The following is a 114,007-nucleotide window of genomic DNA, read 5'->3' as shown; positions in this document are numbered from 1 at the left end:
CGTCCAGAGCCTGTGCTGGGGAAGTTTGCTGTCTGAGGGTAGAGGCATAGCGCCTGCCTTCAGAGAGCCCCAATCTGATTGTGGGAACAGCCCCTGCCCTGGGAGCCCCTAGTTCAAGGGTAAAGAGAATTCTCACAGGCTCAAGAAAGAGAGAGAGGCACCTGTAACGCATACCCATAATAAACACACCCCTCTTGAGGGCCCTCTGTGTAGGTACCAAGCAAGGGAGTGGGTGCTGAGGAGACAAAAGAACGAGCCCTGGCCGGGCCCTCAAAGTGCTGCACCCAAGCAGTTGCGGAGTGATGACTGCCACAGCAGGGGTGGCATGTGTCCAGCAGAGGCGGAGGGTGGGGGACAGGCACAGCACTTTTGGATGTGCTGTCACTGCCTTCAGGCTAAGGGGAGAGCCCCAAAGGAGACCGCCAAATTCCCAAACGCTGCAGTTGCCACCGATTCACAACGAGAGGCTTTTACAGCACCTGGCTTTTTCTGGGGATATATTTCTGTCCACGGTGGTTTGGGCTTGCTCAGCCTTTAAATCAATTTCCCTTCTCGCCTTACAAAGCCCCACGCCAGCCAGGCCCAGGCGGTCAGACCTGGCGAGCAGCCCTGGCTTGGGAGGACGGCAGCTCGTTCCCACAGCCCTTCTCCAGGACCCGCACGGTGCCCGGCAACATCGTGGGTGTCGACGGTCACCTGCCAGTGGCTGGGGAGGCAGGGACGGGCCCTTGCCCACTCCACCTGGCCATCCACATGGGGCCACGTCTGCTGAAACGATCTTATTAATACCTCTATTCACGGAACATCAGCGAAGTTCCCACTGTCAAGTGCTGTGGAAAGATGGTATTAGAAAAGGAGGGAGGGAGGGGGAGTGGAGGGGAGCCGGGGCAGCCAGCTCCCACCGCCCAGGCCCAGCCTCACGGGAGGGGTGGGAAGGGGGGTGTACCCCTAGCTGGGTCTCCAGGGCCCAGAGTGAGGACTTGGGTGTGGAATCTGGGTTCTGCTGCTTGGTCAGCAGGAGCCTTCCCCTGAGCCAGATCTAATAAACGTTCAAGTCCTTTATGGATTATTCAGAAGAATTCGACCATGGGAATTAGACCTCCCGAGTGAGCTTGAATACGCACTTCCTGAGAAGCTAGGGGGCCCTCCAGCCAGCACCGGGCTGCTGGAAGCTGAAAGTTCATCCATCACGTGCACTGATTCTAAGAGGAAAGTGTCCCCAGGCGATGACGTCGTGGAGAGGGAGGTAACGACCTTCAAGGTACGGGGCGTCAGGGTCCGAGAGCTGGGGTCCCTGTGTTCATTCCAGTGACAGACCCGGGCACGGGCCCCTGGGCTGCTGGCCAGTCAGGGTACTCTCTGCCCAAATTCCGGGACCGTAAAACAATTTTTAAAAAATTTTAATGGAATAGACTGGAAAATTTCAGAGTGTAGTAAATGTAAGGGTAGTTTCATGAAATATGTTTCAGTTATGTAAATGCATATGTGTATGAAAAGTACCTCTGTAGAGAGTCACAGGGAAAAATATATTTCCCATGGTCAGAAAAGTTTGAGAGCCACAGACGGGGGCTGCTGACCAAGCTCGGACCACATGCCCCCAGGTGAGACGTGGGTAATCCCAGGTCACTGGCCCCCCACCGCTCCCTCCTCAGGGTCTGGCTGATGGGGACGCCAGGCCTTGAGCAGTGACCCGGGCACGCCACAGATTCATCCACTTGAAGTGGGTTCAGACTGGCTTCAGCCCCCCAGAGCCTCTCTCCTGAAATCAGGAAATGGGCCGCAGTGTAGGTCTCAGAGGGCCTTGCTCGTCAGCCATAGGAGACAGTCCTGGGGTCAGAGCCTGAGGAGCAGAGAGAGGGGGCGCAGGCCCCGAGGGCTGGGGGACGAGGTGGACTCACCGAGGAGGTGTGAGAGAGCCCTGGGGGGAGGAAGGAAGAGGAGCTGGCACACGTGGGCTGCGGATGCCGTCCAGAGAGGACAGCTTCAGGAGGAAGGCCATCGCCACGTCCAGTGCCACTGAGGTACGAGGTGGAGGCAGAATAGAGCATGGGGCCTAAGGACAGCGCGAGGCAGGCTGAGAGGAAAGGCGTCCTTTTGAGGCGTGCGGTGATGGTGTGGTCAAGAGGGCACGAAGTTGAAAAGGCCTTGGGTAGACAAGGGAAGTCCAAGCCATGACTGCAGGCCAGAAGGGGGAAGGAGAAACAGAAGCACTGGAGAAGGAGCGGGTGGCTGGGGGATGGCTCTGACAGCGGCGTGAGGGGTCCCGAGGAGCCCTGGCCAGGGCTCCCGCCGGGAAGAGGAAGGGGTGTCGATTCACAGGACAAGGCGGTGGGGAGGACCCCGGGATCCTGAAGTGGGAGAGGGGATGCTGCAGGGGCACGTGTCATTAGCCCGCTTCACTGAGTGAGACTGAATGAGACACACAATAGGTGTTCAGTAAATCATTACCATTCCACAGTAGAGCTGGCCTCTCTGCTTCTCGGAGGGCCGTTGACACCGGCCCTGTTAACTACTGTTCTTTCTGGGACCGTTTTGAGCCTCTCCATGCTCCTCAAACTCTAAACTCCACCCACCCCATACCATCCTGAGTGACGTGCTGTGGTTCTCAACCCTCGCTGTACATTAGAACCTCTGGGATCTTTAAAAAGCACTGGTGCATGGGCCCCATGCCCACGTGGTCTCCGGGTGGGGTCAGCATCCGTACCTGTTGAAAGCCCCTTGGTGCGTCTCACAGGTGGCCTGGTCTGAGAGCCATGGGTGCATGGCTAAGAGCAGAGACCCCCGAGCCAGGTCCACCTGAGGACATGGCCAGCCTCTACCGCTCCCTCACTGCTGCACTGTGAGTCTCAGTTTCCACATCTCTGAAGTGGAGCTAATACTTCTCAAAGGCTTGTAGGGAAGATTCCATGAACACAGTTCCTTAAAGCACTTACGTACCTAGCACACAACAGGCATGTAATGGGGGCCATTCCTGGCCATGTGGTGAGGGTGCTTCATTGTCACATCTTCTGGGACAAAAGACACCTGAAGATGTGGGGACCAGGCCACCTCCTAGAGCAGGTCAGCAGGGCTTGGAGGCTTGGGCCCGAGGACCTGTCCTCCAGTGTCTCCTTCCCCTGCCAGTGCCCTTGGAGCTCTTCTGGCCTTTAATAAGCCGTTGTCAGAGAAGATGGAGAGTGAGCCACTGCCAAGAAGCAATGACAGCAGGAGGAGCTGCTCCTGGGGGTGAGAGGTGGACATGAGATGGTGGCACACGGTGGAGGACAGGGAGCGGAGGGCAGGACCAAACCACCGGTCCAGCAGAGCCAGCGGGAGTTCATGGATCCACGGTCCATCGCCCCAACTTGTCACCCAAGAAGCTCCTGTCATGTTCAGTTTCTGGCACAGCTCCCTTGTTGACTGCCAGGATCACGGAGTCACCCATCAACGTTAGACTACTGTAACGCACGAGGGAACCGTCCTTCCCACCACCCCTTCCTCCAGCCACCAGCTGTATCTTCACCCTCGCCCTGGCTGATGAGCCCTGAGCAAGGAAGAGCCCCATGAAGGCAGCCCAGGGCAGAAGCAGGAGGCGCGTGGTCACCGCAGGCCTGGAGGCCAAAGAAAAGGAGTGGGGGAAGGAAACAGAGCCAGACTCTGAGCCGTGGCGGCCTCACGACAGCCGCAAGACAGCTATTTTCTTCCTCATCTCTATGAAGTGAGACACCAAGGACTTCAGCAATTAAGGCCCCTTGGTTAGAACCTGGCAGGGCTGCGAGTCACACTCAGGTATCTGAGGCTGACGCAGGGGCTCAGCAGCTCCACGGGAAGAGAATGTGCGTCACTGAGCACAGGCTACAGCTGCTGCTCAGCCTGCCGTTCCCCTCTGCCTGTCCAATCAGGCTTCAGCCTTGAAGGTGGGCCCCAGTGCCACCTCCTCTGGGAAGCCTTTCCTACCTGCATTTCCATGGCTCGTCCCAGGTACGTCCACCTCTAGAGCTACCCTTTTATTCTGATTTCTGTCATACCTCACTTGCCCATCCGAATGTGTCATATTCACCTCAAAACCCCGCGCTGAGCAAATGCTCAGTAATTATTTGAGAAAAGAAGCGAAGGAAGGAAGGAAAAAGGAGAGAATCCCCTCCACCTCACACCGCACCCCTGAGTCACAACATAGCCCAGGGGCCTCCTTCCATCTGAGACCCACTGACTTGGCTTTCTCTCTGTGGGCGTGTGGGAACGAGGAGCCCCCAGGGCAGACCGTGACCTTCTCCTGTCCTTTCTCCCCTTTGTCTTGCTCACTTCAGGCTGGATGTAGCTGTGGTTTGTGTCCCGAGAGGGAACAAGACACGGTACTCCACTCTCCTCAAATACATCATTTCCACATTGTTTCCAGAATGGGCCTCCAGCTGCGTGGGTCTGGAGGCGGGATGGAAAAAGAACTAATGAGAATTAGCTGGCCGGGCGCGGAGGGCTTCTGGAACTGGGAGGAAGAGGGGGCAGGCGGGGGCAGCAGTCAGGGCGCTGTGCTCCGAGGGTCTGACGGGAGGGGGGGAGGCAGGGGTGGGCCTCTGCCTGGAGACGTCACCCAGGGTTTTATAAGAGGGACGTGATGAGGGAGCGAGCGAGAGGGAGCCCAGGAGCCCACCGTCCTCCTGCTCGGGGTCCACCCACCCACACAGCCTCATCCCTGCGCGACCCCGCGAGCTCCCACCCGGTCGGGCCTGAGTCCAGGTAGGTGCCCTGCAGCATCCCCACGTGGAAGGGGCTGCCCTGGCCCAGGGAGGCTCCAGGAAGTTCGTCCCAGGGCTGAGAGATGGGGCCCAGGCAGGCGAAGAAGGAGAGGCAGAATGGAAGGGTCTCCTGAGCCTTCCTGATTGCTGGCCGGATTATTCTGGGATAGCTGGGTGAATAAAATGCCTTGCACTTTAGTAGGGAAACCGGGACCCCAGGCATCCCAAGGTCTCTCTCCTATTGCAAGAGGAATAAATGCCGTGATGTACTCCCCCTGGCTGAGATTAGAGGCCACAGAAACTGTTGTAGGGAGCTGGGGAATCCATCTGAGTAGGCCCCCAAATTAAGGACGGCAGAAACAACCCTTACCAAAGGGTCCCCCCTCCCCTGCAAACTCCCAGTGCTAAGACTGGGGATCACCTCCAGAGGGAAGTCACCCCATTCCTGCCTGGAATTCCTCTCTACTCACTAGGGACAAACCCCCTGCAACCTGGTGTTTCTTTTCTGAACAACTCCATTCCAAGGGCCCCTGCTCTCTGGGAGGCCTCGGTTGGGTCTGGATGTGTGTGTGTGTGTGTGTGTGTGTGTGTGTGTTGGAAAGCAGAGTTCTCACATGATGCCCATGCTGAGTGCTATCCATAGAGGAGAGGGAGGAGCAGGGAAGAAGGAGCACTGCCCTTCTCACCACTCGGCCCACCCCATGGGTGGCACACCCGAGCGCCAGCTGAATGCCAAACTACTCTTTGGCTCAGACTCCTTCCAAGGTGCTGCAAGGGACAGAGCCAGCCCCTTCCCCAGTTTCCACACCCTTCTTCATCAAAAGAGGATGGAGATGGAACTGGTCCACCACGGTTCCCTCCTCGCCCAGCCCTGCCAGGCCCACCCTGGTGCCCCCACAGCCCTGCTCCGTCCCTCCTGCGGCTGCCTCTGCTGGGAACGCCTTTGGTATACCTTTATCCACCCAACGGCTCATGCTCAGCCCCCCTCAGCTTAGGCGTCATGCCCCGCCTGGCGCTGCAGGACGGGTTCCCACTTGTTTTCACACACCTCCAGCGTGTCATTTCCAGTGTCATTTGGGAGCGATCTGTTTATGAGTCCATTTCCCGTGCTAGACAGCGAGCTCCTGGGGGCAGCGGCCCCATGTCTTGGTACACCTGGGCACCTCTCAGTTCCCAGCAGAGCGCCTGCACCTAAGAATGATTTCAGAGCTAACACGCTCTAAAGCCAACAAAGAAAAGGTTTTACCTTGTTCTCTGTAGTGGATTCATTCTGCCTGTACACCACACCCCACCCAGACCTCCAGGCAGGTGCAGACAGCCCTGCTCTGGGATTCAAGGTGTTACAGAATCCATGTCTGCCAAGGTAAGTGGTCACGTAAGGGGGCAGCGTTCCAGCACCCTTATTTTAGAGACAAGCAATGAGACCCAAAGGTGGAGAGAGTGAGGGCAGAGCGGGGCCAGACTTAAGCACTCCTGAGTCCATTTCAAGATTCTCAACCTTCTGGCCCAGGCCAGAGTCCTGGAGGGAGCAGGACAGGGGATGAGGAGTGGGGACAAGAGCAGGGGATGGACGGGGCTGAGCAACCATAGGAACCGGGGCAAAATTCTTCTCTCATCCCCCCCCCCACCCATGTCCTCCTGGCCCATGAGGAGGCTTTCAGTGCAGTGAGGACACCTCTTTAGCTCAGCCTGCAGCGCTCCCTCTCTCCCCATCAGTTTGCCTTTAATCATAAATTTTTTGGACAATCTCCAAGGGCATGATGACTTTTTCAAGAAGAGATCAGAATCAGGAGCTGGAGGCAGAGGGAAGGAGAGGGGAAAGGGAGCGGCGGTGAAGTGAGGGTCAGGGCACAGGGCCCCCATCTCGGCAGCCAAAATGATGAGGCCAATTGACTTCATCTCCTCCCGGAGCCCACGGAGAACAGAAGACGGAGACAATTGACCTGATCAATCAGGGAAAGGTTTTCCTTCTCCCTGCGTTATGGGCAATAACACCATTTAATGTTGATCTTCAAGGCTGTGAAGAGCCATGAGAGAGAGCAAGATGATTGCCTCCTCCTTTTTTTTTTTTGTGGAAAAGGAAAAGAATTAAGTTTCTATTACAGCAGGCAGGAATGGAGTCAGGTTCGGGAAGGCACTAACAGGGAGAGGAGAGCAGAAGCCAGAGAGTGGCAGACTTACAGAGCCCAGCAAGGAGGGAAGAGTGCCTGCCCCAGGCCCTAGAGAGAACGCTGGGACCTCAAACCTTGTCCCCCCTCGCCCCTGCTCACTCCCACACACTGCCGCTTACCCCTCATTTCTCTAACATGCCTCTAAGCAAGCCTCAGATTCAGTACCCTGGCCATTCCCAAGCTGAATCATCCTGTCTCTGCCACCAAACTAGATCCTTCTTTCCCAACCTTGCTGACCTTACCTCCTCCAGGAAGACCTCCCAGATGATCCTCGCCTAGCACACGTTCAGCTTCTATTATACAGCGTATGTGGTCTCAGGCCCATTTCTGTGATGTTTGTTCACACTCATCCCTCCTCTGGGAGCCTCTGAGAGCGGAGGCTGTGTCCTCCCTTTGAAAGTGCTCCCGCCTGACACTGGCTCTGTTCCCAGCTCCGGGCTCAGACCAGTGCCTGACCTGGCCTTCCTCTCTCCCTGGCCCCACCGCAGAGCGCTTCTAGGACCTGCCTCTTCTCACCAGGATGAATTCACTGGTTTCTTGGCAGCTGCTGCTCTTCCTCTGTGCCACCTCCTTTGGGGAGACATTGACAAAGGTGGCCCCTGCAGAGAATCCTAGACCCACAGGTATGTAGCGCCCGGCAAGAGGGTGGGCGGGAGGCAGCGCGTTGTTGCAAAATGAGATCTGCCGGGCTTTCCAGGAGAGCGGGTCAGCGCATGCGCACCTGATGGAAACCTAAGCCTGCAACTCGTTTAGGAGCCCCACGCGCCCTGCAGCCCAAGGATGCTTTGCCACCACTGTGGCATCAGGAGGCTCACGGAGGTGCAGGGGCTCGTTAGCCCTGAGTCCCTCAGGGTGTTCTCACACCGTGTTCTCAGCTCAATGCCGACCACCTCTCTGTGCAGAGACCTGCTGGAAGGGAACTTATTACACCAGCTTCTTTTATCAGTGACCTCGGACCCTGAGTTCGGAGGGAATTTGGGAGAAAAAAGAAGAACCTCAACAAAAAGAAAGATCCTCAATATCTGTCAACCTTATGAGTTCACTGAGGAACTCATGAGCTGGGGAAACTGAGGCCCAAAGAGGGAAAGAATCTTTCCCAAAGTCACTCAGTGCAACACTGCAGAAGCCCAGCCGGAGCCAGAGCGCCCCAAGAACGTGTGTGCTGGGCGGCGCCCGCAAGCGGGCATGGCTTTTAACACTGCCTGGGTGGCAGCTTTCTGGGCAAACCAGAGCGCGTGGCTTAAGCTCGCTGGGCCCACTTCCTCTCTCTATGGAACTGACAGCAGGCTCTTTACACATCTGGTGTTACTGCAGATGTCCCAGAGCAAAGAGAGCACGGCCCCAGGTGTCTTGTGCCAAAAGAGTCTTCCCTCCTGGGATCAGGAATTCCTTCCGGGTGAGGGAGGCTGCCAAGGAAATAACCCACCACTGCCCGGGTACTCTGAGTCGTTGGGTCTGTTGGGCAAAAGGGTTTCAGTGAGGTCACAAGAGTAGTCTGAGCAGTGCCCCAGCTGCTGGGATAGCGGGTGCAGCCAGGAAGGGTGCCCATCTCAGCCAGGCCCTGGGCAGGGGAGGGGCTGGGAGGGGCCTCCAGGCGGATTTTCTGGACCATGCACACACTTCTCTTCTCCAAAGCATGCCAGGGCTTTGAGGAGCAGGACTCAAAGGCACCTCCCCACCCACTCCCACCCCCAGCCTCATTTCCACTAGTCTCATCACAATTGGCCATGATTTTTGTCTATTCAGAGCCAGTCGCATTATTTTACTGCCAAAGAAGTATGGTTAACTTGATGAGGCATGCATGTCAAGTGTCCTCCAAATGAGTCTTGCTAACCCGCAGGATGAGGGGAAGAAATTACACTGGGAGTGGGTGCTGCCGGGCAGTTAGGGTGACCCAGGTAATTTCTGTTCTTTGTTGGGTCCTAATAGAGCTTATTAGGGGTCACGGTTACTGTTATCAGGGACCAAGGTTGTATGCCAGGTGGGCGAAACAGCGGACACCTCCGCTTTCTTGATTTGTTACTGCAAGCTTTTGGTTGATTTCCACATCTTTAACAAGCGTTTACTGTGGCCCTACTACCCTGGTTCAAGCACTGTGGGGGATACAGAGGTGAATGAACACGATCCCCACAACAGCCCCAAGTCCAGCCGTCACTAAAATGCAACAGCTGTGCCAGGCAGCCAAAAAGAGGGGCAAAGCCAGGTGTCCAGCAAACATTTTAGTCTTAGTTATTTCCAAGCCATACCTTGTTTGCTTCCTAGAAGGAAGTCATTTAATTTTTTTTAAGTTTCTCCCCTCCCCCTCGTTGTTTTGCACTTTCTGTGTCTGTCCAACTTCCTTGTGGTTGCTTGAGCCACATCTGCTCCCCCCAACATGGTTTTGATTTTTTGTGTTTTTGTTTTAGATTTATTTTTTATTCATTTCTCTCCCCTTCTCCCCCACCCAGTCGTCTGTTCTCTGTGTCCATTTGCGGCACATTCTTGTTTTTGTCCACTTCTGTTGTTGTCAGCGGCACGGGAATCTGTGTTTCCCCTTGTTGTGTCATCCTGTTGTATGAGCTCTCTGCGTGTGCAGCGCCACTCCTGGGCAGGCTGAACTTTCTTTCGCACTGGGCAGCTCTCCCCGCGCGTGGGGCTCCCCTATGCGGGGGTGGGGGGTCCCTGCCTGGCAGGGCACTCCCTACATGCATCAGCACAGGACAACCCCACATGGGCCAAGGAGGCCCGGGGTTTGAACTGAGGACCTCCCATGTGGCAGACGGACGCCCCATCCACTGGGCTAAGTCTGCTTCCCAACATGGTTTTGATTTTATTTGTTTATCAGAATTATCATTAAAATATTTTATATTAGGGAAACATATGTGGCTCAAGTGATTGAGCTCCCACCTACCACACGGGAGGTCCCTGGTTCGGTTCCTGGTGCCTCCTAAAGAAAAAAACAGACAAGGAGCAAACATACAAGGGAGTCATGGGAGGGGGGGTTTGGGGACCAGAACTAGACCAGAGAGCAGCAAATGGTCTAACAACCTAAGCCACAGTGGTCACACTGGCTCTACAGAGTATTTATGTATTACTTTTTTTTTTTACTTTAGGAGGTATTGGGGAATTGATCCCAGGACCTCATACATGGGAGGCAGGGGCTCAACCACTGAGCTACATCCACTCCCCCTGGCATTTATTTTGGAGTTCCTTAAAAGTCTGGGAACAAGAACAACAAAAAAGAGTGGGGGATCCGAATAGATGTTCCATAACCTTTCCTGGGCCCTGAACTCGCGTGTGCCCCGGCCTCACCGCAGCCTCTCCCTGTGGCTCTCTGTCCTAGGCCAGCGGCTAGGACCCCTGGCCGTCCTGGACCCGTGGGAACAGAGCCTGCGCTGCGAGGAGAGAAAGCCCTCGGCGGCGGGGCCGAGCCCTCGCGGGCCTTCGCTGTGCGCTCCCCCTGCGAGACCCGTGGCGCCCCAGCGGCCAGGCCTGTGCGTCCCCCGCAGCCGCCTGATCCCGGCACCCCGGGGCGCGGTGCTGGTGCAGAGGGAGAAGGACCCGGCCGCCTACAACTGGAACTCCTTCGGCCTGCGCTACGGCAAGCGGGGGGCGCCGCTGGGGAGCCGCCCCCGAGGCGCCGGGAGGGGCTGAGCCGCGAGCCCTGGGAGGGAGCTGCCAGCGGGGAGGGTGGGACCTCGGCGGGCTTGAGGGGCTGGCGAGCGAGAGGGGCAACTCTGTGCCGAGGCAATAAAGCCAACGCTGCCGACTCCTCGACTCCTCGAGGCGTGATTCGTGGTTAATCTTTGCAAGCAGCGCTGATGAGCTGGTTCCTCTTCTCTCCCTAACTGGATCTCTAGTTGGTTTTAAGGTGACTTCTGTGTCATCGACGTCCGTGCTTCTCAAACTACGCCCGGTGAAAGACCAGTTTTTTGGTTTTTTTCCCCCGCAATCATTGCAAATCAATTCTTATTCAAAATAAATAAAGGTGAATCCCCGAGAAACCAAAAATTAAAAATAATAACTAAATAGAAGCCCAAATTGATGCCACTTTGCATGTTTCGGCAATATCAAATTTCAATAAAAATGTCTGAAGGGGCACTCTTTTTTTTAAATTGTGGTAATATGTATAACATAGCAGTTCCCACTTTAACCACTTTCAAGTGTACAATTCAGTGCTATTTACATTCACAATATTGTACTTCCATCAGTACCATCTATTCCCAAAACTTTCCCATCACCCCAAACAGAAACTCTGCCCCCATGAAGCAATGACTCCCCACTCCCCACCCCTCTCACCCCTGGTACCTTGTAATTGAAGGCTTGCTCTTAATTCCTGCCCTTGTCTCACTGCAGATAGGTATGACAAGCATTTTGCAAACTGGCATGGCCCACGGCCCACCTGTCCAGCTGGGGGGTGGGGGAGAGGAAGGGGAGCGGAGGGAGGAAGCTGCTTGCTTGAGGGCCTCCCCCTTTCCCAGGGAAAGCGCCAGCCAGTTGGACAGCTCACCCGGGAAGAGGTGCCAACCACCCCCAGAAGCAGTTCTGCCCACTCAGGCTTAAACATTGCCGCACAGAGGCAGACCTCAGCAAGGGTGCTCAGCCCCCAGGCCCCGAGGCACGGCTCCCCATGTAAGGGACATCAGCAGGGCACTGGGCCATCCACTCCCCCGGGGAAGCCCAGGATGGGTGCAGTACTTTACATCCATCCCTTCCTGGGTCCCTGTAACTGTTCAGGGAGATAGGCATGCTTCATCCCACTTTCCAGGTAGGAACCCTGAGGTTCAGAAAGATGAATAACTCACTCGAGGCACACAGCTGGTGCCCGGCAAGCCCGATACTCCACCCCAGGTCTCCTGATGCCAGAGCCTGGCTCCCCCACCACACTGGGACATCTCTCTGAGACGGCAGGGGTCTATACCAGTAAGCCGTGGTGGAGATCTAGAAAGGGCACTCTGCCCCCGCGGTGCAGGGAGTGCTGAGGGTTTGTGCCCGGTGGCCCCACTCACGGGAGAGCTAGAATTGTTGCAGACAGGAGTAGAGCTTGTCAGTAGGGAAAACCCAGGAAATCCCCTCCCGACAAAAAAGCCCCTCACTATTTGATAGTCTCAGGGTACCACTATGCTGGATGGATTTGTTCTTTCCCAGAGGTTTGTGGGACCCACTGCCATACCATGGAGCATCAGTGATCACCCACTGCAGAAACCAGGACTCCAAGGATGGAGGCAGAACTGTGTTGCTATGGCAATGAGATAAGCTGCCATGGGAACGCAACAACCTGCCTCCACCCCCATCTCTACCCTTGAAAACACCCTCCAGGATCTCTTGAATCATCAGTATTCCTTTGAGCATGTCAACACTGGGAGATGTTGTGGCTATCTGGAGAAGGTATTTCATCCCCCAAGATCCTGGCTGTGTCTCTATACCTCTGGGTAAGGAATCATAAACTCAACATCTACTCTGTAAAGTGAGCAATTCTCCTACCCCTGGACCACTCCTTTCTCTGTTGATAACTGTGGATAGGAAAAGCCTGATGGGTCTCTGAATTCTGCTCTTAGCCAGCCTAGTTTTACAAAATTTCCTGTGGTCCCTCCACCTCTTCCTCATAGCCTTAAGTTTGGGCAGATAGAAGGTGTATAGTGTGTGTGGGTGTGGGTGTGTGCTGCAGGGATAGGAGAGTGAAATGTGTTTTCTGGAATAAGAAACAGGCCTGTGTGTGAGAAAGGGTATGTGTCCATAAGGGTAAGTCTGAGAAACTGCACGTGCATATACATGTGCCTGCGTGACCCCTCTAACTACATTTCAGGGCCTTGCCAGCTCCCACTGCCTCCCAAAGCCCCCCACGATCCCTACTCTAGCAGTTGCAGGGCCCTGCTTCACAGACAAGGAGGAGAGCTGGCCACCTGTCCCATGCTTCTGCCCACGACTGCTGCCTAGGACACCTGGGCTCTTTTGGCCCCATGTCTTGGGAAGGAAGTCTCCTCTGGTCAAAAGAGGTCCTGTGTGGTTCTAGCGTGACTCCAAACCTGCTCCCAGGTTGGAGGGAGGGTGTGGGGCAGGTTGGAGGTGTGCGGAGCTGTAGGCATCCAGGGGGTCCCACACCCCTCTCCAGAGTCTTTCTGGGTGAGCTCAGAGATCTGGGGCACCAGAGTCCAAAGACTGGGGTGGGGCTGCTCAGGGAAACTCAAGCCCCCTTCTTCCTGGGATCTGGACAGTGCCATGGTCTGAGAAACTCGGAGGACCTGAGCACCCTTGTTGGGGGAAGGGGGGTTGGGAGGGTCTCATCTCAGGCACCGTCCCCTCTGGTAAGTCGGTTACAATAGCAGTGGGCTGGTGACACGCCCCCATGGAAAGGAGTATGAGTAGGGGTGGGGTGGGGGCATATAGGGAGAACCCGAGCCTAGTATCATTCCATATATTTTTTTCTTAGGCCAAAGAAAAAGAGATCACTCTTAATATTTTAACAAGCAGTTTCTGAGTGCCCTCAGTGTGCCAAGCACAGACCACCTTCTCTCTTCCTCACAACAACTACATGAGACGGGCAATATTATCTCCATTGTACAGAAGAGAAAACTAAGGCTCAGAGAGGTTATGTGGTGTGCCCAAGGCCAGATATTGAAACTTACAGAGACAAGAGTCAGACTTTTGCATTCTAATTCCAAATACCATAACCTTGCTACACACGACAGTCACTCCCTTCTTCTCTAACCCCCTTCCTTTTCACACTTTTGGGTGACAGAGCCTACTCTCTTCCTAAATCATTTGCTTCGGGACGCAGGGCTGGCAGCCATGGTGACTCTACCTCTCCAGATGCTTTTAGAGATAATACGGGCCGAGTCACCGATCCCCAGAGCCTGCTCCCCTCAAATCGCATGCAGGGACCAGGCATCCCTCCGCCACCCTCTCCTTCCTCCGCAGGCAGCTTCTCCAGGTCCAGGCTTGGTCAGAGGGAGATGAAGAATGGCAAGTTCAAGGACAGCTGGGGTGACCTTCCTCACTTCAGGGCTTCTTCCATTCTCCATCTTCCATCAGACGTCAGATCCCACCACGTTTCCATGCTTGACTCAGAAAGGGGCACCTAGAGGTAGGACTTGCCTGTGGCTGTTGGGGGAGCCAGGACATAATACACAGCCCCTACTTGCAACATCTTCTCAAGTTTTGTTTTCCTGAGGTTTCTCTACTATTTGTCCAATATGGTCTTAACTGTCCCTTCACTATACGGGCTTCGTAAAATGTTAACAAGTACCACTTTTTTTTTTTTAAGATTTATGTTTATTTATTTCTCTCCCCTTCCCCAAGCTAGTTGTCTGTTCTCTGTGTCCATTCACTGTGTGTTCTTCGGTGTCTGCTTCTATTCTTGTCAGTGGCACCAGGAATCTGTGTCTCCTTTTCTTGTGTCATCTTGCTGCGTCAGCTCTCTGTGTGTGCGGTGCCACTCCTGGGCAAGCTGAACTTCCTTTCATGCTGGGTGGCTCTCCTTATGGGGTGCACTCCTTGTGCATGGGGCACCCCTATGTGGGGGACACCCCTGCGTGGCCCAGCACTCCTTGTGCACATCAGCACTGCACATGGGCCAGCTCCACACGGGTCAAGGAGGCCCTTGGCTTGAACCGTGGACCTCCCACGTGGTAGGCGGACGCCTCATCCGTTGAGCCAAGTCTGCTTCCCTACAAGTACCACTTTTGACATATTTATGTCTGCTTTCTCTCTAGCCCCCTTAAAAGACAGCAAAGAAACTAAAAAGGTATAAACCTTCAAGGACAAAGAGGAGGGAGAGGAAACCAAAGCTGATGAGAAATGCCAAGATTTTGAAGATGGAAATTAGCTGGAGGGCTTGGTAGAGCACAGAAAGCTACAATCTCAAAGCTAGCAGAGCAGTATACAGAGGGAACATGATGGATTCGCCCCCAGACCAGGTCTCAGTACTTGGAGGTGTCTGGTAGATGAAGCCTGGGCTGAGAAAAGGGGACTGGCTGAAAATCTATACATGGAGAAGAAACTTGACCTCCTGCATTAGCTTCCTAGAACTGCTGAGTTGCTTCCTTCTGGAGGCCCTGAGGGAGTATTTATTCCATGCCTGTCTCCTAACTTCTGGTGGGTGCCAGCAATCCTTCATGATCCTTGTCTTGTAGACATATCACTCTCTGCTTCCTTCAGCACATGGCACTATCCCTGTGTGTCCCTGTGTGTTCCTTCCTCATTTTGTAAGGACACCACTCACTGAACTTGGAGCCCACCCAATCCAGTATGACCTCATCTTAACTAATTCCATCTGCAAAGACTCTATCGACAAATAAGGTCACATTTTGAGGTTCTCGGTAGACATGAATTGTGGGGGCGAGGGGACACTATTCAGCTGACTGTCCAATATTTCTTGAGTCCCCACTCCCCCATGAGCACAGCAAGGCAATTGCACTACCCAGCGGAGAACAGGGTAGATGCTTCCTCTCTCGAGGATTGCACTGGAGAGAATCCAGTCATAGGAACACCAAGCATAATGAGGTAGGGATAAAAAGTGTGGCTGAAGGAGAATGTGTGAAGGTCTGTGAATGAACTCGTGAGCCCCCAGCCCCTTGCATCTGTTCCCAGAACACAGGCAACAAGACATATACTCCCTGGGATAGTCTGACTCATGTCACCTGAACAAAAGACACTTTCTTAATCATTATCCATCTCCCTGTGGATATGAGCCCATATATAAGTAGGACCTTTTAAAAATGTTATTGTGACGGCGGACTTGGCCCAGTGGTTAGGGCATCCGTCTACCACATGGGAGGTCCACGGTTCAAACCCCGGGCCTCCTTGACCCGTGTGAAGCTGGCCCATGCTCAGTGCTGATGCGTGCAAGGAGTGCCGTGCCACCCAGGGGTGTCCCCCGCGTAGGGGAGCCCCACGCGCGAGGAGTGCGCCTGTGAGGAGAGCCGCCCAGCGTGAAAGAAAGTGCAGCCTGCCCAGGAATGGCGCCACCCACACTTCCCATGCCGCTGACGACAACAGAAGCGGACAAAGAAACAAGACGCAGCAAAAAGGCACAGAGAACAGACAACCCAGCGGGGGGGGGGGGGGGGGGGATAAATAAATAAATAAATCTTTAAAAAAAATAAAAATGTTATTGTCAGTTAAGGTGTGGCCAAATTGAATTAGGGTGGGTTTTAATCCACATTACTGGAGGCCTTATAAAGAGGAAATTCCAACACAGTCACTCAGTAGAAACCAGAAACCTGAAGAGGCCAAAAAACATAGAAGCCAAAAGTCAGAGAGAGCCACTAGCGGAAAGAATGAAGCAGATTGCCATGTGATGGGGGACTGCCATGTGACAGAGACAGACTACTGACTCTGGGAAAAGGATAGCCTTACCAACATCTTGATTTTGGACTTCTGCCTCTCAAAACCATGAGACAGTAAATTCCTGTTTTTAAGTCAACTCCATTATATGGTATTTGGCATGAGATACTCCCCAACTAGAGATTGTAGGTCCCAAAGATAAGACCTTCAGAGATTGACATTTGGAGGGTACCCCAGGGAAAAAACAGCCAGAGCCCCCTTTACAATGGGCGTACCAATCCACGAGCCTCGTTCACACATGCCGAGTTGCCCTCCTGCCTCCCTCTCAAGCATGAACGGCAAGCCAAGGAATTACATGAATTTGAAGAAAGCCTCCAGTGTGGGAGAGTTTAAAGCAAACACACACAGAGAAAACAGACAATACAGAATACATAAAGTATTTTTAAAATTAGTCTATAATTAGTAACCTTAGGGGGTCCTTTGGAAGTTAAAAATATGAGAGCAAAAACTTTAAGAAGTAATAAAAGCGCTAGAAAATAAAGTTAAGGAAATCTCCTAGAAAGTACAGCAAAAAGAAACCAGGAGATAAAATATGAGAAGCTTAGAAAAACAAACCAGAAGTTGCAGCATCCTACTAACATGAGTTCCAGGAAGAGAGAAGGAAAAATAGAAGGGAAGAAATGAACAAAGAATTAATGGAGGACAAGAACTGAAGGCCATGAATTTGCAGAGTGAAGGGGGCCACTGAGAGCCCGGCTCTTGAGTGAACCAGGGATAAAGGAACAGTGGTGAAGATTCCTAAAGAGAAAACCCATAAAAGATCAGATTGTACCAGACTTGTCCAAATGAGAAGATGCCAGAAAATCAACTTCAAATTTCAAACAGAAAATAAATGTTAACTTAGAATTTTATTCACAACTAAGCTATCATGAGCGAGGGTAGAAGGGAGATGTTTTTAGACATACCAGGACTACAAACATTTACTTCCCATGCCCTTTTTCTCAGGGAGCTTTGGGAGCATACAGGTGTAAATTGAGTAGGAGGAAATCCCAGCAGCCTGGACACAGAGTCACTACAGAGGAGAGTGGCAAAGACAAGTCCCCAGGCGACATGGTGCAGCAGACGGAGGAGAACGGAACTTCCAGAGGCTCTCACTGGTTCATATCTGGGTGTTAGATCAGGCAGAAAGCGAGTTTGGAGAGTGAGCAGAATTCATAACAGGGTTATAGAAAACAAAGAAATGGTGGGCAAAAAGGCCGTGATGAACTTAATGATAAAGTATTACAGAAGAAAAGAAAATGTAATCCTAATACCCAGTGAGCAATAATTTAATTATAGTAACATAACTACTGAGTTTTTATTTTGCCAAAATAAGTACACTGAGACAACGGTTGGGTGTTGGGATGGGGAAGTGTGTGCGTGCGTGCGTGTGCGAGAGGTGGGAGGAAGCCTCACCCACCATAAAAGAAGACCGATAGGGAAATGGACTTGGCCCAGTGGTTAGGGCGTCCGTCTACCACATGGGAGGTCCACGGTTCAAACCCCGGGCCTCCTTGACCTGTGTGCAGCTGGCCCATGCGCAGCACTGATGCGCGCAAGGAGTGCCCTGCCACGCAGGGGTGTCCCCCGCGTAGGGGAGCCCCACGCGCAAGGAGTGTGCCCCATAAGGAGAGCCGCCCAGAGTGAAAGAAAGTGCAACCTGCCCAGGAATGGCGCCGCCCACACTTCCCGTGCCGCTGACGACAACACAAAGAAACAGGACGCAGCAAAAAGACACAGAGAACAGACAAGTGGGGGGGGGGGGGATTTAAATAAATAAATAAATCTTAAAAAAAAAAAAGACCAATAAATAATGTATAAAACTGAAAAATTAAGAAATAGCAGATCAGCATAATCTTTAGGAATATTATCAACCAAAGCTGAATAGGTGAGAGTTGAAATCCATTGTTTCTGTGGAGCTAGACTGGGGCTGAGGTGTGGCAAAGACCTCTAGATTTCTTTACAAACCTTTTAGCTCCAGTGTGTTTATATTTTAATATTTCATTGTAGAATTATAGATATACAACTCAAAATGTCCCAGTTTAATCATTACAACGCAGTTGTTTACTTACATTTGCAATATTGCACTACCATCACTAACATCCATTACCCATTTTTATCCCCTCAAACAAACTCTGTACCCCCTAAGCAATAGCATCCCTCTTCTCCTGACCTGCTGGTCCCTGGTAACCTATAATCTACCTTTTGTCTCTGTGACTTTGCTTATTCTAGGTATTTCAAATAAGAAAGATAATACAATATGTGTTTTTTCTGTCAGGTTTATTTCACTCAGCATGATGTCTTCAAGGTTGATCCATGTTGTAGCAAGAACTTCATTTCTTTTACCAGCTGAATAATATTCTATTGTATATGCCACATTTTGTTTAGCCACTCATCTGCTGAAGGACACTTGGTTTGCTTCCACCTTTTGGATATTGTGAATAATGCTGCTATGAACACTGGTATGCAAATAGCTGTTCAAAGTTCTATCGGTTTTTAAAACTAAGAGAATGTATTAGAAATTCTGATAAAAAAAGACTGGGAGTGAAGCAGGGATAACTCAGTAGCTCAGTGGCTGAGTGTATGCTTCAATGTCAAGGTCCCAGGTTCAATCCCCAGTACCTCCTAAAAAAACAAAACAAAACAAAACAAAAACTAGGAAGAAAGGAAGAAGAGCAGAAGGGAGTGAAGAGGTTCACTTTCCAAGAAAAGTGTTTTGGGGATGCTACCACTTTTCCTAACTGCCCTTCCCCAACCCCCTGTTATACACTCCTGGTGACACTCTTAGCACACAAACCCCTAGCACCCTCCCACCAGAACCAGTGTCTCTCCATCGCCTCCCCCACTCCACTGAGCTGCTCTGCTTCCATAAAACCCCAATTAAAGCTTTTCTGAAAATGAAACAGATTCCAGCTGCCATTCAGGTAAAACTGTCTTCACCTTTCTAGCTTTCATGCTTTAGGACATGGTGTCTGGTCCCACTACACTTGAGTGCAAGTCATCCCAGGAACCCCCACTGGACCAGGCTCTCCCACCCACTTGCCTATCCTCTTCCCCTAGACCCCCGAAGCTCCCGAGGCCTGCGAGACCTCCTTTCAATTTTCTTGGGTCACCACCTGAACAGGCTTTAGTTTGGGATCACCCCAACCCTGTGGCCGAATTCCAAGGTCCCTGGAACAGCTAAGGATGCTTGGTTCTCTCCATTCGCACCACCCCAGCTGCCAGGTTCTCCAGGACCCATCCCCAAGCCCATCACCAGAGCTCTCCAAGCAATTTTTCCTTCTGCAGGTCCACCCCCACCATGCAAGACAGCCCTGGCTGGCTATTAAACTCCATTCTGGGTCTTTCTTTCCGTCTCAAGGTCCCAGCTGCTCATCTCTGGTGAACTCAGGGCCCCATCTGATTGAAAAATCCCTCCGAGGAACAGCTGGGGCCCTCCAAGGACAGGGAGCTAAGCAAGATGCATAAAGAAGGCAGGCGGAGAAAAGACAGATCCATTTTTTATTATCTTTTCTCCTGTTCCCCCATTTGCTTTGTATGAATAGAAGTAGGACCAGGCCATAGATGTTCCTCTCCCAAACTCCCAACCTTCTTGAGTCCAATTCCCACCTCTTTACCACAACTGCACCCCGCCGTACCCAAACCCCCTGCCCAGGACAGCAACCACGGGGAGAGTTTGCCACTAAATCCCTGACGGCCAAGGACAAAGCCATGCCCCTTTCGGAGCAGCACAGCCAGGCTCGAGGCGCTGCCCGGCCTTCCCCCTCCACCCCGCCACCCCGTGCCATGGTCCCAGCTGGAAACCTCCCTGTGGTTGTCATCAAGGAGGCCAGCTTTAGAAGAGCCCTGAGCACCGCTTGCCTCTTGAGAGACCCCCGGGCCCCACTCTCCACACCCAGCGACAGCGTCTGGGAAGAGCAGCGGTCAGCATCTGACTGGATTTATGCTTCCCGGCTGGTTCTCACGCGCCCAATCTCCTGCTCTGCCCGTTGGGAAAGGGCACGTGCGACGCAACCCTTCCCTCCCCACCCCGCCTCTGCCCTCTGAGCTGACGCAGCCTGGGGCCTGGATGTGGAATCCTGGAGACTCCGTGAGAAAAACTGGACCCCTGGACAAAGCGCTTGGGAGATGACCTGATAAGGGCCCCCACGCATTCTCCTTCCCACCCCCCGGGGCACCGCCCGGCCCGGGGAGGCCCACGTCCAGAGACTCATGGTGGCCCCAGCCCCCACTTTGGATTATCCTCATCCTCACAGGGGACGTGGTGGGAGTCCCAGGTCCGGCCACCTGGCAGGGACTCAGGACACCCCAGCTGGAGCGTCCCAGGCTTGGGGAGCTGGCCCCCTCACAGGACATGCACTCTGCTGCCGGACAGCCGCGACAGCGAGAGACGGTGTGTCTCTAGAACAGAAGGGAAACCAGCTCCGCCCTCCTGCTCCTCGGTGGCCTCGGTTTGCCCAGGGGACTGCACAGAATTGGTCTGGGCCTGCTGTCCTTCGAAAATCCTCCAAGGGCTTTGTGATTCTCCTAGCTCAGCCCCTCCAGGGCCCTTGGTTTCTGGATCTTGGCTCCTTCTGGCTCCAGACCACGAACGGTCCTGCTCGACGTGGTGCCAGCCTCTGGCCACGATCCCGGGCCCACAGGGCCGGAGACCTGGCCGGAGAGGAGCCTGTGACAGAGGCAAGGAGCCGCTGAGCTGGAGTGGAGACCAGGCGAAACGCAGGAGGGACCATTATCTCCGCACCCTCGCACCCTCTTAGCCGTCCACCTCCCTGCCCGGCTCAGGTCCCCTGCCACGCTTGACTGCAGCCTAGGAGAGTTAGCAGAGTTGTCGCTGTGCATCCCCTCCCCACGGCCCCACAGGGAGGCTATGCATGTTTTTATTCACACCCGTACCTGCACTCCCAGGGTGGCACGGGGGACGCTGGCGCAGGGATGTGAGAGGAAGGAGGGTTTCTGGTGGGGAGTGCCAGGGTCCATGGGGGGGGGGCTGTTCAGAGGCTTCACCTTGTCTGCGCTGGATCCCCTGGCCCTGCCTTTGTCATACAAGTTCTGAATATTGACACACAATGGCTGTGGGGGCGCTGCTCACTGTGCTATACATCTAAACTGCACCTCCCCCTCCAAAGCTCTGGGGTTGCTATCAGTCCCTCCAGCCCCCCACAGCTCCGCACCCCTCTCTTCTGAATCCTTTGGTTCTGCCAGTTGTCCACGACACCCACAGCCACCAAGAGGGTCCAGGAGTCCCAGCGCAGCGCTCTCAGCTCATCCTCTCCTAAGCGCTCTGGGGCCTCAGCTTCCTCCTCTGAGAATAAACTACATTAATATTCCAGGTATTTCCCAGCACACTGTAGGTGCTCAGCAAACAGTGGCCGAAGTTACATTCCGACCCAGCCCCCAGGCTGACCCCATCTCCCCACAACCTCTCCCCACTTTCTCACTCCCTGCTCCTTGCTCCCTCTGTGTGAGGATTTGGGGAGGGGGCAGCAGGGAGCGGGGAGCGGTCAACCGTCTCCACCCCAGGCTATGACAGGGCTCAGTCATGTCAGGCCTGCGGGTGGGAAAGGAGACAGCATGCCAGTCCTGGGAGTGGGACTGGCTGACCACCAGCAGGGACTCAAGGTGGGGAGAAGGGGCGCAGGGCACCCCACCGCTGTACTGGTGTGTCACGCAGGATACGATGCGAGGAGTCAAGACCCATTCTGCCACAAGCCAGCTGTGACTTGGGACACATTACGGAGCCTCCTGGGCCTCGGGGTCCCCCGTGCTACAGAGGTATTTGGCCCACCCCACTTCCAGGGCTGACGTGGACATTGCGAAAGGCCCCCCCCCTGCAGCCTCCCGCCTCCACTCAGTCACGGCTCGCTACTGGACTCCAGGCCACACCCTGTCATTTATCACAGACTTTGGCTCCCAGGACACAGACTTCCTGTCCACCCCGAGCCCTCTGCCGTCATCCTGGACGACCTCACCACCCACGTGGCCAGCACCCTGACCTCTCGGGTCCTCGGGTGCCCCACCTCCACGGCCTTCACCTCACCCACTTCAGCCATGCAGTCCCATGTCCTTGCTGGACCTTGTCCTCACTTTAGCTGCTCCACCTCTAAAAGGGCTCCCTCCGAGGTGCCACGGCCTGCCTCTAAGCTGTATGGCTCACCTCTTCCCACCACCACTGCCCTTTCCTCTCCTCTTCCAGGATCCTCTCGGCTCCTTCTGGTTTGCCCATCCTGTCCTGCCTTCACTTCTCTCCATGTCCAGCTTACATTCTGCTGTCTAGCATTCAACAACGTGTTTACCAAGACCTTAAGTTCCTTTGTCTCTCATCTTTAACCACCACATCTGGCTAAACTCCTAGATGAACCCAGCCACGCGCTTTCTCTGCATCCATACCCAAGCAGCCAAGCACACGGGGTCAGGGAACAGGACAGGAGCCTTTCCTATAAAGGCATGGTCTCCAGCTGTTAAAAGTGTGCTTAATTCCACTCAGAAATCCTCATTTCCCCTAGTCAGCTCCTTCCCATTTTCCACAATTATTTCAAACATTCTCAGAAGGTCTCAGCTCCCTACTTGTCAGAGAAGGTAAGAACCAGCAGGTCCAAGCAAATGAACTGTTACACCAGCCCATGCCCTGCCTTCCTTTCTCCTGTTACAGTGGTGCAAGGTTACCCCGCCGTCTGTGCTGCTACTTCTCAGGAATCTTACTAGGTAGAGAATCCCTTCTGTTCAACTGAGTCCTCTCTATGCCTTTAAACATATGCAACTCCCTCCAATCTTGGGGGTTGGGGAGGCAGGAAGGAAGGATGAAGAAAGGAGAGAGGGGAAGCGGACTTGGCCCAGCGGTTAGGGCGTCCGCCTACCACATGGGAGGTCTGCAGTTCAAACCCTGGGCCTCCTTGACCCGTGTGGAGCTGGCCCATGCGCAGTGCTGATGCGCGCAAGGAGTGCCCTGCCACACAGGGGTGTCCCCGCATAGGGGAGCCCCACGCTCAAGAAGTGTGCCCCGTAAGGAGAGCCGCCCAGCGCGAAAGAAGTGCAGCCTGCCCAGGAATGGCACCGCACACATGGAGAGCTGACACAGCAAGATGATGCAACAAAAAGAAACACAGACAACAGAAGCGGACAAAGAAGAAGATGCAGCAAATAGACACATAGAACAGACAACTGGGGTGGGTGGTTGGGGTGGGGGATAGGAGAGAAATAAATAAATAAATAAATCTTAAAAAAAAAAAGAAAAAAAGAAAGAAGAGAGTGGGAAAGAGGACGGGGGGACCCCTCCCTTGGTCCTCATCCCCCTCCAGCTGTCGCCCTCTTTCCTCTCCTTTACAGCCCAGCCTTCTGGAGCAGCTGCCTGCACTATGCTGTCTCCATCTCCTCCCCTCCCACCACTCCCCAGCCCACCCGTCTGGGTTCCTGTCCCTCTGCTCCACCAACAGTGCTGATAGCAGCACCCACCATTTCTCACCCCCTCTCCTTGAACCACTTTCCTACTGTGATTTTAGGGACACCTACTGGTTTTCTCTGCCTCTCTGGTCACCACTTTTTGATCTCCTCTGCAGATTCTTCCTCTCCTACTGGTCCATTAAAGCTTAAAGTCCTGGGCCTTCTTGCTCTCTGCTTCTCCTGGGCTAGTTCCAGTCATACCCATGGCATTAATTACCAACTGCAAATGTCACATAGATCTTTCACTCAGATCCGTCTATACACCTGCCATTTGACACCCCCCTGGCATGTCTCAAAGGTGCCCTGTGCCCCACAGGTTCTTCAACTCACCATCTCCCCAACCCCTCTTCCCCTTCTGGCACCCTGGTTCTTTTCTACTGAATGCTATGTGTCACCAGGTATACCAAAACTTCCCTCTCCCTCTCTTCTCTATCCAATCCATCACCAGATCCTACAGATTTTACTTCCTAAATTTATCTCAAATCTATCCAATCTTGTTCATCTCCACCATACCCACCTACCTTAGTCCACGCTTTCATTGTAGTGCTCGAATTCTACTACTATGTCTTCCTAACTGGTATATGCTACATCACTCTGAACCTATTCCAATTCCTTGCTAGTCCATGCTGCAGTCAGAAATCTTTGCTGAAGACATCTAATTCCATCATCTCCTCAATTGATCACTAGCTTCCTATTGCTCTTTTTTCTTTTAAGATTTTTATTTAGTTATTTATTTCTCTCCCACTCCCCCCATTGTTTGTTCTTGCTGTGTCTGTTGTGTGCTCATCTTTTTGGAGGCACTGAAACCAAACCTGGGACCTCCCATGTGGGAAGGAGGTGCCTAATCACTTGAGCCACCTCTGCTCCCTGCTTTGTTGGATCTCTCATTGTGTTTTCCTCCTTGTGTCTCCTTGTTGCATCATCTTGTTGACTCAACTCACTGCACCAGCCTGTTGCATCAGCTTGCTATCTTGCTTGTCTTCTTTAGGAGGCCCTGGAAACCAAACCTGGGACTTCCTGTGTGGTAGGCAGGCGCTCAATCTCTTTAGCCACACCTGTTTCCCCCTGTTGCTCTTAGTTCTTGCCATGGGATTTGTCTTAGTTACCTAGGGCTGCATTAACATAAAGGGGGTGGTTTAAAACAACAGAAATGTATTCCTCACAGTTCTAGAGGCTAGGAGTCTGAGACGAAGATGTCAGCAGGACTAGGCTCCCTCTGAAACATGGTAGAGGACACACTCTCCTTGCCTCGTCCCAGCTTTTGGTGGCTTGCCGGGCATCCTTGGTGTGCTTGGCTTGCTGCTCTAGCCTCTCAGTCTCTGCCTCAGTCTCCCCTTTGACTCTCTCTGTCTACATCCAAATCTCCTCTTCTTCCAAGGATGCCAGTGATATTGGACTAAGGGCCCAGCCTTCCCAGTATAACCTCATTCTAACTTAATTCCATCCGCAAGGACCTTATTTCCAAATAAGGTCATGTCCTGAGGTACAGAGAGTGAGGGCATGTCTTTTGGGGGACGTGATTCAACCCATCCGAGGGTTCAAGAACCGTTATGGTCTGGTCCTCAGATCAGCTAGGTAATGAGTTCTGGGTCATACTGCCTAAATTAACAAGCCTCACTCCATTACTTACTGTCAGTGTGACTCTGGGCAAGTTACCTTCTCAGCCTCCTGTATCTCAATGTCCTCATCTGTAAAATGGGGCCATAATGGTACTTCCTCATATGGTGGTTGTGAGAATTAAATCGTGAAGAACATGGAATGATGCCTGGCACACAGTAGGTACTTCAGTCAGTGTTAGCTCTTGTCATCCCCTGCCTTCCCAGTCCCATCTCTCACCCCACTCCCTCTTGTCTCTCTGGTATAGCCCCACTGGCTTTCTTTCAGGCCCTTGTTCTCACCATGCTCCCTCTCCCCACAGGGCCTTTGCACATGCCATTTCCTTCGGGACTCTATTTCCTTCCCTCTTCAGCTATTCACTGCCTATTCAGTCTTCAGATCGCAACTCAAGTGTAATTTTCTCAGGGAAACACCCCTGGAGTTCCCTGGCTGGCACTGGCCATCACTACCATTTGACACATTGCAATGATAACTATCTATCCCTCCTGAAGGCTCTGGGCTCTGCAAGAGCAGAAACAGCGTTTATTTTTGTCACCTTTGTAACTCCAGTATCTAGAAAAGTGTCCTGCGTATAATAAATATTCAATGAACATTTCTAGGGAATGAAAGCACTCTAGGCCTATTGGGGCCCTTAAAGGTTGGTTCAATCTGACAAGGCAGTACTCTCACTTTGAAGAGTTCTAAAAACTTTCCCCATACCTCCAGATACTTCTCTCACTACCAAACACGGTACCTGAAAATTCACCACGAAGGTCCCTCGTTTGGTGAAGATATTATAATCTCTGAGGTCATAGCACATTAATTAATCCACACATTAGCAACAGAGATCAGCACTTCTGATTAAGTCTTTTTTGCTCACAGTTGGTGCAGAGAGAGTACCCTGAAGGCATGAAATTTAGAATACTAGACTATCTGAGCTGGGAGGTGCCTTAGGAGCCATCCAGCTATCAGCCTCATTGAACAGATTTGGAAACAGGGCCCAGAGAGGGCAAGGGATGGATCCAATGTCACAAAGCAAGTCCACGTAGGACCAGGTCTAGAACCCAGGTCCCTGGTAACTAGTCCAGGGTTCTTTGTACTGCCCATCAAAGTGCAGTAGCTTATTCATTTAACAATTTGAAACAGGTGCATGCATACCGTAGTACTCTGTTGTAAGGAAAATTGAGTCCAGTACTCTCGTAGAAAGGCTCTCCCTGTGATGTGGGAGCCCACAGCAGAATGCAGTCAAGTCCAGGCGGAGCCGCGCTGCGTCCTGGGGGAGGTGGTGATACTTGAAGCAGGCCAGAGTGAGCAGAGAGAAGCAGGGAGGCTTGGAGGGAGGCTGCACTGAGGGTCCAGGGTCCCAGGAGTGAGCTGGGAGGATTCACCCACGGTGAGCCGGGAAAATGGAGGTGTAGCCTGGGAGGTGGCAGTCGGGGCCAGAGCCCAAGCTAATGCAGAGAATGGAGCTTCGAGAACATGTGGGGGGAGACGGGCTGGGGGTGTGGAAACCTAGCTCTATGCCTGTCGCCCTCCTGACCTCGTTCCCGAGCAGTGCCGTTTCTCATCACCCTCTGCCCCTCTGGGGGTCCCAGGGCCAGGGCGAGACAGGGGTCTGCTGGCGTCACTGGGCATAGCATTCCTTTCCCACAGCCTCCTTACTCCGGCCTCCTGCGCCGGGCCGTCACCCTTCACCCACCTAGCTCGGTCCCACGGGTGGGATTTACTACCGGCTCCCCTGCCATCTGCCCTTGGGTCATAAATCAGGGTAGGGGAGAATCGCAGGCATCCCCTGGGCAGGGCGCATAAAAGAAGGGCTCTGGGAGCAAGCAGGCCTCAAAGAATCCCGGAGAGCCTGGACCCAGGTGACGCGGGGACGGACGCGGCAGGATGCCTCGCTGGGGACTCCTGCTGGTGCTCTGCGGCTCCTGCACCTTCGGCCTCCCGGCAGGCACCGGCGCCTTCACACGGTAACTCAGGCCCAGGGCGTGCGGTGGCAGGGGCGCAGGGCTTCCCACCCTCCTAACAACCCCCGTTTTCAGATGTGGGGTGTCAGCCAGGCTTTACGACCAGCTCGGCGGGAGGTACGGCCCTGATCTGAGAGGTCAGGTGACTTGCCCAAAGTCATACCGCCACACAATAAGGGGCACTAGTCAGGCCTGAAAGCCCCATTCTAAATTGATATACAGGGCTCCTGGGCATAGCACCATGCTAGGAGGGGAACCCAGAGAAGATTACGATGTGTCCCGTGCCCTCAAGGAGCTCACAGCCTCATTGTTAAGAGGGGTGTGGGCACAGATGGCTCTAACAGGGGAGCAGTATAATACAGCGGCTAAAAGTGAGGCTTCTGGAGTTAATTGTCTTGGTTGAAATTCTGCCCCACTGGCAGAGCTGATTAGAGCTAGTGTGGCTGATATTCTGCTCTGCTGGGCAAGTTACTTAACGTCACCAAGACTTGGCTTACACATTTTAAAAGCAGAGAGAATTACAGTACCTACTTCATAGGATTGCTTTGAAGATGTGCGGAGATAATACCTGGAATGCCTTTAGCACGGTGCCAGGCATTTTGCAAGAACTCAGCTGTTATTAGCAGTCCAGGGCAGCTTATCATAAATGTTAAAAGACAGGCTGAAGGCAGCCCAAAGGATGGGCTTGGTTACAGGTGACTCATGGTGGCTGAAAGAAGGGAAGCTGAAGGGTTGGTGAGGCGCCATAGAGGTTTTCAGTTTGGGGGTGGCAGACAGAAGTGAGGGGACAGGTTTTAATAATAGTACTAGTTGCAGGTCTATAAAATGCTTGAAATTTCAAGGATCTCGTTTCCAATTATCTCCCAACAGTGCAATGTTCCCATTTTACAGATGAGGATACTGAGGTTCAGGGAGGCCACAAGTAAGGGACCGAGCCTAGGCACACAGTTGGCCTTTTGTTTTCAAAACCTCTTTTTCCTGATCTAAGACTCCCAGAGAGTGACTGCTGGGTTGAGGGTGCCAGTGATGGGTGCTTCCCAGCAGTGAATGCCTGAGCATAAGCCTAGAGCAGCCCCCACCCCAGGGCAGAGGTGGAGGGAGTTAACATCTTCCTGCATTCTCTTCCAAAAGAGAAGAGACAAAGTAGAATTGGGCAAAGGGTGGAGAGGGACTAGGGCTTTTTGAAACACAGTTATCAGGATTTTACCACCTGCTTTATGCGGAGCCTCATGCAAGGTGCTCTGGGACATCTGCACGCGTGACCCCCATGCTCAGGGGGCTTTCATTGCTTCCCTATTACACCATTTACATCTGCTGGGCAGCGGGCAGCTCATTTACCCTGCCCAGCGACCCTCTAAGGTAAGGACTACCATTCAGGCATTTCCAGAGAGGACCTAAGGGTGTCTTGGAAGAGGCCCAGAGAGGTTAGGTCACTTGCTCAGAATCACAGAGGGTAAGGGGAGGCACAGGACCCGAGCATGTCTCCACAGTGAGTATCTCCTCACCAGCACCGCCTCCCTAACCATTAAGCTGGCAGTGCTGGCTGTGAGCTCCCAGGGCAAAAAGGAGCGTGAGTCGAAGGAGAGGAGAGGCCACTGTGGGCTGGAATCCTGCAGGAGCGGGCGCATGCTGGGCTTTGAAGATTAAAGAGCTGGAGAAAAAAGGAAGGGATTTCCTGAACAGGGGATGGCAAAAGCAAAGGTCCAGAACAGGTGGCTATTCAGAGTTAATACTGGGAAATGCACCCTCTTTTGGGTAAAACCTCCTCTGACCCTCCATTTTCCCATCAGTAAGATGGAAATAATAAAACTACCCACCGCATGAGAGATCTCTGACAATCAAATAAGATGATTGTGAAAATGCTTTGTGAACAATAAACTGCAATATAACTGTGACAAGTCTTTTCCATTACAATATTAGGGTGATGGGGGAACAGTAAGGAAAATGTAGGCATGGGGTATAAGAAGGAAGAGATAGGGGAAGGAAAGGAGGACCAGATGCTGGGAAGAAAGGGAATTTGGCATGTGCGAGGACAGCCTATTGCAAAGTTAAGGGCTGTGATCCTGGAACCCCTGGCTGCTGGGATCATTTTCCTCCAGGCTCCTGCAAACAGCTTTCATGTCAGAGCCCAGAGGGTCCTATATGCAAAATAGGGTCAGACGCTGCTTTGAATCCCTGTTCCATCACTTCTGAGCCATCTTCATCCCTCTGGCCCTTTGTCTCCTCAGCTATAAAATAGGGTAATGAGAGCTAGTGTGCAGAGCTGTAAAGAGGATTGCACAGGGTGTGCATGTACAGTTTGGCAGTCACCTGTTAGCAGCTCATGCTGTGAGTTTTTCCATGTTTCTTTTTAAATTTTTCCTCCCAAAGGTGATGGGAGGGCATCTGGACAAGAAGCTAAGGTACTGGGACTGGTCCCAAGGTACATCTTTCCAAGGACTAGATACACAGACATGCAGGAGATGCGGCCTCTCTCCTGCCCCATCCAGTTCGTGTGGTCCCCTCCTCCCCCAGCCCCTGGACTGGTGCCTGCCCGTGGGCACCCAGGCGTCCCTGCAGGCTGCAGCGGGAGTCTGCTGCCACCTACAGGTCCCACGTGGCACTGCCTCCTGTTCCATGTTGCCCGGGCGCTCCCTGGACTCCATCTCCTTGGAGAAGATATCGTGGAGTGTTTCCTCATCTATCTCCCTACCTGCTGGAGTTCCTTAAAGGCAGCAACGATCTTCTTTATCTTTATATCTCTAGTATCCAACAGAGTGCAGGCACAGAGTAGGTGCTCAAGACATGATTATGGAATGAATGAATGAATGAATGAACGAACAAATGGCCTTGCAGTGAAGGGGGTAATAGCCAACAGGAGGAGGTCAGTTGAAGGTCATTTACTACCAGCACAGATGACTCGTGGGGGCTTGTAAATTCTCCTCCAGAGGCCTTAGGGAAGGAGAGTGACCCTCAGGCACTTCCCTTTACCAAGACTAACGGTGGTCTTTCTAGAAGCCGGGGGCAGCCTCAAGGACGCTGCCTTTGGGAAAGAGTCCAGGCATCTTCTACTTTTTCCTTCTTCCACCCTGGGCCAGGATCTTCCTCAAGAAAACGCCCTCCGTCCGGGAAAGCCTGAAGGAGCGAGGCGTGGATGTGGCCAAGCTCGGAGCCGAGTGGAGCCAGTTCGCCAAGAGGCTCTCCTCTGGCAACGTCACCTCCCCTATGGTCCTCACCAACTACCTGGACGTGAGTGCCTGCCCCCCCCCGCCGGCTCCCTTCTCTCTGGAACCCAAGGTGTTCTTTTCCTGCAAGGCCCACTCTTTCCATGCTGTCTTTGATGGAAGAGCACAGAAGCACCCTACAAAATGTCCAATTTACAGCTGAAAGCCTGAGGCACAGAGGGCAGGAAGGAGCTCGGGGACCAGTCCCAGGCAGGGTTAGGACCGGAACTAAGGGATCCAAGTTCAATCCCAGGTGTCACTGGCAGGTGGGGAAGGATATGGCCTCAGATGGGGGTCTCCGTGACCTGGCCGGACACAGCTAGTCCACTTACTGCCCCAGTGCTTCCTTAAGTCTGGACACCTTCTTGCTTCATTTTCGGTGTTTTTTGTTTGGTTTGGTTTTGTGAGGTACTGGGACTAGGGATTAAACCCTGGACCTCGTGTGTGGGAGGCCAGAGCTCAACCACTGAGCCACATTGGCTCCTGAGTTGGCGCCCTCGTCTGTTTCCTCATTGCCTGCTCATTGTTTTTGCTTGTCTGTTTTCTTCAGGAGGCACAGGAAACTGAACCCAGGACCTCCCATGTGGGAGCCACATCACTGCTTGAGCCACATCCACTCCCTTCACTGTTTTATTTTGCCCTCTTGTCTCACTGAGGCTCCCCTTCCTGGGACACCATAGGAGAGTGACTCCTACCCAGTTCCTGCCAGAAAATGGAAGCCCAGAGAGGCTGTACGACCTGCCTAATCTCATTCCGAGTGCCAGTGGAGGAGTCAGACAAGACCCCAAGGCCCAAGGCTCCCCTAACCCCTCAGTCAGCCTCTTTTCTTTCACCCCTACAGACCCAGTACTACGGCGAGATCGGCATTGGCACCCCACCCCAGACGTTCAAAGTCATCTTTGACACAGGTTCAGCCAATCTCTGGGTGCCCTCCAGCAAGTGCGACCCTCTCTACGCTGCGTGTGGTGAGACCCAGGAGCTGCAGCGCCTTTCCCAGGCCCCTGCCCCTGCCCTGGCCCCGCCCCAGCCCCGCCCCTGCCCCTGCCCTGCTTAGACAGTCCTGCCTTCTGTCCATCTAAAATCCCTCCCACTACCATTTAGCTGCTTCCTTTCTGCTTCTCTTCCCACTGAGGGGAGAGAGGCTGGCTCTCTTTTCCCACGTAGGGCCACCTAGGTCAAAAAGCAAGCTCTAGGAGTCCCTGACCCACCCGAAGGCCATTTCCCAGTGCTGCTGAGATTGAAAAAGGACTGACTTCTCAACCCCATCCCAGGACTTGGGTGCCTCCACTGCCATCCTTAGCCAGCAACTTCTTATTGTTTATTCTGCACCCAGAATCTTCTCCCCACCTCAGTGTAGGCAATTACTTTAAAATGCCTACGTAAAAGGAGATGAAATTTTCAGAGGTGTGGGCACATAGTAGGGGTCCAGGAAACACAGCCCCTAATTGATGAAACACATTTTCCAAGCCCCCACCCTTAGGGCCACCCCACCCTGTGCCACAAGCCCTCCACGACACCAGCCAGACCCAGGACACGGCCTGCTTCCAAGGCCCCCGCCTGGGCCTCTTGGAATAGGCCTGAGCCTATGTCCCTCCGCCAGAGACTCACAGCCGCTACGACTGCTCGGAGTCCTCCAGCTACATGGAGAATGGGACAGAATTCACCATCCACTACGGAACGGGGAGGGTCAGAGGCTTCCTGAGCCAGGATGTGGTGACTGTAAGTGGGCCGCCCCCCTCATCAGACCCTGTCCTTCTCACCCTAGGCCTCTCCTGCACCTCCTTTCTGGGGGAAGGTGCACTCCAGGCCACCTGGGAGCCCGGGAAGTTGACGGGTGCCCTGCTCTGCTGCTTCTAGGGAGCTGCAAAGGGGCAGAGCCAGGTGGAGCAAACCTGAGCTACTAGTGCAGGGGCAGGTGATTTAGGGAGGGTTTTGCTTCTAACTTGGAGGTAGAGCTTGTCCTGGGTCCTACAACTTCAAGTCAAGCAGCCTCCCTAAAGGTCACCCAGCTCTGGCTTGGCCCTTCGCCAGCCCTTAGACTGAAATCCAGGGTCAGGGTGAAGGTCAGGCGTGTCACTGACATTATGGTCAGGCTTAGTTTTAGGGTCAGGCATAGATCGTTTACTTTCTTAACTTTTTATTTTGAAATAATTTCAAAGTTACGGGCGAGTTGCAAAAACAATAAATACAAAACGCAGAGTACTTCAACATACTCCACCCAAATACACAGTTCCACAAACTTTTAACATTTTGCCACATTTGCCATATTCTCTCCTCTCTCTCTCTCTGTTTGTCTTTCTGGCTATCCCGTCTATTACCTATTTTCTAAACATTTGAGAATAGGTTGTCTACATCATGCTGCTAGAACACTTAATACTTCCATGTGCTTTTACTGAGAACAAAGATATTAACTTACATAACCATCTTAAGTGCAGCTATCAAGTTCAAGCAATTTAACATTGATATAAAGCTGATAGTCTATATTCCAATCTTTTCCTATGTCCTTTTGGGCCTTTTCCCCTCCATTATTAGTTCCAGTCGAGGATCATGCATTGCATTTTATTGCCATTGTCTCTTTAGTCACTCTTTCTCTAAACTGTAGAAACCTATATACAACGCAAACTTTCTCATTTCAAACACTCCCAATTCACAATGTTGTGCTACCCTCACCACCATCCATTATCAGAACTCTCCATCACCCCAAACAAGCTCTACACCCATTAGGCATTAACTCCCCATCCCCCTCCCGGTCTACCCCTGGTAACCTGTACCCTAATTTCTGTCTCTATGAACTTGCATATTATGGTTGTTCCACCTAAGTGGAATCACATGATATCTATCCTTTTTTTTTTTTAAGACTTATTTATTCCTCCTCCCCCCCGCCCCACCCCTCACTGTCTGCTCTGTGTCCATTCTCTGTGTGTTCTTCTATCTGTTTGTCTTCTCTTTAGGCAACACCAGGAACTGATCCTGGGATCTTCCAGAGTGGGAGAGAGGCACTCAATCTCTTGTGCCACCTCAGCTCCCTGGCCTGCTGCATCTCTCACTGTCTCTCCTCTGTGTCTCTTTTTGTTGCATCATCTTGCTGCACCAGCTCTCCACTCAAGCCAGCTTACCACGCAGGTCAGCTTGCCTTTACCAGGAGGCCCTGAGAATTGAACCCTGGACCTCCCATATGCTAGATGGGAGCCCAATTTGCTTGGGCCACATCCACTTCCCTGTCCTTTTCTGACTTTTTTCACTCAACATAGTGTCTTTAAGGTTCAAGCCATGTTATCAGAGGTATCCTTTTTATAGCTGAATAATGCTCCGTTGTATGTATATGCCACATTGTGTTTATCCATTCATCTGCTGATGAACACTGGAGCTGCTTTTACCTTTTGGCTGTTGTAAACAATGCTGCTATGAACATTGGTGTACAAATATCTGTTGGAGTCCCTGCTTTCAGTTCTTTTGGGTATATATCTAGGAGTGGGATTACCAGGTCACATGGTAGTTCTATGTTTAACTTTTTGAGGAACCCAGGCATAAGTTTTAAGGTCAGTTGCGGTTAGGATTTGGGATTAGGGTCAGGGCCTGGTTTTCTATTTTCATTTGGCTGGTGTCTGACCTTCCTCATTCTGGAGTTTCTCCAGCCTCTGCTCCATCAGAGTTAGGGATGGGGTCCACAAGGAACCTGAGAGGAAATCACCATGTGACCCCTTGCCCCTTGCCCCTTGTCTCTGACGTCAGATAAAAAGCAGCATAAAGAGCAGGCCTGGCTGGGCCAAAGAAATCCCTGCCCGTGTGACAGCTGGGCCACAGGGAGGGGGCATGGGAGCTCGGGGAACCTGTGCGATTACTGCTTGGCAGTGCCACCTGCCCAGCCTCTGCCCCTTCTGGTCACTGGGCAGTCCTGATTCTCTCTGGACCCCACAGCCACTGAGGTGTATTAGGGAGAGAGGGTATGTGTGGGGTTGGATGAAATGGTCTTATTGACTTGCCCCAATCGCCGTACCCTGGAGCATGTGTGTCCCTGAGGGTGTCCTTGGGGTCCTCAGTGTGGAAGCCCAAACAAGACCCTCGCAGGAGGAGGCAGTCGGGGGGTTCAGTCTCCTCTGCTCTTCCTCCCACAGGTGGGCGGAATCACAGTGACCCAGACGTTTGGAGAGGTCACAGAGCTGCCCACGATGCCCTTCATGCTGGCCAAGTTTGATGGGGTTCTGGGCATGGGCTTCCCTGCACAGGCGGTCGGCGGGGTCACCCCGGTCTTTGACCACATCCTCTCCCAGCGGGTGCTGAAGGAGGACGTCTTCTCCGTCTACTACAGCAGGTGGGGCCTAGACTCCGGGGGCCAAGGCTCAGGAGGGAGGGGGCAGAACAGCCGGAAGTGGGAGCGGAAGGAGAGTTTGAGTCAGGACTTGGATGTGTTTGTGACGAGGCGGGATCCAATCAATATCTAGAGCTGCACTACCCAATATGGCAGCCACTATTTAAATTTAAATGTACTGAATTCAAATAAAATGAAACATTCAGTTCCTCAGTTGAAGAAGCCACATTGCAAGTGCTAAGCAGCCACAGTGGCGGGTGGCTACCATCTTGACAGTGCTGATAGAGAATATTTCCATCACCGCAGAAAGGTCTACCTTATGGCGCCGAGCTAGAAAAATTGGAGAATGCAGGGAGGTAATGGGGAGTAAGGCATCACCAAGATTAGGGACCCTCCCTGTGAAGGCCTAACGGAGTCTTCTCACATAGAGACAGCCAATGTCATTCATTCCGGAACTCCTTCCTTTGTCTCTTTGCTCACTCAATGATTCAAAAAACATTGGTTGATGTGTGCCAAGCACTGCGCTGGGCTCTGGGGATACAGCAGTGAGCACCTGCGAACAAGACAGCGTCCCTATCCTGTAGAGCCTCACAGAGAAGACACAAAGCATTCAATGCAAGGAAAGTTAGAGACCCACAGGGAGCCTGTATGGGACTGAACCCTGCAGATGCTTTTCAGTCCTAGGCTGAGCTTATGTGCAATTCTGCAGGCCGGGAAAGCTGTTGTCAGCTTTTGAGCAGGATCGTGATCTGTTCCAGGCTGCTGGGTTTAGAAAGATGGTATAAGCTAGACCATCTTTAAAAAGATGGTAAAAGGATCACGTGGCCAGTGGCAGCGAGGAAGGGGGAGGGTTGGAGTCCAGAGAAACTCAGAGGTAAAATGGAAAGGAGTCTTTGTCTAGGGAGGGGAAAGGAGGGTCTGAGGAAAGGCCACTCGCTGGCAGCTCTGCTGTCAGGGGACATCTGGGGAAGAGCCATCGGAGATGAGGGGGAGGGGAAAAGGCCAGGTGGCAGGCAGTTAAGAGGTGGATGTGGGTGTCAGGAAGTGGAGGCCACAAATGCTGGCTGCCCTGAGAAATTCAGAAGAGGGGATGTGAAAGCGCTGAGTGCAGGGAGGGATCTGGAGAGAAGGGAGAGAGGAGAGTGGGCGTTTTAAATGTTGGGGGAGGACAGAGGGTGCATGTAGGTGGAGGAAGAAGCCACTGGAAAGTGAGAGACTGAAATCACGGGAAAAAGAGGGGATAATTTTGGGCACAGGAGCCTGGAGGCCATGGGCGGATCAAGGAGGGCCTTTTCCTTTAGCCCAGGGAAGAGGAGACCCGAGAGGTCCTGAGGTGTCAGGCGAGCGGCAGGAGGACTTGTGCTGCCTCATCTAAATACAGGCTGAATTCGCAAAGGTGGAATTACCTTTGCCTAAGATAACAGTGCACACTACATACACGTGTACACACATGCACGTACACGTGCTTCCTGCCGCGAATGCGGGAAAGCCACATCTCACACAGGCTGGAAATGAGGCCTAAGGTAGCCGTGAGCTGACAGAGGCCTCGTGCAGCACGGGGAGGACGGCGGGGGGGAGCAGCTCGGGGCTGGACACTAGCTCCCCTTCCCCACGCGTCCACTCACCGACCGGGTGACCTCAGGGTAGTGACTTCACCTCTTGGTGACTCCACCCCCTGGGGGGAAATGAGAGCGAATACCCGCCCTTGCGGAACAATCCGGCTGATGAGCCTCACCTGCAACCAAGGCTTCCTTTCTGCTGTTCTCTTTCTCTGCAGAGATTCCAAGTAAGGAGGCGAGCCCCACCCCACGTGGCCCTGAGCCTCCAGTACTCCCTGAGCACCTGACCCAGAGTCACACACTCTACCTGCCCAAAATTCACCGCGGCAGGCCCAGGCTCTGCAGGATGCCCAGGCTCTCTGCCCCTCCCTCCTGCTCTCTTCATGTCCCCTCCCACCCCTGGTCCCACAGCCTGCCTAGGTGCCCTTCCCAGGCACCTGCTCAACTAGCAGCAACCCAATCCCAAATGAGGGTGGGACCAGTTTGCATCTTGTTTGCATTCCCCTCCCTGTCCCTGTGCCTGTTCCTTTTCTGTGACCTCTCTGGGGATGCTTTATTGGGTGGGACTGGACTGCCCTGGAGAACCCTCTGGCTGGAGCTGGGAGGGGCGAGAAGGTAGAGAAGTGGGATGTCCTGCAGGGTTCTAAGCCTTGCCAGCTGTGCTGCCTTCCTCGGTCCCCCAAGCTCTCTACCCCACCTTCCACCCTTGCCCAGCTTTCACTTTTGCTTGGGTTGCTGAGTCTCAGGGGTCATGTCTCCAAGAGCTTGCCATCTTTCCTTTAGGAATTCCCACCTGCTGGGAGGAGAGATTCTGCTAGGCGGCAGCGACCCCCAGTATTACCAAGGGAATTTCCACTACGTGAGCCTCAGCAAGAACGGCTTCTGGCAGATCAGGCTGAAGGGGTGAGAACCCTCAGCGCTCCCACCCTCCAGAACTGCTGCTGCCAGTGGGGTCGGGAGCGTGCCAGGGAAAGGGCAGCCGCCGATGTTTGTTCTGCCTGCGTCTGTCCAGAAATAGGGGAACACAGAGAGATGAGGAAGAGGTGGGGGCAGAGGGGAGCTGAGTGCCAGGAGGTGGAGGGTCACCAAGCTACGTGCTTCCCTCCTGCTGGTCACTGCCTTACGACTGCCCACCCCCAGCACGGCGTCCGATTCCCCACCCTCGTTCACTGAAGGCAAGTGCTCTGGCAGCACCCCGTCTGCCTCTGGCTGACTGTTGCCTCCCCAGGGTGTCTGTGAGCTCTGCCACCTTGCTCTGTGAGGAGGGCTGCATGGCAGCCGTGGACACTGGCGCATCCTTCATCACGGGACCTACCGGCTCCCTGAGGCGGCTCATGGAGACTGCGGGGGCCAAGGAGCTGAGCACCAGTGAGGTGAGCGACCCACACAGAGGCGGGGGGCGAAGGGGACACCTGCTCCAGGGCCCGAGATCCCCACAGGCAGCACGGAGTCCCCAAAGAGGCCATTTGTTGGCCTTCCCCCCTCACTCTCAAACATCTTTCAAATGTGTGTCCTGGTTCCCCAGAGGAGGGGCCAGGCCACAAGCACCGGAATCTGTGCCTGCCCCAGGGGCCTCCTGCACTCAGAGATCCTCCTTTGACCCCTCCCCACAGTATGTCGTGGACTGTAACCAGGTGCCCACACTCCCTGACATCTCCTTCCACCTTGGAGGAAGAGCCTACACGCTCACGGGCGCCGACTATGTATTACAGGTGAGGCTCCTTGTTGGGAGGGGCCCTCAAAGAGGGGCGATGACATACTAGACCAGTGGTCTCAAACTTGGCTGCACATTAGTCACCTGTGGGCTTTTAAAAACCCCAATGCCCAGGCCACATCCCATACCAACTAAATCAGAAACTCCGAGTGTGCGACCTGGATATCAGTGGTTCCTAAAACTCCCCAGGTGATTTCAATGTGCACCCAAGTTTGCAAATCACTGTGCTTGGCCCTTTGCCTCCATTTTCTCCCCAAATGCTCCCAGTAATCCTATGCTGGGGATATTCTTATCCCGCTCCCCCCCCCCATTTTACTTTTTGGTCTATTTTTTAGGAGGTATGAGGGATTGAACCCGGGACCTCATACATGCAAAGCAGGCACTCAACCCCTGAGCCACATCTGCTCCCTTATGCCCTCTTTATAGTCAATAGGCGTAGAGAGGTTAAATAACTCATCTAGCACCAGAAGCTGTGCTAGGCTGTATGCTCTTGAAGGTAGCTCCAGGGGTGGGGCTGGGGCTGGCTGCAATCCATGAAGAGGTTTGTGGCTGAAACGACCAGGATGTGATGGAGGCCCAACGGCGATGGGGGAGAGGATGGGTATGCTGCTGAAGACAGCTGCTAGGGTCGGGCAAGGTGACGGGAGATCTGTGATGTGCTGGGCAGTGGGGAAACCCTCCTGCTTCCTGCCAGGACCTTGACGGTAACGATGACCTGTGCACACTGGCATTCCATGGCCTGGACGTCCCACCGCCCACGGGGCCCCTCTGGGTCCTGGGTGCCAGCTTCATCCGCAAGTTCTACACGGAGTTCGATCGACGGAACAACCGGATCGGCTTTGCCCTGGCCCTCTGAAGCCCTCTGCTGCCCACGCAGGCCCTGCTCTGGGCGCTAGCCAGAACTAGGGAGCACCCTCTGCCTGTGCAAGTGCCCGCCCGCGGGGGCACTGACCGGGGGGCTCCCCCTAAACATTGGCCCTGCCCCCAGCACCGGCCTGCCCCTGACTGGAGGACAAACACAATAAAGACTTCATGTACACAACCGTGTTGCATCTGGGTCCACTGGGGCTTGGAACAAGGGGAGGGGCAGCCGGTCACGTGCAGACGGGAGTGTGACGCAGACTGACAAACAGTGCACATCTGCCCTTGTGCTCAGACGCCCGTGTGCAGGAGTGACGCCATCCCTTCGCTGGCAGTGGAGCCCAGGTGGGGTTGTTTACAGAGAGTCAGTTCCATGCCCACCCCCCACCAGCCCCCCAGGGACCAAGGCTAATGCTGCAGCAGTAGGCTGCGGGTCAGAAAGAAGCTCATGCAAGCCATGCGTGAGCTTTGTTTCCTCACTACAAAAGGGAGCCAGCGTCCTTTCCAGCTCTGACCTTCCAGGGCTCCGTGACCATGTATATCTAGGTAGTTCCCTCCCCACCACCCCCTAGGCTGGCCAATATGGTAGCCACTAGCCATAATGCAACTATTTCCATTTACATTTAATTAAAATTAAAATCTAATAGTATGTCACATAAGCCCCGTTTTAAGTGCTCCACTATGTTGGACAGTGCTGATACAGACCATGTCCATCATCACAGATGTTCCGCTGGACAGAGCTGGATTCTGGACCGCAGTAATGAGGACCCTTGTGGCTGAGAAGTTCAAGAGGCCAAAGGGACAACTTGGGCAACAGGAAAAGGGCCCTTCCTCGAAGGCTCTTTTCTGGGTGAGGCAGTGAGAGATCTGGCTTCTTAGAAAGAAGGCTCCCCTCGACAGGGCAGGTGACTCGGGAGGTCCCCCAGGCAGAACAGGAGAGTGGGCCACTGAGGCCTTGCTATGGCAAAGGGTGTTGGCAGCCAACCGAGTCCCGCTCAGGAGGTGAGAGTGACAGGGGAGAGTCCAGCTAGCAGAGGGGCTTGCCCCAAGCTGGCCGGGCCTCTCCCCAGTTCTCCTCCACACGCCAACTCTGGGGGCAAGGGGAGGAGGGGTACCTGGCCCCCTGCCACCCCCCCACCCCCTGCCAACTCCTCATCCTGCTCTGGCCCATAGCTGAGCCAGCCCTTGAACTTCCTCCCGGAGAAGGGCAAGCGCAAGTCTGCCCACCTTCACCCCCTAGTGCCTGGTGCTTTGCAGGGACCCAGCTTGCCGGCTCGCATGTCCCTGGCCAGACTCTCAGGACCGGAGGGAGGCTTTAGGGATTATTTAATGACCAAAGCACAGTCTTGCTCAAAATTCCGAGCAGGCCTGTCAGAGACAATCCAGCCGGCTAGCCTGGCACACCCAGCCCGTGCACACGTCACTCAAGGTCCCCTCTTCAGCAAATGAGGGGGAGGGGTTAGGGTGGGCTGGGGGGACTTCCTGCAGAGAAAGGCCTTTGAGATGCAGCACGGGCTGCTCCCTCAGACCCTTTCCAGGGGTCCAGGGACTGGGGCAGAAAGCGGGGGCCCGGAGGCGGAGGGAGGGGGGGGCAAGCCCCCGCTGATCTCCTAGGAGCAGCCGCACCTTCGGCCTCCGGGATGGGATCGCGGCGGAGGAAAGTGCAGCCGCAGCCCAGGTGCGAGGGCGGACAGCCCCCCGCCGCTCCAGCCGCGGAAGCCGCTCGAGCCCTCCGAGGCCCGGGTGGGGCGGGGCCGTCGCCAGGCCCCTCCCCCCGGCGTCACCAGCCTCCCGGGGGGCGTCACCCCGCCCCGCGCGCCAGGTAGCCGCGGCCGCAGCTGCGGGCCGTCGCCGCCGGCGCTCCCCGGCGGCCCGCGGGCCGGGCGGGGGGCGGGAAGGGGGCGTGCCCGCGGCCCCCGCCCCCCGCCCCGCCGCGCTGATGTCACAATCCCGGTCGGCCCCGGCGTTCCCGGGTCGGCTCCGGGCGATCGAAGCGGGCAGCTCGCTCCTGAGTCATGGACTTCCCCTGGCCCCTCCTCGACCACTCCCACTCCCTCGCCGGGCGCCCCCGCAGGGGCTAGCGTTGGCGCGGCGGCTCCGAGGGGGTGGGGCTGCTGGGAATGGCTGTGCCCCCTTCTGCTCCTCCGCCGTGCTCGCCCTTTTACCTGAGGGGGCAGGCGGCTTGCCCGCAGTGCTCATGGGGCATGGAGGAGAAGGCGGCGGCCGGCGCGAGCTGCCTGGAGCCGCCGGGCCCCCCGAGAGCCGCCGCCGTCCCGTGCTTCGGCATATCCGTGGACCAGGACGACATCCTCCCCGGCGCCCTGCGCCTCATCCAGGAGCTGCGGCCGCACTGGAAGCCCGAGCGAGTTCGGACCAAGGTAGCAGAGCGGGCGCGGGGCCGGGGCTGGGGCCCTGCCGGGGCTGGAACGGGGATGCGGTGGACGTCTGTCGGTGCATCCTTCCGGGCGTCTGTCCCAAGGGTGCACGGCTCCTGCGCAGGAGAGGTTTGGAAAGGTTTTTGTGTGTATTTATTTCTGCATCTGGTTTGGTCCCTAAGCAAAGCCAGGCTCCCACGTCCTTCACCCTTCCACACACGCCCCTTCTCTCGGGGCTCTCGGGCACGCTGGAGGGCCACCTGCCCACTGTCAGCACCCTGCACGCGCGGGCCCCACCCCCTGTCGCTGCATGCTGGTTCCCCTCGCTGTCCGGAAGCGCGAACCCAGCCAGCTCTGAAACCCAAGGAGGCAGCAACTTTTGAGGGAACCCCCCACACTCACACACACAAACACACTCACACAAACATTGGGATCAAAGCCTCCAGCTTGTGAGCTGCCCCGGCGGGGTCCACGAGCCCAGCCCAGCTACGCCAGCCCCTGCGCTGGGTGGAAACCCTCGCTCACGTGGCCGTGGCTCAGGCTCAGCAGCCCCCACGCAGGCTCCTTCCCCACCCCCAGCTGGGCGCATTCTCAGGGACACACAGCTGTGGGCAGAGCCTCCCACTGAGGAGCCACAGGCAGACTTCCTAGCCGACCTGCAATCTCTGAAAAGCTGCCTTCACCTGCCCACTCATCCCCGTCTCCTCTGGGGGCTGCCTTTGGAGGAAGGTGTCCCGGGAAGGGTGTGAACGCAGGGGGTGAGGGGAGCACGTAAATGCAGTTGGAGCTTGCAGCTTGTCAGGAGACTGGTAGGGGTCTCCATGCTGATGGGCCTTCCTTCTGAATGGGGAAAGGCAAGATTCTGGGGAGGTGCAGGACCAGATATGGAGACTGCCAGCCCCCTCCTTGGGGAAGAGGGTAGCATTTTCAAAATAAAAGGTCCAGTTTGGTAATAAGACTTTTAAGGCATCAAGCAGGCCAGAGGTTAATTCCAGTACTGACCTAACATGCCATGTGCTGGTCCTTCCCCTTTTGGGGCCTCAGGTTCCTCAGTTTCCCCACATAGAATTGGTTCCGATGTCCTCAAAGGCCCCTTCCAGCTCTGTCACATGGTGGCTCATAAATTCCATGGTTCCTTCCCCTTGTACCCTGTCCAGAGAGCCTGCTTTCCCAGCCTAGTGCCTCCTGTCTCTGGTATGGAATTCTGAGAGGCCCTAAGGACTTGTGACCACCAAAGCCCTGGGGTGGGTGCCAACTTGGGTTCCCTGCTTGTACCTCTGCCACTGGATGGGGCAAGAGGTTCAGCAAAGAGCGTCCCCCGCCTGGCAGGCAGTGAGAGGCCGCTGGGTCAGGGTGTACTTATCGCGGGCAGCTCCCTGCCCTCCTCTGCCACATCCTGGTCCCTGGGGATTTCGTTCAGGGCCGGGGTGGGGGAGAAGGCAGGGGAGGAGGCATCTACCCACCAAGTCGTGTGGAAATTCCTCCACTGCCAAATCCCATCCACTAGGGGCAAACCCAGGAGCAGTGTGTCTGGGCTGAACCCAAAGCCCCGTTTTTGCCTTGACCTCTCTAGTCTACCCCCAAGCACTGGGGACGCGGTAGAGCATTTGGGATGATGCCGAGCTCTTTATGAAGTGGGAGGGCTGAAAGAATGGGGGGTGCTGTGTAGTTGTGCTCAGCATCCAAATGAACATCCCCTGCTGGAGCTGGGGGCCGTGGGGAGAGGCCAGAGAAGCCCTGCCCCCCCACCCACCCGTGGACCACCCTCTCCACATGCTAGCGCTTCACCGACGGCATCACCAACAAGCTGGTGGCCTGCTACGTGGAGGAGGACATGCAGGACTGCGTGCTGGTCCGGGTGTACGGGGAGCGGACAGAACTGCTGGTGGACCGGGAGAATGAAGTCAGGAACTTCCAGCTGCTGCGAGCACATGGCTGTGCCCCCAAACTCTACTGCACCTTCCAGAACGGTCTGTGCTACGAGTACATGCCCGGCATGGCCCTGGGGCCCGAACACATCCGTGAGCCCCAGCTCTTCAGGTGAGGCAGGTGCCCAGGGCGCTCTTCACGCCACCTGGGACTTTGCAGTGCTTGGCCAACTTCCTTGGTGTAGAGCATGGTCTGTGGGTGAAAGTCGCGAGCTCTGTGAACTCTCTGAAATTGCATGCAAAGGATGTGTTTGTTTATGTGCCTTGCTTTGCACAGAGACTATAGCTTCATACGGCAAAAGGATGCGTTCTGGGGGAGGAAAGTAATAATTTGGGTGAACATGGGACCAAAGGACCTGGTTCCCATGGATTAGCAGCAGGGATCTTCTTCTTGGCTCCACACCTCAGCCCTCTGCCCACCTCAGGTCTGCCCTGGAAACTTCTCTGAGCCTTGGAAATGAAAACTGAGCCAAGGGCTCAGGGCTCCCTGCTCCTCCCCTCCTGTCAAGAGCTCAGGTATGCAAGGAGAATGGGCTGCACCCAGCGGGGACTTGGGTCCACTAGCCTAGGGAGACACCATCCCTGTTCTCCATCTGAGCTCCCCCTCGGCTGCCTGACACAGTGGGCACCCAGGTTGGGGCAGCTGCTAAGGCTTCCTTCCAGGGGTTCACAGGAACCCATGACCCCTGGGGAGCCCCTCCCCCTAAATGTCAGGATGTATAGGGCCCAGGAACTGGACTGAGCTTTGAAGCCCTGCACATGGCTGCTGTGGGACCTCAAAGGTAGAGTATGAAAGAAGAGTTCCTCGTACGCTCTGTCCCCTGCTGGAGGGCAGGGGTGTAGGGCAGATTCCTCCTTCCTCCCCCCAGTGCTGGGCCCCATATGGAGGACATGCAGACTGCAGGAAGCTTTCACCTGGCAGCGGGGACATCCCTCCACTCCAAGAAGGAGACTTCTGCCTCCTGAGCAGAGGGAAATCATAAAGCCCACCCAGGGGATAACCGCAGAAGCTGCTTTGCTCCCTCGCCTACCACTCGGTTAACCCCAAATCAGTACACTTGGCACTCTTTTGCCACCCCTGGCTGAGCCCTTCCCCCTGCCATGCTCCTGAGCCCTGCCGCTGGCCAGTCGGGCCCCCGGATGTTCGTGTGGCGTGCGCAGCTGTGTGTGTCTAAGGCAGGGAGAATATACAAACCTGCGCAAATGTCTCCTCAGGCTCCAGGTGAGCAGCTCCAAATGCACTCTGCTTGGAGATGGGAGGTCAGAAGGATAGGGGGCCCCTGCCCTGGCTTCTCCCACCATCCTCCTCCCAGCTCTCCGTCAGACTTGTGCACATAGCTCTTGGCAGGTCCCCACCACTCCCGTCTCCTTCCACCTCCCTGTATCTGATGCTGTCACTCACTCTCTCCTGGAAACAATTTCCCGTGTCAGGAAGACTGGAGATAGCGTTAGGTTTGATCGCCAGAAGAACTTTGCACTGGGGGGAGTGCCAGTAATTGGGATAGAGGTGGGAGATGGGTCCTTCCTGGATGGTTTTCCCAGGAGAGACAGTTCTCTGGGGTGAAGATGGGGCTCTGAGGTAAAGGCAGAGAGTGGAAGCCTCAGGGTCCCCCCCCCCTTCCCCATGTCCTCCTGAACCCCACCCCTCAGCCTCCTCCTCCAGCAGAGGCCTTGCAGCCTAAAAATGCTGAGTGTTGAGGATATTTTCATTGCTATTCCTGACGGCAGCCCTGTGCTGTTCAAGGAGGCCCTCTGTTGAGACCGGGTTAGGACTCTTCCTGTGGGAAGGGAAGGCCCAAGGCGCAGGTCTGTTTCCCTGCCTTGCCCAAACCCTGGCTGGCTCCCTCCGGCCTCAGGCTTCAGCCTCCCAAAGCACTGGCTTCACCTCTCACCCACTCGGTTGCTGCCACGGCCCCTGCTCCCTCCACCCTTTAGGGGCTGGGAACCTTGGGGGCTTTTCTGGAGGAGCCCCCCCCACATTGCCCTGTCACCCTGATGGGGTGTGGCCTGCCCCTTCCCAGGGCCCAGCAGGGGGAGGGGCTGTCGCTGGAACAGTTCAGTAACAAGGTTTCCAACAGCCAGTGCCTTTGTTGTCTTTCCTAGCGATTATTATTCGAGCAACAGGCAGAAGCTAAAGGGAGCTTGAATGTTGGAGGCTTGGCCTACTGGTGGGGGGTGGGGCTGAAGAAGGGGGGGCTGGCAGGGGACTGGGCGAGCCCAGCTGGGACAGGGGTGTCGGAGGATGGGGTTCTTATCAAGACCCTCCCTCTCTTCCATCCACCCCTACCCTCTCCCAGTAACCTTCCAGCCCTGTTTCCTTGCCCTCCCGCCCCCTCCTTTTCTCCCAGGACCTTGGATAATGTCCACCCGAGAACTTGAAAATAGAACGCTGGTTTGTTTTGCGTCCTTGGCAGCCAGCCGCCAGCATCAACTCCCTGCGGCCGAGGAAGGGGCTGCCTCAGGCCAGCCTGTCTCCCTCCCCACCTTGGCCAGCCTGATAAGAGGCAGGCATTTCTTCCCTGCCTGGATCACCACCCCCTGATTCTTGGTGGGAAGGGCCCTACATTCCCCTCCCCCGGAGAGAGTGGCGAATCCCGAGAAGGGAGGGGGAGCTGCCCTCAATCCCAGGTGCCCCCTCTCTTCCCAGGGGTTGACATGGGTCCAAGACTTTGGGGTGGGGAAAGGTCACTGACCTGTGGCCAAGAGCCCACTGTTTTGACCTGCTGTTCCCTGAATCAAGTCCAACCATGGTACTGGAAGGGGCACTGCCAGGCTAAAGGTCTTAGTTCATTTTCATGCCTTCTGCTGAGACCTTCCTTCTCCAGAGACTGGTGGTAGTCCCACCTGTAGCTCTCTGGCTGGGCCTCCAGTGGACCCCTTGGGGCTCCTTTCTGGCCAAGAGGGGCTGAGCTGAAAGGGTTGAGCACTGATACTCTCCTCTTCCTGTTTCTGCTGTAGGTTGATCGCCTTAGAAATGGCGAAGATCCACACCATCCATGCCAATGGCAGCCTGCCCAAGCCCACACTCTGGCACAAGATGCACAATTATTTCACCCTTGTGAAGAACGAGATCAACCCCAGGTACAAAGATCTGGGAGGGTCCAAGGCTGCCACTATCTCTATTTCCTTAATAAGAGACCCTTACCCATTGTGGCTCTGGCCCACCCCCACAGGGGGCGTAAGAGCTCAGGTGCTGGGGTGGGGCCTGGGAATTTCCCCCAACATCCTCTTCAGCCTTGATGCTGAGCCTCTGTCTCTACGCAGAAGTTGATTGCCTAAATCCCATGAATTGAGAGCAGCAGTTTTATACCAATGTGCTCATTTGTCCTTGGGATTTTTGATTGTGGCAGGGACTAGGGTTGGGGACAACTTCTCCCCATTTTACCTAAAGGGGTACTGGGGCTCAGAGACTAAGCTTTGCGCAATGCCTCCGGGCTGGTCAGAGGCAAGGCTTCTGGTTCCCAGCCCAGTGCTCTTTCCACCTGACCGAACACTGAAAAGGGCAGGGTCCATTGTCAATGAGCGGGGGTGGAGAGTCAGAAGAAGCCAGGGCCCTCAGGACGCCAAGGTTCCTCCTACTTGCCTGCACGCCTCTTAGCCCCACTTGCCTCTGGGGGCCTGCTCCCCACCTTGCTCGAATTGGCAACCTGCTCTGCCCATTACTGCTCTTTCCAGAGGAGGTTCTCTACTCATCCTGCTGTTGCTTCTCAGACAAGATGGGCTTCCCTGGACCTTTCCTTAAGCTCTCTGACCAGCACTCTGAGTCCTGCCAGCTTTCAGATACCTGGCTCCCCAGCATGCCCTTCCATACTGAGAAAGGTTGGAGACATGGAGAAAAGGGTGAGGACACCCCTTTTCCCCTACAAAAAGATAAAGGCAGTAGTGAGTCTCTGACCCATAGGTTGCCTCCCTATTCCAAAAGCTTATGGGAATAGAGTCCTGAAAAGGTCTGTGGGCAGAGTATCTCTTTTCCCTCATCCTCATGACAAGACAATAATTAAACTGCATCCCAGTTGTGTGTCTCTGTCATGTGTGCACACACACGCACATGCAGACAAACACACGACATTATCTGGATCCTTCCACCTACTGATTATCAAGCACTCCTTTGGGACTGTTTGTCCATGATGGCCCAAGCCTGCCCTCTCTTTGACCATGTACAGACCTTCCATATCAAGTGTTATCTCTGGGACAAGGACTGCCTTCTCCCTTAGGGCTAGAACTGCAAATTGAGAGTAAAAGATCCTGTAGTGTCTGAGCCAATAGGGTCCTCTCATCACCCAGCCCCACCCCATCATTTGACAGATGGAAAACATTAGGCCCAAAGAGGGGATGGTACTTGCCTTCGGTTATTGCTGGTCAGTGGCCGTTCAAGGACTAGAGTCCAGGCCTCCTGAGGCTCAGGAGTGATTTTGACACTGTCCTGCAGCTTCCTTTGACTGAACTGTCACTGTGAAACCTTGGGGGAGAACCCTGTTAGGGGATGGAAACAAGGGTGATCCTTGGAGAAGAGCAGACAAACTTATTTTGTTTGTGCCATACCTTTGACCTCAGGCAAATCAACTTCTATGAGCCTAACTTGCTCCAAGGCAGGGCAATGATGCATGTTTTAGTTTGCTGAAGTGCTGCCATTGCCAAGTACCAGAAATGTGTTGACTTTTATAATGGGAAATTTGTTAGGATAAAAGCTTACAGTTCCAAGGCCATGAAATGTCCACATCTAGCACCATCAGAGATGTTGTCTCATCAAAGTCAGCTACTCTTGATTCTGGTGTGTGGCCGCGCGGTGAATCAAGATGGCAGGCAGTCTCTGCTGAGGTCTCTGCTTTCCTCCAGAATCTACCATTTCCTGGAGTCAGCCCAGGCACAGGGCTTGTCTCTTTCCGGGCCTTCTCTGTCTCTCAGAGCTTCTCTGCCTTTCTGTAGTTGTAGGCGAACCTGGAGTTTTCCCTCTCACATGGCTAGATGAAAACGGTAGCTCTCCCTTTGCCTTTGTTTCCCTCTGTGTCTTCGTTTATATCACACCCAGCAAGAGGGCAGAGACTCAATTTGAGTCATGCTTCACTGACATAGTCCAATCAAAAGCCCTAAATCGATCTTATCAAGTAATCTAATCAAAGTCCTCTAGACTGAATTTAATGCAATCAAAGGATACCATACCCATAGGAATAGATTAGTTTAAGAACATAATCTTTTTCTTTTTGGGATTCATAAAATAACTTCAAACCGTCACTATAAGCAATCACTTAGACTAGATAAAACACCTTAAATTCCCGTCATTACCTAATAATCCTGATTTAGTAATTCCTTCATTTCACAAACACTGAGATTTAACACAATAAAAATCATGGACATGACATTGGTACTGTCCCCAAAGAGCTTAGGACATGCCTGTGTATAGCTGCTAAACAAAACCAGGTGGGTCATTTATGCTGGGGATGGGACGATTAGGGAAAATCTTGGTGGAGGTGGCATGGTAGAGACAAGAAAGGAGGCCACTCTAGATGGAGGGGACAGTGTGAGCAAGGCTCGCTCAGGGATGACATATAGATGAGATTTGGCTGGAGCAGATCTTCGGGAAGGCCTGGAGGGGTCATGGGAGATGGGGCTGCAGGAGTGAGCTGAGGCCGGGTCCCAAAGCCTTAAATGTCAGGTAAAAGAGCCAAGATTTAATTTATCAGGCACTGGAAAGTTGTTGAAGGTGTTTGAGCCACGGAGTAACCTGACCAGGCCTGTGGTTTAGGAGGAATGTTCTGCCAGCATTGTGAAAGACAGATTTGGTGAAGAGGAAGATTTGAGGAAGGGAGACCAGCTGGGGGAATGTCATAATTGAATGGGCAAGATCTAGAACTAGGGTTCCTGGACTTTGAGCAGGGGTGCGTGCTAAGTGCAGATTCCCAGGCCTGACCCTAGAGACTGGTGGGAGGTCTTGCATTAGACCACGGGAATCTGCATTTTGACAAGCACCCCGGGTGGTTCTCAGGCAGGTAGTCTCAGGGAGGGACCACAGTTTGAGGAACATTGCCTTAGGGCAACTTCATCAGTGGGAATGGAGACCAAGGAATGGGTCAGAGACCTTGTGTTTGCCTTGGTATTTGGTTGCATATGGGCGTCGGGCACGGAAGTGTCCAAGGTGACTGGGAGAATGTGGGCTGATAACTGGTTCAGGGGCGTCAAGAAGAGACGGTTGGTTGGTGTGAGAGCAAAGGCGATGGGCCAGGACACGGGGTGCCGTCTGGAGGAACCCTGGAGCTTTGGGGGGAGGTGCCCCGTGAGGGGCAGAGGAGAAGGAGGAGCAGTTCCGCCTGGGCTGTGACGGCTCCTGTGGTCTGGGGGTGATTACTTTTCTGCCGGCCTCTCGGCCTTGAAAGAGTCTGCTGGGGTCAGCACTGAAGGTAGCCGAGCCGGCGCTGTTTCGAGCGCTCAGGGGAGGCACGCAGGCCGCTGGGTGAGGCCGCCCGGGGAGGCAGGAGGCTTAGGCTGTTCCCACACTAGCCATCTGTGCGGCCTTGGGGTGGGGTGGGTCAGACGGAGGTCAGGGAAGGGCAGCGGGCATCTTAGATGTTGGAGACATGTTTTTCAGGCTGGGCCCTGGGCAACCTGAAGGAAGCCTGCTAATTCTTTTGATGGTCTCAGTCGGGGTGGGGGGGACCAATCTTAAAAAAAAAAAAAGGTAGCTTCTTCAGGAGAGCCCAGAGTGAAATGCAGCTCCTGCAGACCTGTCTGCACACGTAAACTCCAGGGAGGCTGAGGGAAGGCCTCTCCACCGATACTGCCTGGGCTCGCCCCGCCCCACAGGCTCCCGAGGTGCACCAGGGCTCTCAGGAGGGGGCGCAGCCTTCACCCCGGAGGCTCCTGGGACAGGCTGGGGGCTGCTCTCCCTGGATGAGGAAGTGCGGGTTCCAGCTGGGCGAGGCCCCCCTGGAGGCTGGGAGGAAGCCCCTCTGCTTTCCTGAGCCTCAGTTTCCCTTGGGGTCGGACCACGTGCTCCCAGATCCTCTCCAGCTCCGACCTTCTGTGCGCCTGTGAGCTGGGGGCATGGACTTGAGGTCTGGGGGGAGCCTCCCGTTCTTCCTCTTCTAGGTGGGGGCATGGGGATGCCGCAGCCACCAAAGCCCACTCCTCTGGGCTGGGCCGAGGGGTCTGGTCTGCCCTGCGGGAGGTCAGGGAGGGGCTGTCCCTCTCTCTGGACAAAGAGATGCAAACAGGAGACTCGTGAGCGGGGACCAAACCCAGGCCTCCTCCCCTCCACCCATTGGCGGCGCTGGGTTTGAAGGGCTGTGCTGTTTGGCTTTTTCAGTGTACACAGACGTGGGGACCAAAGTTCAGAGCATCTGAGCACGGCGTGTCCTCACAGACGGCCACGTGGCAGTGGGTGGCCCCGTGGATTGGCTGATTCATTCACTCCTCAGCAAATATTTCTTTCAGCCAAAACTCAGTTTGTTTGCTTTCTTCCGTGGGCCTGAGTGGCCTATCTGTGATGGGAGAGGTTAGACCAGGTGACCGCTCGGGTCCTTTCCACCTGTGACACCCCAGGACCTATCTCTGCCTCCTCAAAAGAGCTCCATCACACCAGCCCTGCCAGGGCCTCTGTCACTCCTCCACTGGAGGAACATTGGAAAGAGAGTCTTGTTTCAGAGACCTTCCTAGCCTTCTTTTTTTTTTTTTTTTTAAGGAGGCACCAGGAACGGAACCTGGGGACCTCTCATCTGGGAGGGAGGCACCCAATCACTTGAGCCACCTCCACTCCCTCCCTAATATTCTAACATGACCTGCAACAGGTCTGTTTTGCACCTTTCTGCAGTGGTCAGGCTGCCCTTGTTTTCTGTTAGCCTGGCATGGTCGGGTTTGGAGTCTCGTTCCCACCTCCCGGGTCCATTCCCTGTGCCTCCTTCCTTATGTCCTCACCCTTTTCACCTAGTAGCAGGGTTGCCATCCATTATACTTTTGCAAAATGTCCGTGTTTCAGCCAGTTTCTTAGGGTAGCCACAGGAAGTCAGAAGGATAGGAAGCGTTAGTGCCACTTTACAGATGACAGAAGTGAGGGTCTGTGAAGTCGGCCGTTTGTCCAAGATCCCCCTGCAGTGAGAGGTCGTGGCGAGGCGAGAGCCCATGGCTCCTGAGGCCAAGCACCTGCTTGTCTACTGCCTGCCCTCCCTCCCCCAGCCATCCTTCTTGCCATTGTCCAGCTTTTCTGCAGATGTCCCCAAGGCAGAGGTGTTGGAACGGGAGCTGGCCTGGCTGAAGGAGCACCTGTCCCAGTTGGGCTCCCCTGTGGTGTTTTGCCACAATGACCTGCTCTGCAAGAACATCATCTACGACAGCACCAAAGGTATGTCTTCTCGGCCTGGCCGGGCAGCAGAGGGCGTGGGCTCATGGGTGAGCTGGCTCCAGGGTCCTGTTCCCCAGGCTGGCACTTAGACGAGCAAAGGGAGACTTCTAGTTTAAGTCTTGAGTTCACTTTTATCTGAAAGAGAAAGGGGGGAAAGGAAACAAGAAATTCCCACTTAGAAAAATCTGTGTCTAGAAGGGACTCAATCATGGTTTGTGGAGGCCATTGACGTTAGGGCACCCAAGGCATTCCTCCTCCCAGCACGCGGGGCTTCCACAGGGGAGGCCTTCCCAGGGTCTTCACGGAGCGCCTCCTCCTGTTCCTCCTCAGCGCTCGCCTCCAGGGAGTGCTTTGCTTTATTTCTGATCCTCTGCCACGCTGAGGACAGATGTCTTTAGAGCCTGAAGATCCAGCTGCATGGGAGACTCTCAGAGCTGGGGGAAAGGCAGGTAGACAAGTGAGCAGATGGAAGGAAGCAGCTTAGAAGATCATTGCAGAGGAGGTCAGCTTAGGCCAGGAAGCTGGGGCCAGCCAGAGCCAGTGGGTTCAGTCCAGAAGTCTGTCCGGGGAAGCTTGACCAGGCCATATACCAGATGTCCTGGGAGCAAGCCTCATTGCTTCTCCTCTTCCTCATAGGTCAAGTACGTTTCATTGACTATGAATATGCTGGCTACAACTACCAAGCTTTCGACATTGGCAACCATTTCAATGAGTTTGCAGGTGAGAGGAGCATTACTGTTTGACCAGGTTCGGGGAGAGCATGAGACAGGGGTTTGTGCTTGGCGGGTGGAGGGTCAGTTGCCCTGTCCTTGGGAATACTGCGGCCTGAGAGGGGAAGACACAGCCCCCTTTAGGGAGCTCCACCTACTGCTAATCCGTATGGCAACTGGTATGAATTTGGAAAATGAACCCTCTCTGGGATCTCTGAGGGGACTTGGCTTGGCAGGTGAGGAAGAATGAGACCCCTTTCCTCTGAGCAGACACAGCCCATGCCAGCCTGGCTGCATGGCACAGGGTGACTTCAGGCCCCACCTGCCCCCCATCCATGCTCCTTTATCAGGCATGACCTGTACAATCAAACGTAAGGGTCCTTCGTGGAAATAAGGAGAAGAAAAAGCTCTTAGTAGTTAATTGTCCGGTGACCTGATGAGCATCATCTAGGTGTGCATTCTGCAACTTGACTCCCTGTGTTGAAATCCTGGCTTTGCTGCTGACTAGCCGTGACCCTTGGGGAAGTTACTTGCCTTCTCTGTGTCGCTGTGAAATGGAGATGATAATAGTACCTATTTTTATAGTGTTGATCAGAGGTATATATATACACATACATACATATGTGCATATACATATATACACAAAAATATATATCCACATATACATACTTACACATGCACCCATACACGTAGAATGAATGGTACAGTACTGGGCACATACTAAGCATCTTGTAAATATATGCAGCTACTCCTAGGCAGAGAAGCTTTCCTTGCAGCTGGGAGACTGGAGCAAGAATGGAAGGGGTTGGATGAGGGGAGTGTTTGCTATGGGTCACAGTTGTTCTATAGTGGCTCGGTATGTACAAAGGAACTGTTTGTGCGAAGGGAGCAGGGCAGGGTTTTTCAGCTTGAGGGTTTCTGAATTGTTGAAAACAATTAGATGGGACCAAGGAGGCAACTCACGGTTGTCCCTGGACACCGGGGTGGAGGGGCGTCCCCAGGCTAGCAGTGTGGGGCACTGAGCATGATGTGGCCAGCTGCTGCGGCTTAGGATGGTGAGGCAGGCCCAGGCCGCCCGGAGAGCCGCCCCTGGCTCAGCTTCAACCACCCCCAGCATGAGCCAGGCCGATCGTGTCGCTTCAGAGACCGCAGGCCACCAGACCTGTCAAGCAGTGACTGTACCTAAAGGTGTGACTCCCAGCGGCAGCCACCAGCTGCTCCTTGTAACCCCGAGGGATGGTGGGGCCTCAGCTGGGCGGAGCAGAGGCTGGCACCAGCAGGGCACTGGGCGTTCTCCTCCCAGAAGGGATCATTCTTACACATTTTTAAGTCCTTCTCACCCACCTGACAGAGCAAAATCCAACTGGAATTTTTCCAAAGGGGCTGATTGCATCCTGCTCCCAAGCTGAGAATGGAGAAGGAAGAACTCAGCGTGGGGGAGGAAGGGGTGCAAGAAAGAAGAGGAGCTGGGGAGAGGAGCAGAGAAGACACCGGGCTGGGAGCTGGGAGATGAGAGTTCCAACCCTGTTCCTACCTCTTACGGGCTGTGTGACTTTGGGCAAATGCCTTTTGGGCAAAGCCTTAGTTTCTTCATCTGCACGGGGAGACTCTTTTCCAGCCCTTCCCTTGAGGTTCCAGGAAGCTATGTTCCTCCAGGGATACAGGGGAAGCTTGAGAAGACAAGGAAAGAAGAGGGGAAGGTGTCGCAGGCATGGTCCCATCTTAAATTGCTTCTTTCTGTCCCAGCCCTCTTGGCTTGTCCTGAAGCCAGGGCCTCTGCCACCGTGCCCAGAATGCAGCTGGTGCATCCTAGGCTGGCATCTTTAAGGCTGCCAGAACAGCAGGGCTAGACGGACTCGGAGCCAGATGGTCCAGGTTCCCGAGCCTGGCCGCACATCAGCATCGTCTAGAGAAGTGCTCGGCGGTGGGGGTGCCGGGAGTCTGTATTTTCACTGTGCTCTGCAGGTGATGTTTTTAAGTGGCCATCTCACCAGGCTAGGAAGCAATGTTTGAGACCCATACCAGCCCACTCCCTTCGGTTTATAAATGAAGACATTTGGGCCAGTGAGACGAAAGGCTGGTCCAGGGCCACCTGGAGGCTAGCATCAGACCCAGGGCTGCTGGGACCCCGGGCTCAGTGCTGTAACCGGGCACCTCCTGCACGCCCAGTCGTGTCCCAGGCACAGGGGCGTGTGTGGTGCTGACCAAGTCTGCCCGTCTCCTGCCTTGTGGGGTGCCCCTCATTCCCAGGACAGCGTCTTTCCCCTCAAGTAGGCTTCCCCTCTCTGCTCTCCTCAGCCCCACTGGGAGAGGGGTGGACCCTCCATACCGCAGAGGGGCGTGATGGTCAGAGAAGCCGCCTCCCCCGGACCGCCTCTGTGGACACAGCCTTTTGCGGGGGATGCAGGTCTCAGGAGAGGGAGGCTTTGAGGGGAGAGAAAGGAAGTGCAGCGAGGAGACCCCCATGGTAGACCCACCTGCCAGCAACTTCTGCCCGGCCTGCCTCCCCGCAGGTGTGAACGAGGTCGATTACTGCCGGTACCCGGCGCGGGAGACACAGCTGCAGTGGCTGCGCTACTACCTGCAGGCACAGAAGGGGGTGGCCGTGAGCCCCGGGGAGGTGGAGAAGCTCTACGTGCAAGTCAACAAGTTTGCCCTGGTGAGTGCTGGTGACTGGGGGAGGGGGGCAGGGGAAGGAGGAGCCTGGCAGAGGCCACGACCGCCCCCAGCCTCCCACCCCCCTGCAGCCTTGTGGAGGAGGCAGAGTCCAAGGTCAGGCGTGAGGTCCTGGGATACCCATCGCGGCTCCTGAGCCCTGCACTAGAGGTGAGATCCCCGTCATTGTAGGCAACCCCTTATTAGGGAGAAGCCCTCATCCCTGCTCCCCCACCTTCCCCACCTGGTCAAGCCCAGGTTCTCTCCCTCCTAGGGAAATACTTTCAAGGAAGATTCTGCTGCCTTTTCATGCTGCCAGTTTTAGCTATTTTCTCACTTTGAACAAGTAGTTCTTTCTACTGTCTAGCCTCAGTCTTTCATGCTGCGGTTAAACTTATCTCCTCTGTTTTGTTTGGTTTTTTTCCTTCACCTTCAGGGGAGATAGGGAATATCAGGCTCTGATCCTCCCTGTTAACTGCCTCCACTAAGTCAGAGTTCTGTAGAAGCCTTTCCCATCAGGTCATTCCTGCTCAAATTGCTGTGCATCAGTTCTCGATTGTGAGTGCTGCTTGCCCAAGATACATGAGTCACACCAGGTCCCTACTGGTGTGTGCCCAGGGGATTGCTAAGTAGTCTTATTAATGTCAGCTGTGCCTAAGCAAGAAGACAAGTCAGCTGCCCTGAAACGCCACACTACCTAAAAGAGCTAAATAAAATCTTTACTGATGTGTGACAGGATTGCCTTTTCTATTTCCTCATTGGCACAAAACCAATTGTACATTAGGCACTTCTTTTTCTGTGTTCCTCCCATTGCCTCTTCTTGCTAAATTGTTTAGTAATCAATCATACTTGCTAATTAAACTGTTCCCCTTTTAAGTCCTGAGAAGAAAAGAAAGTGGAGGGAGGTACTTTCTAACTAGCCCTGAGTCAGCAGGACTTAGGGGAGGGGTGGGGTGGGAGAGCCACAAGGGTGGGGGGCCCTTGCCTGGGAAAGTAACAGAGTCCCTGCTGTTTGTTCAGAGGCAGTGGAAAGCCACATCTCTCTGGCTTCTTGAGCCTGGGGTGACCTGGGACCCTGTCGGCACCTCGGGCTACAGGGAAAGCAGAGTTTAATGCTCGACTGAGTTTAATGCCGAGACTTGGGTCTAGTTTCCAGGTCCAGACCCATTCTCCAGCCCCAACCCCGGTGGAGAAAGGGTGGAGGTGGTCAGTTTATGGGGTGTGCCAGCAGCCCAGACCCCCAGTGATTTGGTGAAGTGAGTGGCCAGGGCACTGGTGCCCATCTCGTTGCCCCCCCTTCCCCCCTGAGGAGTACTGTCCCCTCCAGAGGGCCCCCTAACCGCCCAGCCTGAGCTCATCCTGGACTCCTTGGCCTCGGAGACTGAGGGAGTCCCTGAGCACTCGCTGGGTAGGGAAGAGGCCGGTGGTGGGGTTCGGGTCTGGCTCGGGCTGGGGGAGCAAGCTGAAAGCCCTGGAAGCATGCTAGTCAAGGGTGCAGGGTTTCCATTGGGACTGTACCGGATCACTTTAGCTGGAGGGTTTTTTAATTGACTCTTGTAAAAGACACTTAGTCACAGTAAGGTGAGTATTGAAGTCTTGTCCTCTTCTGAGTCTCCTACGCCGCCACCACACCCAGGAGGCAGGCACCTAGGCCCCAGGCAGCCTGGCTCTGCTTGCCTTTGGGTGCATCCCTGCAGTGGGCATGGAGACCCCACACGCTGCCCAGGAACTTGGCCTCCAGAATATCCCCCTCCCGTGCTGAGGAGCCCTCACCAGCCCAGGCCCGTGCCAGGCGCCCAGCTCTGTGTCCCCCGCACTGGCCGTCTCTCTGGCCACGCAGGGTCCACGGCAGGTTTGGGGAGATGGCCGCACTGACCCTGTGTGGTCTGTTTCCAGGCATCTCACTTCTTCTGGGCACTGTGGGCCCTCATCCAGAACCAGTACTCCACCATCGACTTTGACTTCCTCAGGTGAGTGCAGGGGACGGGGGGCTGGAGCAGGATTGGGGATGAACAGCAGTCCAAATGGAATGCCGAGTCTGTTCGTTCCCCTTCCAGCCCGTCTATTTCCAGTGGGGTCACGGCTCTGGGGATGTCTAGGAGCCGAGAGCTCTGGAAAGACGCTTTGACCCCCTCTCCCCTTGGTAGGATCTCCCACTATGCCCTTCTACATCCTTCTCCCAGCTCCGCTGCCCTAGGTGGTGAATAGCCTGATGGTGAATGGAATTGGGGGAAATAAGTCTGAGCTGTCACGAGGCCGTCTGTCACTGTACAGCAGAGGAGACAGTTCCAGAGAGGGGAAGTGCTCGCTGGGTCCCTGAGCTGGTTTGGCCCTTGCTACGCTGCCTCCCTGCACGGGGTTTGGTTTCAGACCCAGCTACTCCTTCAGAGGCTCCCAGTGATAGACCTGGGATGGCTCAGGGACTGCGCTTGATTGTTTTTGTTTAAATTTTCTTTTTTTTTAAGATTTATTTATTTATTTCTCTCCCCTCTCCCCCCCCAGTTGTCTGTTCTCTGTGTCCATTTTGCTGTGTGTTCTTCTTTGTCCGCTTCTGTTGTTGTCAGCGGCATGGGAATCTGTGTTTCTTTTTGTTGCGTCATCTTGCTGCATCAGGTCTCCGTGTGTGTGGCGCCATTCCTGGGCAGGCTGCACTTTCTTTCACGCTGGGCGGTTCTCCTTACGGGGTGCACTCCTTGCGCGTGGGGCTCCCCTAAGGGGGGGGCTCCCCTGCGTGGCACGGCACTCCTTGCATGCACCAGCACTGCGCATGGGCCAGCTCCACACGGGTCAAGGAGGCCCGGGGTTTGAACCGCGGACCTCTCATGTGGTAGACGACGCCCTATCCATTGGGCCAAGTCCGCTTTCCTGCGCTTGAAACGTTGACAACTGTATGTGTGTGTGTGTGGGGGGGGGTTGTCATGCAAGGTATATGAGTCTCCAAGGGCTGAGAATCAAGTCTTGCTCCAGCTGGCCCAGCCCCTCGCCTTCTCCTCCACCCACCTTCAGCTCAAGGGGAATTGGCCCCTGCTCCAAAGTTCACAACCAAGTCTCTGAGGACTGTGTGAAGGGCAGGGACACTGGGAGTGAATGGCCTGCTAGTTCCCCAAGTTCTAGAAAACTCTCTGAGCTGCCACCTGTCTGAAATCAGCCTGGGCTGGGGTTGGCCTCCCAGACCTGCCCAGAGGGGCTTAGAGCTGGGGAGCAGCCTTTTCATGATGTGAGCCCCCCGGCTGGGCCCACCCGGCTTCCCTTCTCACACCCAGCTTCCTTCCGGCAGGTACGCAGTGATCCGATTCAACCAGTACTTCAAGGTGAAGCCTCAAGTGTCGGCCTTGGAAATGCCAAAGTGACCAGCTCCCCCCATCCTTTCCCTGCCCGTATGCCGGCTGGCCAGCTGTGCAGGGCTCAGTCCAGCTCTGGGGCCCGCGCCCTTGGACAGGGTGGGAGAGGGGCAGGTGGGTGTCCCAAAGGCCCGCCCCTGCCGCCAGCCTCCAGTCCATGCCGCTGTAGACCTCGTTCTCCTGTTTGGCGGGGCTGATAGGCCCTGACTCTGGGGTCCCCTTCACCTCCTCAGGCTTGGGGAGAAGAGCCTGCAGCCAGCCAGGGGCCACCAGCACCAGGACCAGACCACGACACCCCCTGGGAAGCCCAGTATGCCCAGCGCCAGACTGTGCAGGAATCTGGGCTGCCTTAGATGTCCTTGGCTCTCTCTGGCTTGGGGAAGTGGGGGGAGGTGGGAGAGCACCTTTCTACCTCCAGGGCCCCGAGCCTCCAGCCCAGCTCCCCCCGCCTGGGACGTGCTGAGCCCAAACCAGCGTCACGCCGACTCTGACGGATGGATGTACAGGACTTGGGAGTGCGGGGAGGAGCGTCTAGAACTGGGCGTGTGGCTCCCCCAGCGGCCGCCTCACCCGAGACCCCCTTTTCCAAGCCAAATCCAATTGAAGAACCCCTCCCTGCACCTCAGCCTGAGGACACCTGCTCCCTGCAGGACCCTCTCTGCTCCTGGGCTTGTGTCTGCCCCCCTCCAGCCTGCCGGGGAGGGAAGGAAGGGGGGCGGGGAGGTGCTCGGCTTGCGAGCCCAGGACCAAGTGCTGAGCTTGGCTGAAGGAGACCAAGCCAGGGCCGGCGTGGCCGCAACAGGAGCCCGCAGCCTTTCTGCCTCGTCGTCCCCACCCCCAGGCCTGGCCCTCACTTCCACCGGTCTCTCTCTCCATCTCCACCTTCTGTCCAGAAGCTGATGCCAGGTCTTCCCACCCGGAACGAAGGGTGGGAGTCGGGGGCAGGGCCCAGGGACTGGCCTGCAAGAGCCCGGCCCGCAGGGGGATGGGGAAGGTGCTGGGCTCGTTGCCCCCCCCCCCACACGGCCTCCCCCTCCTTTCTGCCCTCACAGCTTCTTGGGGGACCCTCCTGGCTGTGGCCCATAGAATGATTCATTTGTAAATTATCGTGGTTTTCTGCATTAAAATGGCCATTTCTGGAACGGCTGTCTGAGTGGAGCTGGAGGTTGTGATTGGCGTGGGGGCCTGATGCCTTCCTAGAGGGGGCCCGAGGTGGGCTCCTGCCCTTCTCTGGTGTCCCCTTGGGCCTCGCTCTGTGCTGAAGTCGAGGGAGCAGCCTGCACCCTTGCCACCTCAGGTACCCAGCTCAGAAGGCTCCACGGCTCCTAGTTTGGGGTGGACCCGGGCAGACCTGGTGGTTTCGAAGCTCCTCTGCCTCTGACCATCTTGCTAGAAGAAACTGAACCCGGCAGAGTGCCGCTCCGGCTAGGCTGTGTAAGAACAAGCATTCTGGCCTGCCGTGGTGAAGCCCGGAAATCCTGAATGGACGTGCTCAGGACTTCTCCCTTGGTCATGTCTGGCTCTCAGCTACTGAGGGTGGGAGAGGCAGCCACTTTGCCTGACAACAGGCAAAGGTGATTTCTGCAATCCATCACTTTCTCAGAAAGCGGGCAGGAGGCGAGTGCCGGGACTCGGGAGGAGGGGCGCCCCTCCCGGCAGCCCCGGGACATGCCCAGCACCCCGAGGGGCAGCAGAGGCGACGGCAGCAGCTGCCTGCCAGGTGGAATGTGGCTGTTTAACTTTGGCCTGCGAAAGTACCAGGGTGCCATGGTAACTGGAGTTGGCTCTAGGCAGCAGGGGCCTTCTTAAAGGTCACTGTGACCCAGTGGATAGCAGGATCAAGACTGGGAGTGCTGCGGGGAGGGCATCCCACGTGCCCAGGACCAGGGACGGTGCCAGCTCAGGACAGGTAGGGGCCACCCAGGGTACCCATGGGCCTTTCTGTGGGTGCATTAGCAGTGCCCACCCTCCTTGTTCCTCTCAGACCCACCTCTGGTCCTGGGAAGCAGAAATAAGCAATGTGAAGGCAGCTTTGTTTGCAATCTCCTGGGCCTTCACTGCAACAGTGAGCAGGGAATGGCTGGGACAGCCGTCCCCCTCCCCCAGGGACTGTCCTGTGCCCCTAGGGCCCTGGTGTCACCTGCATCCAAGGAGTCAGCCAGCAGGCACCGCCCCACTGACTTGAGAAAACATTCTCATTCCCCCGGTGCTCTGGGGGAGTGGGCAGGCACGCGGAGGCGTGCAGACGGCCGCCTTCTCTCAGTGCCACCCAGGCTAACCGGCAGCCCTGCCCTCCCCGCTCAGCACCAGGCCTCACCCGTGCCGGGGTCAGCCAGGTCTACTGAGGACTCGTGGGCAGAGGTCCATCTTCCCGTGGGCTCTGACCCCCGGCCCAGCCGCTCATGTGCAGCAGGAGGGGGTGAAGAAAGGCAGTGGGTACACTTGTTCCCGCCTCCCAGGGCGCTCCTGGCTGTGGCACCCATCCGACGTCCCGCCTCATGGGCACCAGTCGAGCTCCTGCAGGGAGCTCTTCCCACCCGAAGGGGACCCTGGGGTGTGACGGCTGCCTCAATGGTTGGAAGAGGGCCGGACTAGGATCCTGGGAGTGGGAGTTGGCAGGTTTTGGCCTCACGTCCCCCCGAGGCTGCTAGGATGTGGGCAAGAGGATCCCAGGACTGGCAGGTGTGGGAAGGTGAGCCTGCCTGGGAGAGTCCCGAGGACACTGCCGGGATTTAGGGTGGAACAGTGGGGGTGGGTAGTGGATGTGATGGAGCAACTCCCCAAGGCGACCACTAGAGGGCAAGCGCGCAGCCAGCCCCGCTCGCGCTCCCCCACCTCTGCGTCTTTTCCACAAGGGCCTGGAGACGGCTTGGCTGCTTGCCCCCTGCCCAGGGCTGGCCCAGGTGCCCAGGTGGGCAGGAGAGAGGAGGCCCAAAGCCCAGAGGGGGCCGGGCTGGGCAAAACCAGGCAGCCAAAGGCCAGCAGCCAGAACGCTTACCTAAGATGCCAGAACCCCAATTCTTGGCGTGTCTTCACTCCCCCCCTCTCCCCAGCTGGTGGCCCTGGACTCAACCACACCTACCTACTCTCACCACCCCCCTCTCCAACTTAGAAATCCCTTTTCCAGCATTCAAGAGCCTCTGCTTGAACACTTCCAGTTTGGGAAGTTCACTATAATTTGAACATCTTGGTTGAGAAGTCGCTCTTTTTGTTAGGTGAAAATATTGGTCTTTGAGTCTAGGTTTTTCCTCACGAGCCACACAGACTGTCTACACCTTTGGCCACCTGCAGTTTTAAAAAAGCAACCTGTCCCTCACCACCTGCCCTAAACTTTTCTGGACTAAACCCCTGGTGGTCTTGATCAGCCCAGCCTCCCTACAGTCCTCTCTGTGCAGGGTGCCTACGGCTGGGACCCTTGGTTTGACAATGCCCTTTCCCAGCCGGAGGGCTAGGATGCACCCACGACCAGTCCTGTGTTGTGTGCATTGGCGCATCACCTCCCTCATGCTGGACATAAACCTCTTTTAATTCGGCCCTAGACAGCTGCCTAACAGCAACCACAACTATTTCTCAAGAACTGCCATTCAGCTTTGCCACCCTCCCTACTAGTGGGATTAGTTTTTTAAACCAAAGAGTTGGTCTTTTTATTGCTCCTCATTCATATGTGTTTAAGGTTTCAGACTACCATTCCAGCCCTTCAGATCTACTGGACCGTTTTTTCTCCTAGTGTGACAAGTAGGTCTTGGAACTCATCGCTCAAAGCCCAAGGCCATAGATAAGAGGCCTGAGCACATCACTAGAGCCGGGGCTTCAGGGGGATTGCACAAACCGGCTTCCGCGGTGTCCTCTGCCACTACTTCTCTCCATTCTAACCACGAGGGTAAGAACCACGGATGAGGCTTAACCCTGTGCTCAGATGAGGGCGCTGAGGCTCAACGGGGAGACCTGACCCCCCAGGCCGTGCAGCCATGCAGCTATTTCAGCTGAAAACCCCATTTTCCTGACTCCTGTTACGACGTTCTTACCACTACGACCTTCTTTCCTACGACCGGGTGGGCACCCGTGGCGAGGTCTGGCTCACCTCCTCGGGGCAGGGCAGTGTCTTAGGGCGCTGGGGACCGTCAGGCCACAGCTTGGCCAGCGCCATCGCCTCCCAGGCCTCATGCCTGAAGCTTCCGCAAGCTGCCACCAGAGGGCAGTGGTGCCCGCGCTGGCGGCAAGTTCAGGCATTCTGGGCTTAGGCCAGCCCTCCTCCAGGGCCAGATTCTGAAAAGGTCTGCTTTTATTATGCCAACAGAAAGCCAAAAAAAAATCCCAGGGAGTGTAAACAGGAGAATGTGCTGGTTAAGTTACTCATTCTTATTATTAACAAAATAAAGCACTATCTATTGTTTACAGTCATAAAAAAGAAACAGCCTGGAGAGAAGTGGGGGCTGGGGATGAGGAGGGAAGTGGAGCAAAGGGCCTGGGGTGGGGGTAGGGGAGGCACAGACCCCACATCTACCTCTGTGGGATTTGGGGTTCCCTTCCCACCCTGACCCCAGGGTTGTTCTGGATCTTAGGAGTCAGGCTCCAGAGGGATTTGATTTTCTTAGGGAAGTGACTTGGGAAGCTGATCAGGAGCTGAGACATATTCCTAGTGCAGGGAGGGGAGAGGGCAGGGCCGAGGCGGGAGGGAAAAGACAAAGGAAGGGGTCAAAGTCTCCTCACCAACCCCTTCCAAGAATGGGGGGCCCCTCACCCCCATCCCAGGTGGGAGGGAGGAATAGAGCACAGCTGCCTCGGGGACCCTGGCCCTCCAGGGCCTCTGTCCGGGACAGGAAAGGGGGGGGCCCCCTCTCCCCCCGCTCCTGGGACTTGGGACCGGACGGGGCTGGGGCACCAGGACAAAGCCCCGTGCAGGCCAAGACGCATTCCCATGCTGCTCCCAGCTAAAAACGGCTCCGTGGGAACCGACCGGGCAGGCAGGAGGTCAGGCCGATGGGCCCAGGGAGTCCAGAGGGTGTCAGAGGGGCAGGGACAGGCACCCAGGAAGGGAGAGAGACAAAGAAGGCCCTGCACAGAGACAAGGACAGAGATGAACGCACACGGGACGCACAGAACCTGAGACGCCCAGGACTGACAAAGAGGTAGCAATTTGGGGACACAGAGAAGCACAGACAGAGGCCCCCAGAGAAGCAAGAGTGGCATTGAGAGACACACCCATGGGAAGTCAGCCACAGTGCCTGGCACATGGTGGGCACTCAATAAATATGTTGTGCAATGAACCAACAGAGGAAAACACACGCACGCGCTCATACAAACACAGCAGCAGCCAGAGGCACGATGGGCTCGGCAGAAGATAAAGACAGAAGGGGACAGTTCGGCCCTTTTGCACAAAGTACAAAATGATCCCGGTGACAAGAGGAGTGGTCTTGGGGGATGTGGGCAGGGCTGTTGATCCCACGGCGTGGCTGGTCCAGCCAGGACAAGAATGGAGACAAAGCATGTGGCCCCAGGGGACAGGTCTGTCACTTCAAGACCCCCAGGTGGACAGACCTGCAGGAGGGGACCGACATCCAGTGTCCCCTGGCCATGGGCCCCAAGGACAAGGAGCGCAGCTGGCTCAGCCCAGCACCACTGGCCAGGCCCCACCCACACCTGCAGGTATGCCCTTAGGCGTGGCGGGAAGGGGCATCTCCCCTCGGGAATGTATCTACAGCTGCACAGGCGTGCCCATCTCCCGGGCACACCGAGTCCAAGTACCAACACGGTCCCGAGCGGCTCGCCGTGCCCATCAAGGGAGGCGGGGCCGGGCCCACCGGGCCGAGCTCAGTCTGTGAGCACCACCAACTCCCCGTCGCTCTTCTCTTCGCCCTCCGAGTCCTCGTCCTCGCTGTACCGGTACATCTCGCCGTCGGCCATCGAGTGCCTGTCCTCCGTGCCCTCGCCCTCCTCCCTGAGGCTGCAGGTATTCACGATGACAGGCATGTTGGGGTCCAGGCTCTGGGGCACATAGTGCTCGACCAAGGGCTGGGCCAGGGGCACGCCTGCCGCCCGCGGGAACAGGGCGTCCGCGGAGCTCAGCTGCGCCTGGCCGGCCTGTGGGCTGCGGGGTGGAGAGGAAGCGAGTTCACCCACCCACCCTCACCTCCACCCCTGACCCCTCGGAGCACACACTCCCCCCGCCACCCCTGGGCTCCGTGACTCGTGACCCCTTAGCTTTCTCGTGGCCAAACCCACCTTCAGCTACAGCCACACACCACCTGCACACGTGGAGGCCCAGGGCCACAGGGGTGTTCAGCAAATACTGAAGAGAGTGACCCAGAGTGTCTGGGGCTGTTCTGAGACCATTTTCTTGGAAGATGGTGTGTCAGTCCCATTTTGGGAAATTTTATCCTAGGGTATCAAACTCCTAGCGGAGCTCCTGTTTCGAGTCAAGAATCCTTCTGTCTGATGAATGTTTTAAACTGCTGCACCCCTGACTTTTTGAGCTAGTCAGAAATGAGATCACAGGCACGTTTCTCGAGGGACCCGTGGCCAGCTCCCAGCACTCAGTCAGTCACCTGCCAATTATCCTCACCCAGCAAGTAGACACACACAGCCACCCTGGAGTCACGTGCACAGGCCCTGCCACACACGGACCGCTGACTCGCAGCAACTACACGTGTGCGCGCACACGCACCGCAGCCTGGGAGCCGCGCACAAAAGGCCCCCCGCACGCTGACACACACACACACACACACACACACACGTCTCTCGGCTGCCTGGGGAGGGTCCACTCACGGGATCACGTAGCTCTGGCGGGCGTCCTGGCGCCGGGTCCTCATCAGGGCCTTGTACTCGCCCACCCGCAGCCGCTTGCCCTCCACGATGCAGGTGCGCTTGGGCCGCGGCTTGTACTTGTAGTCAGGGTACTTCTCCAGGTGCTGCCGGCTCAGCCTCGCCTGCTCCTCATAGTAGGGTTGCTTCTCCTGGTTGCTCATGGCCTTCCAGCGGGAGCCTGGCAGCGCGCGGGGCAGGCGGTCAGGGGCGGGCGCCGACCACCCCCAGCCCTCTCTGCGAACCCTGCAGTCCCCTAGACGGCTTTGGTCCCCAGGAGTGCCAACAAGGTGATTATGTGCAAACGCCTAGCAAGGGCCCATCGTGGGGGTTGCTTGGAGGGAGAGCAAATGAAGGAACGAAGTTGGCGTGTAGGGGCACACAATCCCAGCTCAAGACTCAGGACCCACCCGCGTCCCAAACATGCCAGAGGCCTCCCGGTTTGCATAAACAAAATAGCAGCCGCCCCAGGCTCCTTTCTCCATCAGGACAAAATACCTGGTCTCCCTGGAGAAGAGACCTGCACTGACCCTAGGGGAGCCTCAGTCTTGCAAACAACTGCCCTCTTCCAGGCCCACCTGCCCTGCCCCACTCCCTCCTTGGAGGCCTCCAATCAGGCTGTGGAATTTTAAAAACCTTTCTACTGACAGCCCACCAACACCAGCCCCTCCTGCGTCCTGCCAGAGGCAGCTCCAAGGCTCTGGGCCAAGAACGGAAGGTCTGGGTGACCGGGTGGGCGGGGGATGGCAGGGCTAAGAGTTGTGTCACACACCCCTGGCGTGCCTGGGGGCAGGTGCTACCAGGAGAGCCCCACGGTGGTACGAGACAGGCCGCCCCACACCCCGATTCCCGCACCGGGCTCCCCGTGTGCGGGGCATCGCCCGCCGGCCGCCGCGGGTCCTCACCGAGGATCTTGCTGATGCTGGAGTTGTGCATGTCCGGGAAGGCCTGGAGGATCTTCCGCCGTTCGTCCTTGGCCCACACCATGAAGGCGTTCATGGGCCTCTTGATGTGGCTGCTGCTCCGGGACTCGGGGAAGTGGCGGGAGCCTGGGGTAGGGGCGGAGCGAGCGGGGCCGCTGTCGGGAGGTGAGGACCCCCGCGCAGGCGAAAGGCGCGGCCCCACCTGACCACCAGGGGGCGCGGGAGGGGCTCCCGCGGCGATGGCCAGAGGCAGGTGCAGAGAGGGCGCAGGGGACCCAGATAGACAGGGACAGACCCACGGGGCCAGGGGTACAAGGCACTGCGAGGAGGGAGCGCAGGGGCGCTCAAGAGGCCCAAGATACAGGAAAGCAGACCCGGAGACAGGGCCAGGAGAGGCACCCGAGCGGCACGCCTGGAGGCTCCGCAGACAAAAGAAGGGACCCCCCCTGGCCCTGAGGGCACCAGGTGGAGGCGCCCAAAGCCTGGGGCCCGGAGCCCTCACCATCCATGTCGCAGCTCAGCATGGCTTCTTCCAGTGGGTGCACACAGCTCTCCTCCAGCCGCTCCTTGGCTGGGGACGAGTCCAGGCTGATGAGGTCCTGGGGTTGACAGGGACAGCCTGGACACCATGTCTTCTGCACGCCGCCCCTCCTGTCCCTCCCTTTGGTGGCCTCAGATGCTGTCTCTCCCACCCCGGCCATCATCCTCCCACTGCTCCCAGGTGCCGGGGTGCTGGAACCCGTACCTTACGGAAGGGGGGGTTGGGGGAGCTTTCCAAGGACCCACTGTGGCTGTGCAGCAGCTGCCGGGCATCCTGGATGGCTTTGGTGACAGCGTCCCCTTCACCGAGGAATCCTGTGGATGGGGAGAGGAAGAGAAGGAAGAGGGAGTTGAGGGGTCCACCCAGCCGGAACCCACACTTGACCCTGCTGTGCCCTTCATCAGCCTCTGTGCCTGCCACGCTGTAACTGTGCTATGGCTAGCAGCCCTCTCACCCGGCCACCCAGGCTGCTGCCCTGCACACCCCAAGGGGCACCATTTACAGTGGCTGCAGTGCAGCTAAGAGGCTAAAACAGAAGCCCCGGGAGCATTCAGTGGCCTGAACCCCTGAGACCCAGATAGATACAGTGAGGGGGGACCTGAGAAAGGGACTCTTATGAAACAATGAATGCTGGATCTACTAATAAAAGACACCCAAAAGAGCAAGTGTGCCCCCTTGTTTTAACCCAGAGAGGGGAAGGGGCCTGCCCAAGGTCCTATCAGCCTCCCTGGCTCTCCCCTGGGAACAGGCCTGATGGAAAAGGTGTCGGCAGCAGAAGGCTTACCCAGAGGCAGGCTGGGGGGGCTGGCCTGCAGGTCGCAAGTGGGAGCCCCGTGGCTGGGGGGGCGGGGCCCGCAGTTGCTCATCTTCAGGCTGGGGGAGCTGGAGCTATTGGGCAGCTCGGCGGCCTTGGGCTTGGCTGTGAGGTTCAGGGGCTGGGAGGGCTCCTGAGAGAGACCCAGAGGGCCAGAGGGTGGCAGAGTCCCCAGGAGGGCAACAGGGTGAGAGAGAGACAAGGAGAGAGGTGAACAGAAAAAGAAGTGAGATAGAAGGAACGGGTGAACAAGGACAAAGAAGGCCAGCAGCCCCCCATTCCGCCCCCGCCCCGATCCCCCAGGAAAGCAGCTAGCAAACACATGCCAGGGAGCAAGCCGCAGGCCAGCTGGGCAGGGGACGGTACCTGCAGGGGGTGGTGGGTGGCCACGGCCCCAGGCCTCTTCACCACTGGGACAGGAGGGCTGTGCAGCAGCTGCAGCGGATACTCCACTATGAAAAGGCGGCAAGGAGAAAAGTCCTGGATGAGCACAGAACAGCAGACGCCCTGCTTGACGAGGTCCCAGCACCAAAAGGTGGCAGAGGCTCGGGGCTGGCCTAGCTTGGCGCCAACCACTGCCTTCCCCAGCCCCAAAGTGCTGCTGGGGACCTCCCTAAGCCCTCGTCCCCCGCTGGCATCGTCACCCTGTTCCTGCCCTTTCCAACTCTAAAGAGTGTGCCAGACACTGGAGTCCCAGCCTGATGGTGAGATGAGACAAGAGCGCACCATCTATTCATTCTATTGATACTTCTATTTCGTACCTACTATGTGCAGGGTACAAGAACAGCTACCTATTATGTAGCACATCACATGTGCCATTATGTCACAGTAATAACAGTGTCAAAATACGTGTTGGTTTCCTAAAAGAACAACCGTGTTGTGGTAGGCACAAGTATGTACCCCAGAAAAACATGTCCTTAGTCTTAATCCGTTTCCTGTGGGTGTGGATCCACAGGACCTTGTGAAGAAGTTATTTTTAGTGAGGGTGGGGTGGCCCGCTGAATTCGAGGGGTCTCGAAGCTGTTACTGAAGGTCGTACAGAGAAGGCCACGAGGAGAAAGGAAGAGGCTGCCATGAGCATGGCCATGGGACAGAAGGGCCAAGAACCCAGGATCGCTGGCAGTCGGTTCCAGAACGCCACGGTCTTTGGGGAGAAAGCACTGGCTTGCTGGTGCTTCGATTTTGGACTTCTCCTGCCCTCAAAACCATGAGCCAATAAACCTGTGTGAAGCCAATCAGCCCATTTTGTGGTGTGTGTGATCGCAGCACGAAACCTAAGACGCCCGTGAAGCACCATTTACGGATACAGAAACTGTGACCTGGAGACATTAAGTGGGTTGCCCACGTGGTTAATAAATAGCAGCACTGGGATTTGAATGCAGGCCCCTTGGACTCCACGGCCCGTCCTTTCCCCTCTCAATGGCAGACAGTCTCTTCTATCTACCCTACCACACTCAGTCTCAGCCAAGCCTAACGTCAAGGAGCTAACAGTTCAGTGGAGAAATAAGCCATGTATACAGACTACCAACCACACGGCAGGTGACAATCTGGGCCGCAGAGGTGGTGGGCCACAGAAATTGTTCCAACTGGCGCAACCAGAACAGGCTTCCTGGGGGAGTGGAGATGTGAGCTCATGCCTGCAAAATGGGCAGGATTCAGGTAGGCAGAGATGGAGCAGTGGTTGGAGGAGTGAGATGTGGCAAGTAAGACTGATCACATGGGCAAATTTAGATCAGAGGCCCTTGAAAGCCAAGTTCAGGCATGCAGGGCTCTAAGCAACGTGGCACTATCAAAGGCTTGTGAGCTGGGGAGGGACATTATTCATATCCAGCTTTAGGAAGGGGAACCTGGCAGCCTAAACGCCCCCTGCTTGCTAGGATTCTGGAGCAAAGCATGCAAGAGGCCAGGCTGTTTTTCTTGCCTCCCCATCTCCAGAAAGCCTCCTGTGGTCCTCTCTCCCCGGCCAGGCCGCTACCCTCCTGGCCTCCACAGCTCTGCTTCAGATTCCTCAGGAGCTGCAGAGGTTTTGTGCCACTGCCCTGCCCTGTACCATCAGCCCGCCCCATTGCCCAGGTCCCTCCAGCGAAGCAGAAACTTCCTTCACTGACTGCTTCAGTCTTTGTGTTTCCCCTTCACCCCACCCTTCAGAGCCTGGCACAGAACCAGCCAGGAGCCAAAAGTCAGTGGTGCCGACAAGGCCAGGGTGTGGGCCTGAAGGAGCTTGGCTAGTGGATTTCCTGCTCCTTCTCTTTCCCACCTGTGAAACAGGAAAGATGGGCCAGGGGAGTGACATTAAAGCTGGCCACACTTGTGGGGACATTATGGGCAGCTTTTCTGCCCCGTCCCATGACCCTTCAAAAGGAGCCATTCTAAGAGAGCCTACAGCTGCAAGCAAGAGGGTTCCACCCAGCAGCCATGTGGAAGCACAGCCCTCTCTCAACTAGCGGTGGATGGGCATCACCATCCCAGAGTCCTCAGGATTGGGGAATAAAATATGGACTAGAGTGGATTTACTGGTATTCTACTATAGGCTTACTGTGATTCTAGCCATGGAAGAAATTATATCATTGATGTGGAGACAGTGGCTACTGGAGTTGCTGAAGGCAGGGAGAGGGAAGAAGAGGTGTGATATGAGGGCATTTTCAGGATTTGGAATTGTCCTGAACAACATTGCGATGACAGACACATGCCATTACGTATTTTGCCATAACCTACAGAGTGGAGTGGGAGAGAGCATAAACTATAATCTATGTGGTGCGGCAGTGCTCCAATATGTGTTCATCAATTGGAATGAATGTACCACGCTAATGAAAGAAGGTGTTAATGTGGGGAAAAGTGGGAGGAGTGGGGAGTGGGGCATATGGGAATCCCTTAAATTTTTTTAATGTAACATTGTATGTAATTCAAGTATCTATTAAAAACAAATAAAAAACATTAAAAAAAAAGGGGAGCCACTTACCATGGCCTCATAACTCTGTCTCCAGGCCTGCTGCTGATGCTGTCACCCCGTCACTAAATTACTCAAAACCCCCCTACTCAGCCCTGCCTCCAGTTGGGTCCCCCCTCATGGGTGAGGTCAATTCAGATCACCCACAACCAGAGCAACAATACCTTCTCGACTCAGTCATTCAAACGTGCCCCATGTCCTATAGAACAAAATTCCAGACTCCAAGCTCAGCCCCAGCTGCCCTCCCAGCCCATCCCTCCACCCGACGTGCCCTCCACTCAACTCCAACAACCCTGCAGATTCCGGCCTCAGGACCCAAGGCTGGACCCGCCCTTTCCCCCAGCCGAGCCCTCTACCCTCAGCCTCCCACTTCATCTTCCCGAGGCCCACCCACTCCCACCCACTCCCACCAAGAAGCCGTCTCAGTCCCGTTAGTACTGTCTTCCTTCTCCCTTCCCAGACTGAGCTCAAAGGACGTTATTTTGTCGCCCCTGTGGCCACCCAGCAAAAACAGTGTCTGGCACGTGGTTGGTGCCCTCTGGACTTGCAGACATTCGGTGACTTGAGTGGAAGGCAGGAGTGACACAGTGAGGGCCAGACACGAGTGGGAAGGTAGAAGTCCCAGTAAATGGACGGGTCGTGTATCAGGCCTGAGGAGGCAAGTCCTCCAATGATGGCATTATCTGCTATCTGGAAAGCACTTGACGGCTTTCCAAGTGCTATGTCTTTTCATTTGCTCGGTAACGTTCACAAAGAAGGAATGATTTGTCTACTTGGAAAGAGGCAAACACTGAAGCCCAGCGAGGCCCTACAGCAAATTACTGGATGAGAGCGGTGCCAGGCCTCCTTCCCTGACCTGGGGGAGCAGCCCCCCGCTCTCCACCCCTCACTCACCTGGTTTGCAGGGGATGGGCTGGATAGGCAAAGCCAGCTGGGAGTCGGGGGTGACGGGCAGAGGTTGGTGGCTTGGGGGGAAGGCTGGGATCATGACATATGGCATGTTGACCTGCTGAAGGCAGAGAGACCCTGCATGAGTTCCTGGGGCCCCTCTGTGGTCAGCCCAGGAAATAGACTGGGGAATGAGCAGATAAAGCACAAATAAGATTCCACGCCCCCCACCCCTCTTCAGGGCCACGATCCTGCTTGGGGCAACTCTAGCTGCGAAAACCCCCCTTGTTCCCTCCCTGCCCCCAGCCCTCTCCAGGCCGGGGTCAAGCCCCTCCAGCCCCTGCTCTTCTGTCCCTCCGCCCTCCCCTCTACCTGTATCTGCTGCTGAAGGAGGTTGATCTTGTGCTGCTGCTGGATTAGCTGTTGCTGCTGCTTAGCAATCTGGTTGAGAGGGAAGAGTGGGCAAAAAGGACTGGACGTGAGCCCCCGCAGAGCCTGCCCGGTGTGACCTCACCCTGCCTTCCACACTGGGCAGACCCCCGAGGGGAGCGGGCCGGGTAGGGGCAGAGGCAGAACAGTCGACCCTCAGAGTGTGTTCTCCTCCCGTGGGGAGCGCCCCCTCCCTCGGAGGCCAGCTGTATATGCCGCAGAGCCCTTCTGTACCTGCACCCAGCCTGGACGCCCATGATCAGCCGAAGGCAAGAATACTGCAGCCCCTGCCCACAGCCCTCTCCCCAGGGGCCCCCAGGCCTTAGCCTGCCCCGGCTAGGCCTGTCCCCAAGGTGCTCCCCCTCCAGGTCCTGGCAGGGCCCATTCCCTGGAAAGAAAGCCGACCACCGGGCCAGGCCGACCTGCTCCTGCTGCTGCCGCGCCAGCTCCATCTGCTGCTGCTGCTTCTCGAAGAGCATGGCGGCCATGTTCTTCTGCTCCGAGTGCGCCGTCAGGAGTTGGTCCCGCAGGGTAGACAGCTGGTGGATCATGACTAAAAGCTGGAGCTCCTTCTCTGCCAGGCTCTCCTGGGTCCCTGTCCACAGTGAAAGAGCCACCATAGAGGTTTTTCATGTTCGACTGCCCAGCTGCCTATCTATCTACCCACCTGACATTTATTGAGCAACTGCTATGTCCCAGGCCCCTGTGAGGCTCATAGCCCAGTGTCTGGCACATGGTACTCAACCATTTAGTTCTTCCCTGCCTTCCAAGTGAGCTGCTCATCGGAAGCAGGGGTTCATTCCTAAGTGCCAGGCTGCAGACCATTTGGAGTCCTCGCGACATGCCCAAGGCTGAAGATCCCTTGGAAACAGCCTGATTGATCCCATGGGAATTGATTCCCACCAGGCCACTCCTCATGGCAATGGGCCAGACCTAGTGCTTGAGGACCCCGGATGAGGGACAGTGACCCCCTAGGCCCAAGCAGGAGACAGAGGGGCACAGGCATCCACACCCGAGTCCGGGGGCCTCTTTCCATGAATTGTCCTCTAGAACCAGACCACACGGCCTGGCCGGGCCAAGAAGAGGAAAGCGGGCCTCCAATGGCTCCCTGCCCACCCACGCGGGCTTCACCTTTGACATCTTTGGATTCCACAGAGCTCCTTCCCAGAAACCTCTCCTTCCAGTCACTGGACAGCAGCTTCTCAATGGCCGGCATGACTGGAAGACACCGAGAGATGAGGAGCGGCTGTCTTAAGGCCTGCCGCCAAGCCCCCGCCTCACGAGCGCGGACACCTCACCTTCTTTTAAATTCCGGTTGAAGTCCAGCTTCTCCTGGCTTCCAGAAGCAGCCTCTACAGCTTCTGGTCTCTTGGGTTCTGGGGACCCATTGCTCTCTGGAGAGCTACAGTCCTGCAAGACACCCTGAATTGTCACTGTCACCGCCAAGAGAAGGGCGAGACAGAGCACAGGGAGGGCTGGGCATCCCGGAGATGCTCCCCAGGGCAATTTCAGATTCTCTACTCAAGCCTTGCTACTCCACCCAGTAGAGCCTGCCTTCCCCTCACCTTCTGAACCTCTGCTCTGAAAAGAACAAAAGAGCTGGGTTTCAGTCCAGGCTCGGTGACTCAGGAGGGGCCTGCGCTCACATGAGTCTCTGAACTTCTCTGACCCTCACCTCCCTCTTCTGGAAATGGAAATACTAATACCTCCCCATCTTCGGATTGCTGCTGGGATCAAGGGCGTTGATGTATGTCGATAGGGCTGGGAAGGCAGAGTCAGCTCTTAATTATTACTCCCCTGCATCCAGTGGGTTCCTCCCAGGGCCCCCACCCCAACCTCCTTAAGAAGCCCTCCCTTCTGCCCTCTTCTTACCTAAGTGCGTTCCACCCTTTCAGGCCCAGCTTGAGGCCCCACTCCTCCAGGAAGTCCTCCTTGGTCAACACCTCCCACTCCCCCAGCTGGATCCCTACTCTCAGTCCCAACACCATCCTCATTTTCGCTTTTTTGGCTTGTGATTATATTTATGCTCCCTTCGTATCTCTGCTGCATGGAATCAGCACTTTTAAGAGCTACGAGAATCTTCGTGATCACATATTCCAATTCCCTCATTTTAAGACTACACTGTCTTTAACAGCAACTTAACGCTTTTTTGGGTGATAAGGTTGGTTTCCTCAAAAAAAGCTGGTCGATTGCTTTTAAGTCACACTTCCAGTGAGTCTATCTCATCACCCCAGCTAGTCCTCAGAGGCAAGGACTAGGACACACACATTAACGAGCGCCAGGAGTGGTGGTGTCAGCGCATAGTAGGTGGTCAGGTGAGTGCTGGAGTTTGTCCCCGCCCGCCCTGGCAGGTGACCTGGTGTCCAGCCTCACACTGTACTTGGAGCCCTCCCCTCTCCCCTAAGCGGCCTCTTGCCCCAGCGGGGAAGTTTCCTGCCGCACCTGCTGCCCGGCTCGAGGCGTGCACCTGCCGCAGCCTAGCGCGGAGGCCAGGTGTGGTGCGTGGGCGTGACGCTGCAGAGGCAGGGCTGGGGACCCCGACCCAGGAGCCCCTGGCAAAGTGCTGAGCACCTGGGCTGGAGCTTGGGGGTCCACACCCTCCTGGGGCGCCCGGGCCAGGTCTCCAGTCTGGGGTTCGGCTGCGGCGGCCGACCCCTGGGGGGCCTCGTGGCCAGGGTCCTTCTTCTCCTCTGACTTGATGGAGCAGTTCACCATGGTGCCAACGCCATCCAGGGCCAGCTGCGCAGAGGTGGGGCTCCTCATGGACATCCTGTCGGAGGGGGACACGGTGAGCTGCGAGAGACCCGGGGGCCCAGACACAGACTCGCGCCCCGAGGCCCCGAGCCCCTGAGGCAGCGACTTCGCCAGCGGCGGCCCCGCCCCCGCACCTCCAGACACCCTCGAGGGGCCACATCCACTCACACAACCTGAAGGCTTATATTTTGGAACTCACAGTGAAAAATTAGAAAAGGCTCTTCTGTCCCTCTTTTTGTTGGTTTGTTAAAATAAAGAGGTCTAGAGAAGACTGGGTCCAACCGTTAGCTCTCCCTGCCTGCTGCTATGTTGGGATGAGCGAGCTGACGGGTTCCCCTAAGGAGACCAGAGATTATTAACTGGTTGTTTCTGAACCCAAGAGGGCCAAAGATTATATATATATATATATAATACATATATATTATATAGTGTGTGTATGCATGTTTATATATGTGTATGTATTTGTAATTAATTACCAAAATTTTTAAATCAAATGATAGCACATAGAAATATGGATTTCTATGAAAGTTGGCCTGTGACAATGTTCTGGAACAGGGTAGCAGCTACTTTCAATGGATAGGACAGTTTACCTTATTCTCCACCACTCCCTAATACCCCCTTCCCCGAAGAAACCAAATATCAACTGCCCTATTAAAATAATGCTTATGCTGTTTTCCCCCCTTACAGTAAGCTTAAGATAAAAGTGAAATATTTCCTGTATTCAGGTATTGAAGGCTAAGAGAATGGGTGGCTTTAAGAAATATATTTTCTTAAATCTAGCTAGTGCCTCTCATTTAGAGTTTGGCCTGAAGGCATGAGAATTTATGATCCATGATTTAAGCAGTCAATATACCTGGCAGACTCTCCAGGCACTGGCTGAGCCATGGCTGGATCTTGGGGAACAGTTACCAGGGGTCATGTCTGGCTCAGGGCTGGAGCCCCAGATGCCCATAGCTCATCCACTCACTGTCCAGTCACTGGGCAGGCACCCCAGGATTCAATCAGGGAGGCACGGATTCCAGGAGGGACACACAGCGGGTTCCGAGTGTGTGTGAGTCCTGGTGCTACTTGACAAACTGAGTGGTCGCTAGTCCACAGTGGGTGGTGACGACCTTGGGCAACTCTCTCCACTCCTCGGTTTCCTCATCTGAAGATGAGCGTGACGAGAGCCCCCACCTCCTGTGGATTATGAGCTGATATTTGGCACGTGTTTAGACGGGTGCATGGCGCTCGTTAGCAATGGTGTTGGTTAAAACACTGCCACTTGGACCGCAGGCCAAGGAGCTGCAGCTTCAGCACAGTTAAGAGGCAGCCCTGAGTCCCCCCATCAGAATCTGGGGATGGGGGTGGTGGTGGTAAAATAAACATAAAATATACCGTAAGTGACATTTAGTATAGTACATCCACAACGCTGTACAACCACCATCACTGTCTAGTTCAAGAGCATTTCCATCATCTCAAAAAGAAACCCCCTACCCCTTAGCAGTCACTCACTATTGCCCCCTCCCCAGCAACCACCAATCTGTTTTGTCTTTATGGATTTGCAGACTCTGGATACTTCATATAAATGGAATCATGCAACATTTGTCCTTTCTGTGTCTGACTTGTTTCATTTAGTACAATGCTTTCAAGGTTCATCCACTTGTAGCATGCATCAGAACTTCATTCCCTTTTACAGCTGAATAATATTCCATTGCATTTGTTTATCCATTCATCAGTTGACCTGCACTAGCATTGTTTCCGGAAACTCTTTTAACAAGGGCCTCCAGGTGATTCTGATCCGTGCTAGCTTGAGAAGCATCGTTAAATAAAATTTTTAAGAAAGAAAAGCATAATAAAATAAAAACAAAAAATAATTTAAAAAAGAAAATTTTTCCAAAATCTTTACAGAGATTAAAATTGCAAGGTATATAAAGCAAAAAGCAGGTGTAATAAAAGATTTGTTAAATTAAATTGCAGGTACCATATAATATTCACACTATCAACTCTGTACAGTAAAATGTTTCTTATAACAGGTATAATGAATAATGCATTGTTATAGTGCCATATGTAATAGGGTACACGTGCAGTACTTTTAACCAAATTACTAAAAGAGCATTATGGTTGAGTAAATATCTAGGTACTTAATTTGATTCCGTCCTACAGCCCAGACCGGGCTGGCCTCTCCGGCTCAACGACTCAAGGTGCAAGGTTCCCCAGCCACCCCGGCTGGGAGGGGAGAGAAGGGCGCTCCTGACCTTAGAACCCAGGCCACGCCCCCCGGGTGGGAGAAGATACCCCAGCCCAGCTCGCGCTGCCCGGGGCTCAGGGTCCAGCTCGGGTCCCCTCCCCACTGCCCAGCGCCCTGCCCTGGAGGGCATCCAGGAAGCAGGAGGCTCAGCCCATCCGGGCCCAGGGAGGGGCGGCAAGGAGTGGGGGTGGGGGAAGTCGGGGAGGGGTATTATCCTGAAGCCGAGGGCAGCAATTACATAACAAACAAACCCCGGGCTCAAGCTGTGAATTAATCAAACCGCTGAAAATAAAACCTTCCTCTCAGGAACTTCAGACAAAAGAAATGAAAACAACCAGGCTGGCTGGAAAATAAAAGGCAGCAGCACTGAAAGGGGGACAAAAGGAAACCAGACAATAGGGTGTTGGACAAAAGCAATAAAGCCAAAGGAAGTGTGACAGGCGAACAATGCGGGCCTGTGGGCTTCTGATCCCCAGCCCGGCTCTCCGCCACCGCAGCCCCACACCCACTGCTCCGGCCGTGGGCGGGCCACCAGGTCGCCGCCTCCCGGGACTTGGGACGCAATGTTTTTCCTCCTCCATTCAGTCGCAACTCTGTGGCCTTCCAGCTCCTACCCTTCCTTGCCCCCCCCCCCCCCGCAGCCCAGAGAGCCGGGCAGCCGCGGCTGCAGCAGGAAGAAGCGTGGTTAGATCAGCAGGGACTGGACGGCTTAAAGGCCTCGGGTGGCAATGGCCACTGCTTCCCCAGTCCTGACGCCCCCACCCCAGGGCTGAAGGTGCAGGCAGAGGAGGTGATGCCCTGTTCTGATCACCTCTAGGACTGCGCTGACAAGTAAGGTGGCCACAACCCCCTGTGGCTCCTGGGCACTTGAAATGTGGCCAGTCCGATAGAAATGCAAGCTTAACAGACACACCAGGGGAGCGGATGTAGCTCAAGCAGTTGAGCACCTGCTTCCCATGTTCGAGGTCCCGGGTTCGTTCCCCCATACCTTCTAAAAAAAAAAAAAAAAAAAAAACCCACCGGATTTCAAAGACTCAGTATGAAAAAAAAAAAAGTAAAATATCCCATTAATAATTTCTGTGATTGATTACTTGTTGCACAATTGACTAAACAAGCCATTAAAATTAATTTCACCTGTTTCTTTTTACTGTGGCCAATTAGAAAATTAAAAATTACACATGTGGTTTGCACCCTATTTCTACTGGATATCGCTGCACTAGGGCATCCCCCTCTGAGCTTGATGGCCTCTTCTTTCCACCTTAACCCCCCAGGGTGTCTCCAGCTGGGCACTGTGGACGTCTTTACATTGGGGAACCCACCTCCTGGGCCCCCAACGGCCTCATCCTGGCCCCCAGGAGAGTGCCTGGTAACAAATGGTTCCTTGGGACCAGCTGAGTGGGCTTGGAGGTGCCATCTGTCCACTTGGTGCTCGCCAGATAAACCTGCCAGACCCTGCTGCCCAGACAAGGGTCCTTCTAGGCCCACTGCAGGTGACGGCCCGACCACGGGGGTCGCGACAGGCCCTGGGTTGGCCCCCTTTGGGCCCATCCCTCACGGAGAGCACTCTCGGGTCTCAGTTCTGGGGCAGCGTTTCCGGCACCTCTTTGGCACCCGCCCCGTCCCCTCCCCAAGCACAGCTCTTTCACAGCCTTGTGGGACCAAGGTTGCTGCGGCAGTGGGTCTCTCTGTGAGGAGCACCCGCCCAGCCTATGCGCCCTTCCCCGGGGGCAGGAGCCAGGGCCACAGACTAACGAAGGGGAGAAAGGGAGCGAGGTAGTTGTGCAGTCCCTGCTCTGTCACTCATCAGCAGAGTGTCACAGGAGCCAGGGCCACAGACTAACGAAGGGGAGAAAGGGAGCGAGGTAGTTGTGCAGTCCCTGCTCTGTCACTCATCAGCAGAGTGTCCCTGCACGAGTGGCATCACCTCTGCAGACTCTGTCTGTAAAACAAGGGGCGTCGTGGGGAGTCAAAGGGAAGGCGGTCTGGAAAACTCACAGGCTTCAGAGTCCAACAAACCTGGGTGCAAATGGCTGCCCTGCCACCGACGGACTTGTGTGACTCTGGGCAAGCCAATTAACCTGCCTGAACCTCCCTGAGAACCCACAGCTCACAGGAGTCCAAGAAGATTAAATAATACAGGGTGAGCTGCTAGTAAGTTGTCACCCTGTGGCCTGGGAACTAAGAACGGCAGGTGAGGGCAGGCGCCAGGGCAGCCCGGGAGCCTGTGTCCTGGGCTGTAACTTGACCTTGGAAAGCCACAGGCGTCCCAGCATCCTAACAAAGGCTCACACTCCCAGGACGTCCAGCACACCCCAAAGCACCAGCACACCCCAAAGCACCGCCTGGGGCCCCACACAAGGAAGGTGAGGTCTCTCCCCTCAGGATCTGACTTCCCTTTGCTCCAGGGACAAGTCCAGACCCTGGGAAAAGAGAAAACTCTGAAAACTTGTGTTTCTTTGGGTAGGTTCCCAAGCATCCTGCACCTATCCCTGGCACCACAGGCCCGCGAACTGATGTCACAAACACGATGCAAGCCACCACCACAGGCCTGAGCATGGTGCGCCTTTCGTGTGTGCAGACTGGCACGTGCACGCCTGCCCACAGCAGGTTCATAATCACCTGAAGGTGGGGTGCACACAGGGCCCCTTCACGCGTGTGCAAACACGCATGCACACAGCCATGCCATTCGCCCCAGCAGGCCTGCAACAGGGACACGCAGGCTGCGCTGTGCACTCAGAGAGCGACTCAGACGAGCTGACTCGGGCTTCAGGTACAGCCCGGTGGGACCTAGGAAAGGGCCACACACTCCAGGCAGAGCCCTGCCAGGAGGGAGGCTGGAGAGCAGCCAGTCTAAGGAAATGCTTACAGATCCCAGCCCCACGACAGGGCAGGAGAGGTCGAGGATCAAGGACCAAGTCCTCACGAGTCATACCAACACCCAACAGGTCCTGTCGTCCTCAACCTAGCCTTCAAGCCAGGGCCCTCCTAGTACCAGGGAGTTGAGCGAAAAGCCTCCGGGATAGGGCAGCTCTGGGTACATCTGAATCCCAGCTCAGCCCATCAATGACTGTTCAATGTTGGCCAAGTGAACTAACCTCTTTGAACCCGTTTCCTCCTCAGTAACATGGGAATAAGAAAACCTAATATGAAGAGATGAACCTTCTCATGGCACCCTGAATTGGGCCTGCAAAGTACTTACCACAGTTTTAAATGATACATTTATAGATTTATTTCTGACTTGACCAGTAGCTTGAGAATCACCCTCAACCTCACTGTCATCATTGTAATTCCAGAGTCTAGCATGGTGCCTGGAACATAATAGGTGCTTAATAAATATTTGCAGAAGGATAAAGCAGTATACATATACCTCAGCAGCACAGCACAGGCAGGCCTGGATGTGTAATTGGTGACAGCTGCTATTATTATCATCCTAGCACAGACACTGCTCTCGAGGCTTATTTCCCACACCCCCACCTCCCACACCCAATTATCCTCAGCTGCCTCTTCCCTGGATCTAAGATCTTCCTATGAGTGACCTAAATCCCCCCAGCAGCAAAGCAAGTCCATTTCCTTTTGTTTTCACTCAGGACAGATAAGAAACATTTTCCATATTTTTGGGCTTAAAGACCCTGTTGGAGTCCTTCCTTAAATCTCTTCTCCAGAGCTAAAATAAATCCTCAAATTCCTTTCCTTACAAAGCATACCCTGTGCTTCTTCAATCACCTCTGTGGTTCCTCAGGAGGTTTTAAGATCAGTAGCCACAGCCTCCCCAGATGCCCAGAAGCCGAAGGACCTGGGTCCGCAGGAGACGTGCATTGCCAGGCTCCCTGCAGCCACCCCAGGCTGGTGGCCCTGGTCCTGCGGGCACAGCTTGCCTCCCAGCAGCTTGTAAGTGCTGCTGTGCACCCAGCCTCCTCACCCGGCCCCCACCCTTCAGGGCGAGACTGAACCAGACAAGAGAAGAGCCAGAGTCCAACCTCACTCATACTTTCTAGATGGAGAAACTGAGGTCCAGAGATATCAAGATTCCACGCCTTGTTTGGGCTGTAGAGGTGGAGGGACTTCAGCCAGCTGGGTCAGAGAACAGCAGGCCTGCACTGCAGACAGCTCTCTAGCTCCCTTCCCTTCTGGGGAACCCCCCTCCAGGCCCTCTGCCTTCCTTCTTTCTCCTCGGTCTCGTCTCCCCCGAGCATCCACAAGAGGTGAAGGGGACGTGGGCTCCAGGCACCTTCACCCTTGGTGCTGGGGTGTATCCACGGGGCTGAGCCTTTGGTTGCAAGGCTCTGGGGCCCCCCAAATCCAGTGTCCAGGACAATGTATAGAGAGGAGCCCACCCTGCCCAGAGGGCCAGTGGCTCAGAGCCTGGCTCTTAGGTGACCCAGCAGGCTGCAGGTGCAGCTCCTCTTCCTCCCTCCTCCTCCCGCCAACCCCCTCCTGGCCCCTCCGACCCCACCACCCACAAAGCACCCACACCAAACAAATCACCAGCCACTTCCTCTTCCAATCAGCGGACAGGATTGGAATCAAGAGAGTCTTCACTGCTCTGCTCTTCCTTCCTCCACAAGGACGGACCCCTCCCCCCCCAACAGCTAGATGCAGATCAAGATGGAGATAAATTCCAGTTATCAGGGCATGAGGGGTGACTCAGGCTCAGAGACACAGGAAGACAGCTGGACAGACAGGCAGACCCTCTGAGGAGGGCTGGTGACACTGCCCCCACCGGGGACACACCAAGCCCCCTCTACTGCGGACTCCCACCCCCAGGCTGGCCTTGAGTGGGTGGTGCTGGGGGTATCTGGGGAAGGAGACCCCGCAGCAGGGGTGGGGCAGGGCCCGAGTCCCAGGGAAATGTCACTTCCTTCTCAAAGCCCCAGGGAGTTGAGAGCCTCAGGCAGCTCCAAACAATAGCCTGAGGCGTGGGTGCCCAGAAAGTGCCCCGGTGCCACATCCTGCCATTCTTCTCCCAGGCCGCACCCTGCCACCCTTCCTGGCTCCACCCGATCCTATCTCTGATGTTTACTCAGAGCCGGGAGCTGGGCTGGCTGGAGGCTCGAGACAAAGCTTTCCTGAGAGTCCTCCTCACCCTCTCCAGCCTCCCTGCACCCTGGACCGGGCGGTATCAGATCTAAGGTGTGGTCCAGCCCAGCTCAGGCAGGTCACAGCCAACACCCCGGGTTCCTGGTCAGTTTCCAGGCTGGTCAAGGTTGTAGTCACCCAGCAGTGTAGCCAACACGGCCAGGCCCAGGCTCAGTGAACCCCTGAGCGCCCATCCTCCCGCCTGCACCAGGCAGCCCCCCGCCCGACTCAGAACCCCAGCTCAGCCCTCCAAGAGCACGGAGGACTGCAGAGCTGCGATGTTCCCCCCACCTCTCTGCGCGGCTCAAGGCCTCTGAGATGCCTCCTAACTTCTTCTCCCAACCCAAGAGTCGAGAAAGAGGCGGAGGCGACGGCTCAGAAGGGCCATTGAATTTCCCAGCCTGATGGGTGCCCGTCAAAGCCCCCAACAGCCTGCATCAAACTGAGAAGAGGTCAAAGAGCGTGCCCTCAGGACCCCCTTCTCTATGAGGTCTCCCTGAAGGAACCGATGCTTCTTTACCAGCAGCCCACCCAGTCCCTGCCGCCCTGTGGCCAGGCCCACGCCCGAGTCCTGGGCAGGGCAGCATGTCTGGCACAGCAGGAAACAGGCAGAGGTTTCAGTCAAAGGCCTCCCTTTTGGGATCGCCCTGCCAATTAACCCAAGAGAGCAGAGGGAAAAAGAAACGTGCAAAAATGTTGCCCTCCTTGACTGTGAGTGCCGTGAGGGCTCTACAGGCGTTTCCCTGTTTAATGCTCTCAGTCCCTTAAGAGGAGGTGGGGACCCTCCAGCTCTCAGGCAGGACCTCCTACCTGAGGCCCCCTGGAGGTGGAAGCTGAAGCCAGGACTCCTTGCCACCTCCAGGGGGTGCCCTGGCCACCCTTCCTCGACCTCAGGGAATGAAATGGGAGCCAAAGACGAGATATTTAACTTCACAGCATAGAGGATTTGAGAAGTTTCAACTCAAACTGCAGCCAAAGAAGAATAGCCAAGAGAAATCCAGACAGCTTTGGGAACTTGAGGAAAAGACTCAACCTCTCCACACCTTAGTTTCTTCTGGTGTAAATGGAGATTTCAGCACCTGCTTTGGAATTAGAAGATGAGGCATAATTAGGAGGGAGAGAGGGAGACACCTTAAGCAGGAAGGGATCTCTCCCCGCCACCGCCCCTCCAGAGCACCCTGCCTCCACCCAACATCCCAGGCACAGCCAGCCTCTCCCGCCTTGGAGGCTGGGGGTGGGTGCAGTCATCGGGCATTGCCGGGAGGCAGCACCGCATGGCTGGAAGAAAATGGACTTTGTTGTCAGAAATACCTGGGTTTAAGGCCTGGCTCTACCATATGCTCCCAGCTGTGTGGCCGTGGGGAAGTCTCAGGGACCCCACCTCTAAAACGGAGCAAATAAGACCTACCTCGTAGGGTCACTGAGAGAGGGGACCGAATATGATGTTCGTAAAAAGCAAAAGTTGTTTGCTCCCCAAGCCCTCCCCTGCTTGGCCAGATGAGCAGATGACCACACACGGAGGACACTGTGCACGGCCCCTCTTCCTGCTCCATCTGGCGACCCGGGCAGGGGGTTCCCCCCAGTGAGGCCCCAGGAGCCAGCCAGGACACCCCCAGGACCACGGCCCTGCCTCTCTGGCCCAGCCACTGTGCCTTCCCGGGCTGGTGGCACGAAAGCACCGCAGAACTCACAGGCTCCCTCAGCTCCTCTGGAGCCCAAGAGAGTGAGGCAAAGGTGGGGACTGGTGGGATGGCCCCAGGCCAGGAAAGGGTCCAGCGGGAGTGGCCCAGAGCAGCCCTGTTTACCTGCCAGGCCGTCCTTCGGCCGGTGCTGGGGTGGGCTGGGCAGCACCTGGATGCTCGCGACAAGTCTGAGCCACGGGGACGAAGCTGCCGTGGCCTACGGTGGGGTGGAGGCGCTGGAGACAAGCGGTGCTGGTGCACATCCCAGCACCCTCTTTACTAGCAGGATGAATTAGGCCAACTTATTTAACTTCCTAAACCTACTCTACCACTCGCTTCATCTGTGAAATGGGACTAGTACTCCACACATGACAGTGTGGTTTGGAGACCTGAACGAGATAATACAGGCCAGATGATGCCAGTGCCAAATGCCTGTAACAGGTATCACCGTTGTCACCTGGATTTGGAAGATGAAGGGTGAAGCAGAGAGGGGGTTAGTCACCCAATCTGACCCTGCTCCAAGTGGCGGTTCGGTGAAGACTTGAGGCTTACCCTCTTTACACTCTAGTGGGACTAACAATACCTATCTCTCACGGCTGTCAGAGAATTAATACGTTACTGTGTATAAAATACTCAGCACAATGCCTGGCACAAAGCAGGGGGCACTTAGCTTTGTCGTTGCGGCTGAATGTGAATGAGTGGCTGAGCGAATGAATGGCTGGATAAAGGAACATGCTTCCAGAAAACCTCTGCCAGCCAGGGCACTCAGCCCCAAGCCAGGGTATGTTTCAGAGGCCCAGGACTCGGCCCCTTGAAAGCACTTCAGACACCAGTTTCCACCGAGTCCACGCGTGAGCCCATGGCCCACCCTCGAAGCGGGCTCCACGCTGCACCCCGAGGTCCCCCAGGGCTCAGGAAAGGCATCTGACTATCCGGAGTTCCTCTCCATCGTTCTGCCCGTCAGGGGCAGGAGAACTGGGCTGGCGATTGAGATGGGGAGGTGCAACTGGTCAGAAACAGTCACCGGTCAGGCAATGCTGGCGGAAGCACGGCCTTGGGCGTACAGATAATCAGCAAACACACTTTCCTTCCTGGGACGCATCCTCCTAAGGCGCCGCAAAGACACCCCGTGAGGGGAGGGCCGAAGCTTCCAGAGCAGGTGTCTCACGCCCTGGCCGGGGCAGACTAGGAGAAACCCACGGGCTGGGCCCCAACCCCACCACCTCACACCTTTGGGCGCCCGCTCGGGTCGGCTCCCCACCCCCCACCCCGGGCTGCGCCCACCCCCCCCCCCCGGGGGTTCTGGTGGGACGCCACGGCTGGTGGGAGCCTAATCACACCATCTCTCTCCCAAGATGAGCTCTCTCATCGGAAACCCCAACTTAGCAGCTCTTGCTCAAGTAGCATTCTTTCTTCCAGTGAACAAAGTGTTCCGTTCTTTTTCTCTGTGAAGGCCGTGTTTCCTCTCCCATTATCTACCCCATCGGCAGCCAAGCCTGCCGCAAAGGCAAGATTTCTTCTTTCTTTTTATTTTCATGGTCCCCTTTATTTATGGGTAGCTGTTTTTATCTTGGGTTGGCTCCTTTTCAAAAGGGCAGGAAAGCAAGGGGAGGAGAGCAGTATCACCGCTAGTCACGGATTTCATCTCTAATGCTCATCAAGCAATCCCCGAAGCGGCCAGCCTCACTCTGCCCGGGACCCCATCTTCTGCCACCAGTCCCCTTTGGAAACCATGGCAGGTCCACCTCAGCCAAGAGAAGAGCCAGACCTGGCAAAGGGGTGGGCTGAGGTCTCTTGATATCTGGGGCCACAATGCTAATAATAATAAAACTAATCAAGGTGATATTCAAAATGCTTAAAAGTGATGGTCACTGGTGGATCAGATACCTTGACAGATGTCCCCAAAAACTAGTTCCATTGCACTGATGTGTATCAGCTGAAGACCCCCTCTGTTCACAGCTAACATTTATCAAGCATTTGCAATGTGCAGGGCTCTGTTAGACTCACTTTCACCCTTATGAATTTTAGTCCTCGCCATAATCATCCAAGGTAGGTGGTCTTTTTTTATCTTCACTTTGCATATGGAGAAACCGAGGCACAGAAGTCCTTTGAGCCTGGGGTAGTCTAGTCTCAGAATCTACCTCTCAGTCACACAACAGGTATCAGGTATCAGGCACACAACATGTTGTAAACATCATCGATAGGGATGAGCTCTTTTTAATTCTTTCCACTGCCCTGTGAAATAGTTATTATCTTTCTTTTACAGACAGTTCACAGAGGCTTAAGGAGGTTAAGCAATTGCCCAAGGTCCCAGCCAGGAAGTGGTGACCAAGCAACAGAACCCAGAGACAGGCTGTTGAGTCCCTTGTCTTAAGCACTGGATTATTCTGGCTTCTCTTCCACTTGTCTGGAGCCAAGCGAGAGCCACGGAAAGCCATCTCCTAGAGCCCCAATCACCTGCCCACCCCCCCTCACCTCCACGGGGCCAGTGCTGCTCCCACAGTGAGGTTGCGCGAACCAGGTTCTTGGTCCTAGCTCAGATGATATGAGAGAAGACAAGGACAAGCTTGGGGCAGGGAAGAAACCTGGTTTCAGTGGCCTCCCTCACTCTTGCCAGCCGTGCCAGGAGACCAGGTAAGAGCAGACGGTGGGCTCAATGCAAAGCCAGGTTTACCCACAGTATCGTCCAGTGAATGAGGGGCAGCATTCCAGAGGGCACAGGGCCGCCCCACCTCCTTTATACATTTATATTTATTATTTCTCCATTGTTTTCTGGCCCTTTCTCCAAGCCTCCCACCTCTACACCCCCACTCGTTTTCTCTCATTCAGCCCTGAATTCTCAACAGCATCAAGCAGAGCGCTGCACTTAGCAGACCCTTGGAAAACAAGACACCCCATGAATGGTTGTGGTCATTCTTATTTTCTTACCAATTATTTCATTTTTCTTTCTGAGTATAAAAGGAATTGTGTGCTCATTGTAGAAAATCTGCCAAATTTAGAATATCATAAATAAAACAAAAATGTAAAAGTTACCCTATTTCCCACCAATCCAGAGGCGGCCACTGATAACAACTTGGCATATTTCCATCAAATCTTTTGGCCATGCAGAGTTGCTTTGTTTTGCTTTTTAATTCATCGCTGAGCTCATAAGCAACAGTGTATACCTTTCCCCATTGAGTACCCTGTCAGGCAGGGTTTCTGTACCACCAAAATTTGGAAATTATTAAAAATTCTTCGTAAAGCCACTGTAACAGTCACCTCTCTTCCACTTCAGGCATGCACCATAATTCACTTCGCACCATGGCAAAAATGGTCTGACTTTAAATCTCCTGTTACTGAAAGCCCCTCCTCACCTCCGGCGTCCGCCAGCCTCCTGGCACCTCTGCTGGGTCCCCGCCGTCCCACACCTGTGGCCGCTGGGAAGGAAGGAGGCAGAAGGACGTGGCCTGCCTCCTCCTGACCGGCTGGGGACAAAGTAACAAAGGGGCACAGGATGGAGGCTGAGGCCGACCAGGGGGCCAGGAGCCTGGGCCCAAGGTGTGTTTTTGCAATGGGGTCCGGCCTGTCCCAGCGTTTCTCGGGGCCTTGGGTCCCCTTCCGGAAAGATGGAGAACGTGCAACTGCTAGTCACGGGACTTGCGTGGCACCCTGAACCTCGCGGACTGGTGGAGGCCAGACGGTACCCACGGCCCCACGGCGAGCGGCAGGGCTGAGCCGGCTGCCTTAGGAGAAGCCTGGGCTCCAAAGCCATAATTAATGTCGCTAATTGAAGTGTCGGAGGACAGGCCGGAGCCAGACAGTGCCAGACCTACCCCACCACCAGAAGCCCTTCCCCTCCTCACCGGCTCCCCTGCCTCTAGGAGCAATTAGAGGCTTCCACTTGCAGCCCAGAGACAAGGGGTATTTAGGCTTCCTCAGCAGGGAGTTAAAGGGATCTGGGGTGGGGGTGGGTAGGAAGAAATGATAGAGGAGGAGATTGTCTTCCCTTACTGTGCCCCTGGCTTTCCCAGAAATCCTTTCCTCCCCAGGGTGGCAGTTTCAAGAAGAGCACCGGGCACCTGGTTCCCAGGACAGGTCAGCCCCCACCTGCTGTACAACCTGGGGCGGTTACTCTCCTGCTCCCGGCTCCTCTTAAGGTTTACTTCCGGTCTTCTCCCCACCTGAGGACCAGTTCAGAGGGCCCGTGAGTCTCACCTCATCGGAGGTCTGTGCTAGCGCTGGGGGGGGGGGGGGGGGGGAGGGCCGCTTGGGGAGAGGGGGCACCCGAGCAACCCTCCCCGTTTGCAGGGCATCGTGCACGAAATAGTCCATCTCCTTGAGGTCACAGATGCTGGCTTGGGCGGGCCACCCGAATCACCCTTTTCCTCTGCGGTGAATGACAGGCTGGCACCCAAGTCCCATTCGTCCCTAAGGTGCACTCACTGTTTCCATTTTCTATGACTGGTGCCGTTATGGTAAAAATGATCCCACTTAACCAAGATACAGAAGACTGCGTCACAGGGTTTCCCGTGCCCGCCAGAGCTGCAGGTGCTCCGTGGCTTGACTGAAAGCCCAAGGCGTGCTGATGGCAGCCGCCGTAAGGGACCCTGAGGGATTTCCTATGCGAACAGAAAAAAGGCCCCGGCATCTTAGTCCAAAGAGTAAGAGAGCCTCCCCTCCCCTCCCCACCCTCCCCTCCCCAGGCCTCCCTCTGGCCCGCTGGGCCGTCAGAGCGCAGGCCTCTGCTCCCTTCCCCCACAGCCTGCCGCCCTGACCCAGGGGACGGGGGTCAACACTGGGGTCACTGGAGGTGCCCAGCTCAAAACCAGTTCTGCTGCTTAGGAAGAATTTAACCCTCTCCTTCCTGGCTCACGACTATCCGTCCTAGCAGACCTGCCTATAAGGAGGGGAAAAGTAACTGCTGAGGGTCTCCACGGGAGCAGGTTCGAAATCTGAGCGCGCAGGGGGATGAGCCCCGGATGTGGAGGTAGAAGGGCTGCGTTTGAGCCCCAGCTCTGCCATGAACTCAGTGTAGAATCCTGGGCAAGTCTCTCAAACTTCCCTGCACCTCAGTTTCCCCACCTACAAACTGGGAATCGAAATACATGCCACATAGAATACCAGGAGTCTTGGCACAGTTATTTTCTAAATGTCAACACCTGTGCTGGTTTGAAACTGTTTGTACCCCAGAAAAGCAAATTCTTAAAGCTAATCTGTTCCCGTGGGTGTGCACCCATTTTAAGTAGGATCTTGTGATGAGGCTACTCCAGGTAAGGTGTGACCCACCTCATCCAGGATGGGGCTTTATCCTCCTACTGGAGTCCTTCATAAACAGGATGACTACAGAGAGAAAGCCACAGAAGCGAGAAGCTGAAAGCAATGAAACCCGGAAGAGAAGGGAGAGGCCAGCAGATGCCACCGTGTGCCCGGCCATGTGGCAGGGGTCAAGGACCGCCAGCAGCCGGTCTTTGGGAAGAAAGCATCACCTTGATGATACCTTGTTTTGGATATTTTTCTCAGCCTCAAAACTCTAAGGTAAAAATTCCCATTGTTAAGCCAACCCATGTCATGGTATCTGCTTTCAGCAGCCTAGGAGACTAAAACAAGGCACTTTTTACACCCGATGGTTTATAAAGCCCCGCTGGCATGTAAGGAACTTAGACGCCTTTAATTTACCCGGGGGGCTGGATAAACCGCCCGACCTGCCAGGTCTCAATTTTTCCATTTGCACATGGAGCAAATTATTACCACTTCTCCCACAAATAAAATTATAGGTGGCGGAGGCCTCTAAGGCCTTTGAAGCTGTGGAAATAAAAGTGTCGGTAAGCCCCTGATTTCCACCTTCGAGCTGAAGCCCAAATCAGGGTCATATACTGAAGCTCCTCAGCAGAACGATAATAACAGTCCCTGCCATTTACTGAGTGACCACGACAAGCTACGCCCTTCACAAATATTTTCTGCAGCAACAAACCCATTTTATAGACGAGGAAACTGAAGCGAAGAGGCTGAGGTGGAATTCAACTTAAGGTCCACCTGACTCCAATTCCAAAACCAGACCACAAGGAGCCACTTCCCACTAGGCACCCTGAACCCCGCTGAGCCCCCTCTGTCCCGAGGAGGTGGGTGCTGGGGGGCCAGGCCGCTGGGGGAAGGGGGCAGCCGGTCGGCGTGGCCGGGGGGAGAGGCCGCGCACACCCACCCACACCGCCTTTACTTCCTGCCAGGCTCCTGCAGGAGGCCTTCCCGGGCGTCCACAGTCCAAAGGTGAGGCAAAGGCTGTTTTCCCATTAAAACGCACTGGCGGTTGGGTTTTGCGAAAGTGGTGGTTTGATGTCTCAAAGCTCACCGACGGTGTATGAATCTCGTTGGTTTTACAAAGACAGAGCCTACTTGGTGTGGAACGCTCCTCCCTTAGGGGAGCACCCTTGAGCCAGACCGTCGCTCTGCTAGACCTGGCGCTAGGCCTCAAGAAGCAGCCTCATCCTTTCTCTAACCTGCTCCCTGGGACCAGCACCGTGGGTGCACAAGCTGGGGCCCACGCCTCAGCCACCTCCATCCACACCCCTGCCCTTTCTCCAAGCTCTGGGAACAGCTGGGGTGCAGCTCTCACCCCGGCTTCCTTCAAAGTGGACTAGGGTCACTCCATCAACAGAACAATGCAACAAATCGTAATACTAACATCTCCCTAAGATTCCCACGTGGCAGACAGTGTTCTAAACATGCTTCATGTAACCCTTTTCATTGAACCCTCTCGACATGCCATGAGGTAATAACCGTATCAGCATCGCTTTACAGTCGAGGAAGCTGAAGCCCAGAGAGGCTAAGTGACTTGGCCAGGGCCACACAGCACTTCTGTGAGTCGCATCTGAAGGAGGATGGCGGGAGGCTGAGGGAGGTGTCACAGCTGACAAAGTCCATCACCGTACCCAGAAGAGGTACTCCCCCTCCTTTTCCAGATCCTACAGAGGCCAAGCTCATGACCACAGGGAGGGGCTGCTCCCCACATCCCCACCTCGGCGAGTCTCACCCCAGCCACGGCATGAAGCAAAGATCAGCTTCCCCCACGGGGGCCTGCCGCACTTGGGCCCATAAACACATCACCTCACTGAATCCTTTTAACCTCACGAGACAGCTATTATTAGTTTCCCACTTACAGGGTTTAAGAAAGTTTTGGCGTTTGCCAGAAATCGCAGGGCTCAGAAGAAGCAGAGCCAGGACTCAAACTCTGGTCAGTGTGACTGCCCTGCACATGCGGTCTCCCAAGCGGGGGCTGCGGAGCCGGGAGACCGTCCAAGTGTCCTGGCGTCCAGCGCCAGTCTACTGAAGGGGCTTTTGTTCCGCACTGCAGCCCCGTGGTTCCGTCTCCCCCGCTCCTAGACGAATTAGAGCCCCCCTGAGGGCAGGGTCCTGACTCCCCAACCAGGCCTCATTCAGTGCCTGTGGGCAACGAGAACTTGGTAAAGCTTATCCCTTCCCAAACCCCATCTGTCGGAAAATGTATCAAACCACTGCCCTTTAAAAAGACATCTAGAGAGCACTCCTCCTCAATCCTGCACAATATAAGCCTGCCTGTTCATCAGGAAATTGCACGTACCGGATTTCTCAGGAAACCTGGGCACACGTGCTTACCTGGGTCCCAGCGGGACCAACCCCAACGGTCAGACACGCGGGGCAGGACAGACAGAGAAAAGGAACATGCCTCAGCCCCCGAATCCTGGCTGAGCTGCCTGGAGTACCAAATGGTTCAGCACTACTCGCCGCACCAAGAACGTCTGTCAACCGAGAGGGAAAGAGCGGGGTTCTGCTGGAATTTTTCTCAGGACAATGAGGTTGAAGCCTCAGCCTGAATCAACTGAGCTACCCATTCTGAAAATTCTCAGACACAGTCTGTGGTCCCTGCAGTCGGGGACCTGTCTGACTTCGGTAGACTCGGTTTACCTTTGCCATCTGAGCGAACGCCGGCCCTTCCGTGACTGGGCCCGCGAGCCAAGCCAGCAGGGTTCCCTCGGCCTCCAGGCCACTAGCCCGGTCCTCGGCTGAGGGCCCCACGACCTCATCTTAGCAGAACACAAGGGGCTCCCGCTGGAGCCCGGCATCCGGTGCTGGGCCCAAGGTACATGCTGGGTGGAGGGGCCCACAAGGTGATCTAGCTGGAGACGGGTATGTCAACCCAGAGGACAGAGGACACGTGCCCAGCCTCAGGGCTGTGCGGCCACCAGCAGTGAGAGGAGGGTAGTAATAAAATAACTGCCCAAACCTCACAGCTGGGACCCAAGTCCACTCGCACTGCCTAGCAGCCCTCCATCCCCCACCGCCCAACACACACATTCTCTGCCCCGGTTCTCCCCAGTGTCCCCCAAGAGCTGACCCTCTCTATCTGTCAGAGAACCTGCCCTTCCACCATCCAGCAGCCCCGAGCTTGGAGACATGGCTGGGGAGCAAGGACAACCGCCAGGGTGGCTCGCCACGTCCAAACAGCGAGGGTCCTTCCAGAGGCCCGGCCGCGACGGTGAGGCCCAGGGGTTCAGGCCTCTGACCCTGAGAAGGTCCCCCGAGTTCCCTGGCCTTTGGTGCCTCGGCTCCCTGGAGACGCCAGGCCCTTGAAGTGAGGCTGACGTAGCTGCTTCTGGCCAACGTTGGACAGCTGGGCGAAGAACGAGCGGAAAACAAGGAAGAACGAGATCAACTTACATGAGAGGCGGACGGAGCAAAGGGCCTGCCTCCAGCAGCGGGGGCCGGCGATGAGCCCAGGCAAGCGAGGAGGCCAGCTCGGAGGAGGGGGCGCTGCAGGGGCTTCTCTGGCCCGGGCCGCTCTCTTCCGGAACCCCACACGGCAACCTGCACCCACAGCCCGGGCGCCCGCAGAGCGCTATCTAGCGCCCTGATCTCGCGACCGCGGAGCTAAATTCCACCAGCTCAGCGCTTTTGCAGAGAGGGGGTTGTTTTTCTCCTGCGCCGTTCCCACAGCAGTGGTCCCCTTGCCCGCTCCCCCTCTTCCGGGCCCTCGCAGGCAGCTGCCCTCCTCCTCCTTCAAAGCGTCTTCCCAGGCCCTGCCATCTCGAGGAACTCGATGATTCCGTTCCAAGCATCACTGCCCCGACCCCATCTCAGAGAGGGCAGCGCGAGGTCCGGTGGGCGTGAGCTGGGAGGGGAGCACCCACGCCACTGCCCAGGGCCATTGGGTTCACCAGGGGATGCCAGGTCATCCGGTCTGGGCCCGAATCGGGCTCCACCCCGCCAAGAAAGCAGCCGGCACAGGCCGTGACACTGCACGGGCCCTCAAAAGGCTGTTGACCCGGTCGTCTTCCTGTCCAGCCTCTGGCCGTGCCCCCCAAGAGTCTTCCCCCAACACTGGAGAACAGAATGTGCTTGGCCGAGGAGATCCGGATGCAATAAATTGCTAATAATGGAGTCTCCATATGAAAAACAAAATAATAGAAGGCTTGGCTCTTCCCTCCTGCTCTTCTCTTCCTCAACACTATTTCCTGCAAGGCTGACGGGAGGAGAAATAAATGCCTCCTTGGGCCACAGTCGCTGAGAGGGAAATTCCTTCACCCCAGACCCTCAGGGGCCCGCTGCTCCCCTCCAGCGCCACGGGCCCAGGAGCCCGGCCAAGGAGCCTGGACGCTCTCCTCTAATTTTCCTTGATCTTCGCCTTTACTGAGTACCTGCTGCATGCAGGCACTGTGCACCTGTGTGTGAAGGTGGCCTGAGCTCCAGGCAGGGGTGAGGAAGGGGCCTCGGGGTGGGGAGGGGGGAGGCTGGGCCGGTGGTTTCCTGCTAAAGAGCAGCATCCACGGCGGTAGGTCCAGGCCTCTGTGCTGACCCCAGGGAGGTGGGATCGATGGCAGGGACGACCTCAAGCAGGCGCTGTTCCCCGCCACCTGCTCTCTGTGAGAGGGGTCGGGGGGCAATGGGCGGCAGTGAGAAGGCAAGCGCCAAGAGCCAGAGCAGCCATCGTAGAAAATAACAACAGTAAAAGGCAAACCTGAAGACACCTGGGGATAGATTAAAAACTCGCGCTCAGTGTACTGGTTATATGAAAACGCACGTAAATGTGCACGTGGCCCTTAGAAGAGTCCCCAGCTCACCACTGTTCTTTCTGCCTCTTCCTGGGTTGTTTCTAAGGTCACCTGGGAAGTCTGACCACCTAGCCAGGAGAGCTCATAGCATTGCCCGGCGGTCATCTCCCAGCCTTCTCCTTGGTACCAACTCCTCTCCTTGGCCTCATCTCACCTCCAGGTTCCCAAGGGACCACCTGAGAAACGCGACTGCAGGGAAGGAAGAGAACAGGGCTGTGCCTGCTCTGGGCATGCTAGGGTGGCAAGTGACGGCGAGGAGAAGGGCAGCCTGTGCCAAGGCAGACATCCTTCCCGTGACGCCTCCCTGATATTCCTCGACGTCCCTAAGCCCTTCCCATCACCAGTTCCTCAACCTACGGCAAGACGCCAGGGCAGGCGGTCAGGGGACCGGGCACTGACATCCCGCAGTGGGTTTCCGCTTGCTCCGCACGGGGCTCAGACGTGCCACGGGGACCGACCTCATTCCTGAGCAGATCCACAGCTGGGAACAGGGCCCCCGGGGGACTCACGGAGCCCCACACCTGGATGGGTCCACATTCACTGATCCGTGCCGTGGGGGGTTGTATCCTCTCAGCCCTCCTAACGCACCAGGCCTTGCGAGGCTCCGCAGACATGAGCTGGCGGAAGCACCGTGGGGGGCGGGGCACGTGGTGCAGAGGTAGGGACGGTGCCAAAGAGTCTGACTCCACATCTAGATTCTGAAGCTGCAGCAAAAACTGCCGGTGTGGGTAGTATCCTTGTTATCATCCAACTCTCTCTTTCCATGGGGACACACATGCTCATTTTATCCTAGGAGTGAAAGGCTCCTTCCCTCGTTGCAGAAGGGGAAAGCGAGGTTCCCAGGGGCTAAGGGACAGGCCTGGAGCAAGGACCGGACAGCAGCAGAAGCTAGACCAGGGTGGTGGTCTCCTCTGGCACCCACTGGCCCTGGCGACCCCACAGGCCCCTCAAACCCCAGCACAGTTCCCCTGAAAGGCTTAACCCAACGGGAAAGCAGGACAGGCTGCCCCATCACCTGAGACACAGACAGGGGGCTGAGGGCTGCCCCCACCGATGGCCCTGGAGGCCAGTGCCTGGCCCTTCCCTATAAAGGCAGCCTGGCCCATAAGCTCTTTGAAAACCTTAGAAGGAAGGAGAGAGACCGTCCTCCCCATGTCACAGCTATAGAAGCCGAGGGCAGGAAGCGGATGTGGCTCAAGCAGTTGGGCTCCCGTCTGCCATATGGGAGGTCCAGGGTTCGATGCCCAGGGCCTCCTGGTGAGGGCAAGCTGGCCCACGCAGAGTGCTGGCCCACACAGAGGCCTGGTGCAGCATGATGATGCAACAAAAAGAGACACAGAGGAGAGACAAGAGATGCAGCAGACCAGGGGCCTGAGGCGGTGCAAGAGAATGAGTGCCTCTCTCCCACTCCAGAAGGTCCCAGGATCGGTTCCCAGAGTTGCCTAATGAGAATACAAGCAGACACAGAAGAACACACAGCAAATGGACACAGAGCAGACAATGGAGGGAGGGGGGAGAAAATAAGTAAATAAATCTTTAAAAAAAAAAAAACAAAAAAGACTCGGTTTAAAAACCCAAGGGCCACAAGCAAGGCCAACAGTCAGTAACCGTAACACAAATTTACAGCACGGTACACTGCCGGACACCCGGCACTTGGGGCCCATTTTCTCTAATCCTCACAATATCCCTACCAGAGGGGACATACCTAACCGTTTTATGGATGAGGAAAATGCCACCCAAAAAAATTAGGTAAACTATCCCAAGATCAAGATTCAAAATCCAGAAGATGCACGTCCAGAACTTTCTGACTCCTAACATCCCTGGTGTCTTCACGCACCCATCCTGCCTTCCTACAAAGGGAAGGCTAGCCGGAGTCAGCGAGACAGGGTACTTCGCAATGTGCTGGCACGGGCAGGAAGGAAGGAAGGGACATTGCGTGACGACCAAAACCGTCACCCAGCTCCGGAACAGCGACGGCAGGCTGGGGAGGAGCCCAGACCCCTCCGCACCTGTGCAGGTCCTTCATGGCCTGGTCCAGACCACCACTCTGGCCGTCGCCCTCACCAACCTGTATGCAGATACGCGCCTCACACCTCTGACCTGGATCATGAGGAGCACCACCTGGAAGGCCCTTCCTACGGTCCTGACCAGCAAACTCTTAGTCCTCCCTCAAAGCCCTGCTCAAATGTTCCCTCCTTTAAAAACCCCTCCCTACAGCCCTAGAAGAATCCACTGTTCCTCAAGGACACCTGAGAGCTCTTGAACACCACTAGTCTCTACTAGATGCCTGAATTGTAATTATTTGCTTACCCATCTACCCCCAAGTTCTGGCTAGATGTGAATCCCTCATACTCTGTCTAGGAAATGGATAATATAATGGCCTTCCCTTATACAGCCTTTACTGTATGCCAGGGGTTATTTTACATCTATTCACTCATTTAACCCTCACAAGAGCCCTATGAGACAGCTACTATTAGCACCTCCATTTTACTCCTTTTTCAGATAACTTAGACACATTGAGGTTAAGTTACTTAACCAAGATCACACAGGCAGTCTGGCCCCGGGGTCTACGTAAGTCCACCCTACCTGCCTGCTCGGTTACTGCATTCTTCGTTGTATCCCCAATCCCTCTTGTGGGGCAGTGCCTGGCACACAAAAGGGTCTCAGTAAAGTCTGTCTTATAAGAAGGTAAGGAGAGGCTGGTATAGCTGTACCCCAGCCACCTCTCGCCCCAAGTCCCACCTAGAATCCCGTGCTCCCCAGGCCTCCCCAGCTCCCATCCCACGCTCATCATTGCAAACAGCTCGCCCGCAGTCATCACTTCTTCCTTTAAAAGGCTCCAGGTGCCTTCCCCACCTCCCATCTGGCTCTTGCTCAGGGGTCCCGACAGGCGGGAGGGATCTTGCTGTCTGTCCAGTGGGGAAACTGAGACCCACGGAGACCTCACGGCTTTCCCACGGGTTTGCTCAGGAGAAGGTGTCCTGCCCGAACCCCTAATGGACTGGTTTTACCTCTATCGCCAGCACAAAAAACAAATACCAAGAGGAAAGGGGGATCTGCAGCCAGGACAGTCCTCTCCCTCTGCCCCGTGCTCTGCTGACCTGGTCACTGGTCTCCGGGCTGGGCCCGCAGGCGGGGAGGAGGGGGCTGCTCCTGGGGGCCCGGGAGGAGGAGACAAGAGGCCCTTTGTCTGCAGAGCTCCTGAGACACCTGTTCCCCCCTCCTGCCTGCCTGCGGCCTCCCTCCCGGCCCAGCCTGTGTGCGGCCTTGTTTATCCTGCAGCCCTGGCAGCCCAGCGCAGCCTGCTCCCAGCATGGGGCTCCGGCGGCCCCTGCCAGCACCTGCCCGGCCCTGGCAGCCCTGGAGGCTGCCCGCCAAGCACAATCCCGCCGCTGTTGACACAGTTGTTGATTTTCAGGAGGGAGGAGAGAGGCAGCAAAGGCATTTATCGGCAGCTAATTTGCAGTTGGCCCGAGCAATCTTGCACCCCCCCCACAGCCACCTGGGGGGGTGCTCGGGGCGCCAATCCCTTGGCCGCTTGGGCCACACTCACACCGTGCCCAAGCCCCACTGGAACCCACGGTGTCACCCCACTTGGAGCCCATGACCCCCATGCTCCCTAGGCTGGTACCCACAGGCGATCCCACCCTCGAGACTGACCGAGGCCCCTGGGTGCCAGGATCCCCTGGCCATACTTCTGTGACTGCTCACTGGTCACCCTCCCCCAAAGTCCTAAGGCCCCCCCCACTCAGGGCACTGGGGAGGGGCGGGACCATCGGACATGCCCCTGGGGGTGCGGAGAAATCTGCCCTTAGACGGTCTCTTCTCTCTGACACGCTCTTCCCAAGTGATCTCCTCTCCCTCCAGGCCTTGGATGCTCCCTCTTACAGGAGGCCTTTTCTGACTGCCCAGTCTCATTGGGGTTCCCCTCCTCGGGGCTCCCAAAGCACCCTGCCCTGTTCCTCCCTCATGTTTGTCGGTCAGTCTAGAATCGATTATTTACTTCTCTTTATCTTCCTCAAAACTGATTCCTGGGAGTAAATGCGGCTCAAGTGGTTGAGCACCCGCCTCCCACGTGGGAGGTCCTGCGTTTGGTTCTGATGCCTCCTAAAGAAAAAACAGACAGACAACGGGCAGACAATGAGCAAAATCAACAAGCAAACAGACGAGGGAGCCATGGGAGGGTGGCACTGGTCCCAGGTTTTCGCCCCACCTGGCTCCGTACAGCCGCACAAAAGCGCTCCCGACACATCTGCTGAGAGGATGGACCGGCGCAGCAGGTCCCCACAGGCCAAATAGCCACTCTGTCTCCACCCCAAGTCCCCACTTTTGGAGTCACCCCCAGGGCTGGTTAAAAAGCTAGAGTGCTCTTGGAATTACCTGTTAATTTACCATCAGCACAGGAACCTACACATCTGATTAGCCAGTTACCTCCGCAGAGATCAAAGAGCAGGACACCGGAGGACAAGGGATGGGAGAGGGAGAGACGCGGGCCAGGACACAGAGGGCCAGGACACAGAGGTCACGGGCTGCGGGAGGGCGGGAGGGCCGGAGGAGGGCCGGCTCTCGGGGAAGACCCTCTTCCCCACCAGTCCTACCTGCACCACCCGAGAGCTCTTAAACGCACCCAGAGACGCAGGAAGTCCCTCCAAAAAGGACACACTGACTCAACAAGGAGGGTGGTGACCGTCTCCAAACTGCAGAACACACCCCCCCACACACAAGCCCTTCTCTCAATTCTGGTGCCCTAAATTCCAAATCTGTCAATACCCAGAAAGGAGGAACCAACAGCGAAAAACTACCCCCAGCTGGGGGTGTGACAGGCTGAAGAAGATGAATCTAAGGCCCGAAAGAGCTGAGAGAAGAGAAGGGGAACTAAATTACGAAAAACCTTATGTTCTTGCTCCTTTGAGGCACTTCCCACAGGGCTTCAGTACAGCTGTACAGACTGTCGACTGCACAACTCTAAGAGCCCCATTTGCTTACACCTGTATACTTATTACAGGAACTCCCTGGCAGGTGGCAGTCAAGTTCATCCCTCCTGCCACCCACCTCCACCCAAGTAAGAGCTGACACAGGCCCCTTTCCTCGGTCCCCCGACGCTGTCTTCTGTCTGGGGTACCTGTGACTGAAGGCTGGCCCCCTCACGCCAACTAAGAGGAGAGCACTTCCCCCTCCCTGCCCCACCTGCCCCAGCTAGCGAATCCCACTTGACCCCACCATTAGCTCTTTCCCCACCCACTCTTCCTCTTCCAGCCCCTCGCCCTGGGGTCTCCCCTTGCTCACTATGACATAGGGGGAAACTCATTTAGAGAGGAAAGGGAATGCAGGGGCAGGACCACCGCTGCCCTGCTCCTCCCCAGGCAGGCCAGAATTGAGACCCCAAACCTGGCCAGATGTTCTGGAGGGCCTGAGGCTGGAAAGAAGAGGCAGGAGGACCTCCCTCCACGTCTCTGTTCTCTCTCTCCTTCCTCCCACGCTGCTCTCCCCCTTCCTTCTTGACATGGGCTTACTGTCCCCTGCTGCCCCTGGGTTCTTACAGGCATTGGCTGGGGCTAACCATGGGCTCCAGAGCTGCGGCCCACTCCCACCTACCTACAAACCCACACACAGTCTTCACCTGTCAAGGAAAGGGGAGCGGAGCATGCCAGAGAAACAGCAGGAGCTGGAGGGGCTGCGCCCAGTCTGCTTGCATGAGCTCCCTAGTCATGTCCCCTCCACTCACCCCACCTGCCCCGGGAGCCCCGCTGCAGGTACCTGCACAAGGGCTTCCTGCCAGCCCCTCCCGGGGACCTTTTCTTCCCCCTTCCCTACTGGGAATCAAATCTTCACAGGGATGGTTAAGTGACTTCAGGCTCCCTCTATAGGGCTGTGGGGTGGGGAAAGTTTAAGCGCTTCCTGCCCCGCTCCCTTCACCGTCCACTCCGTGGAAGGCACAGGCCCTGCCTGGTGAGGCTCGGCAAGAGTGGATTCTTTTGAGGAGCTTAGGCTAAGGCTTGGTCCTTTCCTAGCCCTCCAGCCCCACCCGGGTGCCAGGGCCCAAGTCCCTGGGCAGCCCCCCCCAGCCGAGGGTCCAGGGGCTCATTCAGCTCATCGCAGTGAAGGGGCGTCGGTCCTTCTTACCGGCTTCCACCCCATATCCCAACAGCCACCCTTTCTTCTCCTCCGGTGGTGCTCGCGCCCCAACTCTTCTCTGCCTTCCGCAGAAAAAACACGGATGACTTTTTCTGTTTCACTGTCTGGCAATTCTAGATATATTTTAAAACCTTTTTAATTCTGATCACAAAAGTAACACATATTTGTTTGCTGTACTCCTTTCGGAAACCATAGAAACAGAAATAAGAAAATAAAAATGAGCCACAAATTTAAAAATGAAGTCAACAGAGGATGCCTTCCCGCAGTTGGGATGGGTCTGCCCGCCGCCCGCTGTACCCCTGGGCTCTCACTGGCCAACCCCACCCCATCCTGCACTTCCGAGGAACTCTCCCAACCCCCCTAGGCTGGCTGCTCCTCCAGAATAGCCAGATCTGGAGCCCCCTGGCACCCGCCTCTGCCCCAACTCAACTCAGGGTCATGGGCTTGGCAGCGGGGCAGCGGCTGGCAGTGCCCAGGAGCTGCGCCCGGCCCGGCCCTCCCCCCTCGCGGTGGGGGACGGAGAGGGCCGGCGCCCAGGCCCTCTGGGAACAAGTTCCACAGGCTGCACATTCCATTCTGAGTCAAGCAGGGGGTGGGGACTGGGGGAGGTGAGGCCGAGGGGAGGAGAACAGTCCGGCCTCTGGGGTGGATCCCCCAGGGAGCTCCAGCCTGGCAGGGCTTCCAGACCGAGAGCACCAGGGGGAGGCAACTGGGAGCGCTCCTGCCCAGTCCCTGGTGGCCCCTTCCCCTTTCTCCCCTCCTGAAGCCAAAAGGCTGAAACCCTACCTTGGATGGATGTGTCTCAAGACAGAGTGGGACCGTGGTGGGGGGAGGGAGGGAAGCTACTCTCCCTCCCCCCACCCCGACCACTAGCCCAGGGGCTGCTTAAGGGCCTTCAGTGCCAAGGCCATTTAAATGCTAGGGCCACTGCTGGGGGGAGGGGAGCCTGAGGCTGTCGGTATCAAGGGAGCTGAAAGCTAGATTCATTGAAAGGTGAGTGTCCGGCCTCCCAGAGGCTGGCATCCCCAACATCTGGGTGCAAATCTCGGCCCCCTCTCCTCCCTTAGCTTGTCGCCGTGTGCACAACTGGTGCTCTGGGAAGTCAGGCCACACACACAGCACCTCCCGACGGCCTCGGGAGGAGGCGGGGGAAACCCCAGCCTCTTTCTCCTCACCTCGCAGCCTCTCGGGAGGCCTGACCTCTGTGCTGTCCCGTCTCTGGGTCCATCCAGCTAGTCCCTGTCACCACCTGCTCCTCCTTGGAGTAAGCAGAGGAGCCTCGGGGCTCGGCGGCGGCGGGTCACAGAAATAAAGGAGTCTTCCGACGGCAGGGAGGGCCTCCTGCCACCTCTGGGCAAGAGAGCCAAGAATATGCCTAGAGAAGCACGGAGAGAGGCAGCGAGATCCCAGGCGCGGGCCGTGCTGCAGGACAGAGACCTTTCCAAGGGGAGCTGCACGGGCCTCCCACCACCACGAGGCTTCGGGGGTCTTCGGGCTGGGCCGACGGCATGTAATAGACTCAGGTCTAGCTGGCTGAACTGAACTGAACATCCTGCCCCACCCCACTCTGGGGAGGGAACTACCAAATCACTGCTGCTCAGAGAAAGTATTTGCGTGTGTAACAGAAACACAGTCACCCCTGATCAGAGAACCAGGAGGAAGGCTGGAGGTGACCCTCCTGAGCCAGCCGGCTGGCAGTCTCCCGATCAAGTCTTCCCAAGGACTGGAAGGGGGACCAGAGTGGGGGCAATCAATATGGGGTCACCTCTGCTTGTGGGGAGGGGGTGACCCGAGACGTGGAGGTATCCTCCAAGGGTCCGGGCTCGCCGCCGGCGCTGTGACCGCCTCCCCAGCTAACACATCCGGGTTCCAAGAAGGGGACTAGCAAAGAGTGAGGATCTCAGCGAGTTCAGGCAGGAGCGAGCCCTCTTAAGCAAACACTGAGCACAAAAATAACTCCTATTCAAAGCACGATTTACTGTGTGCCTGGCCGGGCCTTCCCAGCACAGAGCCCTTTTCAAACACTCAGCTTCACCCCTGAATGTGCTGGGGGAGGGGTGCGTGGCCACAGCCACATTTGAATTCCACCTTTTCTGGTGGCAGTCAGTTCCCTACCCAGGGAGCCTGCCCACGAGGGCTTTCACCCCCAGAGGGGAGAAAGCTCTTGTGGACTTGAGAGTCAGCCCCTCACGGACCCGAATGCCTAGTTCACCTGGAAGAACTGGCCTCGCTCAAGCAAAAACTCGCCGGACAGCAGCCAACTGCACAGACCTCATCATTCACTGAGCACTGCTGCAGGCAAGCTCAGACTTGAGTCTCCCAACAACAATTGTTATTGTCCCACTTCACTGATGGGCAAACAGAGGCTCAGAGACGTTGTCTCTCCTGGCTCTACATCATTCTCACTGGACATATCACATTGCCCCTAAATCTTGCTAATCATCAAAGTAGCAAACTGTCCAGGATGGGCATGAAGAATATATATGGGTGGAACCTGCAACATATAAGGCATGGCAGTGCTGGAAATCATCTTCACCATTACTGACCCCCAGAGCAGAGCATCATAATAAGTAACGTTGCATTCACGAGAGTCCTATTGGAGCTACCTCCCAAACACTCTCTCGTTTGCCCACCCTAATCCAAACCATCTGTCTCCTCAATCCTGAATCAGTTCCCTGACTGACCTCTCTGCTTCCATTCTTGCTCCCCTTCAAGCTATTCTCTGTTTAGCAGCCAAAGTGATCTCTTCTTACAACCTTTATTTTTTCACTTATAAAAATTCATGACCATTGTAGAAGATTGGAAAAATCAAGAGAGGGTAAAGAAAATAAAAATCACCCTTATGCCCAGCATCCAGTTAACTTCTGCAAACATTATGATGCATCCTTCTAGACTTCTTTCTAAGGAGGTGTGTCTGATGGGCATACGTCTACATAAACGCATCTTTACAAAACTGGTATTATACTGGACAGCTTTATATTCTGTGATTTCACTTAAACTTATTATACACATTTTTCAGGTTTTAAGCGATCCTTTTTTTAAACTCGTCTTTTATTTGTTTGCAGGAACAAAAGGGTCCACAGAGTGAAAAGCAATCTTTCCTCCATCCCATCCCTCAGCCATCTATAGTTTCCCATCCCTGGGGCAACTATGATTACCATTTCTTGTGTACAAATAATCTTTTAAAATCATAACTTCAGATCGTATCACTCCCCTGCTTATAACCCTCCAGTGGCTTCCTATTGCCCTGGCCATAAAGCCCAGGCTCCTAACCAGTCCTACAAGGTCCAGGGCCTCCAGGCTCAGGCCTCCTCCAATTTCTGGAGACCCGGGGGTCTTCCAGCTCCCTGCCCTCCAGCCACAGGGCTGCTGCAAACCTGGTTCTGGCCTCGGGGGATTTTCATTTGCTGTTCCCTCGGCCTGGAATCCCTTCTCCCCGGGTCCTTCTCCTTCAGGTCTTGGTAAGCTGTCTCTGCCCCGGGCAGCCTTCATGGGCCCCCAGGCCAGGGCAACCGCTGCCTGCCCCCTACACACACATTCTCTCTATCCCATCCTGCATTTCTTTCACATCACCTATCATGACCTGATAGTTTTCTTTTTTAAGTGATTTATTGCCCGTCTCTGACAACGAGAAAGAAGGCTGCTGAGGCAGGGGCATTGCTAGTCTTGCTCATGCCTGGAACCCCGCTGCCCAGCACGTGTTCAATAAACTCCCGTGGAAGGAATGAATACCGGTGACTGCAATGCTGACACACATCACTGGAAGCCGCCCACTGGCAGAACCAACCCTCTGGCCACATCACCCCCGCTCCTGGGGTGGGCTTCAGGCAGTGGGAGGAAGGAGACCAGGGGGCCATCGTACAGGACCAGCATGCTCTTCCTCTCGGACACCCACTTCACCCCTTACTTGTGCTACCTGTTGACACACACAAGGAGCTTGTGACAAATCCAAATTGCTAGAAAATCCTCCAACTCCAAGTGGAGGGTTGGAGGTGAAACTTTTGTCCCTCACCCCAAATCCCATATCAAGTCTGCCCAGACAGCTGGGATATTCGGGGCTCCCAGGTGAGCCCCAGCAGCAGGCAACACAGGAGGCGCCCAGGGAGCAGAGCTCCTCCAGGAAGGCACTAGCCCATCCCACCTGTTTCTTCCCAGGGGCCCCAGACACCTGGGCTCCCTCTCTCCGGAAATTCACCCAGCCCCAGGGACACAAATGCACATCCAATCCTGAGTCAGCAGCTCAGATTCTGGATACCCAGGGGACACCTAGGGACTTCTAAAAAAAAAAAAAAGACACTTCCTTTCTGGGGCCTAATTTCCACTGAGAGAACAGTGCAGTTGGACCAAGAATGAGGAAAAGAAGAGAATGAAGTGCCTTTCTCAAAAAATTCTGAAGGGAGGGAGGAAGGAAAAAAAGGCTCAATAAAATGGAAAACTAGATGGGAAGATAAGTTTGATGTGAAGAGCCAGAATCAGGAAAGGTGGGAGTGTGTGTGTGTCACTCTTAGCACCTTGGAATTTAAACAGGCTTCTCCTTCCCAGAATTTGGAGAACTGTCTAATTTATTAAGGAGCACAATCACAAAGCACTCTTCCGGCTCTGTACAAGGTCAGGTAAGCAGTGACGACAAAACGACTAAGACCCAATACTCTCTATGTGTTAGGCACTGTTCTAGGAGCTTCACTTTTTTAAGGCTTTTAATCCTCAAGGCAATCTCATGTGGTAGGGACTGTTCATATTAAACCCCATTTTATAGATGTGGAAACTGAGGCACGGGGAGGTTAAGTTCTCACCACCGGGGGCGTCACTTGGGATGCAACTCCGGAGCTCTAGCACTTCATCACTAGGCTACACTTGGCTCTCAGGACTCCAAGTAAGTGGGTCCTTACGTTTCTGGAGATCACGCGGTCCAAACCAGCATTCCCTCAACATGTCAGTTTCAAAGAAGAGCGGAAGTCTAGCCAAGTTAAAAGACTCGCCCAAGCTCACGCTGCCCATCAATGAGGAATTGAGACAACTGTGCCGAATCCCCAGCATCTCACGCGCCACTTCCTAAGGAAGCACCGCGGAAACCAGGGTCTTGGGAAACCCCGCCCAGCTGAGCAGCATCTTCTGCCTTTCGCCAGACCCCTTCACCAGCGCCAGCGCCGCAGCGCCCTGCCCGGAAATTCCCACAGAGTCAAAGCAAACTTCCCAGGAAAACTCCCTGCCTTCCTCCTAGACCCTATTACAGAGGCGGCTGCCAAGAGCCCCGGTGGAGTCCTCGCAGCTGCCGTCCGCCCTCCAGGGCGGGAGCCGCCTCTCGTGCGCCCGGGGTCCTCCCGGGAAGGTCCAGGGCTGAAGTTCAAAATGCACTTCCCCGCCCAGGCCCGGCCCGGGACTCTTCGGCAACCCGCACGTCTCTTGCCCTCCCCAGCTCCAGTTAAATAATGGAACACCTCCAGCCTGGAAGACCGAAGCGGGCAGCTGGGAGAATCCCCCAGGCGATCCCTGCGCGTCTGGGGAACTCCAGGCAGCGCGAGCCGGCACGTGTGTGTGGTGTGGTGTGGTGTGGTGTGGTGGTGGTGGTAGTGTGTGTGTGTGTGTGTGTGTGTGTTTACGTACGGAGCGCGCGGGGTGGGAAAACAATGGCGAGCCGCTGGGAGCAGAGCGGCTACCCCCACCCGCCATCTCTCCAACCCCCAGGCGCGATTTGCTTTTGCAGTGAAATAGGGATGAAAAGGTTCACCTCTGTTATACCAGGACTGGGGGTGGTAAGAAGGCGGCTCGTGGAGGAGGGGGGCTGAGGGGGCGAGCGGGAGCCGCCAGAGCAGAAAACAAACAGGATGCAGCGCCCGGCTGGTCCGCTGGGGAACGAACCTGGAATGGTCGGCAAGGGTGCGTGGCTGGCCCCGCGGAACCCCACTCAACCGGCTAGGAATCCGCATCTCGTCCCGAGCACCCGACCCCTACAGGGGCTCGCTCACGCAGCCTCGACCTCCTGCTAGGAAATCTTTGAGCTGGGCGCAGAGACAGGCGGGCGAGAAAGACCTGGAGCCCGGTCGGTCAGCGACGAGCGAGGCACCCCAAGCTCGGCTCCCGTGGTGCGCGCACGCACACACACACACAATCACCCGAGGCCTTCCCCGCGCTGCCACCCCTCTCACAAGGACCCGGGTCTGCCCGAGAAGAGCCCCCCACCCCCACCCCGGCCGGCGTTGTTGGGGGGTAGGTGGGGGCCCGTTTCTCGTCGCAAAACTTTCCTAAGGATGGAAAGTCGCCGAGAAGAGAGCCAGCGAGTCCCCAGAAACGCGGGGGCGCGAGTGTCAAACTTCGGAGGGCTGGGGAGAGGGGCGTTGCGGCACGCTCAGGGCGCAGAGCGGGCGCACTTACTACTCAGCCGGGCGCCAGGCTCGGGGCTCGCGGCTCCGCGCTCCTCCTCCTCCTCCGTCCGGGTCCTCTCCGCAGGCAGCGTGGGCTTCCCGCTCACATGCCCCGGCGGCGCGGCTGGCTGGAGGGTGGGCAGGGCTGGGGCGGCTGCGCTGGGAGGGGGCTCGTTCCCCGCCGGCGGCCGGAGTCGCCGCGGACTCGCGGCCACCCTGGGTCCGCGCCCCACGAGGGGCCGCCGTCCGGGGCGGCGAGCTCGGGTTCCGGCCGGGCGGCGCCCTCCGCCGAGCAAGGCCGCTCCCTGCACTCTGCCCTCTGCCCTCTGCTTGCGGCCGTCTCCCTGCCTTCCGCGGTCCTGCCTCCCGACTCGCCCGGACGCTGCGCCGGCCGGCCCGCCCCGCCGGCTCCCCGGCTCCCTGCCGCGGCTCGGTCCCCAGGCAGGGCCCCCGAGGCTGCCCGCTGCGCCCTGGGCTCAGACCCCGGCCCGCCGTGCCCGGGCTCCAGCACCCGCGCTCGCACAGTTCAGTTCAGAGCCGGGACTGGGAGCAGGGCGCTCGCTGCTGGTAGCGGCGAGGCGGTCCGACAGCCACAGAGGAGAAAGAGGGAGGGAGACAGCGGGCTGGGGGAGGAGGAGGGAGGGAGGGTGGAGAGATGTAGAAGGAGGGAGGGACAGAGAGTTCCTCCTCCTCCCTGCAGCCGAGGCCATCCAGGCATCCAACAGCTGGAAACCTCTGTTGGAAAAGGGAGAGCGGAGGTTCCCGGGCGTCGGGAGTGGGTGGGCGTGGAGGGAGGGGATGGAAAGAATAGAAGAAAGACGGTGGATTCCCTCCCACTGCCCAGGTGTGAGGGTCGCTACAGGGACTCTTGGCTCCCTAGAGCAAGACCTAAGAGTCACCGGTCCAGTTCCTTAGCCTCCTAGCCTCCAGACAAACAGCTTTGATTTGTTTGTTGTTATTTTCCCCATTTTGGAACCTTCCTTAGGAACCCGATCCCACGGGCAGCTAGACAGCTTCCTGATGTCTAGGTTCACTCCCTAACCCTGTCGTCGTAAGCTCTGCCTCAGACAATTCTTTTATTTCTCCCGCCAGGTTGGAGGGGCTTGTCTTTAATTCACGGTGTTTATTAAATGTCTAGTGCAGGGGTTCTTAACCAGCGGTGTGCAGACCCCCAAGAAGTCCGTGGAAAGATTTCAGTGGATCCATGAGATTGAAATGAAAAAATCAACTCGATTAGATGTCCAAAATGATAGGCAAGTGGCCTTGTCAAATACTACACCATAGTTTAATGTTCTTATTCAAGATAAATAACAACAATCTGCACATAGACATGTCTTTGAAACATAAAATTTGACTTTAACTTCCCTATCTTTTTTTTAATGTATTGGATTGTTATGTAATGTGTTAAGAAAGAAGCACATATGTATAGTGTTTTTTATTGTATATGTTTTTTATTGCAGTAACCATTTCAGTATATGTAACTGATTTCCTTATTTTATTCATTTAAAAACATTCTTGTGAGGATATGTTGGTGCAGGTGTGATATATTTATTAAATAATACAGAGTATAGTGTGGACTTAGTATGATTTTTATTTGCTATAGTATGTTCTTAGTGCAGTGGATAACTGCCTGCAGAAGGTTGGTAAGGATAGAGGAGATGGTTTTACGATGCCATGGGAAAATTCGAATTTCTAAATGGTTGCCAAAAATGACCATTTGATCAGATGTTGAGTTGTATTAGGTTATCAGGTATTGAAATTATGGGAAAGTTGTAAAATGTAATTTTGAATAATCCTAAAATTTAAAGACATGCCAACATTAAGTGTCATAAAACTACCTGCCACGACCTTCTGAGAAGGGGTCCATGTTTTTACCTAACTGGAAAAGGGGTCCGTGGAACAAAACTGGTTAAGAACCCGTGGCCTAGTATATGCCTGGCCCAAATGGATGCTGGGGACATGAAGTTGATTGAGACTTTGACCCTACCCTTTTTAGAGTCCCACTTTGTGAAGAAGAGATGGGTGGATGTATAATCACAGCAAAGTGGAAGGGTGCTAAGATGGGACAAGCCCACCAGGCATGTGCTGAGACCAGCTCAGCAATAGGTTTGCACAAAGAGAAGGCAACGCAGAACTGAAGAAATAGAAGGACAGAAAAAAAGACCCAAGAGAGGAAATAAAGATGGGACCAGGGAACTCACAGTTTCTGAAACTGAGAGCCTCAGCCCCTAGTTTCCACATCATATTTATTTAGAAACTAACAATCAGCTGTTTACTATCAGAACTGCAACATCATCTACAATAATAGGAAGTAACTGCAACATCTGCAATAAGGCAACATCTACAATAACAGGAAGCAACTGCAACATCTACAATAAGGCAACATCTACAATAACAGGAAGCAACAAATAGGGAACAGGTAAGCCAGTTTCCCACAACAGGCATGGGGCCCACCAAGGGCACTAGGATGTGGGGACAGAAATCAGAGACATGTTGGAGTGTCACCTGAGTTGGGTTATGGAAGGACCTGGGGGAGTAGTGCAGGTTAGAGGAATGGCAACTGTGGAACTGCTAGTCTTTACCAACAGTGTAGGTGGCTGGTGTGGCAGCAGGGGTTGGTCACAGAAGTTGGAGAAATGGTGAGGCCACTTCACAGGGGAGGCTCATAGCACCTTCTAAGGGCTTTGGATTCCATCATTCCCTCACCCCCCTGCCTGGCCAATCTCCTATTCATCTTTTGGATCTCGTCTACATATCAACTCTTCCAGGAGACTTTCTTGACCAATCTGGGTCAGGTGCCCCATCCATGGACTCTAGAAGCCCCCATCATAGATAGTATGGTAACTGTGTGTCTGTCTCCCACATTGGACTATAAGCTGCACGAGGGCAGGAGTGTGTCTCTCAGGCTCACTGTTGCATCTCTTGTGCCTAGCTGGAGCTTAGGATAACTTAGGTGCTTGATAAATACTTGTCAACCAATTGGTCGAGTCCAGGGGATGGGGAGTCCCTGAGGGATTCTAAGCAGGGCCTCTGATGAGAATAGTTTGTCTATAGGCAGTGACCAGACTGTGGGAGGAAACGGAAAAATGACGCAGGCCTAAGCGAAGCTGGGAGTAGATAGGATGGAAAGGAGAAGATTGGTGGGGGTGACGGGGTAGGAGAAGTCAACGTTAATTCTTCAGGGTCTGGTATTTGGATGACTGTGGACGAGCCATTTCACCAAGTATCCTGTTACCACCAAGCCTTTCCTTCTTCCAGCCAACAAGCCTCTGGGTGTTTTGTCAGGTTGTTCTTCCCTGACCCCTGAATAGCTTCAGTGCAGCACCTTCACTGGGGTTCCCTCCTTGTAACTGTCTTTAGCCACAGTAGCAACAGCAAATTGGGATAAAGAAAACAGAGATGAGGAGGTGGGCTCTCCTCTCTCCAACATTCCCCAGTCCACCATGTCTCACTCCATTGGCACCCACCCTTCCCAATTACTGCCACCAAATTAAGATTTTTTTAGTGTCTGCCTATTGTGTCTTAGGCACTGTACTGTTTTCATTTATGGTATCTCTTCATATCTCACAACAATTCTGTGAGGTCGGTGGCATTATCCCCATTTTAGAGGTGAGAAAAATACAGCCCAAGGTCATAGCCAGTAAGTGGTAGAAGGAAGTTATCTAATTCTGAAAATTCTAGATCTTTCCACACAACCACACCATTTCCCAGGAACACCCATCAACCCCCCACCGTTTAACAGCTGAGCATTCCTTTCTTCTGGAAATACTCCACAATCCCACACTCCTCAGTTGCCTCCAGCCTCACTGGTTGCTCTTTCTCAGTCTCCTTTGTCATTCCTCTACCCTTGTGACCAGTTCAATGTTTCCTGGGGCCTTTCTCCTGCATCTGCTTCCCTCTCTCTCTCTGCCCTCTCTCCCTAGGCGAGCTTATATCCACTCCTGTAGCTTTAAACACCAACTATTGGCTGTCAGTTCTCTCAATTTTCTCTTCAGATCTCCTAACGCACTTCAGGCTCACCTGACCAACCACATACTTGACGTTTCTACTCAAGAATCTCACAGACATTCTAAACCTAGCATGTTCAGAACAAAACTCTTACTGCCTTTCCTCCAAGCGTGTTTACTCCCTGTACCATCACTCCCTTCTCGGTAACTGGCACCACCACCTACGCGGTGGCCCCGAAAACTTTGGCGGCGTCCATGATACCTCCTTTTCTTATCTAACTGCATTAGTGAATGCTGCTGATCTAGCTCCAAAATTATATCTCCAATCCATCCGCCTGTCCACCTTCACTGTCACCCCTCCAGCCCAGGCCACCGTCATCACTCACCTAGGCTCAAAGAGCCTCACTGCTTCTGAGAACAGAGACCACCCGCAGCCACATCATTCAACTGCTTACATGGACGTGACTTTAATATTTGTTCCAGAAATTTCTTTCCCAGGAAAATAAGGCTGTAAACCACCAAATAACTTCATTATTTGCTTCAGGAACTTCCTGAAAATCAATTTATCTGAACAATAGATTGCCGAACAGCCCCTTTCTCTGGACAATAGTTCACTTAACTGGACAAAAACCACTGGTTTATCAAGCTATTCTTTATTTATCAAGACTCACTTTAAGACTTCTCCTCACTGTGTCCTCCAATCCTAAAGTGTTATATCACAAATTTTACCCAGTCCCAATCAGATCCCCACATTGAAAAGTCCTCCTTAAACCAGACTCCAAACCCTTTAACTATCTTCCTCTGGGACATTACAAGACCGTCAGGGAGAGCCTCTCCCTTCCTGAAATAAGTCCTTAACTCAGTTTTGCTTGATCGGTGGGTTATTCTGGTGGTCTTTGGGGGCATCAGCTGTCTCCCCTTGCCCCCTCCAGTGCACTCTATGCAGTCCCCAGAGTAATCTGGCTGGTTAAAATCCTCCACAGCTTCGGACTGCTCTTAGAATAAAATCCTAACTCATTATCCTGGCCTAGAACAGCAGGATGGAGAGCACCCGTGTTCCCAGGCTCCTCCTCGGGGCTCTTCTTCTCTGTCCCCACGTTCCAGCTATACAGATCTTTCAGCTCCTCAGTCACCAAGCCCTCCCCAACCTCAGAGTTCTGCTACCCGTGGAATGCTCTTCCCAGAACAGGCTCCCTTCCATCCTCGAGCCTCAACATAAATGCCGCTTCCTCCACCCACCTCTCCCCTACCCCAACTTTATTCTCCTTCTCAGCCCCGGCTTTCTTCCTTCAGAACGCGTCCCACAGATGGCACTTTTTAATTTCTTTTTCTGTTTTCTTGTGCTTTGCCTATTTCTCCTTTAGACTGTAGGCTCTGTGAGGGAAGGGCCTTGTCTGCCCTAGTCTCCATTTAATTTCCAGAGCCAAACACAGAATTGGGCCCATAGAAGATGCTCAGAATTTACGTGCTGACTGAATCGCTTGGATTGGTTCTGATGAGTGTGATCTCTAATATGCTTTGAGGCTCCGGGGACGCTGGTGAGAGCTACCAGGCGGAGGAGTGCTGGGTTTCCTACACATTTCCTCTAACCTCCAAGGTTAGGGACAAGGTGTAAAATGCAAAAGTCCTTGGGCAAAGTAGTAGAAGAATAAATTCTCAGTGTGTGAATTGCTTCCCTCAGGACATGGTGTGAGGGAGAGAAAGTGAGCCGGGGGCTTGGGAGAAGGAAAGAGTACGCTGATCTTGAAGCCCACCTGCTCTCCCCTTCTACCACCCACACCTTTTTCTCTGTGAAGCTTAGCGAGGGGGCGCTTGTGGGTGGGGTGAGAGTAGACCCAGCCCAGCCGGACTTGTCTGGGAACTAGCTCTTCACTCTCCCTTCTGAGAAGGGCAGGGCTTTCCCACCTACCCATTGCCAGACACCAGGCAGGGGGGCTCAGCTCAGGGGCACCTCGCTCCACGGCTGATTCTACAGGAGCAGCTTTCCAGAGACAGACACTGCCTTCAGCTGACCCCTAGTGTATTCTCAGTTCTGCCTGGCCTTTTCCAGAGCATCACACTTAGGTATGGGAAACTTATCAAGATAGTAACAAGTGGCTTTGCAGGACATGCTTGTTTCATGTGCCTCTCAGAATCTGAGAGTTTAAGATTGGGAAGGAATCGGCCTTCCAGAACTATCTCCTCCAGCTCTGTCTTTGTGCAATGGAGGAGGCTGAGGCACAGAGAGGAGAGGTATCTTGCCCAAAGGCACACAGCATGTTAACCACAGAGCACCAGAAGAGAGCTGGTAACTCCTAGCCATAGCCTCATTCACCTCCTTCAGGGTTGGAATCTGTGCAGACCCTGCACCACACACATTTCCAGACAACTACCAAGTCAGGAAGCGGTTTTCTGAGCACAGACACAAGAGGCCTGGGGTAGACTGCCCTCCATCGGAGGGCCCAGACCACCCACCGCTCCTCCCACCCACACCAAGCCACTCTGGCTGCCTCCCTTGTCCTTCGGGCCAGCGGTCCTTAGACATGGCACAGCCAGCCAACTCTGAACCCAGTCTCCCCACTTGCCAGGGCCATCTCAGGCCCCATATTCTTTATCAAAATATGTCCAGCCCACGGTTGTCCTTCCTTCCTGTGGGAGCCCGTACTGTCCACACAGGACGTCTTTTAACCCAACAGCTGTGTGACGATCAGGGCAGTTCCATTTTGCAGAGGAGGACAATTGCACCTGGAAGGGGAAGGAAGGTTTCCAAGACCGCATAGTGAAAGGACAAGAGCTGACGTTTGAACCCAGATTTTCTCACCGCAAGTCCTTGTATTTTCTCTTACATTATGCTGCTTCTTACAGGGTTTTATGGTCCTGAGAATCCGAACTGTATAAACTAGCACTTGAGGATCAGTCTAGACTCTATGTGACAGTCAGCTTCCCGTCCCCCAGGACAGAGGTCAGCCCATAGCTCTGTAAACATTGCCAGCCGCCCCCACCCCAACACACTTGCACATACACATATTGCGACCCCACGCAGTGCGTGGGCTCAGCTCATGCTGAGGAATGCGACCAGTACACACACTTCCAAAACGTATTCACTCCAGTCTTCACATATTTAGCTATGGTGGGGGCACTGAGCATGGGAAAGGGGCGAAGGAGTCATTCTCACCTCCAGAGCTCACATGCTCTCTTACGCTCTCTCTATGTAAACTTCATTGTTTGGTGTCCTAACCCATGGGGGTAAAATTCAGGCCACACGTCTTACTGGTCAACGTGGAATGGGTGTGGAGCTAAGATAAGGTGGTCGTCCCCCTTCACGAGCACACAGGGGCGCATCTGCACACAAGCACACACACACAAATGGTTGGATTTTAAAATTTTCTTTCCTCTTTCCAGTCTCTCCCACCCCTTTCCACAGAGGCGGGCCATTAGGTCCCACCTCAAAATGCAGCAAATTGAGGGAGAGTGGGAGAGCATGGAAGAGGGTGCGTGCTTCCCAGAAGCCTGGGCGATTTAGAAAACCCTGAAGCTGCCTGCCAGTCCCCCCACCCCCACCCCCACCCCCACCCCCCGGCTTGCAGTGCCCCACCTCTACCACCGGACTTTTTTTTCCAGCCCTCTTTCCTGTCTAGGGGAGACCTCCATCTCCATCCTGGGAGGGCTTGGCAACAATTAACAAAGGCACCATGGAGTAAAGACAATTAACAATCCAGAAAAGAGGGGAAAGAGAGGCTTTGTTCTGGTCTCCATGGCAACGGGGGGGGGGGGACAAAAGAGGAGGAGGAGGAGAAGGGGGCCATCCAGAGAAGGCTGATACTTTCACTTTCCTTTCATCCCTCCCCTCTTCCGCCCCCTTGGGTATCTGCCAGCGAGACTGAGGGGATCTTGAAGGGAGCAGGGCTGGGACAGGCCGGGTCTGAAGGCCAGGGAGTCCAGGTGGGTGTCTCCAAAGTTGTCGTCCTAGCTCAGAGCTCACTGGGGAGGTGAGGCCAGCGAGAAAACCTTCAGGTCCAAATCAAAGGCATCCTGATCCCCTCCCTCCCTCTTTTCAGAAGATCTGCCCTACTCCTTGTGAAGACATGGTGTGAAGAGGAGTCAGGAGGCAAGGCCAGCTGCATAAGTTGCAGGGCCCAGGGCAAAATGAAGAAGTAGAGGCCATTGCTCAAAAATGATGAAAGAATTTCAAGATGACAATAGCGGAAGTTTGCATCAAGGGAGTGGATGTGGCGCAAACCGTTGAGCGCCTGCTTCCCACA

The 114,007-nt window shown here is 55.3% G+C and overlaps 4 protein-coding genes and 2 long non-coding RNA genes across 19 annotated transcripts; 3 read left to right on the top strand and 3 right to left on the bottom strand.

Moving 5' to 3' along the window:
• Positions 1–4,580: 4,580 nt before the first annotated feature.
• Positions 4,581–10,977, top strand: KISS1 (KiSS-1 metastasis suppressor). Its single transcript, XM_004459073.5, has 3 exons — positions 4,581–4,713; positions 7,372–7,506; positions 10,206–10,977. Exons 2-3 carry the CDS (start codon positions 7,404–7,406, stop codon positions 10,514–10,516), a joined length of 414 nt encoding a protein of 137 aa, XP_004459130.2. The 5' UTR covers positions 4,581–4,713; positions 7,372–7,403; the 3' UTR covers positions 10,517–10,977.
• A 16,101-nt stretch (positions 10,978–27,078) lies between these two features.
• REN (renin) lies at positions 27,079–39,016 on the top strand. Its single transcript, XM_058275009.2, has 9 exons — positions 27,079–27,192; positions 30,267–30,417; positions 31,234–31,357; positions 31,993–32,111; positions 34,508–34,704; positions 37,044–37,163; positions 37,489–37,633; positions 37,874–37,972; positions 38,669–39,016. The coding sequence occupies exons 1-9, from the start codon at positions 27,113–27,115 to the stop codon at positions 38,828–38,830; spliced, it is 1,197 nt and encodes a 398-aa protein (XP_058130992.1). The 5' UTR covers positions 27,079–27,112; the 3' UTR covers positions 38,831–39,016.
• A 1,421-nt stretch (positions 39,017–40,437) lies between these two features.
• Positions 40,438–42,996, bottom strand: LOC139436308 (uncharacterized). The gene is made up of 2 exons (XR_011645536.1): positions 42,213–42,996; positions 40,438–41,326 (listed from the first exon to the last, which is right to left on the bottom strand). It is a non-coding gene; the product is annotated as an uncharacterized lncRNA (long non-coding RNA).
• ETNK2 (ethanolamine kinase 2) lies at positions 40,785–59,322 on the top strand. Of its 2 annotated transcripts, none has more exons than XM_004459070.5 (8): positions 40,785–41,213; positions 42,991–43,250; positions 46,097–46,219; positions 51,328–51,470; positions 52,107–52,190; positions 54,694–54,839; positions 56,732–56,805; positions 58,113–59,322. In XM_004459070.5, exons 1-8 carry the CDS (start codon positions 40,956–40,958, stop codon positions 58,183–58,185), a joined length of 1,161 nt encoding a protein of 386 aa, XP_004459127.1. In that variant the 5' UTR covers positions 40,785–40,955; the 3' UTR covers positions 58,186–59,322. The 2 variants fall into 2 exon arrangements, with proteins under 2 accessions (XP_004459127.1, XP_012380825.1); XM_012525371.3 differs by lacking the exon at positions 40,785–41,213 and adding an exon at positions 41,253–41,339.
• LOC131273077 (uncharacterized) lies at positions 50,017–54,789 on the bottom strand. 2 transcript variants are annotated; one of them, XR_011645535.1, is made up of 4 exons: positions 54,658–54,789; positions 53,715–53,850; positions 53,525–53,585; positions 50,017–51,605 (listed from the first exon to the last, which is right to left on the bottom strand). It is a non-coding gene; the product is annotated as an uncharacterized lncRNA (long non-coding RNA). The 2 variants fall into 2 exon arrangements; XR_009180206.2 differs by lacking the exon at positions 53,525–53,585.
• Positions 59,323–62,440: 3,118 nt separating the features above from the next.
• SOX13 (SRY-box transcription factor 13) lies at positions 62,441–106,417 on the bottom strand. Of its 12 annotated transcripts, none has more exons than XM_058275003.2 (14): positions 105,317–105,399; positions 73,962–74,289; positions 72,818–72,929; positions 72,651–72,737; positions 71,942–72,114; positions 71,463–71,531; positions 71,097–71,211; positions 67,622–67,707; positions 67,226–67,388; positions 66,646–66,755; positions 66,403–66,499; positions 65,883–66,026; positions 64,942–65,158; positions 62,441–64,264 (listed from the first exon to the last, which is right to left on the bottom strand). In XM_058275003.2, exons 1-14 carry the CDS (start codon positions 105,382–105,384, stop codon positions 63,988–63,990), a joined length of 2,046 nt encoding a protein of 681 aa, XP_058130986.1. In that variant the 5' UTR covers positions 105,385–105,399; the 3' UTR covers positions 62,441–63,987. The 12 variants fall into 12 exon arrangements, with proteins under 12 accessions (XP_058130986.1, XP_058130987.1, XP_058130990.1 ...); XM_058275004.2 differs by having other exon boundaries at positions 71,097–71,208; XM_058275007.2 differs by lacking the exon at positions 105,317–105,399 and adding an exon at positions 105,830–106,417 and having other exon boundaries at positions 62,521–64,264.
• Positions 106,418–114,007: the final 7,590 nt, after the last annotated feature.

This window comes from Dasypus novemcinctus, chromosome 13, assembly GCF_030445035.2.
Source record: "Dasypus novemcinctus isolate mDasNov1 chromosome 13, mDasNov1.1.hap2, whole genome shotgun sequence".
Lineage (NCBI taxonomy): Eukaryota > Metazoa > Chordata > Mammalia > Cingulata > Dasypodidae > Dasypus > Dasypus novemcinctus.
Note: the sequence above shows the minus strand (reverse complement) of the source record. Positions and strands in the feature narration are given on the sequence as shown.

Excerpts from the sequence above, each read along its gene's own strand:
- SOX13 (XM_058275003.2), bottom strand. The coding sequence starts at position 105,384 with ATGCGGATTCCTAGCCGGTTGAGTGGGGTTCCGCGGGGCCAGCCACGC. Across the intron at positions 71,212-71,462 it reads TCCTTCAGCAGCAGATACAG|CAGGTCAACATGCCATATGT; the intron begins GTAGAGGGGAGG and ends CTCTGCCTTCAG. Across the intron at positions 66,756-67,225 it reads CCCCCCCAGCCTGCCTCTGG|GATTCCTCGGTGAAGGGGAC; the intron begins GTAAGCCTTCTG and ends CCCCATCCACAG.
- KISS1 (XM_004459073.5), top strand. The coding sequence starts at position 7,404 with ATGAATTCACTGGTTTCTTGGCAGCTGCTGCTCTTCCTCTGTGCCACC. Across the intron at positions 7,507-10,205 it reads AGAGAATCCTAGACCCACAG|GCCAGCGGCTAGGACCCCTG; the intron begins GTATGTAGCGCC and ends TCTCTGTCCTAG.
- ETNK2 (XM_004459070.5), top strand. The coding sequence starts at position 40,956 with ATGGCTGTGCCCCCTTCTGCTCCTCCGCCGTGCTCGCCCTTTTACCTG. Across the intron at positions 41,214-42,990 it reads CCGAGCGAGTTCGGACCAAG|CGCTTCACCGACGGCATCAC; the intron begins GTAGCAGAGCGG and ends TCCACATGCTAG. Across the intron at positions 54,840-56,731 it reads AAGTCAACAAGTTTGCCCTG|GCATCTCACTTCTTCTGGGC; the intron begins GTGAGTGCTGGT and ends GTCTGTTTCCAG.
- REN (XM_058275009.2), top strand. The coding sequence starts at position 27,113 with ATGCCTCGCTGGGGACTCCTGCTGGTGCTCTGCGGCTCCTGCACCTTC. Across the intron at positions 37,164-37,488 it reads TGGCAGATCAGGCTGAAGGG|GGTGTCTGTGAGCTCTGCCA; the intron begins GTGAGAACCCTC and ends TTGCCTCCCCAG. Across the intron at positions 37,973-38,668 it reads GCGCCGACTATGTATTACAG|GACCTTGACGGTAACGATGA; the intron begins GTGAGGCTCCTT and ends GCTTCCTGCCAG.